This window comes from Capra hircus, unplaced genomic scaffold (genome assembly GCF_001704415.2).
Source record: "Capra hircus breed San Clemente unplaced genomic scaffold, ASM170441v1, whole genome shotgun sequence".
Taxonomy (NCBI): domain Eukaryota; kingdom Metazoa; phylum Chordata; class Mammalia; order Artiodactyla; family Bovidae; genus Capra; species Capra hircus.
The window spans coordinates 438,217-559,617 of NW_017189530.1; the positions used below are offsets into that span (position 1 = coordinate 438,217).

A 121,401-nucleotide genomic window follows, 5' to 3' on the forward strand; every position below is an offset into this window, starting at 1 on the left:
GCTTCAGTTGTGTCCGGCTCTTTGTGACCCTATGGACCGTCGCCCGCCAGGCTCCTCTGTCCATGGGATTCTCTAGGCAAGAACACTGGAGCGGGGGGTGCCATGCCCTCCTCCAGCGGGTCTTCCCGACCCGGGGATCAACCCTGCGCCTCTTGCATCTCCCGCATTGGCAGCTGGGTTCTTTACCACCAGGGCCACCTGGGTAGCCCTTCCAGTACCCACACCACCCAAATCCTTGGCAGGGCCAGGCAAGGTGGGCTCACACCCACTGGTGATTTTCAGGCCCAGACGAGCGGCTCGCGATTCGCCCGGGGTTCCTTGGCCACAAAGGTATCATCCAGGAAAAAGGTAGGAAGGCACGTGGTGCCAGTGCCAGGCAGAGGCCTGGGGCCAGCCAGCCAGACCCCTGGGCGTCGCCGGATTGGACATGGGCGGCGTTCAGCCCCGGGGGTCCGGAGCCCAGCGCGCGCATAGGCAGCGGAGAGAGGAGCGCGGGCCCGTGCGCCCACCGCAGGAGGTGGGAGAGCGCGCCCAGGGACGGAAGGGGCGCGCGAGGACCCTCGGGCACCGGAAGGGGCGCGTGGGGCGGTTGGCCGCGGCCCGGGGCGGCGGCGGCCGTTGGCGAGAGGCGGCCCGGGCCAGACGAGGTCCGGTGTCTGGCCCGGCCGCGGCCACCATGACCAAGGACTCGCCCAGCCCTGCGGACGGCGGCCGCGCAGCCTCCCAGAAGCCGGCGACTCCGGGCCCGGCGGCGGCGGCGGCGGCGGCGCTGGAGGAGCACCGGCGGGAGCTGGAGAAGCTGCGGGCGGAGCTGGAGGCGGAGCGGGCGCGCGGACGGGCGGAGCGGCGGCGCTTCTCGGCCGGGGCGCGGCAGCTGCGAGAGGAGGCGGAGCGAGAGCGGCAGCAGCTGGCGGACCACCTGCGCTCGCAGTGGGAGGCGCAGCGCAGCCGGGAGCTGCGGCAGCTGCGGGAGGACGTGCTGCGGGAGCGCGAGGCCGAGATCCGGCAGCTGCTGCGCTGGAAGGACGCCGAGATGCGGCAGCTGCAGCAGGTGCTGCGCCGGGAGCGCGACGGCGTGGCGCGCCAGGCCCGGGAGCTGCAGCGCCAGCTGGCCGAGGAGCTGCTGAGCCGCGGCTACGGCGGCGGCCGCGCGGGGCCGCCCGAGGACGCGGGCGCGCGGTGCCGGTGCCGCCTGCAGGAGGTCCTGGCGCAGCTGCGCTGGGAGACTCACGGCGAGCAGGCCTCGCGCATCCGCCACCTGCAGGCCGCGCTCGACGTGGAGCGCCGGCTGTTTCTCAAGTACATCCTGGAGCACTTTCACTGGCACCCCGCCCTGCCCAGCGCCCCCGACGCCCCTCTTCCACTGGGAGAGCCGTCTCGCGAGGCCGCCGCCAAGGCCGCCCGCGGACTCGGAGCCCGGGATGGCCGGAGCGCGGGCGTCCGCGCGCGCTCCCGCTCCCTCGACCAGGTGCCCGCGGCGCGCGCCCGCTCCCCCGGCAGCCCGCTCCCCGCGCGCGCCAGCTCGCTCGACTCCCTGGCGCCGGCGGGTCCCCGCCCCTCGCTTGACGGCAGCCCGAGTCACCCCAGGGCCCCCGAGTCCTCCTCGCCAGACGCTTCCCTCTCGGGCTCCCTGAGGCCCCTGCCGCCGCCGCCGTCGCCGCCCCCATCGGAGCGCCAGACACCTAGTGCCCTGCGAGAGGGGGAAGAGGCGGGGAGCCGGCCCCGCGAAGCCCCGAGCCCCCCACCGCCGGGCCCGGGCCACCGCGAGCTGCTGAGGCGGAACTCGGAGCTGTCCGAGGCGCTGCAGGAGCTGGCGCGCCGCTGCTCCGGCCTCCGCGAGGAGAACGTACGGCTGCGGCGCTTGGGCCTCCCCGACGAGGCGAACGAGAAGGCTAAGCGGCTCAAGGGGAAGCGCGCCGAGCTGACCAGTCTCGCGCGGCGCCTGGAGGACCGGGCCCGCAAGCTGCAGGAGGCCAACCTGCGGGCCGTGAGCGCGCCGGTGCCCGGAGAGAGCCGCGCGGGCCTGGAGCTTTGCCAGGCCTTGGCCCACCAGCGCGCGCGGGACCTATCCGAGCAGGCGAGCGCGCTGCTGGCCAAGGACAAGCAGATCGAAGAGCTGCGGCAAGAGTGCCACCTGCTGCAGGCGCGCGTCGCCTCGGGCCTCGGCCCGCTCCCTGGAGAGGGCGCCGCCAGCGCCCAGTGGCTCAGCATCGGCGACCTGGACCGGCTGCAGCGCGAGTCCCAGCAGGAGGTGCTGCGCCTGCAATGGCAGTTGACGCTGCAGCAGGCCGCCGGTGGCGCGCGCGCGGAGGCGGGCGGCCAGAGCGCGCCCTGCGAGGCGGCGCGGCGCCAAGTGCGGGAGCTGGAGCGCGAGCTGAGCGCGCGGCGGCAGGAGTGCGAGGAGCTGGGCGCGCAGGCGGCGGCGGCGCAGCGGCGGGGCCAAGAGGCTGAGGCGCAGCTGCAGGTGGCGCTCCGCGAGGGCGCCTGGCTGGCCAAGGAGAACGCGCGGCTGCAGGCCCAGGCCGCCTGGACGCGGAAGGTGGCGGCCGAGAACGAGGACGTGCGCGGGCAGCTGGGCCTCGCGTGCCAGCAGCGCGACGCCGCCGGCTTGCTGGCCGAACAGCTGCTGCAGCAGGGGGCGCAGAGGCAGGACTGGCAGCAACCGCTGCAGCACCATCTGCAGAGGGTCCTGTGTGATCGCCAGGCCGCCCGGGACGAGATGTGGGCGCCACGGTGCCAGCCTGGCCAGCCTCCCCAGGACGACCCGGGGACCGAGCCGCAGCTGGGGCCTGTGAACCCAGCGTCCCCTCCGCCCAGCAGAGACAGACGGAGGAAGGAAGACCTCCTGCTGGAAAACCCAGCTGCCCACGGGCAGCCAGCCTGGATCCCCCAAGCTCCAGACTCCAGCGGCCAGCCTCTGGACTCCAGGCTCCAGCCCCAGAGCACTGGCTCCCAGTCGAGCTCCTCCTCGGAGGTGGAGTCCGCGTGGGCCACGGTGCCCTCCTGCCCTACGCTGGACGCCGATACAGCCAGTGAGGCAGAGGACCTGGAGCCGGACAGCCTGCCCTCGACCCTGGAGGCGGGGGGCTTGGAGGTCTCCGTGGCCACCCCTAAGCTCAAAATCTTCCTGGCTCGGTACAGCTACAACCCATTTGAGGGGCCCAACGAGCACCCTGAGAGCGAGCTGCCACTTATGCCTGGGGACCACGTGTACATCTTTGGCGACATGGACAAGGACGGCTTCTATGAAGGGGCACTTGCGGACGGCCGGCGGGGGCTGGTGCCTTCCAACCTGGTGGAGCAGATCCCCGACAGCGACATCCAGGGCTGCCTGCCCACTGAGTCCCTGGACCGAGGCCCGACTCGGCTCCCGGCGGCTGGGCAGGGCCAAGCTTGGAAGGATGACCCCAGTCCCGGCTTTTTACCTGGGCAAGCCCAGGCGGCTGTGGACAGAGGGCCGTGCCCAGTGGCGAGGGTGGGCTCCAGGACGGAAGTGGCAGCAGAGGTCTCAGACACCAAGACGGGAGCCAGAGCCGGCCGGTTGGGGTCCCAGGAGAGCAGGGACAGGCAGGGGCCCTCCAACGCTCCTCCAGGGACCAACAGCGTCCCTCGTATGGCCCCCGTGTGCCTTCACCTGCAGAGTGTCGCGGCCACGTCGGCTGAGATCGCCTGGGTGGGTGACAGCCAGGCTCACGCGGTATACCTGGACAACCGGGAGCATGCCCTGACCCCCATGGGCGTGACTGGCTACACCTTCCGCCACCTGAAGCCCGGCACGAGGTACCAGGCGCAGGTGGAGGTGCGCCCCACCTGCGACTCGCTGCAGGCCTGCCGGGAGAAGACGCCCTCCGCCGTCACCTTTGAGACACCCTTGGCGGGGCCCCCCCACCCTCCCCTGGACGTGCTGGTGGAGCGCCACGCCTCCCCGGGCCTCCTTGTGGTCAGCTGGCTCCCCGTGACCATCGACGCGGCTGGGTCCTCCAACGGAGTCCCAGTCACGGGGTACGCCCTGTATGCTGATGGGCTCAAGGTGGCGGACGTGGCCGAGGCCACCGCGGGGAGCACACTGCTGGAGCTCTCCCAGCTCCCGTGGCCTGCAGTGTGCCAGAAGATCTCCGTGAGAACCACGTCTCTCTGTGGTGAGTCCTTGGACTCCGTGCCTGCCCAGATCCCTTACGACTGCTTCGCGTCTCTCCACTGGCCAGAGATGTCACCTTTCGGCTACACCTGTGGGGCCCCATCTGCCATCAGCGGGAGCTTCCCCGTCTGCCCTCAGAGGCTGGGGCCTACACCCCTGAGTGCCAAGGCCCGCCCTCACGCCCCCCGAAGCGGCAGGGAGCCCCGGGCCAGGTGTCTCGAAGCATTCCCTGAAGAACCCCCAAGGAGGCAGTCCCCAGAGCCCAAACTGATTTCAGAAGGTGGAGGTCCCAGTGCAGGCTCGGGCAGCCAAGCCCAGGGGCCCACGGAGGCCCGGAAGCCCTCCAGAAAGAACCGGCTCTTTGAGAAGCGTCCCTGGAACCACAGGCCGTCTCTGCCACGGGGCCGGCCTCGCAGGGAGGGGTCCCAGGACCAGCGGGTGCTCACTGGCCCAAGCCCTACCCCGGGAGTCCCGCGTCTGTCCCCTGAGCCTGCACCCGGCAAGGAGCTGCGTCAGGAGAAGGCTGCCTCTGGGAAAGTCCTCAGACAAAAGGCAGACGCTCTTGCGTCCACCCCTCCCGAGCTGGGCAGCAGCCAACAATCCGCGTCTGACTTCAGTGGCGCTCACCAGGAGGACGCGCGGGGTGCAGAGGGGCAAGAGCGGAGACGAGCACTCCGGGGCCTGAGCATGCAAGATCAGGCTCCGGGGGCCCGGGCTGGGGTCCGGCTCCGGGGGCCCAGCTCAGCACCGTGTCCTGCTCGGTCCAGCAAGGCCTTCGGGACGCCCAGGGGCGCCGCCCCGCCGCTGGGGACAAGGGTGGGCCCTCTGGCTGGGCTCTTTGTGGCCCTCCCTGATCACGAGCCGCTGGCCGTGTCTGCCACCCCCGAGGCTGCAGGGGGGGGGCTGGCCCTCCGGAAAGGGCGGCTGCAGGACCCCCACAGTTTCAGCCGCAGCGAATGCAGCAGGCCAGAGGGCAGCAGCGCCAGTCACCTGGTGGCCGAGGTGGACGCGGGCACGGGGTGGACGGATGGCCGTGGCAGGTGGCATTTGCCAGGACACCTGGATGACTCCGGGGGGCTCACCGGCCCCCAGGGCTCCTCTCCCCTGCCGCAGGGGAGCCCCAGAACGCCCTCCTCCTCACTCTGGGCTCCAAAGACCATGATGGCAGCTCTGGACTACGACCCCCGGGACTGGCTGGCGTGGGGCCCGGCGAAGGGCCAGCTGTCACTGAGGGCAGGGGACGTGGTCACCGTCCACGGGCCTATGGACGACAAGGGTTTCTACTACGGGGAGTCGGGCGGCCACAGAGGCCTGGTCCCCGCCCACCTGCTGGACCACATGTCCCTCCAGGAGTGAGCGCAGCACCCCGCAGAGGGGGCAGCCTCGGCCGCCTGCGCCCCACGCGGGCACCCACCGCCAGGCCCTCCTCGCTTCGCGCTGAGGCTCCTGCCCCACACACTGCTGCTCTGAACGCTCTGCCACCCCAGGCCTCAGGGCAGCGAAGCCGAAGTCTGGACAGAGCTGTTTCTAGAAACAGCAAGCTGCTTCCAAGAGGTTGGCGGGCTGGTGATTGCGGCGTCTGGACCATCGGTCTGATCCTTTGTCAGCTCCTTCCTCAAGACCTGTTTCCTCTGAGAGTTTGGCTTCTCTCAGCCATTGCCTTGTATGAAAGTCTAAAGAAAAGCCTGCCTTGACCAGAGTGTTACTTTTCTATCTTCTGTTCAAATCCTCATTAAAAGTTCATAGAAACAGAAGAGAACTTTGGGAGTGGAAGCACAACCAAGGAGGCAAGCCCAACCCTACCCCCTCCCTGCCTGTCCAGGGGCCCTGGAGGACTGCAGACGTGTTTCCCCAGGCAGAAGGTGGGGGAGAAGACCCTTTAGTGGGAGGTCAGCTCAGCCCAGGTCCCCACTGCAGTCAGACGGGCACCACCCTCCATAGGGGCAGAAGGGAGCAGCCGGACGCAGCTCGTTGAGGGTAGGAGCCACGGGCAGGTACTCAGGGGAGCTGGTGACTCAGGTCCAGAGGGTGCCGTCACATCACGCCATCCCCGGGGCTGAGACAGGAACAGGGAGGGGCCGGCCCGGGGGAGGCCTCAGGGTGACCCACCGTATCCTCAGAGAATGCGGGAGGCAGCCTGGGGCCTTGCGGTGCGCACACACACTCACCCCTCCTGAGCGGAAGCGTCGCGTCCCAGCCGAGGAGGGAGCTGCCCGCCGAGGGCTGTGCCCCCTGCCCGTGCCCACACAGACACCAGCTCTCCAGTGAGAAGGCCGGCCCGGAGGCTCCTCGGCTGGTGAAATGTCCACGCCATACACTTTCCCATCTTAGCCATTTTCAAGTGTACAGCTCAGCCGTGCCGAGGACGTTCACGATGTTGAGCAACCAGTCTCCAGGACGTCTCTCCTTCTTGCCAAACTGGAACTCTCCCCCCGTTACACAACATCTCCCTGTCCCCTCCCTCGGGCCTTGGTAACCTCTAATCTTTCTGACGTATGACTTTGACTCCTCTAGGGACACCGTGTCAGTGGACTTGGACCAGAAATCCGGGCTTCGGTGTCTGGCTTCCCTCCCTGGGCACAGCGTCGGTGGGTGCAGGCCGAGTGGCGGCAGGTGTCGTGGCCCTGCTCCTCCTTAAGGCTGAATTGCTGTCCACTGGATGGGCCACGTTCCGTGCGTGCGGTCATCCATCGGGGCCGCGCCCCCCGTTTTGGGAATCACGTTGTTGTGGACACAGGTGTGCAGACATCTCTTGGCTCTCGCAGGCTCCCACTTTATCATATTTTTGTGAGCTCACAACCCAGAATGGAACCTGAGGCCCTCCAGGAACAAGAAAGCTGCTAGTGCACCGGAGGGCGGCCCAGCCCCTCCCGGCACCTGGGCTCAGGTTGGGGGGCTTGGTGGGCTGCCCACAGTCGGAGGGGGGCACAGGTGTGGTCCCCCACTTGCTGTGAGAGAAACAACAGTTTAGCCGGAGGACAGGAACTTAATCCAGCGCTTGCAAGTTTAAGCACAGTAGCTGGGTGGTGAAGAATCTGCCTGCCATGTGGGAGACCGGGGTTTGATCCCTGGGTCGGGAAGATCCCCTGGAGAAGGGCATGGCAGCCCACTCCGGTGTCCTTGCCTGGAGAGTTTCATGGACAGAGGAGCCTGGCGGGCTGCACTCCATGGGGTCACAGAGTCGGACAGGAGTGAGCGACTAACGCTGACTTTCGCTGCAGTCCATGGGAACCGCACGGGTGGCCTCAGGAGACTGACCCCAGCCCCATCGCCCCGTCAGCTCTCTCTCAGCCCCTGCCCTGCCGGTCAGCCGGGGCCCCTCACCACCCCCCACAGCGGCAGAGTCTCCGTGTCCCTCCGGCGCCCACGCTGCTCTGCTTCTGTCCATCACCCTCCCGCACGCCTGCCCTCACCTGTGGTGCTTCTAGCGTCACCTCCCGCCCCTGCGCTGGCCCCCGCTGCGACGGAAGCCCTGCCAAGGCAAGGACCGCATCGCCTGGCGCACAGTAGGTCCTCAGTAAATGCCTGCGGAAGGCAGGAGCTGGCAGGGCTTGACCACCCCCGTCTGTGGCTCCCATGCAGGGCTCCGGGGGGCGGGGGGGTGGTTCATCGGGGCCCCGGGCCTCCCCACTCCCGGAACAGCCAGGCATGGACCCTGGACAGCAGAGGAGGGCTCTGGTTCTGATCGCAGAAGCAGAGGCAGGTGAGGCGGCGTCCTGGGCGGTGGGAGCCACATCTGGGGGTGCAAACACGGAGCAGCAGCCCAGGTGGGGCTGGGGCGGGGCGGGGCGGGGGCGGGCGTCCACACCCCCCCCACCAGCGCCAGCTGAGGAGGACCCCTCCCCAGGGCTTCCAGCCCGCCGCCGGGAGCTTCCTGATGTCGCCACCAGATGGCAGCACCGGCGGCTGCTGCCCAGCTTCGCACCTGGGTCAGGGCCGCCAGGAACAGGCTCCCAGACCCCGCGGGCCCCACCCAGCCGTGTTCTCTGCCCGCCCTCTCCCCAGGGCACCCTGGAGAGCACCCCCCCAACCGTGTATCCACAGGGGCCATCCTTCCAGGGGCTTCCGGAGCAGCGTGAAAGCCTCCAATACGCTTCCTGCTGTCTAGCAAACCCCAGCCTCCCCAAGGCCCCGGGAAGCATCAGTGTCCCAGCCCGGCAGGCTGGGGGGCTGCAGGACCACCAAGCAGCCATCCAGGGGACGCTGAGTGGGGGCTCTTGGAGCCTCTATTTCCTCATCTGGGGCCGGGCTAGGGCAGGAGCGTGTGGTCCAGGTTCAGGACTCAAAAGAGGACGAAGTCGGAGAGGGTGCAGGGGATGGGGGCAGGGGTCCGCGGCAGGGTGGATGGTTCTGGGCCCAGCTCTCTCCCCTGGTGCCCTGGAGCCTTTGGGTGGGGGGCAGGGAGAGGCTGCACAGGTGTGAGCAGGTGAGCCGCTGGAGACGGGCCCCGCCCCTCCCTGACGGACCAGGCGACCTGGAGGCCCAAGGCCTGTCCAGACCTGCCCGGGGGGGAAGTGGGGTGGAAGGCCCGCTGGCCAGAGGGCAGAGGAAACTTTGCAGTGGGCAGGCGGGCAGGGTCAGGAGGGCTCTGGAGCCGGGGTCACTGAGCCTGTCTGGGCGCCGGCCACTTCTGCCTGGGGCCCTCTGACCCATGCTCGGCCCCTCGCCAGCCTGGGCCTGCTGTCCCACGACGGGGTGGGCTTGGTTCCTTCCCCCGTCACCGTCAAGGAGGCAAGAGCTGCGCCCGCTCACCAGCCTGAAGGTGACTTCGAGACCCGTTTAGCCCTCCCTCAGGCTCCCGGCCGGGGACCCGCGCCCCCCTCATACGGCGGCCCCCAGGGTCAGCCCCTCCATCTCTCTCTGCCTCTCAGGGCCCGGCCCCCTTTTGCCCTCTGCCAGCGTGCTCTTTCAGAACACCGTTGCTAACCGATCGCTTTCAGAATCCTTGTGTGAAATCCGTGTTCGTGAGAGCTGCACGGCACGGAAGTCACGATGTAAGAAGCTCGGAAATGCCCCCAAAGCCCATGTGAAGATCATTCCAGCACCTTTCGGTGGCACCTGCTCCCCCTGTCTCAGCCCCTGGAGGCCAGGCTTGGAGGTGGGGTGGGGGCTGCTTGCGAGGTCAGGGGTTCCACGGAAGGCAGAGCCCCACAGGCCAACTCAGCTCTTGTAAAGCTGAGCACAGTGCCAGCTGAGGCCGGCTCCAGACCCCAGTCACAGAGGGTTCCTGGGGCCATGCTGATGCCAGGGGCGCCCCAGTCCGTCCCACCTGGCCAGCCAGCCCGCCAAATTCCCAGTGGCTGGTGGGGTCGGCCATGGGTCTGTTCTGGGGCAAAACGCCCTGTATTTGGAAGTTCCCGAAGAATTGATGCTTTTGAACTGTGGTGTTGGAGAAGACTCTTGAGCATTCCTTGGACAGCAAGGGGCTCCAACCAGTCAATCCTAAAGGAAATCAACCCTGAATGTTCATTGGAAGGACTGATGAAGCTGAAACTCCAATACTTTGGCCACCCAATGCAAAGAGCCAACTCGTTTGAAAAGACCCTGATCCTGGGCAAGACTGAAGGCGGGAGGAGAAGGGGATGACAGAGGATGAGATGTTTGGATGGCATCGCCGACTCAATGGACATGAGTTTGAGCAAACTCTGGGAGATGGTGATGGACAGGGAGGCCTGGCACGCTGCCGTCCACGGTGTCGCAGAGAGTCAGAGATGACTTGATGACTGAAAGGCAACCGCCATCAGGAGCCCTGGTCTTGGACAGCTGGATCTGGGCTCGGATGACCCCTGTGCTCTGAGCCTTCTGGCACTTCTCTTGGGGTCCTCTGGGCCTGACCACCTCACAGACTGTGCCCAGCTGGCTGGGCCTCCAGGACATCGAGCCTGAGGGACCCCCTGGGCCACTCGCCTCGGTCAGGGTGCGCTGGTCAGGGGGCGTCCACCTGGAGGCCAGGACCCCCTGGCTCAGTCCCTTTCTCCTAGCCTGGCCTTCCAGCTGCCCGCCACGTCTCCCCACTGCCACCCCACCCGCCCCCACTGCCTTCGGCTGCCCCTCCCAGGAGCAGGGACAGCCTGCAGGCACCGTCCCCTGGCCTGGATACTCATTAACTCTGCTGCCTACCCTATCAGACTGGGCCTTCCCCCCTCCTCGCACCCTGTATGCAGGCATTGTGACCTGGCGACCTGGTGTGGAGCAGACATCAAACCAGACGCCGCCTGAAGAAAGGCTTGGCCTGGGGCTCTCGGTGGCCACACTTCCCGGGGAGCACTGACCTTCAGGGAGCCCTCAGCCAGTGCCCCGGCCCACGTACGCTGTAGGCCACCCTCCCAGGGGTGTAATTATTTCCCCTTTTCACAGATGGAGAAACTCGGGCTCAGAGAGGGAGGTCATTCATCAAGGTCATTCTGCGAGCTGGTGGCTGAGCAGGGGGTCTGAGCCCAGGTGTGTCCCTTTGCCCCCTGCCCTTATCTATGGGGATGATTCCTTCCCCCAGCCTGGGGGCAGGGCCTGGGTCTAGGGAGGAGACCAGAGGCAGGGATGGTCAGGAATTCAAATTGGTAGAGCTGGTGGGGGAGGGCCGGAGTGCCTGGGAGTGGCCGGCAGTGAGGGCTTGGGCAACCGGGCCCTCTGTGTGCAGGGCTCCGGGGGAGGGGGCAGCGGACGGGCAAGACTCTGCTGAGTCAGAGACGCCCCAGGGGCTCGAGGGGGGAGGCGTCAGGCAGGTAGTGCGGGCTGGGGCGGGTGGAGCACCCAGGGTGGTGGGCCAAGGGGCAGAACCGGGCGCTGGGGCCCCAGCCCGGGGTCATCGGGATTTAAGGAGAAAAGAGGCCTCCCAGAGGGCAGGGGGCCACCCTTTCCAGAGGAGGGAGTGGTCAGCCCCACAAGGTCAGGCCAGATAAGGGCCACTGGGCCCAGCCTCCCTCGTGACTTCGACCAGAGGCTGCTGCCCCAGCCCAGGGGCTTCCTGGTGTGCAGCCACGAGGGAGCTGGCCCTTCCCCCACGAGGCAGGAAGCCCCCCACCCCGGCCTCTTCCCCTGACTCCCCGAAGCAAAGCAAACCTCGAAGCTGGAATTTGGAAGCCCCCAGGGTTCCCCACTCTGTGCAGCCTTGTTCTCCAGCCCATCCCATTGGCAGCCAACCGGGCAGATTCCCCCAGACCCTGACCCCAAGCTGGGATTCAGGAGGGGTCTGCCTTCTCCCCTCCTGCCCCCCTTCTGCCCACCTCTCCCCACTCCTCATCTACAGGCTCCTGCCTGCCCACCCGAGCCCTATGAGTAGAGACCGCTTGCGACCCTATTTCACAGGCGGGGAAACCAAGGCTGATGGAAGCCAGTTCAAAGGCAGCGGGCGTCAGTGACCTGGCCAGGACCTGGATCCTGCTCCACCTGCCTCTCCGTGGGCTTCTCCAGAAACAGGCCTGCCAGCCTTCTCCACTCAGAGCCAGGACCGGGCCCCATCTTCATCCGTCCACTCACTGGGGCCAGGCGCCCGGGCTGTAGTCTCCTGCAGACAAATCTCACAACAGTCCCTGCCAGTCTGATGGTGGAGGCTACCAGGAACCTGGGGAGCAAGGTGCGGGGTGGCCAGGAGTGCGAGGCGCAGGCCTATGGGAGTTTGCAAGCAAGTAGGGGGCCGGCAGAGCTTTCCAAGAAAAGGAGGCTTCACTGTGATTTTTGGCTTTATTTCCTGGTTCGTCCCCTTTCTTTCTTTCTGTTTTGGCCATGCTGTGCCACGCGTGGGAGGTGAGTCGGTCCCCAAGCAGGGACTGAACCCACGCCCCGTGCAGTGGAAGTGCAGAGTCTTAAACCACTGGGCCGCCTAGGAATTCCCTGTTTTTCCAAATAAAGAAGTAACAGAAACAATACAGAGAACCCAACAGCACTGCAGCGCCTCGAGTTAGATGTGAAGACTCGCTCCCCACCCCTCCCCCACACCCACTGCTCCCTGGGTCTCCTGCCCAGGCTTTCTTTAGGAATTTACAACCATATATAGGAATGGAAGCAGGCTTTCCTGGTGGCTCAGGGGTGAAGAATCCGCCTGCCAAGCAGGAGATGCCGGTTCGATCCCTGGGTTAGGAAGATCCCCTGGAGAAGGAAATGGCAACCCACTCCAGTGTTCTTGCCTGGAGAATTCCATGGACGGAGGAACCTGGAGGGCTACAGGTCCATGGGGTCACAAAAGAGTCAGACACGACTTAGCAACTAATCAATAGGAATGGAAACACATTTCTAATTTCTAAAACCTCTAAAGGTGATCCCATGCTCCGCATTGTTCTTGCTTCTCCCGCTGGGTGGACTGTCTCTGCCGACTTACCAGTGTAAACCTCCCACCCCTCCTGGCTTGTCTAGGGACGGGGGCATCATCTTTGGCTGGGCTCCAGGCCTGTGTTGCCTCCTCTGGGTTACCGGTGGACCAGGCTTCCCTGCATGCCTAAGACCCCAGATGCTGGCCCAGGCTGACAGTGTTGCCTGCCTCCCAGCTCTCGTCACAGCCCCCGTGAGCCTCTGCATCGGATACCCACCCTGCCAGCCTCCTCCTCTGGGTGCCCCATGAAGCTTTCTTTCCCATCAGGAGTTTGTACACTCTGCTCCCCTGCCTGGCTTCCACCCAGAGTCTGGCGTTTGGGTCGCACCTATCCATTCACTCACACGCGCCCCGAATTGTTTCTGATCACAGTCCTGGACTGGGTGTCAGGTGCCAGTGTCTAGTTGAATGACACTCAACTAGGGGGGTTGTGGCCTCTCTGGGTGTTCAGGGCGTCTGGCTCTGCCTGGGGCTGTGGGACTGCAAAGTGAGGGGTGGGGCTGGTGAGGGGGAGACCCTGTCCCCAGGCAGGGCTTTCACTGGACAGAAGGTGTGTGGGGACAGCCTTTCTTCAGATGTTTCGAGAGGCTGCCTGTCGGAACTGGGGCTGCACTCCGCTGTGGAACCTGGGGAGGGTGACCTCAACGTTTCTGAGCCTCATCTGTAAAGTGGGGCAATAACATATGCCTCTCCTATGGTGTCAAAGAGCGGCAAGCCCAAGCGCATGACGTGCTGTGCCAGTCCCTAGAGTCTTGGCCGCCAGTACCAGCCACTCGAATTCAGGTGGAATTGCTGCCCTTCCAAGGGAAATGCAGCTTCCTTGCCGGACAACCCAGACACCGAGTTCCTGCAGCGCCGCTCTGTCCGCTGTGCGTACCACCTGCCACGCCGCCCCTTGTGACGGGCATGAATGAGGCCCTCATGGCTTGGGAGAAGCAACAGATGGGGTGCATTGCTGCGGAGGGAAGGGGGTTGGAGAGACTCATTCACAGCTTCGACTTTCACCGCGCGCCTGTTTGAGGTCAGGCATGAGCTGGGTACTGGTCTACAAGAGCAAACAAGACAGCCTTCCTGCCCTTAAGGCCCCTGTCCAGCAGCCGCGCTGGGTCGGGGCAGGCAGCCTGGGATTGCGGTGGGGGCCCTTCCCAAAGCGGGTGATGTCTGAGCTGGTTATGAGCTCTCCAGGCAGAGGTGCGGGAGCGGGGGAGGAAGAAGGGCGGCCCAAGTGGCAGGAGCCGGGGTGCCCGTGCCCGGGGATGGGAGGAGAAGTCAGGGCACGTGCAAGAAACGGAGTTTCCTGCTGCGGCTTGGGACAGGGCGGGGGGACGGGAGGCAGGTGAGCTGTGGTATTGTATGGCACATACTTACACTAAGATATCATTGGCTGTTTGTCTGAGATGCAAATGTTAATTGGGTATCTGTATTTTTAAAATCTTGCTGTCATATGAAGAAGCAGTGATTTACCCTTTGGGGACATTTTGTGTTTTATTTTTTCCTTTTTTTTTTTTTTTTGATATCAGAGGAGACGATGGTAGAAGTAGCAGATGGTGGCGGGGGGCAGGGACAGCCCAGATACTTGGGAGTAACGTACAGACACTGCTATATAGAAAAGAGATAAGCAGCAGAGACCGACTGTGTGGTACTCGGTTTCTTGTGATTGCCTGTGTGGGAAAAGAATCTGACGAAGAACTATGTATGTGTTTGTGTGTGTATGGGGCTGGTTTAGTTGCTAAGCTGTGTCTGACTTTCTGAGACCCCGTGAACTGTAGCCCCCCAGGCTCCTCCGTCCATGGGATTTTCCAGAAAAGAATATAGGAGTGGGTAGCCGTTTCCTTCCCCAGGGGATCTTCCCGACCCAGGGATCAAACCTGGGTCTGCTGCTTGACAGGCAGCTTCTTTACCACCGAGCCATCTGGAAAGCCTTGTGTGTGTGTCTGTATATATGTATAAACTGAATCACGTTCCTGTACATCTGAAAATAACACAATATTGCAAATCAACGAGAGTTCAGTTTTTCAAAGGAGTAGCCGATCGGCTCTCCATCGCTGAGCCACCCTCCGTGACGCAGCAATCACAGTTCCTTTGCCCACGACTTGCCCGAGCCTGACTCTGCTCTACCTGCCCAGCCTCCTGTCACTGGATCCTCCCGGGATACCCCCCAGGCGGGAGCCATGACCGTTCCCAAGTGACTGATGGGAAAGTTGATCGGAGAGGTTAGGTTCTGCAGAGACACATAGAATCCCGAGAGCTGAGACAAGAAAAATATACCTGGCTCCCAGGGGCTCTCCCAGCCCCTCTGCTCCCCAGTGCTTTGTCGAGTTCTGGATCCTTCCCACACAAATGGAGCTTTACCAGGTTGCTGTCAGTGAAAACAAAGTTTTGAAATCTGCTGTTTTCACTGTACATCAATACTTTCCACCTGGTTTCTAAGTAGCTATGCAATAATATTGCGGGAGAGCAATCACACTTGGATTTTATAGCGAGCTGGGCAGGAAATGGGCTTGGCGGTGGACCCCAGAGGTGGGGACAGCATGGGAGGCTGCCCGGCAGCTAAGAGGGGCACGGCGAGAGCCTTGCTCCTGGCGATTTAGAAATCCCACCCTCACCCCAGATTTCCAGCCCCCCTCGACTTGAAAAGGAATAGGTACTAAGTGGGAAATTTGGAATGCTTTGGAAAGTTAAAGAAGCAGGAAAAATTAAATCTCACCTGCAGGATCTGAATCGCTACACTGTTTTGGGCAAGTAAGTTCGGCAGGAACTGCTCACACTGAGAACACACACATATATCTTACATATTCCTGCTTTTACATGTGTGGAATAGTTTTCTAGAAGCAAACCTGTGTTCTCAGTGTGAGATATATATCTAAGGACTTAAAAAAAATTCTTTTTTAAAATTCCAAACCTGCATAGCCACGCTTAAGAGAAGTGTTTATGGAAACTTCATGCACCGCAGTGTTCTCAGCTATTAGAGGATGAACCTGGGCACACACTAGAAAGATGTCTGAGATGAGTCTCAGGGGGCAAAGGGCAAACATGGGTTTTATCGTGACTTACCGCTCATATAGCATATTGTTTTATAGTTTCAAAAAAGCGAGGTCTTTTTTCGTGACACAGGAAGAGACACACGTTGACATCAGAGAAGGAAGCACAGACGCACAGCTGGTAATGTCACTTCAGAGCAGACAGGGGGATGAGAATCAGCAACTTTTAAAACACACTATAGCTAGAATTGTTCCAAATAGAAATATTATTTTTATAATAAAACAACATCAAAATGTATGTGTTGGAAAAAAATCCCAAACCCTAGGAAGAACCTCTGTAAACATTTTGATGTATTTCCTCCGTTTGCTTTTCCGTGGATCAATACTCTGCAGGCAACACATAGATACGATTTTGTCGTTTGCTTGTCTTTATTTTTTGCTTCGTATCCCTTGCACGCATCTAGATTGTAAAATGTCCTTATAAACACCATCCATAGGGCCATCACCACTCTCTCGTGGACAGCTTAACCAGTTTCCTTGTCACTTACTTTGTGTATGATTTTTCAAAGGGCGCTTGAAAAGCATAATCATACATTAATTTTAAAATATTTTATTGAAATACAGCTGATTTATAATCAAGTAAACAGAGGCACATTCTCTTCTGCTAGACGCTATTAAAGACACTGAGGCGTGTTCCCCAGATATTAGTTTTCAAATGCAAGTTAAATGAGTGACCCGGGAGCGCCTCTAAGTCTCAGGTGAGCTCCCTGGCACCAGGGTTCCAAACCCAATCTGGATAAAGACAACCATCAAGCATGCAGTGTACAAACACCATTAATTTCCTTCGCACAAAATTCCAGGAAAAGAGTTACTGTCAAAGTAACCATCATTCTAGAGCATTTTTATTTTTGGCTTCCACCGGCAAATTCATGTTCGGGAATGGTGAGGCAATTTATATGCTTCCAGTAGTATAGGAGAAAGATTACCCACCAGACCTCAGACTATGTGTGAAGGTTATCATTTGAAACCGATTTCTGATTTGTTTAAAAAAAAAAAACAAGCGAACGAAAGTTTTAACTTCCATGCCTTTGGCTCAGTAGGGTGCTGACAGCTTTTCAGGAGTTTCTTCAGGAAGTCCCCCGCGAGCTGTCTTAGACTCGCCGCCACTGATGCTCCGTACTTCCTTTTCCATCACGTTCTTACCGTTGCTGGAACCTGTCTGTAGGTTTTCTGCTTCTGGGTTAGGGTGTTCTGAATTGAGCGCAGTAGCTTCATTCACTGTTTGCTTTCATATGGTAGGGCAAGTCCACCCTCGTTCGTGTTTTCGTTCCCAAGGCGGGAAATGATAGCTGCTTGGGGGCTGTTCACTCTTCCAGGTCAAGTCATAATTTTGTTAAGTCTGATAACTGTCCAACTAGGGTTTCATTAAACGTACAAGTTTATTTGGAAGAACGCGTTTCAGTCTTGCCGGCAACCTTGGGTCCCTCCCAGACTTCAGGTGCGATGTCCTATATTTACCTGGTGTCCAAAGTAAAGAGAGGTCCAGCATGTGACCCCCTAGAGCACGTCGCAGTCCCTGGCCCGCTCCAGCCCCTCCGAACAGCCTGGGTCCCGCCTGCCAACCTGTGCGCGTCGCTTGACCCCAGGGGCCCGCGAGGGGCTGCAGCCACCGGAAGGGGCCGGCTGGGCTCGGCGAGGGGGATCCCCGCGCTCTCGGGGCAGCCAGGGCCGGCGGGCCGCGGGGGGGGGGGGCTTCCTTCTGCAGATCAAGGCCGTCTGCGGACCACGCTGGCCGCCCGCGGCGGGGGCACGGACCCGGGGTACCAGGGGTCAGGGTCAGGCTCAAGGCTGGGGAGGGGGGGGGTCGGCTCCGAGTGTGGGGGGCCGAGCCCCCTTCTAGGGGGTGCGGTCCGCGCGTTCCGGGGCTGAGGTCGCGGCGCCGCCCCTGCACCCGTGGGCGGGGGGCGACCAGGTCCCCCGGCTCCACCCGCGCGCCCCTCCCCCCCCGCCGCCTGGCGGCCGCCCCGGAACCCGCCCCCGGCCCCGCCCCGCCCGCAGGCCCCGCCCCCGCCGCGCCGCTCGCCCATTCAGATGCGGGTCAGGGGTGAGCGGGCGGCGCGACGTCACAAGCTTCCAAGATGGCGCCGGGCGGGCGGCTGTGAGAGGCGCTCGGCGCGCGGGGCGGGGAGCCGAGCCGAGCCGAGCCGGCGGCGGGGCGGGCGGGCGGACGCGCGGCGCGGGCGGGCGCGGGCGGCGCCGAAGAAGAGGCCGCGGGCGGGCCGGCCGGCCGGCGGGGAGCGCCGCCGCCGACGCACACGAGGTGAGGCGCGGGGCGCGGGGCGCGCCCCCGGGAGAGGGGCGTGGGCGGGCGCGCGGAGGGGCCGCGGCGCGCGGGGTGTGTGCGCGCGAGGGGCGGGACCCCGGCCGCCCGCCGCCCGCCGCGGGCCGTGCGTGTGCGGGAGCGCGGCGCGCGGCGGGGCCCGGCACAAAGCCCCCCGCGCGCGGGGCCGGCGGGCGGCGGGCGCCGGCTCTTTGTGCCTGCGGCTCCGCGCTGCGCTCCGAGCGGCCCGGGGAGCCGCGCTTGCCTGACAGGCGGGCCCCGCTTTATGCGCCCGCCGCCGCCCCTCGCGCGGCTTCTCGCTGTGCCCGGCCCGCCGCCCGCAGGGCACGGCTGCGCGCGGGCAGGGCCGGGGCCGGGGCCGGGCCCCGCGGCGGGTGGGCGCGCGGCCCTGCCCCCAGGCCGCCGGTGCGGGCGGCCGCTCGGCAGGAAGGGCGCGGGGCTGGGGGAGGGGGCGGCCGCAGGGGCAGGGCGCCGCCGGGCCCGGCGTGTCACTCTCTGTTTATCCGCCGGCGTGGTTCGTATTCTCGCCGGCGGAGCTGGGCTGCGGTGGTTGGGGGCCGAGGCGGCGGTGCCTGTCCCCGGACGGGGAGGGGGGGGGGTTAGTGACTGACGGCGAGGAGGGGACGCGGCCCAGATAAAATGCTCCACAGCGGCCCCACCCAGAACAGCGGAGAGTCGGCCCCGGGGAAGTGAGCCCGCAGCGGATCCGCCCGGGCCGGGACGGTGTCGAAGTTATTTATCGCGCGTTTCTCGGGTCCCCTCCACCTCCGGCGTGTTTCGCCGGTAGCAGTTGCCAAGCACATCTGGATAAGCGAAGGTCCCGGTCCCCCCCTCCCGCCCCGTCAGGAGGAGTTGTCACCCGGGGAGGCCACCCCTCTCTGACATCTGTGGCGGGGGGGAGGGGCCGAGCCGTGCCCGTAGGAATCCTGTGGGTGAAGATTGTTGACTGATGGACGGATGGCTGTGCTGGGGGGAGGGGGAGGCGGCAGGTAGCGGAGGGGCCTTCCAGAGCTGCTGGGGGTGTTCTCCAGGCCCCCACCCCCGGCCGCAGGGATGGAGCCGGGTCACCCATACCAGGCCCTTTCTGGAGCTAGCGTTTATTGCTTCCTGGCTCCTGGCTTTACTCTTCTGCGTTCCCATCTGCCAGCGTTTGGGCTCCCTGGGCCTTTCAGCAGACATTTTCAAGAGCACAGGCCATGTGGCTGCTCTGTGGCCCTGGCTCTGGGAGTGGGCTTCCGCTCAGCAGAGAGCAGGGTCGCTGCACTGGTCTGAAAAAAAAAAAAAAAAGGCAGACGGGCTGGCCACCGGCTGGCCTCCAGAGACAAAGCCGTGTGGTGAGATCGCTGGTTTAGCGGCTCTTAGCACCATGGGGGGGGGGGTGGTGAGAGGTTGATACTTGAAGTCTGCAGTGAGTGGCCCTGCCTGCCAGGGGAGCCAGTGCTGTGAGGTCCTGTGGGCAGGCAGCAGCCTGGGAAGGCTGGCAGGGAGCTTCCCACCTGCCCTGGCGGCACCGCTCTCAGGTTGGTCTTCCCAGCCGCCTGCGGGCCGGTTGTGGGGTGTTGCTGAGAGCCGGTTGCCCAGCTCCTCCGGCCATTCAGCTCCAGTGCTGGGGCTGCGCCCAGGGTTTCTCTCTGCTGTGTTTTCCTGCCAGTTGTTGGGACTTGCAGATTAGTCATTCAGCTTTTACAAGCAATTCCTGAAAAGAAAAATCTCCCTCCGGTTGCTGGCTCTGGGGAGAGGAAGAAGCAGCCTGAGGGAGCCAGGCCTTTAATTAAAGCCGAGCTGAAAAGATTGCTGCAGTTGCTGGAAGGAGGGGGCGGAGGCGATGTGCCTTGTCCTGCAGCCAGGTGCCCGCCGGGGACAGGTAGGCCGCGTCCCGCGCTCCCTGCCTGTCTTGGCCAGCAGCCCGGCCTCCCCACAAGCCGCAGCCCTGGATTAATCCTTGCATAGTGTTTTCTTTCCACGGATCAGGTTTCTCATTTTGTTAATAAGCACAGCCTCCGATCCACTTGAAGTCAGCTGTCGTGGACTCAGCAACAGGGTTTTGCATTATTGAGCTGACAGGCCTGCTGCCTTCCCCGAGTCCTTATTGTCTGCCCGGAGGTGGCGGCGGGGTGGGGGCAGTGTCTGTGAGCCGCAGCTCGCCCCCGAGCAAGGGCTGGCAGGGCAGTTCTGGAGCGTCGAGGAGCGAGGAAGGAATAAAGTCCAGTTTACCCAGGGGACCCGCCGCCCTGCTTTTCTGCTCGGCCTGTTGGCCTCCAGCAGTCGGCCCCACCCACGCCGGCTGGCCTGCCTTGCCCACCAGGGCTGAGGGCCATTTCCACCCCCCCAAACCAGGGACTGATCACTGGGGTGGGGAGGGCTCTTGTTCTCAGCTGCGTCTGCAGAGAGCCCACAGGTCCGCTTCCTCCGGCCCTGGCCTGGGCGCCTGACTGAGGAGGGCCTCTGGGGGCAGTGAGGGGCCCTGGCCTCGGCGCTGTTTACTCTCCAGCGGCCTTGGACCGAGATGGCTTCTCTGGGCCTCGGTGGCTCTAACGTGTTTCTAAAGTGGGAACAGAGCTGAACTTCACCCGCCCGCACTGCGGCCCCCAGAGCTCAGCCTGGGGAAGGCGCCGGCACACTGTCTCTGAGAGTGCCCCCCCGGGTGACGGGGGAGTGCCCTGGGCACCTGAGGAGGTGCTGAGGGCCGCTGGGCCGGCTGCAGCAGGGTGTTCACGGGGAGCCCTGCGGTCTGGGAAGGCGGGGCCGGGGTTCCGTCAGGAGGCGGGAGAGGGGAGCGGGGCCCTGTAGGTGCCCGCTTCCGGGAAGCCGGCCCCGCTGCCGTCGGGCACCCGCGAGCCCGTGCAGGGGCCCTTTATCCGCTCAGCGAAGTGTTCTGAGAACAGAGGTGGTGCCCAGCCCGTGTGCCCGGGGCTGGCCTGGGTCTCTGCCCTCTAGCGCTCAGCCTTGCCTCTGAGCGGTGCGCCTTCGGCCGGGAGGTGCAGGTTCTGCTGCTTTCCCGGGCTGTGCTGCGGCTGCAGCGCCCTCGCAGACCCGGGGTTCCGTCACAGCCTGGGGCTGTGGGGCTCGGGGATCCCAGCTTGGCTCCCTCCGGGCTGGGGGCTGCCAGCCAGCGGGACCAGTTTGACTCGGCCCGGCCGCGGGGCCGCGCTTCCTGCTGGGAGGGGCCTCGCCTGAGGGTTAGGGACCTGGGCTGGGGGAGGGCTCCTGGGAGCGGCCGAGCCAGAAAAGCAGGTGGGGGTGGGTGGGGTTGCGAGTGGGCCCCCGGCGCGCTCGGTCGGGGGGGTGGGTCAAACCCGGAGGGAGCCGCTTCCAGGCCCCAGCGCCGTCCAGGAGGGGAGGGCCCGGGCGCGCGGCCCGGGAGGGTGTGGCCAGGCCGCGAGCGGACGGAGACCCCCGGAGACGCCCGCCCGGCGGGTGGGGTGGGGGCGTGGCCTGGGGGCTCGAGCGGGCCCTTCCGCCCGCGCGCCGCCAGGGTGCTCCGTGCGTGCTGGCTTCCTGTGAGGGGCCGCCTCCCCGAGCACGTGGGTGTGGGCGCGGGCGCGGAGGGAGGAGCCCGGAAGGGCAGGTGGCCGGCCTCTGGGGGCGCCCGGGGCGCTCCCGCTCCTGGGAATTCCAAGGCTCCCAAGGGAAGGCGGGGCAGGGCTTGGTGGGGAGGTGGCCTCCAGGTGGGGAGCGGGCCTTTTGCGGCCCCGGAGCGGCCGGCCCTGGCGTGGTCGCTGTGCGCACTGGCCTCCCGTGGCCTTGGGCTTCTTCCCCAGTAGCACCTCGGGGGTGGGTTCTCCGCGAGAGTGAGGAGGGGCTGCCCCAGTGCCCTGGGAACGCCCTCCACGTCCGCACAGGTGGCTGGAGGTCTCCCTCGCCCAGGCTGGGGTCGCTGCCCTTTGGCCTTCTCAGCCTGCTCACAGGCCTTCAAAGGGCAGGCTTGCCCACTGGCCTTGCGGTTCTCCTGCGTGTGCTGCTCGGAAGCCAGCAGTGAGCTCTGGTGAGTAGCTGCAGAAGGGGTGAGAAGAGGGCGCAGAGGTGACGGCCAGGATGTTGGGGCGGCACCCCCGGCTCTTGCGGAACTTTCCCTGTTACGGGCAGGGGTTGCACCCGGCTCCGAGTCCCTGCTGCCCGGTGGGGGCCCTGGTGCTCCGCTCCGCAGGGGTCACCTGGAGCCCACCTATCCACTTTCCCTGAAGCCTGTGGATACCACAAGTGCTTTCTCAGGAGGTGGATCTTTGTAGATAGCAAGGTCAAGGGAGCCGTGAGTCCCCTTGGACGAGCAGGGGTGGCCCCAGACTGCCCGTGGGGTTGTGCTTACAGAGCAGGCCCAGCTGGCCGATCCTCCCGTGGGCTCCAGGGTCCTGGAGAAGCATCGGGTGCGAGGGGTTCACGCTCTTCATGGCCCCTCTTCCTCAGGTGGCTGTGGGAGGGATGCGAGGCGGGTGTGTGCTGGGGAGCACCTTCTGGGCGGCCCCGGGAACCTCGTGCCGCTCTTGGGCCTGCTTGGGTTTCAGACGGCCTACTCTGGCCTCCAGGTCGCTTCTTAGGCCCTGGTTGGCCTCTCTCCCGAGGCGTGGGGACCTGGGAGCTCTTCCTGCTTCCCAAACAAGTCACTGGGGGCTGCCGCTGGGGCTCCCGGAACTGGGTCCTGCCCCTTCTTTCTCACCTTGATCTCAAGGTGTCTGGGAGAGAGGGTCCCTGAGATTGTTACCTGGGAAGGTGTGTGAGGGAGCCCCTGACCAGGCCTGGAGATGGGGCGAGGGCTGGGAGGGGCACTGGAGGCAGGACCTCAGGTGAGTCCTGGCCGGCTGGCCGCCTGCTCTGGGCGGCCGCCGACGGGCGGTGAGCGGCCGGGCTGCTGGGCGTGGCGAGCGCGGCACTGGCCCGCTTGGTGTCCTCCGGAGTAGGAAGTGCAGCCGGGGGCCAAGTTGTCTGCATCTGGCAGAGGGGCCCATGGGCTCTGCCGTGAGCAGGAGCGGTTCTGGGCTGTGTGGCTTCCTCACCCGCCCTCCCAGGACCCGAGGCCCTTCCTTTTGATGGAGAGGGGCTGGCAGTTTCTTCCCAGCAGCTCTGCTTGGACACCGGGAGGAAGAAGGTGCCTGCGGCTCCGGACGGGGCACTGAGGGTGGCGGGACAAGGGCGGGGCCTCCCTCTGGGACTCCTGGCCTAGCCTACGTGGGCACGCCTGTGTTGAGCACCCCTGGGGAAGCGGCCCATGCAGGCTCCACACGCGGTCTGGAGTTCGCTGGTGGGGCTCTGGAGTAGAGTGAGCCCGTGGGACAGGCTTGCACTCAAGGGCGATGGGCGGTGAGCCGCTTCACTGGAGGGCCGCCAGGGTTCCGCTGGGTGGGGGCCGTGACTGCCTGCGACCAGGTGTGGACTGGCATCGCTTCCCTGGGCCGCAGGGCCGGGAGGACCCCTCCTGAAACAGCCCTTCCCCTCCGCTCCTCCAGGAGGGCGGGTCAGAGCTGGTGGGTCCTCCTGGAGGTGTTGGCAGCGTGGGTGCACGGGTTCGTCTCTGGGCAGAGGGCCTGGGGGGTCGGGGCAATCCTGGCCGCCGTGAGGCTGCCGGTGGGGGCCGGGCGCGGGTGCCCTCGAGCTGCGGTGGGTGAGCCTGCGCCCCTGAGGCTGTGGGCAGGGTAGGGGCGCTCTCCGCAGTCCGCATTCCATGCGTGCTGACGCTGACGAGGGCCGGGCGGCTGGCCTGGCGCCTTGGGCAGGCAGCACCCCTGCCCCGGGAGCCCGCCCGGCCCCTCTGCGCCCGGCCGGCGGGGCTGCCCACCTTGGAGGCGGTGAACGCTGCTGCTGAGGCTGTTCTCGCAGGCTACCTGAAGTGCCGTTTCCTTTCTTGTCTTTGAAAACCGCTCCTCTCAGCGGCCCTCACCTGGGTTTCCAGCCTTTGGTGACCATCCATGAGCTGGGGGAGCAGGCCCTGTTGCAAGCCTGTGTCCTCACGTGCCCTGTGGTGCCCGGAGAGGGGGTAGGAGTGTTTGAGGTGGTGGCCAACAGCTGTTGTCAGCGTGGCCTGCGGACGCTTGGGTCCCCAGGACACTCAGAATGCTCAGACGTTCCCCACCGGCCCCCATCCGCAGGCTGACACGCACCTCAGTGCCGGCCGTGGCGCTGCCCTGGGTGCCTGGGCCAGGCTGCCGCTCCAGGGGCCGTGCAGGAGGCCCAGCGGTGAGCCTCGACTCCAGGGGACACAGCGTTGCGTCTCTGGGGCGAGCAGGGCAGGCCGTGTCCGCCGCTGCTCGTGAAGGAGGGGCTGACGGGCAAGGTGGTGGTTCAGCCTGGGGACCTTTTCTCGGGTGAATGGGAGCCTCCAACCGGAGGGAGACAGCTGACGGTGCTGTGGCCGGAGAGGCTGGGGAGGGGCTCGAGAAAGGCCTCCGTTTGTCCTGTGACTCGGCCGCGACGACAGCAAGAACCCGTGTCCTTCAGCCACGTTCGAGCGCATCGGGAAGGTCTCATCAGCTCCGTGAGTGACTATTTTCCGAATGACCAGCGCTTGGTGTTGCAAACTTGGGCTGGGTGTGAGCGCAGGGTGGGCTGCTGGGCTGCTGGGCCTCCGGGTGCGAGTTAGTCACAGGTGCAGCGTCAGAGGCTTGTTGAGTCTTTAGTGTTGGATCAAGGAAGGCTGGCCGTTGTCTGAGGGGCCTCCTCCCCTCAGCCCATCTGCTCCCTCAGCTGGCCTGTCCTCCCTTCTGGCCCAGTTGCCATCTGGGGGCCACACAGGGTCCCTGAGCTTGGGAGCCCCTTGGGTGCCAGCAGCGGGTGGGGGAGATGGGTGCTTCTCAGAGGTGGAGGCCCTCGGGCGTGCCTGGGGGCTGCGGAGGGGCGGCCCGGCCCTCTAGAAGCTCTCCACGGACCAGCCCTGACACGGACTTTATCCAGGCCCGGGAGTCCATTGAGAGCCCTAAGCCGGGGCGTGACTGGACGGGCCTGGGTTTGAGGAGGTGACTTGGGCCTGGCGGCTCCAGGTCGTGGGGGCACCTGTGTCGGACTTTAGGCTCCCGCCTCGCTCCTAGGGGAGGCGCTCCTGGGTGCGTCCTGTGGGCCTGGCCCAGAAGCCCCAGTTTGCGTGGGCCTCCCGTGTCCCCGGCCACGTGGCTGGGGGGCCCTGAGGATGGCCCTTCCCTGGATCCGGAAGCTCTGTCTCCCCGCGGCCAGCACACCGGCTCTCGCGGACCTGAGGCGGTGGTGTGAAGCGCACGCATGTTGCCCTTGTGAGAGGTGGCTCGCGGCCCCTCCTGGCGTCCCCACCGCTGAGTTGTGGGCGCGTGCCACGTCCCCGCGTCTGTCCAGGTCTTTGGACAGTGGGCTTGCCCTGTCTGTAGAGTGGGGTGCTGGTTGTGCCTGAGACTCAGCCACCTGCTGGGAGTCACTGCACCCCGCCCCGCGGGCCACCGCAGGCCCGCTTTCTGCCCCGCCTCAGCGGTCCACGGTCACCCCCTTGGGCCGCTCTGCTTCCTGGGGCAGAGGGCTGTCCACGTCTCTGTCGCTGGACGCAGCCTGTTAACGTCAGATGGCTTTCCAGTCCCATCTGAAGCAGCTCTGAGCGTGTTCCTGCCGAGTCCCGGGGACCCTCCTCTCTCCCTCCCTCCCCGAGCTTGGCCTCTCCTGTCTGGCCGGCCGCAGGGCCTGCTGGACAGGCGGGCCCTCCTCTGAGTGTCCCCGCGGGCACTTCAGGCCCAGGGCACAGGCTGCAGTATCTTCCTTGGCAGTTTCCTAGTTTTATCCTTGAAAACAGCTTTTTAAAAACTGGTGGGTGCCTGAGGCGTCTGCTGCTGTGTTTACGGTCGTGGACCAGAGCCACCTGGTGGTTACCTTTGGCGTGCCCCTGGGCTTTGGCGGGAGGCCCTCCAGGCTGGGCAGACCCTTCTGCCCGTGGCCTCCTCTGACCCCAGTCCTGGGCCTCATCCTGCGCCTCCTGGGAGTGCCTGCTGGGGTTTGCAGGGCCCCTTCCCGTCCCCCGCAGGTGTCACCTGGACCCCAGACGGTCAGAGTGTCGGCGGTTGCTGCTGCCTTCGGCTGGCCAACCCGTCTGCCCTGATGAGAGGTTTCTGGTGGTTTTATTCTGTAAAGATTTCTTTTTTGACGTGGACGATTTTTAAAGCCTTCGTTGGCATTGTTCCAGTATCGCTTTGGCTTTTTATTGGCCACGGGGCACGAGGGGTCTTCGCTCCTGACACCGCCTGCGTTGGAGGGCAGAGTTCCCTCTGAGAGGTTTGAAGGTGGTCGCTCCGTGTCCCGCAGGTTCCTGGCTGGGCTCGGGGGTTCCTTCCTTCACGTCGGGGCTGTTTCTCCCCTCGGGTTGTTGTGATTAGTCTGGGATTGGGTGGGCTTGCTCGTCAGCCCTGGGACTGGCCCTGCACTGATCCTACCTAAGAAGCGTGCCAGCTGTGAGCGACTGCGCCCCAGGCTCTTCCCAGGTGGGCACATGCCCCGCGTCCAGACAGAAGCTCCTCGCGTGTCGAGTCCTGCCCGCTCCCCGTCCTCCCCCGCTTCTGGCCTTGCCCAGGGCCCCCTGCGCCCCTTCAGGGTCTGGCTGCCCCGCTCCCCTGTTGGCTGGCGGCTGCAGGGCGTGCCCGTGGTCAGCTCTTCCTGAGCCAGGTTCGTCCCGCGCGCCGCCGGGGGGCTCTGCCCCTGCCTGGCTCCTGGGGCTTGCACGCCTCCCATCTCGGTCTTTCTAGAGCCTGAGCGTCCTCTTTCCTGCCCGGAAGCCCGCTTTCCGTCCTCAGTCGGCCGCGTGAACCCTGTCCTGCCGTCTGCCATCCAGTTTGGGTTTTGTTTCTGTGACTGTCCTGGGCAGGGTGTGGGGCCTGGGTGTCTCTGCCGCCATGCGGGTGCAGGGGTTGGCTGCTCTTTTCCTGGGAAGGACTTCCACCCTGAGGGGGTCCTTCCTATTGTTCAGTGGGGAAGCGTCCTCTCGTCTCATACACAGAAGTGGTGGTTGAAAGTGATAGGGTCTGTTTTGTCTTTTAGATCTTTGAGAGTCGTGGGTTAGCGTGCGAGGTCCTTTCTAGCTTCTCGAGTTGTTTAATGGTTGGGGTCTTGGAGTCTGCGACCTAGAGAGGCCCTGGGCTGGGCAGTTGCCTCGCTGACTCCTGGAAGGTGCCCCAGGCGGGTGGGCAATGGTGCCGGTCCCTCCCAGCAGGCAGCCCGGCCCCGTCCCGCCTCCAGGACAGCCCTGGGAGCCGAGCCCCATTTCCTAGTCACTCTGGGCATGTTTACGTGGGAAAGGTGTCTTCCCTTTGGGGGCCACTTCGTTCCTCTTGACCCCCGTCGCTGGGTGTTTCCTGCCTTCTGGGGAGTAGGAAGCTGGTCTCCTAGCTTCTGGGTCTGGGGTCAGAGTAGGGCCGGACTGTCTGTGTCCCCTGAATGTGCTCCCCGGTCCGGGCCTGCCACCCCGCAGGGCGAGTAGGAAGCGGACGTGGGAGCCACCAGGCAGAGGCTCCTCGGGGCCCTGGATCCCGGCCATGTGGGGACGCCTCCCACGGGCTCCTTGCCTCCAGGCTCCTGCTCTTTGCTGCCCGCTGTCCCCTTCCCAAGCGCTCAGGCCCCTCCGGCCAGCGGGGGGCCAGGCGGGCACCTTGTCTGGATGTTTTTGTAACAGTGATCTCGCCCCATCTCAGCACTCCTGGCCAGGGCCTCCCTGCAGGACCCCGCCTCGTGCCCGCCTGGTGCCCACCAGCCAGCTGTGCCAGGGCCAGCGGGGGGAGCTGGCTGCAGGCCCCATGTCGTGCAGGTGGGAGCGACGGGTGGCTGGAGGAGGGTGGGGGGCACGCGCACAGGGTTCCCCCAGACAGCAGGCGTCGCGTGGCGCCGTGAGCCCCCTAGGTGGGCTGCGCATGTGGGACAGAGGGGCCGTGGGCATCGGGAGCAGGCTCTGGGCGGTAGGTGGAGTGGGCGCCTCCTCCCACACTGCTCAGGCTTGGAGGACCGCCCCGGGTCCCTCCCAACGCCTCTCCAGCAGTCTGACCGAGTCCCAGCGTCTGTTTCCTGGGCGTCCCGTCAGGAGGAGGGCAGGGCTCCTGGCATTCACAGGGCCCGCTGCTTTCCAGGAGGACAGTCTGGGAGGCCAGCCAGGAGCGGCTGGCGGGCATCCAGGCCTGGGCTCACCAGGGCCGTGGGGCCCACTCGCCAGCAGCCCCACCTGCAGGGCAGCCAGAGGGGCTGTGGAGGCCAGGGCTGTTCCCCAGGGAGCGGCGGGCATGGCCCGGGCCCCAGGGTGAGGTGGTCAGCGGGCCGCCGGACCGGGCATCGGACGGGGAGGAGACACTGGGGTTGTCCTGGGTGGCAAAGTCTGGAGCAGGGCTCTGCCCTTAGCTTGCTCCTGTGACCTTGGGCAGGTTGCTTAAGCCCCAGAGCCCCAGTCTCATCTGCACTGGAGACGGAGGGCGCGCCCTGCGAGCAGGATGCTCATCAGCCTGGCATGGGGCGTCGGGGGCTGGCGCTGCCTCCAGGTGCCCCTCCTGCAGCCCTGGAGGGCCTGGCTCACACCTGCCGGGACCACACCCGGAGCTCCGGGCGCTCACGCCGGGTCAGCTGGACCCCCACGCTGGTGGCCGGCGTGTGTCTGCGGCCTGTGACGAGCCCGCAGTGCTTAAGGCCCTTGGGCGTGGCGGCCAGGTAGTAGGCATCTTGAGGGGCTCACGGCCCCCTGGTGGGGTGGAGGTGGGCTGGGATGCCCCCTTTTCTGCTTGGAGGGAGGGGCGCCTGGTACCACACCCTGTTCCCCGGCGTTTCCACCCAGAGGCTGAAGGACGGGGCAGCCCGAGGGCTCAGCCTCCCTGGTTCCGGGCTCCATAGTGGTCCAGGCCGAGCTGGACCGGCTGCTGTGGAATCCGGCTGAAGCACCTGAGGGCTTCTCTCACTGCCGCCTGCCCTCCCGGGCGTCAGGAGAGGCCCTCCATGAGGCCTGAGCTGGGGGGAGGAAGGGCGCCCGGGACCTCGGCCAGGACCCGTTGGTCATCGAGCAGAGGGCTGGGAAAGTCGCCCAGGGCCTCTGTTCACAAGAGACCCCTTCCTTGAGGGGTGTCGGGGTCAGCCTAGCAGGGACAACTCCCAGCCCACCTCTCTGACCTGTCCGTCTGTCCAGGCTCTGGGCACGGTGGAGTGGGCACGCGGGGCGGGGCGACCGGCTGCCGGGGCGTTCCAGCCCGTGGCGGCTCCTGCCAGGCTGGGCAGCGGCCCCACACCAGCGGGCCTTGCGCTGCCGGCGAGCCGGGCCAGCCCCCTCCCCGGCCACCCCTGCCAGCGGGGAGCCATGCTAGGGGCAGGAGGCAGCTGGCAGGCTGGAGCAAGGCCTCCCGGCCACCCCACACCCCGGGTCTGGGCACATTCCTGAGGACCGGCCCGGCCGCCCTGGCCCTGGGCGGGGGAGGGGTGCGCCAGGAGGGGCTCCGGGCTCAGGCCGCTGCCCCCTGCCTGGCTGCACGCCCAGGGTGCCCAGGCCTGCTGCGGTGGGGGGCAAGCAGCCAGGACCTCGGGACCCCTCTCCCAGGACCTGAAGCTCTGGGGGTCCGGGAAGCCCGCCCGCATCTGGCGGCAGCTGCCAGCAGCCTTGGCGGGCTGGTATTGAAAGGGCGAGCCTGCGAGGGCCATGTGGTCAGGCCAGGCTGGGCAGGAGGGGGCTGGGCTCTGGCAGGGAGGGGGCGAGCGCAGACCCAGAGGGAAGGGCAGGGCAGGGCAGGGGGCTGGGGAGCCAGAAGCGGTTGAGACTGGATCTTATAAATAGCCCGCTGCACCAGCGCCTCCATTTCTGGCCTTTTGTTATGTAAATGTGGCCAGCCTAGAAGGGCCTTGCCCAGGCCTCCTGCCACCCCGCCCGCCCAGAGCTGCGCGCCTGTCCCCCCCACTGCCCCTACCGAGGCGGCCCCCGGAGTACCCTGCTTCCTGTGGGGGTGCGGCCGAGCACCCCACACCTGCCTCCTTCCTGCCACCAGCCGGGCCGCAGGCACCCTGCTGCTGCCTCCTGCCCAGCTGTCCGGGCGCCGACCCCGCCGCAGCCGGGAGCCTGGCTCCAGCCTCGAGCCCTCCGCCCCCCGTGCGAGGCCTGCCTGCTAACTGTCCACCTTCTCTGCAGGTGACCAGGCATTGATGCACCCCCAGGGAGGCCGCGCACTCGAGGAGGCCACCCCCCCTGGCTGCTGCTCACATGGTTTCTGGGCCCCTGGCACTCCGGTAGGCTGGGGGAGGGGGGGCTGGGGGTGCGGCAGGGGGCGGGGGCTGCTCCTCCTCCGGGGGACTCCGGGCAGCTGAGCGCCTGGCCTGCGTGCTGGCCCCGGCCTTTGTGTGTGGGCAGCGCTGGCAGCGTGGGGGAGGAGGGGCTGTGGGCTCATGGCCCTCCGCACTCCCAGCCAGGTGTTCCGCGCCTTGGGCTCTTTGTCCCCCTTGGCTGGCCAGGGCGGGGAGGGGGGCTGGTTCCCTTGGGTCTGAGTGCTGGCCCACGTGGGCACCGTGCGCAGAGCCTTCCCGGGTGGATGGGGTGTGGAGGCTTCTCTGTCTTTGAAGACAAGGGGCAGGTGGGCGGGCGCGACCCCTCCCGAGGGGGAGGGTGGGGACCCTGGATCCCTGCCGGGGGAGGCCCTGGGCAGTGCGCTCCTCTGCCGGGTCAGGGCCTGAGCCCAGGGACATGAAGGCCCCTGTGGGTAGGCGCGCGCGCCTGAGCAGCCGGAGGGGCGGGGCCGTGGCCTGGCGCAGCCGCCCCCGCGCACAGCCTCGGCGGGGTTTCCCAGGCTCGGACAACCTGCCCTACCCAGGAAGGCCCTGGGGCCTGCGGTACCAGGCTTGGTCAGGTCACCTCTTGCTCGGCACCCAGAGGCACAGGCCGGGGGGATGAGGGGGTGGGGGGAATGGCCGGGCTGCAGCGTCGCGTGGCGTTGCTGGAGGCTGCGGGTCCTACCTGCCCACGTGGTACTCGAGGAGAAGGTGGCTTCAGTGCGCACTGGGCGGCTCCGTGTGCGGATCCAATTTCCGGCTGGACCGGAAAGCCGGGCTGCTGTGCGCCCTCGCCGGCGATGCGTCCGCCAGGGGTTCTGTCCCCTTGTGGTCTCTGCCGCTCACCCACAGGTCCGTCTGGGCATGGGGTCACCTTCCTCTAGGGGACGGAGCCCTGGTTTTTCTGCCCCGCACATGTGCCCCGAGTTGTCCCTGCGTCTTCAAGTGTACAGATGGGCTGGTGGCAGGCGGGCAGCCTGGGGGAGGCCCCAGGAGGCCCCCCGCTGATGGGCGTGTGTCTGCTCCTGCCCGCAGGTGGTGCGTGTGGGCGGGGCGCGGGGACCTGGGGCCCGACATGGAGCTGCCCAGCCACTCGAAGCAGCTCCTGCTGCAGCTGAACCAGCAGCGCACGCAGGGCTTCCTGTGTGACGTCATCGTCATGGTGGAGAACGCCGTCTTCCGCGCCCACAAGAACGTGCTGGCCGCCAGCAGCGTCTACTTCAAGTCCCTGGTGCTGCACGACAACCTCATCAGCCTGGACACGGACATGGTCAGCTCCGCGGTGTTCCAGCAGATCCTGGACTTCATCTACACTGGCCGCCTGCTGCCCGGTGAGCCGCCTGCCGAGCCCAACTTCAGCACGCTGCTCACCGCCGCCAGCTACCTCCAGCTGCCCGAGCTGGCGGCCCTCTGCCGGCGCAAGCTCAAGAGAGCCGGCAAGCCCTTCGGCTCCGGGCGGGGCAGCGCCGGCCTGGGGCGGCCCCCCCGCAGCCAGCGGCTGTCCACGGCCTCGGTCATCCAGACCCGCTACCCAGGCCTCGTGGACGGGCGCAAAGGGGCCCACGTCCCCCAGGAGCTCTCCCAGGCCAAAGGCTCCGACGACGAGCTCTTCCTGGGCAGCTTGAGCCAGGAGGGCGCACACGGCCTGGGTCGGCCCGTCTGTCCCGGCAGCGGGGAGGCCGGCCTGGGAGGCTGCAGTACTAACGGGAGCGGCGGCAGCTGTGAGCAGGAGCTGGGCCTGGACTTGTCCAAGAAGAGCCCCCCGCTGCCCCCCGCCACCCCCGGGCCCTCCCTCACCCCCGACGACCCAGCCCAACTGAGCGACAGCCAGGAGGGCTCGCCCCTCTCGACCTCTGCCCCTCCCGTCGCCAACAGTGCCTCTTACACCGAGCTGGGGGCGGCCCTCAGTGAGCCCATGGATCTGGAGGGGGCGGACGACAACCCGCTGTGCCTGCTGGAGGGGCCGGGCGGGCCGCCGCCCCGCAAGAGCCTCCGGCACTCGGCCCGCAAGAAGGAGTGGGCCAAGAAGGAGCCTGCGGCCGCCTCCCCGTTTGAGCGGAGGGACGTGGCACCCAAGGGCCCGTGCCCGGGGGAGGAGGCCGAAGGGCTGGGCGATAGGGTCCCCAACGGGCTCCTGGCCGGCAGCGCGGCGGCAGGCAGGCCCTTCGGGGAGGCCCCGCACGCCTGCAAGGAGGAGGAGGAGAATGGCAAGGACGGCAGCGACGACAGCGCGCAGAGCGGGAGCGAGGGCGGCCCGGCCGGCGCGCCCTACGTGTACCGGCAGGAGGGCTTCGAGCAGGTGCCCTACGGTGACAACCTGTACGTGTGCATCCCCTGCGCCAAGGGCTTCCCCAGCTCGGAGCAGCTCAACGCGCACGTGGAGACGCACGCGGAGGAGGAGCTGCTCATCAAGGAGGAGGGCGGCGCCTACGAGGCGGGCGGCGCGGGCGCCGACGAGGAGGCGGAGGACCTGTCGGCGCCCAGCGCGGCCCCGGCGGCCGGGCCGCGGCCCTTCCAGTGCTCCGCCTGCGAGAAGAGCTACAAGGACGCGGCCACGCTGCGCCAGCACGAGAAGACGCACTGGCTGGCGCGGCCCTTCCCGTGCGGCATCTGCGGGAAGATGTTCACGCAGCGCGGCACCATGACGCGGCACATGCGCAGCCACCTGGGCCTCAAGCCCTTCGCCTGCGGCGAGTGCGGCATGCGCTTCACGCGCCAGTACCGCCTCACCGAGCACATGCGCGTGCACTCGGGCGAGAAGCCCTACGAGTGCCAGCTCTGCGGGGGCAAGTTCACGCAGCAGCGGAACCTCATCAGCCACCTGCGCATGCACACCGCGCCCTCCTAGAAGCCAAAGACCCGGCGGGCCCCGCGCAGCTTTACCCGCGGCCCCGCGCCCGCCCCGGCAGGCGTCTGCCGTCTGCGGGCCGGGCCTCGGGCGTGCGGGGGGGGGGGGGCGGTGCCGGAGGGAGGGGGTCCGCGCCCTCCCTCCCCGAGCCAGGGGTCACCGCTCAGTGGCGCTGGGACAGCGGGCCCCCACCGCCTACCTCTCCACAGCTGAAGAGCCCTCCGGGCCGGTGTGGCTGTGATTCCTACTGATCTGTTCTGTTCTTCGTTTTGAATTTTGTTTTTTAAACCAAAACCAACAAGATTTTTTTTTCTCCCGGCCCCTCGGGGCTGAGCCTGGCTCTGCAGACTGAATGTACGGGGTTCACCGCCCCCCCCCCCCCCGCCCCGCCCGGCTGCGACCAGGGCCCACCCTCTGGGCCCAGGAGCCCCCTCTCGGCCAAAGGCTCCCCTGGGCTCGAGCCCCCCGGCCGCCTCAGGAGAGAGTGCTTTCCCATAGTTGCCCAGGAATCTTCTTTGTTTAGAGGTACTTGTTTTGATTACGAGAAAACCCCGTGTAACGTGTATGTGAGTGTGGGAACTGGAAGCTCTAGGGTGCGGGGGGCGGGGGGGCTGGCCGTGGTGCGGGGTCGGTACGTTTCCATTTTCTCCGTGTGTGTGCGCGTGCAGCGTGTGTGTGGATCATGTCGCCCCCCTCCCATCAAGGTGGAGAGACTCCGACCTTCGCTACCTCTTGAGCAGGATGTGGTCGGTGGTGGCAGTTGGGGCCGTGACACTCGTTTTTCTCCTCTGGGCCGGTCAGTGTCTGGTGGGCGTCTGGCCAGCCGCCGCCCTGACCCGGCCCGGTGGGCATGGGCGCTCCGCGCCCAGGGAGCAGGGGAGGAAGTGAGCCCCTCCCCGCCTGGGTCCCAGCCCCCGAGGGCTTGCCCTCCAGAGAGCAGCACGGTCAACCTGACTGGTGCCCGGCCCCCGGCCCCCTTCACCTTGGCACCTCTGGGCAGACTGGCAGCCACCATGGGCTCACCCTGAGTCCCACCCCCGCGCTGGGCTCTGTCAATCTCAGACACCTCCAGGGCTCTAGAGGCTGCTCTCAAGGCCGGGCCAAGGTCACGGGGTCGGCCCGCTGTCCTCAGCCAGCTGCAGTCCAGGGCTGGACCAGCGGCTTTATCTCCTTCATTTTGCTTCCTGCTTTTATTTCTTCTTTTTTCTTTCTACTTTAATTTCAGACCAAAAATTCCGGAGTCATCCCTTCCCCCCTCCAGAGACCCTCCAGCTGAAACCAGGGACCCGGGTGGAGGTCACGGGGAGTGAGGGGGCTCGGGCCGCGTGGGGCCCTGCTGAGCCCGCTGCCGTCCCCTCCGGGGACGCCTGTTCCGGCAAGTCAGACAGGACCCCCCCAGCCCCTCTGCTCGCCCGACCCCCCCTCCATCAGCACTTAAGCCACACGACAAAAGTCTGTAGCGGGAGCTGCACACGCCCGTGGGCGTGGCCCCGGTGAAGCAGGTGGTTCAGGGCAGAGCTTCAGGGACGGGGCATAGAGGCCCTCAGGGACCTTCGTGCGACATAGTATTGTACCCACCTGAGTATTGTATCGAGCCTTCTCTGTATTTTAACAAGAAAGCAAAACACTAGTTTCTTATTTAAGACGTTGAGGGTTTGTGGGGCGGGGCGGGGTTCACAGGACACTTGGGTTTGCTCTCCTTTCCCTCGGTTTCACGTGGAGTGCGTGCTCGTGAATGTGTGTGGACGCGTGTGCAGAGCCTCACCAGGAGATTAGGCCATTGGAGGCCCAGGGCGGCTTACAGTTCTCTGCTTTAGTCACTTAATTCCTGAATGTTTCGGAGAAACAGGAAACAATAGCAGATGTCATGTAGGAAAGGATTAAAAAAAAAAGGCAAAAAAAAAAAAAAAGCTCACACCCAAATTCACAAAAGCTATTTTTTAAACCAAAGCACATTTTGAATGCATATGGAACCTCAATGGGCTCAGAAAAAAGATACTAATATATTTATCTCATTGTTTACATAAACTTTTACAGTTTCAGACCTCAGCAGCTGTAAGGCCAGTACCAGTGAGTCCCCACCTTCCGCTCCAGGCCCTGAGTTGGCCCGGAGGGCTCACGGGCAGGGGGGCTGCCAGGGTGGAGGGGGTTTCGGGCGGCGTGGAGGCCCCGTCCTCACGGAGCCCTCCTTCCAGCCCAGCTGGCACCAAAGAGCAGGGGCCTGTGCCGACCGGCCCCCGGGCCTCCTGGCCAGGCCAAGCGGTCCCGGCCAGCTGGCGCAGCAGGGTGGCCTCGGCTGTGGCCGCAGGACCCGAGTCTGGGCTGGGGCCCCAGGATGGAGGTGCATCCCGTCCCGCTGCTCTGCCCGTGAGACCCCCGCTGGGTTGATGTGAGGGTCCCTCTCAAGCCAAAAAGCCAGGACCTTCGCACGGCTCCGCGGAGACTGCAGCGGGTCCAGCTGTGGGAGGGCTCACTGGGCCGGTTCTTACCGACACAGACGGTGCGAACACTCGGGACAGTGTTGCTTTTGTATCAATATGTTTGTGCAGTGATGAATGTATTTATTTCTCAGACTGGGGCGAGCGGCAGGCCGGGCTCCGCCACGCCACGCACGCTCCCCCGGGAGACCGAGCCCGCCGCCGAGGCTCCTCCAGGATTGCAAAAAAAAAAAAAAAAAGTAAAGAGAAGACGGACCTTTTAAGCAGATCTGAATCTCAGAGACGCGCAGCATAGCCATACACCTCAGCCTGTGAAACGGACACTCTGGACCCAGAACCTCACGCAGCCGGGTGTGTTCCCGGCGGCCGCCACCCGGGGGCGCCGGCTGTCCGCCAGCCCCACCCGTCAGTATTCACTGGACTGGCCGCTAACAGGAGTGCGATCGATCATGGGGCGGGCGGACCCCAGCCGCCCTCCCGGCAGCCATCCCGGGCCGGGGCGAGGCTCGGGCAGCCAGGAGGGCAGGGCCGCCCACCCCTCCCTGCGGCTTGGGGACGAAAGCGGAGGCGCCGGGCCTTTGGCGGTGCCCCGTGCAGGGACCAAGGCCCCGCTCCCCCGGCAGCGGTGGTCCCCGAGCCCGCGAACCTGATCCCTGGAGGGGTGGAGCAGGCCCGCCCAGAGCCCGGTTTGACATTCCACGTCAGGGGGTGGGGGTACACCGTGGGAGTCGAGGCTGCCCGGGACCCCCGGCTTGTCACCCCACTGCGACTTTCTACCGGGAGCCCCTCCCCCTACCTCACCTTGCTATTTATTGCTGTAATTTATTGACCTCAAATATGCTGCATAACAGACCTCACTCGGGGCAGGGAAGGTCCCCGGGGCTCCTCCCCGCCGCTCGGCGGGGCCCCATGGGGCCAGGTGCTGAGGGGAGCCCCCTGCCCCCACCCACCACTTGCTTCCCTCCCCGTCTTGGGGAGCCCAGGTTGGGCGCTGTCCCATTCACAAATACCTCGTCGGAGAGCGGGGGGTGGGGTTCCGCTGTTTCTTGACCGGAAACTGGAGGCGGACTCACGTCCCGCTAGGCGCCCTTCTCAGGAAGGGGGCGCGCGATCGCACTCCTGTGCTGGCCACCGCCGCTGTCAGGCACCACACTGCCCTCACCTCCCTCCAGAGTCTGGATAATTCAGGTCAGAGCTGGGGGTGCGCAGCCCTCCAGTATCATAAAGCTGGTCACTGATGTCTCCATTCAGAGCGTGCAGTCTTAATGTACAGTGACGAGATACTGTTATTTTATGATCTTTTCATTAAAAGCTTGATTCGAAACTTGTGTGAGGTCTCTGCTCTCTGGCTGTGTTTTCGCTAAACGACCAACTGCTTTCCTTTCTCCGTCCAGTGCTTTCAGGACCTGGGAGGTGGGAGCTGGGTTGTAGGGTTGGGGGGGGCGGTGGGTGGGATCTGCCCACCTCAGTCCTAAGAGCGAGTTTCAGAGGGGCCTGGGTCCTCACTTGGTGGCAGGTGAGCTGGGCAGTGGGGTCTGCACTGTTGGCTCAAGCCGGCTGAGGCGGTTTGGGAAGCAGCGGGTGTGTAGACCGGCTGTGGACCTGGTGGCCAGCATCGCCTTTGGGGCAGCGGGATCAGGCTGGGGCAGGGGCAGGCTCCTTCCTGTCCACCCCTCCTTGATCACTTGGTAGGGAAGTGGGTGAGCTTAGCCTCCAGGGTCGGCGCAGTAGGCCCCATATCCTAGAGGACTGTCCCACCTGAACCCAGGCGGGGGTCCCAGGCAGAGACAGACCCAGGAGGAAGGACGGACTGGGGCTGGGAGGGTGTCTACCCAGCTCAGCCCCCGGGCTCCAGGGACCGCAGGCGGCTACAGGCCCACGATGGGCTGCCCCCCAGAGCAGCATGGACATTGCTGCTGTGCCCTCGGTAAGTTCTGTTCAGCTGTTTAAAAAGGGGTTTGTATTTGTTTGGTTTATCAAAAGCGGTACTCAAAGATAGTTGCAATTATCAAATGGCTCTTAAAAAGGCCTAAAACTAAACTTAAAACTAAGCACGGTTTCTGGTCCTTCCAAGCCCACTGCCACACGCTGGCCGCAGGGTAGGTGATCACTGCGGGTCATGTCTACCCTCTTCCCCTCCCCACACCCCGGAGGAAGTTACCAGGCGAGCAGTGTGATCTGGGGCTTGGCAAACTCTCCCCAGAAAGGCGCCAGATAGCAAGTGGTGGGCCACGCGGTCTCCGTGGCGATTCACCTCTGAGTCTCAGAGCAGAGGCAGCCAAAGCAGGCGTGGCCATGCTCGCGGTCACTCACCAACTGCGGCGCAGTGCGCATGCGTGACGGCCATCACGGCGCACGTTTGTTTAATCCTGGGCCAGCGAGCATATCGGCCCTGCCCCTGTTTATTTTTCTGGAGGCTTAATAATGATCGTACTTTTTCAATTCAGGACCTTTTCGCCCTGAAATGCCTCCTGGGCCAGATTCCCACAGAATCGGACACGATTGCTGAGGTCCTGCCTTCCTGTCCTGCATCCGCGGTCCTGGCTTCTGGCTCCCAGGCGTTCTTCCTTCCCTTGGGTGACGCGTATTTCCTCCAGGGCCTTCCTGACCACACGTAGGAAGTAGGTTTTTGAGACTTAAAATGTTAAAAATGTTTAAATGACGTGGTTTATGACTGCTGTTGTGTTGGGTGTGGAATTGTGGGTTGGACACCATTTTCCTGGGGAATTTTGAAGGAGGACCCTGGTCAGACCGGGCTCCTAGAGATCCATCCTAGAGATCCATCTCTAGACACAGTCACATTCTGAGATGCTGCGGGGCACATTTCAGCCCTCGGGGCACACAGACCTGCACGTGTGGCTGCAGGGGCCCAAGCAGCCCTCTGTCTGTGTTGGCATCACCTGCAGCGTGGGCCCTGCTCACAGGGTTAGTGTCCTCCCTCCTGCCCCAGGGCGCAGGCCCCCGCTGCCCTCAGCAGTCACGGATGTGCATCAGCCCCCACAGTGTGCCCCCCACCCCTGAGGAACTGGCGAGGCCCCTCCCCCGCTCAGCAGGCCTCTCATCACCTCCACTCTGTGCTGCTGTCTTAACCACAGGCCCCGGCAGAGGCGTGCGGTGCGGGCTGGGTGGTGGCCACCAGGAGCCCGAGACACCAGGATGCGTTTGGCGATGGGGCCCCCATAACCTTCCATCTTTATGAGCTACAGGCAAACTTTCCAGGCCCTGGGGGCGCCTCCAGGACTTGGGCCAGAGACCAGGCCAGTGTTTGTCCGCACGTGCTCTGAGGGCCCCTTCCTGATGGGGACACAGACTTCATCACAGTCAGTCAACCACTCCCCGGCAAACAGGCGGGCGGAGGGCTGTGAGGAGCTGGTCAGACCACACCCTCAGGCAGGGCCACCCACATGTGAGGAACAGCCTGTGCCAAGAGCAGAGGCCTCAGGGCACGTGGTCTGTTCACGGGGCTGAGGCGACTGCCCTGTGGCTGGAGTGGGCGCAGGCTGGGTGCTGGCCAGTGGGCCTGCGTCGTGGGGACTCTGCATAATCCATTGTGTGACGCATCAGGGTTTATAGAAATCCTCTTTCTCTTTTTTACTTTGCTGTGCCGTGGTTTGCAGGGGGGCTTCCCTGTGGCTCAGCTGGTAAAGAATCTGCCTGCAGTGTGGGAGACCTGGATTCGATCCTTGGGTTGGGAAGATCCTCTGGAGAAGGGAACGGCTAGCCACTCCAGTATTCTAGCCTGGAGAATTCCATGGACTGTATAGCCCATGGGGTCGCAGAGTCGGACGCGACTCAGCGACTTTAACTTCACTCCACTTAGGTTTGCAGGATCTTAGTTCCCGACCAGGAGTCAAAGCTGAGCCCTGGCAATGATAGCGTGGAGGCCTAACCACAGGGAATCCCCCTTTTCTCTCTTATCAGGCAAAAACTGTTTCACTTACGGCAACAAAAACAAAACCCCACAGGCGTGGGTTTTATGCTTATTCACTAATTCTTTCTCCCATCAGACACTTCCTGAGCCCTTGGCATCCCACACAGTCCTCAGCTGACAGTGCACTGAGTGTGCCGCGGCCGGGCTCAGTCCTGAAGACGGTGGGGAGTCCTGCACCACCCCCTTCCTGGGCTGCGCCCCTCCGTGGGGGCCCCCTGGTGGGCAGCGAGGCCCCAGAGGAGGACCTTGAACCTCAGTCCTTGGGGGAGGGGCAGAGCCGGGCCAGCGGGCAGGTGGGGAGGCAGGCAGGTGCTTCCGGCCTCGCGTCTGCTGGGAGCAAAGGGCCAGAGCCCAGGCTGGGGGTCTGCTGCCACGGCTCCTGCCGCCCCCGGGCCCCACCGCCCAGGCACTGGCTTTTCCCCGGCGTTTCCCCGGAGGCTTTGTCCGCCCCAGGCTTTCCCCGTGGGGTGGGGAGGGGTCAAGGTGCCCTTTAGCTCACCCTTGGAAGTTGCAGAAAAGCAACCTGGGGTGGGGTAGGGGGAGGTAGCCCCACCTGACAGGTGCAGAACCTGAGGTGTAGAGCTCGGGGGACGCTCACGCCGACACCCTCACCTGCACAAAGTGAAGCGGCTCCAACCCGGCGGACCAGGACCAGGCGGAGCGGTGGGGGCGGGACCCTGGGCGCGACGCAGTATCAGTGGCGCCCAGTTCCTCCCCATCTCAACACCCACGGCGGCGCCTCTCTGCCTTAACAGCGGGGCAGACCTCCTGCCAGAAATCCACATCCAGCTGACATCTGCTCCTGAATCTCACTGGCAGAATCCTACAAGGAAGCTAAAAGCCACCGTGGGTTTAGACCAGTCCCGCTTTCCGTCTGGGGCAGCGGAAGGACAGCCTGGAACCCTGAGGAACAAGGCCCTGGGAAGGGGGCTCACGGATGGGCTTGTGCAGGCGAGAAGGAGCGGGAGGAGGGGCTTTTTAGAGGAACGTTACTGTAGTTGATTTACAGCGAAGTGACTCCGTTATACACGTACATACAATCTTTTTCATATTCATTCCGTGATGGTGTATGAGGATAGTGAATATAGGTCCCTGCCAAACGGGAGGACCTGGTTGTTTATCCATCCTGTAACAGCTTACCTCTGCTAACCTCAAACCCCCGACCCCTCCCTCCCCCACCCGTCCCCCTTGGCAGCCACAGGTCTGTTCCGTCAATGCGTTTCACAGAGAGGTTCGTTTGTGTCGCTTCCTAGATCCCACCTGTAAGTGGCAGCATGTGGCACTTGTCTTTCTCTGGCTTTCCCAGGAGGGGATCCCTGGGTCCAGAGACGGGAAACTGGTTTACGGGACCCGGTCTTTCCCATCAGAGGCTGCCCGGGCCCCAGTGCCCCCGGCAGCGGGCGGGAAAGAGCCGGCCTCGCCCTCCGCCTCCGGCGCCTGCACCCGGCGGTGCGCGCGGTTCCAAAGCGCTCCGCGCTCGGCCCACTGTGACGCGGGCCCGGCGCCGGCTGCGGGCAGAGCCAGGCCATGGCCGAGGCGCAGGAGCTGCTTCTGCAGCTGCAGAAGGACAACCGCGACGGGCGGCTGCGGAAGCAGGAGCTGGAGGAGCTGGTGCGCGGGCTGGAGGCCGAGAGCGAGAGCCTCGCCGCGCGCCTGCAGGACCTGAGCGAGCGCGAGCGCGGGTGCGGGCGGCCCCTCCCCTCGCCCGCGTGTGGGCGCCGCGAGGGGGCGGGCTGTGTGTGGACGCGGCCTCAGCCACGGAGCCTCAGTTTCCCCTCCGCAGCCTGCAGCGTCGGCGGAGCCAGGCGGCGCGGGCCCTGCGTGGGGAGGCGCGCGAGGCGGCGCGGGAGCGCGCGGACCGGGCGCGCAGGCTGCTGGAGGCGGCGGAGCAGCGCCAACGGGACCTGGTGGGGCGGGGCCCTGGTGGGGCGGGACCTCTAGACGGACGGGGTAGTGGAAAGGGAGGGGCCTGGGCGGGGCGGGGCCGCGAGGGGGCGGGACCTAAGCTGAGGCGAGACCTCTGGGTGGGCGGGGCAGTGGAGGGGAGGGACACAAAATCGGGCGGAGCCCTGGTGGGGCGGGGCCTGCGAGAGGGTAGGCTGCGGCGGCACCCCGGTGGGCGGGGGCAGCGGAGAGGGAGGGGCCTGAGGTGGGGCGGAGCCGGCCGCGGGGGCGGGGCCCGCGCTGGGGCGGGGACCACGGAGAGGCCTGGATCTTCCCCTCGACCCCGTCCAGGAGCAGCAGAACCGACAGCTGCAGGAGCAGTGGGAGGAGCTGTCAAGCCAGGTACCTTCCGGAGACGGCCTCTGTCTCCCGCTTCCCCCGGGGCTGCCTCGCCCCAGTCCCCGCCCCGCCCCGCCCCGCCCCCCCAGCAGCCCCGCCCACCCGGCCCTCACAAGCCCCACCCCCAGCTCTTCTACTACGGAGGCGAGCAACTGAGCCAGCAGCGGGCGGAGCAGCAGCTCGGGACCCAACTGGCGGCCCTGCAGGTGCTCGGGCGGGGCTAGGGGGCGGGGGCGGGCCTTGGGGCTCCGGGGGCGGGGCCTTGGGGCTCCGGGGGCGGGGCCTTGGGGCTCCGGGGGCGGGGCCTTGGGCGGGGTCAAGCGCGGCGCGTTCGCGGAGTGCCCGGCGCCTGACTCTCCCTGGATTCTCTGGAAGAAACAACTGGCGCTGGTGGAGGCCAAGCACACCATGCAGGCGGAGGCCCTGCGGCAGGTGCGGCAGAGCCGGGCTCTCGGGAGGGCCGGCTTGGGGTGTGCGTGAGGCTGGGCAGGTGCAGGACGGTGGGCAGGGCCGAGTGCCCCCTACCCCGTCTAAGCAGGGCTCCCCTCGTGTCAGAGCGCACGGCGGATGGAGGAGGCCTGGGCCAGCTTCCAGGAGCAGAGCGGAGTCTTGCAGGTGCCGCCCCTCTCCGCCTCCGACCCCGCCGCGGCCTCCGCTCCGCCCTTCCCCGGAGCCGCGGCGGCCTGCCCCCGCCCTACCCAAGTCTTCCCGCGTGTGAGGCCTCACTCCCACCACCCGCTCCAGGAGTTGCAGGGGAAGGTGATGGAGGCGGCGGCTGCACTCGACAGCTCGCGGGGCGGCCCGGAGCCGTAAGGGGGTTAAGACTGTCGGATGTCGGGAGTTGGGGGAGGCGCGACTGCGGGCCCCGCGAAGGGCCCATCCTCCTGCCTTTGCCGGCAGGTGCGACTCACAGCCCCGACGGGGGCAGGACTGCGCGGACTCGCTCATGGAAGAGGTGGCCAAGGCGGAGTGTGTGAGCCCTGGCGGGGGCGGGCTTGAGCCGAGACCTGCCTCGCGGGGCCGCCCCCCGCACGCGGGGGCCACCCCGTCAGGGAAACCCCCCGACCCCACCAGGGACCCACCTCGCCATGCCAACCCCACTGGGGACCACAAGCATCATGGGGCTGCCCACTCCAGCACCGCGCCCGCGTGGGAGCCCAACGGCCCCACGAGCCTCGCACCCCAGGGTCCCGCTCCGTCCGCGGCGTCCGGCAGGAAGGTGTTCTCTTGTCTCCGCAGGAGACGCGGCTGTTCGGCGCGGGTGCGGCGGGCTTCAGGTGAGCGGGCGGCTGGAGCGGGCTCGGGGCTGGGGCCTGGGGGGGCGCCCCGCGCCGCCAGCGCCCATCTGCCGGTGCGTGGTCGGTCCGCAGGCTGTGGGCGCTGGGCGCGCTGCAGACGCTGCTGCTGCTGCCGCTGGGCGTCGTGGCGCTGCCGCTGCTCTACCTGGCGCTGGCGAACCCCTCGGCCCTGCGCCGCGGCCTCGCGCGCCCGGGCTCGGACGCCGCCCTGCGCCGCCTGCGCTACACGCTGGCCCCGCTGCTCCGGTTGCGTGCGGGCGGACTGCTGCCCGCCTAGCGCATCACGCCGGCCGCGGCCGCCCGCACCCGAGTCTCCCGAGTGGTTTCTGGGCGCCGGATCGGGGGTGTGTGGGACGGGGGGAGAAGGGGGTGTGATGGGAAAGGGGAGGGGAAGGGGCTTGGGGGTGGCGGCGAGAAACCCGGGGACGCGGGGCAGGGATGTCTTGTGTCCTCCGGCCAGCAGGCGCCGCCCCCCCGCCTGCGGGTGGACCTTGGTCCCTCCGCCCTGCCCTCGGTTCCGTCCGCCCACTCCGGAGGGGTCGGAATCGCGACTCAACCCGCTCTCGCCGCCGGCAAATCCAGCTCGCGGCGCTGGCCGGCGGGTCCCCGCGGAGCTCCGTGTCCCGTGTCCGCGCGCTGGTTACTCAGACCCGCGGCGACCCTCGTCCCTGGTGGGTCCCTTGTTGGGGGCGCGGGTGTCCTCCCCCTGGTCCGCGGCCTCTCCGGCGTCCGGGCAGTGGGGGCCCTGAGCCTTCATCACTGTGGTCTTGTCTAGCGTTGTCTGTTTCTGTGAAATATCCTGCTTAATGGAGGGGGAACTCGAGTTTCACTTCGCCTGATGCAAACGCTTGCTCTATTTAACTTTTTTTTTTGGTCGTGAAACTTCTGTATGTCCTGTGCACACATGCGTTGTGTTTCGCTCTGGTCTTTAAACAGTCCTTTTCTCGTTGATTTAATTGCACGTCTTAGTGTTTGGGGTTAAATTTGTCTTTGCACTTCTGTGCAGTTTAAGAATTGCAGGTTGAGTCCTAGTCCCTCTTTCGTCTGGAGGTCGTGCTGTTCTGCTGTAACTCCTCCTCCTCCTGTGACTCCGTGACTTCGTGTTCGGTCGTCCCAGACGGCCCTCTGTGCGGTCCCACTCTGGTTACAGTGGGTAATTCTGCAATGAGGGACTTCCTCAGTGGAGCCCAGTGGTTACGCCTCTTCGATTTCACCGCTGGGTACGGCTTGAGTGTGTGCTGTCGCTTCTTTTGGGTGTTTACGTAGGAGTGGGCTTGCTGGGTCCAAGGGTGCTTCTGCTTAATTGTTTGGGGAACAGCTAACAGCGCCCCGTCAGCAGTGCACGCGGGGCCGGCTTCCCCAGGTCCTTTCCTTTAGTTTGCTGGGTTCTCTGCTTCTTTTTTAACAACAGCCATCCTAATGGGGGTGATTTTTCTGCTTTCAGTTTTCAGGCACTGCATTCTCTACTTTCTATGATCACACAGTCACATTCATAACACGTTTCATCCATAAAACAAGGGAACTCGAGCTTTTACCCCCGAGCCCTCCACCCACTTCTGTGGAAGAGACACTTGATTTTTAAGGTGGACTTTTTTCCCCACAGTAAGTGGACTGTGTACCATCCCTCCCCCTTCCTGGTGAGCACAGCAGGGCACACGACCTCTGTGGCCTCCAGGCCCCTCTATGTCCACTTACGCCGCAGCCACCACGGTGACAGGGGTGGGTCCCCATGTGTCCTCGGCAGGCAGCCTTCTGCAAACATCTTTTTGTATTTTGCCAGAGAATCTGTGAGACCAGTTCCTCAGAGTGGGGTTGTGAGCCAGGGGTGACCACATGCATACTGGGGGGTTGGATGGCTTTTAGAGGCCCCTCCCCACAGGATAGGACCCCCTCTCCGCCTCGTGCACGGTGGGTGTGATGGGTGAGCGAGGACACTTCAGGATGGCTTTAGCTTGCATTTACCTTATAATCAAGGCGGGGGGGGGGTGGTGGATAAGGGCCAGGGGCATTTCTTTTCCCGCAACTATCCATGTCTCTTGCTGTTGTGGCTGTGCCTCGGTTTGGGGCTGCGACTGTAAATGAAATTGTTCTCATCCCTTTTGTTGCTGTGAGTACACACAGCTGACTTTTCACATCCACCTGTATCCTGAACGTCGGCTGTAGAACAGACCCAGGTTATTGTGGGTTTTTTGTCCACAGGCCATTCCTGAGTCGCTTCTCTTTCCGATTGTTTCCTTCTCTGACTAGCCTGGCGAGGGCCCCAGGGCCCAGCGCTGAGCAGAGGCGGTGAGGACAGTGTGGTCCGGGAGGGCACACCCGTCCTGAGGCGTGGGGCTCTCGGGTGGGTCTTTCATTAACTGTATTATTGGAAGAGGAACTTGACTGCCTTCAACACTATAGATTTCATTTCCAGTCTCTGAAGAGATCTATTTGCTCATCAGCTCTTGGGTTTAGACTTTCTACCCAGCATTGTTAAGAGCATTTATTTCTGACTTTTAAAAATATACAGTTTGCACCTTGCCCCCGTCTTGTTCATGGCATTCAGCGTTCACTTCAAAGCCGATGCAACAGCCTTCCTTTCCACGAGGTGGACATCAGTCCTGCGGTGGGTGAATCTGTTTCACCGAGTGCTCACCCTGCACTTTCCGTCTCTCCCGGCCCGCGGCTCCCAGTCTCCCGCGGGCTGCTTCTGGAGGTCACGCCCTGTATCCCAGCTTGCTTCTTATTTGAACATCTCTACCCACCTCCCCAGACACAGCCTGAAAGCCTCTGTCTTTTACGTGTATTTTGTCTGCTGTTCCAGCTCCACTGCTCCAGCTTATACATGCACAGGCCTCTTCCAGCTCTCGTCGACCCCTCACAATAGCACGGAAGCAGCCTGAGGTGGTGAACGGGCACAGGGGCGCTGCCGCCGGTGCCGGGGGGGGGGCGCTGTGTGCTGTCAGGCGGCCTGCGTGCTGCTGTCCTCTGCCCACTGGCTTCCCTGCCAGTCCCGTCGCCTGTGCAGAGAAGGGCGCTGCGAGCCTCCGGCCGTTAGTCTATTTCTCCCGAGTTCTGTCAAGTTTTGCTTCAGAAGCACGCGTGCGCGTACTGATGGGGACTTTCCTCCCCGCCTTCCCCATCAGGCCTGTGACTGTATTTAAAGAGCATCTCTCGTCAGGATGTAATCGGGCCTCACGTTTCATCCGTTTGGAACTCCTGCCTCCTCGTGGGCGGGCTCAGTCCGTGCACAGGTCACAGGGCTAGTGACGCAGTGGGCCCGTGCCTCGGCCGTGCGGCTGCTCCCCCTTGATGACCTCCCTTCCTGGGTTGGCCCCACGTCTGACAGAGCTGTTGCCTCCCCACTGGCTGCCTGCCTTCCTGCTGCGCTTCCTGCAGCTGAGTGCTCTTGTGCCAGCTCTGGGGTCCCGCTGGGGGCTGGAGTGTCCCACCCCCCTTCCCGTTTCTTTATGCCCCCTTCTAGGTGCCTGCTCTCTCACCCGCGGCTCTTCCCTTCACCTCTGTCTCACGCGCTATGTACCAACCTTCTGGGCGGCTCACTTCTAGATGTTTTATCGTTTTTTTAGTTTCAGGTCTTTGGAGGGTTGTGGGGGTGGGATGGGCGCTGTGGGTGGGGGTGGGGGGTCAGTGTGGGAGGACGGTGTGGTTGCGGAGCAGAGCAACCTGAAGATGCTGGAGATGAGCACCGGGAGGCGGCGGAGCGATGGCAGCGGAGGCAAGGCCAGGAAGGGACGCCGCTGGCCCTGAGCCGGCAGGGAGAGCACAGGTGCTTTCGCTCCACCGGCGCCGTGCTGCCGTCTCTGCGAAGCTCAGTCAGGGTGCCGGGGGCGGCCCTGAGCCCCTTGCTGCCTGCCCCCCCCCCCCAGCTAAATGTGCACTTAGGATCCAAGAGTAAACCAGGTTCCAGCGCAGCGGTGTTTTTGTTTTTATTTTGCTCACGTTGGTTAAATACCACTTTTCTGACTTTCATGCCTAAGAATATACTCCCTGTACCTCTGAGACAGGACGGGTGGGGAATGTGTCCAGTGCAGGAAGAGCCCGTGCCCACGCCAAGACCGGCTCTGATTGTCCTTCTGGCCGCGCGGGTGGCACCCGGGACTGTGAGTCTCCGGCTCGGCAGGGGCGCCTCTGGCCCGTCTGTCCCTCGGGTGGAGCGGCGGCTGGCACACCTGCGGAGCGGGGCTGTGGCCGGCCACCCTCAGTAGGGAATGTCGTTCTGATAGTACTGGATCATGTCGTAGGTCCGGCTCCTGCGGGCGCAGGGCGAGCGGTGCTGTGAGGGGCTGACCCCTCTGAGCTGCCCTGGAGGCTCGGGGCCCAACCGCGGACCTCTGCCCCGCAGCGCCTCGCCCGCTGGGACCCATGGAGGCTCCCTCCCTGGCAGCTCCCGGCTCTGCCCCATCTCCTCACTCGTGGGCACCAAACGTGGGCTAGGGCAGACACCTTTCCTCAGCTGGCTGCCTCCTGTCCTAAAAGCTGAGCCCAGGCTGGGGGTCTGTGCGCCCCCGCCCAGCACACAGCAGAGCCATCTCGCCCTGTGCTGCCCGCCAGACTCCTCCCACCGGGCCACCAAGACCACGTGGCGCCCCCAGGCCACGCGCCCTGGACCTTGGCGGGCCCACCAGGGTCAGTTCTCCCGACCCCAGGGTGTGGGCCTGGCCTCCCGTGGGCCACCCCGTTGTTCAACCTGGAAACCTCCAGGCCACCTCTGTCGGTCACAGCCCCGGAAACCTGTCCCCCAGAGTGTCACTGAGGCCAGGCCCCTCCGGTCACAGCCCCCACAGCCCCTCACCCCACCAGGCCGGGCGTCTCACGGTAGTGCATCCAGTCACCTGGCCCAAGAGTGGCCCCACCCAGAGCCCCCCGGACACCGGGTGGGGGCACAGGAGAGGGCAGGACCGGGGGCTTGCCTGTTGCTAAGGAAGCAGCTCTGAATGACCTTCAGGATGAAGTTCGCGGCCTCTCGCTCCGTCATGTTGGGGCTGAACCTGTGCCTGTGGGGGAAGGGCCACATCAGGGCTGCCGCCCTGCTCATGTGCACGTGGAGTGGTGTCCTGTGGGGCCATGGTTCCCAGCTGGCCTCAAGGCTTTGGGCCCCGTCCCAGCAGCTCCCGACCATGGGGCCGGCAGCTCGGGCAGGATGGGCAGGGGCTTGGCCTCGATGTGCCCTAAGAAACAAGGGGAGACGGGCACATCCCCTCGTGGCCGCAGAAACCAGGGCGCACCTCGTGCACAGGTCTGGGTGTCCCCGGGGGCACCTGGCCCGGGTGGCGGGCCCCGTCTCAGGGACAGCCACCCCGGTGTCTACCCAGGACATACTTGAGGAGCTTGATTGTCTGGCCACGGAAGCAGGGCAGGCCCGTGTCCAGCATGAGGGTGACCAGAGAGACGACAGCGTCCATGTAGGGCCTGGGGAAGGGCAGGAAGGGCGGTGAGCGGAGTCCAGCCTAGGCATGGGCCCTGCCTGGATGTCACCACACTGCTCTGTGGCCTTAGCCACGTGGCGTCGGAAACCACGGGCTCTGGCTCAGGAAGAAAGGCGAGGAGGGCACTTGGACTGACTGGAGGCAAGGCCGAGCTTGGGAGGTGCAGACGTGGGGGCACCGAGGCCGAGTGAGGGGCTCTGGCAAGACAGCAGATGTGACTGGAGCCAGGCCTCAGGGACCTCCTGCACACGCCCCTCCAAACCCCAAACCCGCCCCCCACCCCCCAAGATCTGAGATGACCCGAAGGGAAGGGAGCCTGGATGCGTGGTCCCAGCAGGGGCCCCACCCTCCCTCATCTGGACCGCGAGGCTCACCGCACAGCCAGGTAGCCACGGACACACATCTCCATGAACCACTTGAAGGGTGTGGCCTCCATCTTGCCCCCCATGATCATCACCATCTCGTCCGTCAGCTTGATGTCCGGCTCCCAGCCGAGGTTGCCTCCGGGGGAGCTTTCAAACATGAACCCGAAATCTGCAAAGCCCCGAAAAGCCGCGGCGCTGGGGTCAGCCGCAGGCTGGGGCGGAGGGATAGAGCCCCGCCTCCTGGCTCCGCCCCCATGTGGATGCAGCGAGGGAGAGCCCCGCCCCAGGTCGATGACGGAAGGAAGGTCCCGCCCCCTGCCACCCCGCCCACCCACGTGGAGGCCCTGGATGGACAGCCCCGCCCCCCCAGGTGGATGACGGGAGAAAAGTCCCGCCCACCCCCTCGTGGAGGCCGGGGATGGACAGCCCGCCCCGCCGGCCCACCGATGTGGATGAGGTGGCCCTTCTTGTCCAGCATGATGTTGCCGTTGTGCCGGTCTTTGATCTGCAGCAGGAACAGGAGGAGGCTGTAGGCCGCCATGCTGCGGATGAAGTTGTACCGCGCCTGCGGGGGACAGCGGCTCAGGGCCCGCGCGCCAGGCCGGGGGCAGGGCGGACCCGCACTCCAAGAGTCGGCCCTCGGGGGCCCACCCAGGGCTTCGCCGGCCCCAAGCAAGGCCACGGCTGCCCGGGCGGACCCAGACTGGAGGAGCCGGGCCGCCGGGCGCCCACCTGCTGGAAGGCCAGCGTGGACTCGTCCCCGTACTGGCGCGTGAAGTAGTCGTACATGCCGAAGTCGGTCTGGCGGCCCAGCTGGTCGCGCGAGGTGCAGTCGGGGATGCACTCGATGACGCCGCACTAGGGAGGAAGGGCCGGGCTGCAGGCGAGGGCCGCGCCGGGGGGCCGCGGGCTTCGGCTCGGGACACTTACCCCGGGGGCGGTGGCCACGAGGGCCGCGCCGAGGGGCCTCGGGATTCGGCTCGGGACACTTACCCCGGGGGCGGTGGCCACCACCCGGTACGGGAAGACGAAGAGGTCCAGTCCGACCAGCTGGAAGATGTTTTTGAAGAGGTCGATGATCTGCAGGGCCAGCATGTCCTGGGAGGCGGAGACGCAGATGGTGGCGGGCAGCCACAGGGAAGCAAAGATTCACGCTGCTGTGTGAGGCCGGGCGCCGCGCCGGCAGCCGTGGAGAGGCCCCGGCCGCCCGCACTGCCCTCCCGCCCAGCTGGGCTCTACCTGCCGGCAGTCGTCCCCCACTTTGAAGATGGCCGCCTGCCAGGAGATCTTCTGGCTGTCTGCCTCCTGCACACTGCCCTCCTCCTCGGGGTCTGAGCGACACCGCAGGCCTGCGGGGAGAGGCCCTGTGGGGGTCTGGGGGCACCCTGCTCACGTGCCTGAAGGAACCCCGAGAACCTTAGGGATCAAAGCCCGAGGGGGGCCGATGAAGGCCTGGCAGACACCCGGGCCAGCGGGTGGGGCCACAGGGCCGCGTCTCTTCCTGAGAACAGCTGAAGACAGAGCCCCCTCTTGCCGGAGCGAGGACCTGCAGGCACTGTAGGGCTGGGCCCCGTGAGGGGGTGCACAGCAGGAGCCGGGGCCACACCCTGGCTGGTGTCCTCTCAAGCCCACGCCGCCGGGCCTGTGGAGTGTGACTGCGTGTGGTAGCAGGGCCTCGCACAAGTGGCGAAGACAGCGTGGCCCTGACCGGTGGCCGTGCCTTCCCAGAGACGGAAGAGGGCGAACTCCAGCCGAGGCCGAGGACCAACCAGGCCCTGTGCTGGGGGGAGGTGCAGGACCCTGCCCGGAGGGACACCCCGGGCTCAGCACCAGGAGACAGTTGACGCCTGCCACGGAAGCCGGCCTGCCCGTGGGTGCTCGCACGGCGGCCAAGCAGACCGCCCTCCTGGGGTCCCCATCACTGCACGTGTGCCCGCTGACCCCAGATGAGGGGCCGCACTGACCCGCCACTATTCACAGGAACCCCAGACTACACGGGACAAGGCACTGACCTTCCTTCTCAAGCTCACTAACCCCGCAACGTTTCACCTTGAACTTCGCCAGATACGGGGCCTTGGCAGCGCTAGAAGACAACAGACCATGGGAGGGGGCGCGAGGGACGGGGGAGGGGGCGCGAGGGACGGGGCAGGCGGGCGCGCGAGGGACAGGGCAGGGGGCCTGCGAGGGGCAGCCGGGGGTGGCACCTCTGCATGGGCGTCCCGGACTTGTAGTCGATGTCCAGCACGATGGCCTCGGGTTGCTGGGCAGGTAGCAGCCTGCAAGGGTGGGAGGGTTGTCACTGGTGTGGGCGGGATGGAGGACACGCCGCCATCCAGCAGGGAGGCCCGTCCTGGGCAGACGGGGCGGTGCTGGGGCCTGGAAGCCCGCCCTCCCTGGCTGCTGTTTCTCTGGGTCTGTCCTGACGACCACATGGCCCTCGCCACCCCCACAGACACGTCTCCGAGGGGACGCCTGAACCCTCAGCTTCCTGGGTGCCCCACCACAGGACACAGAGGAGCCCTGGCCCCGCCTGCCTGGCCCCAGCTCAGCCTGGCTGAGCAGGTCAAGACGAGAGGACGCCCCAGCCTGGTCTGGGGCTGCAGTTCCAGAGCCCCCCAGGTGGGGTCCCGACGGAGGCACTGGCCCTGGAACCACGTGGTCCCCTGCCTCCTCCCTCACTGGCCCAGCCTCGCTCACATGGCCCTGCTCCACCCTGCAGCCGGTTTGCACCCCAGGGCCTCTGGGATGTGTCTGAGCAGCAGGACTCCTCTCAGAGGCTGGGCAGGGCTCAGCATGGTCGGGAGACGCCCCCCCTGGGGCTGGTGCCCACCGTGGAGCAGGCCTGGGCACGCAGGCAGGGCCAGAGTGTGAAGAGAGCGCGTGTGCGGCAGTGAGTAACTGAGAGCTGTGCGGTGACATCCGGGCTCCGTCCCGCCAACCCCAGCACCAGGGTGGGGCCCGGGCCCTCATACCACGGGCCCCAGCACACCAGACGCCCCTTGCCACGCACACTGCCTCTGCTACCCTGGAGCTCGGGAACCTTCTAGAACTACAGCTGCTGAGGACAGGGCTTGGCCTTCGGAAAACAGCTGCAGCCAGTAGGCCCACAAGTGGCCGCTGGGCAGGGCAGGCTCCGGAGAGGGATGGCAGGCACCCAGGGCCCACACATCCCCTTCCCACCAGGCTCCACCCCGCTCACCAGGCTGCACCTTCACTTCAGACAAGGCGGACAGGCAGGCCTTCTTTCTTTCGTCGCCTTTGGGGTAGGGCCTGGGGACCAGGACACAGAGGCTGACCTCCACGCTTCTGGCGGCAGGCCCTCCTCTCTGAGGGCCGCTGCCCTGCATGGCCTCCGGCGGCCCCCAGACCTCTATGCCCCAAGATGAAGGGCTGACGTGGAATTGCGTCCTCACATACAGAGGGTGGCCCAGGGAGCCCACCCCAACAGCCAGGTGAGGATGAGGTGACGGCATGAGCCGGAGCTCTGGGGACAGAGAGGGCCAGGGTCCTTCCCCGGGGTCGGCCAGTGTCAACCCCAGGGCCCATCCCGCACAAACATGGGGCCAGGGTGTCTGAGGTTGATGTCCGCCCCGCGTGAACGTGCACCAGAGAGGTTAATTGAGACAGGGCCCCAGAGCGGCCAGTGGGTCGGGCTGCCTAACGCTGCTGGGCCCCTGGGAGCCTCCAGAGCAGTGGCCTCAGACCCGACGCGAAACTAATGCTGGTTCCCGTGCACCTGAGGGGCTGCGGGAGCCCAGGACAGCAGGCACGCTCCCAGCCGGCTGCTCTGCGGCGGTGGCCACGGGGCAGGGGGCGGGGGCCATGTGCACATTGCCTCTGGGGCGGCTCGCCTGCGTGGGGCCTGGAGGAGGTGCACTTACTTGATGATGGCTGACACATTGGTGATCTTGTTGAAAAAGTCAAACTCCCGCTGGTAGAAGTCCTTGGCCGGGCCGGAGAGGGAGCCCGTGATCTCCTCCACCAGCTGCTCCAGGAGATCACCGATGTCGGCTGCGGAGTTGCTGTGGCTGAGCCTGGGCCCGGGGCCATCTCTGTGGACCCCACCCGGAGGACGCGCAGGGTGGCTGCCCGGGGAGTTGCAGGACGGAGCCGCGGGGCCGGGGGCCGAGGTGGGAGTGGAGGGGTGACCTGGGCAGGGGCCCTCACGGGGGCCAGCACTCACGATCCTTCTGGTGGCCCTCTTCGTCCATGTAGATGTTGGTCTTCATGTTCCAGATGAACTGGTGCGCCAGTAGCTGGGACTGGGAGGCGGCCCACAGGATGTACTCCCGCACGTAGCCCATCTACAGGGGCGAGACTGTGGTCAGCCCGGCCCAGCCCCCTGCGAGGCCCTGCGCTGGCTGCGAGCAGCTGTCCTGGGCCGTGGGGCCAGCACGTCAGCCTGCCAGCTGGCCACCACATCTCACCTCAGGCAGGTGCAGCCTCGCCGCCGCTCCCCCCGACTCTAGCCTGCCTCTGCTGCTGTGGAGCGGGAGGTGTGGGCAGGTGGGCTTCCACCGCCACCCTGTGAGCTGCCCAGGGGCGGTGGGTGCCAGAAAACCCTACAAGCTGGTGGTTGCATGCTGTGGTCCCTGCCCACCTGTGACCTCTCCTCCCCCGTCACGCCCAGCTCAGGGTGAGTCCCCGGTCTAGGTTACGAAGGCGCTGGCCTTTCTGGAAGACTCCTGGGGAGCAGCCTCTCCTTCCCCACAGCCGCCTCTGCCCCCATCTGGGGCCCCTCCTCCACCATCTGGTAAAGTATTCCCTGGTTGGATGTCCTCGACTTGGTGGGTGCACTTCCCAAAGAGGTCAGGCTTCAAAACACCCAATTCTAACTCAGCAAGCAGATCGGACGTTGAACTGTGAACACGCAACCTCCGGTGCAGGCTTGGGGTTTGGCAGGGACACGGTGGTCTGGGGGCCCTGGGCTGGGCCGGGAGGGCACTTGCTGGTGCCCGGAGGCGCAGGCTCGGAGAGGCACCGGCAGAGCGGGGTCACCCTGCAGGTGCTGTCTGTCCAGGCCCCTTCAGGGCACGCCCTTGCTCATGGCTGAGTTGCCCCGTCCCCCCTCTACACACTGAAGCCCTGCGCTTGCTGGAGGCCTCACTGTTTGGAGATGGCTGGAAATGCGCCTTTGAAGAGCTGGTGAAGTTATGTGAGATCAGTGGGGGCCTCATCTAAGCTGACTCGTCTCCTCAGAAGAGATCGGGACACAGACAAGAAGGACACAGGGCAGTGGCCCTGTCTCATGGCGAGGAGAGGGGCCTCGGGGGAGCCAGCCCGCCCCACCTGGACCCCAGACATCCAGCTTCCAGGCTTGTTCAGGTTCTGAGCCCGTGGACTCCTCCAGGGTGGCCCCAGCTTGCTAGCACACCCGGCCTCTCCTCCCAGGAGACAGAGAGCTGGGCATGGGAGTCAGGGCCTGCCAAGACCCCCTTCCAGAAAACAGGTCCGGGGCCAGGCTGCCCACCCTGAGTGGTGGCCAGCGATGCTTCCAGAAGCTGCTCACCTGCATAGCAGGCCTGGGCCTCAGGCGCTGGACGGCCACGTAGTGGGCGGAGAGCTCGGGCTCAGGTCCTAGCCCTGTGCCCCTGCCCGCCTGGCCCTCGGGGCTGGCGCACACTTACCTTGTCGTACCTGAGCGCCTGCACGATCTGGGGGATGTAGAACAGGATGGCGTCCTGGGGGGGGGGCAGGGTGCGGCTGTGAGTCCAGGGCGGGGGTCCCAGGAGCCCACCCCACCTGGACCAGCCTCCTCCTCCACCAGGCTGCCCCCACGGCGTGTCCCTGAGTGCCTCCCACTCCACAGCAGCGGGGGGCTCACCGGCGGGAAGGACCGCAGGACCTTGACCCCGTACTGCGCCGTGAGGGGTGCGGTGGGTACATGCTTGAGAAGTAGGACAGGCCCGTGGGCGGGTCCGCGGGCGCCCAGCACAGCACGTGGCTGAGCTCGGGCGCGTCGGCGTCAATGGTGTGCCAGGTGACCAGGAACTGGAGGGAGGAGGGGTCGGGGGCGGTCCTGAGAGGCTTTCCCAACAGCAGTGGGCACGCTCTGTCCGCCAGCGCCGCCCCAGCCAGGGTGGAGCGCGAGGCCGTCTTCTGTAGTGCACGCTTCGTCCCAGGGCGGGAAGCGTGGGGCAGCGGCGCTCAGGCCCCACTGCGCTCAGGGCTTTGGTCACGCTCCTCCAGGCGGCCCCGGGGCGCTTCAGAGTCTGTGTTCCTGCCCTGGCCCACCACCTGCCCCCTACCTTGATGGCTTCCGGGATGTCACTAACGGCTCCCGGGTCCAAGCGCACCAGACGCGTCACCTCGTTGCCGATAGCCTCCGTGTTTTTGAACCTGCAGGCGCAGAGGGTGTGGGGCGCAGGCACTGAGGACGGGGCCGCGGAGCCCGGGGCCGAGGAATGCGGCCAGCGCCCAGCAGCGTCTGAGCACCCTCGCTTCTGGCATGTGCGGTGACCCAGGACAGAGGGCCCTGGGCCAGGAAGGGTCTGCCCTCCCCTTTCAAGGACCCCAACACCCTTGGCCAGGCCCCAAGCAGCCCGTGGGCCAGAGGGCACCGCAGCGGGTGGGAGGACGCAGGTGAGCGGTCAGGCCGCCCTGCATGGACTTGGCGCCCGTGGGAGAAAGCACTGGGCAGGCAGCGTGGGCTCAGGGGGTGACAGGCCCCCCGGACACAGGCATACGGGGCGGGGGTCTGTGAGAACTCAGCCCCCTCTGCTCCCGACGGCCTGAGCCGTCGGGAGAGCTCACAACACAGGCACAGCTGCCCAAGGACGCCCCGGGAGTCACGGCAGCTGCTGCCTTTCCTGGTCGAGGAAGGCGGGCCTGGGGCGGCGGGGCGGCGGGGCACCGGGCCTCGGCGCGGCCTGCAGCGCACCTGGCAGGCAGCTGCACGGCCAGGTGCGGCGAGATGCCCCAGGCCAGGTTGACGTTGTCCTTCCACTGCTTCTCGCTCAGGCTGCTGTACTTGGACCTCCAGTTGGCCACGCTGCTCTCCCCCGCCTGGTCCAGCTCCAGCTCCGGGGAGGACAGCGGGTTGTACCAGGTGATGAGACGCTCGATCTCGGTGGCCTGGGGGACAGACGGGGACATGGCTGCACCTCTGCGTGCCCCGAGCCGCCCCGCGGGCCTGGTGGGCGGGCCTCACCAGCAGGGACAGCAGCAGGGTCCGGCGCTTCATGTAGTATCTGTGCAGCTGGGAGCCCCGGTTGGTCTTCTTGGACATACCTGGGGCGGGGGGTGGACACAGGGTCTCCCTCAGAGACACTCCACGACCCTGAGGACCCGAGGGACCCAGGTGAAAAGCCCCACTGACCCGACTTCTTGGAGATGGTGGACATGCCACTGGACAGTGGGTACGTGTTGATCCAGCCCTGTGTGGCCTGCTGGCGAGAGCCGACCGCAATGTCCAGGTTGCTCCGGGTGTCCTGGTTGTCTGCAGGCAGACACAGCATTCCAGAAAAAGGCACTTGGACCTTCCGCATGGATGAGGCAGCCACGGGGGAGCAGACAGGGCAGACAGCTTCACAGAGAGCCAGGCACCTGGGAACTCAGAGGACTGCTGCAGCACAAGCTGCCTACAGCGCGCGGTGCTCCCCGAGCCCAAAGCAGAGCAGCCTGAGCTCCGCCCCCAGCAGCCATGGGGCACCTGCCCCCGAGATGTGCTTCCACACGGGGGGTCCGGGGCAGATGTGGGGCCGCCAGCCCTGCTCCGAGAGGAGTCAGGAGCCACTGGGACATTCGCTGTGGCTGCCGTCCCCCGTCCTGTGGCAGGCCGCCTGTGTGTGTCTGCTGCGGAGACCCTGGGGCCCCAGCTGCTGCAGGCAAGGGCCTGACCACGGGGACGCTCCCACGGCACTTATGTTAGAGTCGCTCCTGACAGGACTGCCCTGCTGGGCGGCAAGGGACTGTGCCTGGCCCCTCGTGGCCCACCAGCTGCAGCCCAGGGTGGGCTGACGGGTGTCCGGGGAGCCCGTGGACAGCCTGGCGCTGGGAAGCTAGGCTGAGGGCATCCCCTTGCCAAGCGTGGCAGGGCAGGGGTGAGCGGGCCGGCATACCTGGGGGAGCGAGCTGGCTGGCGGTCAGGTACTTCTTGTCTGAGAACACGGCGGTCCAGAACTTGACCATCACGGTGACATCCTCACGGAGCCTCTTCTCCCCCTGGGTCGGGAACCTCGGGGGGCAGCTGCAGACGGGTGGGGGCCAGGGTGAGAGCCAGGTGCGGGGCAGGGGGACCTGGCCCGGGGCGGGGGCGGGGGGCACCTGAAGTAGTCAAAGGCGGTGGAGTAAATCTTCTCGCGGAGCACGTTGCGGATGGTGGCGTTGGGGAGCACGTCCGCATGCAGCAGGGACAGGCCGAGGGTCAGCAGCCTGCAAGGGGGGCCAGGTCAGCGCTCCGGCTCCCCCTGCCCGAGCTCGGGGCCTGCCTACGGGCAGTGGACCCCACCCCGGGCCCCCCGGGCCTCACTTGAAGCGGGGCCCGATGGCCGCCACGTGCCGGTTCATGCTGCCCGCGGCGCCCCCGATGCTCAGGGACAGAGCACGCTGCAGGAGGCTGCAGAAGATCTCCACCTGGTCGGAGCTGCAGTACTTGGCGATCTCGAACCGCTGCACCAGGAACTGGGGGGGGGGACACGCTGCCTGTGGGGCCTGCCGGAGGGCAGGTGGGGTCTGCAAGGCAGCGGGTGGGGGTCTGGGGGAGAGGAGGGCCAGCACCGCCCCCTCCTGGAGGGGCATCTTCAACCTGGAGCCCCGGGGTAGCCCCCCAACCCTGGGGGAGAGCGGGAGGAGCCTGGGGGGCACGTACGTCGATCCAGATGTAGTGAGGGGTCACCTCGGGGGCGCACGGTCTGGGCTGGCTGGCTTCGGACGCGGCCAGGGGGTCTGCTTCCTTTATCTCCACAGAAAACAGGCCGAACTTCTGCTCCACGGTCATCTGCCAGGCCCCGGCCATCTCCCGCATGAACTGCAAAAACCTGGCCGTCAGCACCTCCGTGCGGCACAGGGAGGGGCCTGCTGCAAGTTCTTGTTGGTGCTTAGTTATGAAAGGAGGATAGGCTCGCTGGAGACTTAGGAAGCTGAGGGCGTGTGAAGAAAAGGAAAACCACACGGTCCCGTGATGGCCCCAGCCCGGGCCTTCGTTCACCACGCGCCCGTCCAGGACCACAGCCAGACGCGTGTCCCGCTTCCCGATGCCCACCTGTCACTGCACCACCTGCTCAGGGCCTCCAGAACCCAGTGCCACCTCCACCCCACGGACCCACAACGACACCTTCATGCCCCAAACCAGGCCTGGGAAGAGCTGCGGGGGCCAAGTGGAGCCTGAGTCCCCACCATCAAGGTGTGGGGTTTGGAGGGAAGCAACTCCTTCCAAATGCAAAGAGATAGAGAAAAACAACAGAATGGGAAAGACTAGAGATCTCTTCAGGAAAATCAGAGATACCAAAGGAACACTTCATGCAAAGATGGGCAAAATAAAGGACAGAAATGGCAGGGACCTAACAGAAGCAGAAGAGATTAAGAAGAGGTGGCAAGAATACACAGAAGAACTATACAAAAAAGATTTTCAAGATCCAGATAAACATGATGGTGTGATCATTCACCTAGAGCCAGACATCCTGGAATGTGAAGTCAAGTCGGCCTTAGAAAGCATCACTACGAACAAAGCTAGCGGAGGTGATGGAATTCCAGTTGAGCTCTTTCAAATCCTGAAAGATGATGCTGTGAAAGTGCTGCACTCAATATGCCAGCAAATTTGGAAAACTCAGCAGTGGCCACAGGACTGGAAAAGGTCAGTTTTCATTCCAATCCCAAAGAAAGGCAATGCCAAGGAATGCTCAAACTACCGCACAATTGCACTCATCTCACATGCTAGTAAAGTAATGCTCAAAATTCTCCAAGCCAGGCTTCAGCAATACGTGAACCGTGAACTTCCTGATGTTCAAGCTGGATTTAGAAAAGGCAGAGGAACCAGAGATCAAATTGCCAACATCCGCTGGATGATCGAAAAAGCAAGAGAGTTACAGAAAAACATCTTCTGCTTCACTGACTATGCCAAAGCCTTTGTGTGGATCACAACAAACTGGAAAATTAGAGAGATGGGAATACCAGACCATCTTACCTGCCTCCTGAGAAACCTGTATGCAGGTCAGGAAGCAACAGTTAGGACTGGACATGGAACAATGGAGTGGTTCCAAAATTGGGAAAAGAGTACGTCAAGGATGTATTCTGGCATCCTGTTTACTTGACTTATATGCAGAATACATCATATGAAATGCCAGGCTGGATGAAGCACAAGCTGGAATCAAGATCGCTGGGAGAAATATCAATAACCTCAGATATGCAGATGACACCACCCTTATGGCAGAAAGTGAAGAGGAACTAAAGAGCCTCCTGATGAAAGTGAAAGAGGAGAGTGAAGAAGCTGGCTTAAAATTCAACATTCAAAAAACTAAGATCATGGTATCTGGTCCCATCACTTCATGGCAAATAGATGGGGAAACAATGGAAACAGTGTCAGACTTTATTTTGCAGGGCTCCCAAATCACTGCAGATGGTGACTGCAGCCATGAGATTAAAAGACGCTTACTCCTTGGAAGAAAAGCTATAACCAATCTAGACAGCACACTCAAAAGCAAAGACATTACTTTTCCGACAAAGGTCGCCTAGTCAAAGCTTATGGTTTTTCCTGTCGTCATGTACGGATGTGAGAGTTGGGCCATAAAGAAAGCTGAGCGCCGAAGAATTGATGCTTTTGAACTGTGGTGTTGGAGAAGACTCTTGAGGGTCCCTTGGACTGCAAGGAGATCCAACCAGTCCATTCTGAAGGAAATCAGTCCTGAATATTCATTGGAAGGACTGATGATGCTGAAGCTGAAACTCCAATACTTTGGCCACCAGATCTGAAGAGGGGACTCATGGGAAAAGACCCTGATACTGGGAAAGATTGGGGGCAGGAGGAGAAGGGGACAACAAAGGATGAGATGGCTGGATGGCATCACCGACTCGATGGACCCGAGTTTGAGCAAGCTCTGGGAATTGTTGATGGACAGGGAAGCCTGGCGTGCTACAGTCCACGGGGTTGCAAAGAGCTAGACGTGACGGAGCAAGTGAACTGAACTGACTCCTTTCAGGGCAGGGAGGTAAGTCAGATTCTGAAGATGTCTTAGAGGTAAAAGGTCGACCTGGCAGCATCTGCTAAGGCTCGCCATGCAGTGAGCTTCCTCCTGGGCATTTATAGCCAGGGGGCGGCGGGGCCAGGCTGGGCCCGGGCACTTGAACCAGGGGCCAGAATTCCCTCCCACCTCAGTGGCACTAAGGCCCTGATTCCTGTGCTGCACGAGGTCAACAAGGCTGCTCGCATGTTATCTTCCCAGAAACCCAAAAAGGATGGCAGGAAGCCGGCAGGGCTCGCCTCCGAGTTAGGGCTGCAGCTGATCTGTCTGCCCTCCTTCATGCCCTCTGTAACAGCACACGGTGCCCGGTAACAGGAAAGTCCAGAAACTGAAGACACAGCAATAAAGGGTGCGGCCCCTCTCTGCTGAGGCGCGGCAGGGCCAGGCCCACACCTCCCTGTGGAGGCGAGGGGGGCGACAGCCAGCCAGCAGCCCTGAGCCGGCAGCAAGGGCCAGAGGACAGGAGCCAGCGTGGGGCTGGGGGCCGTCGAGGGTGGTGGGCAGAGCGCATGCGAGGGGCGGCTCTCCATAGGTGGTATTTCCCTGGCACACCTGGGGCCAGCGTGTCATCTGCCACAAGTGGCGGATGGTCCTAACAAGGCCGAGACCTCAAGACAGCCTAGTGACCGGTGATGGCAGGAGGCAGGCTAGAGTCTCACAGACCCCAAATGAAAAGCAAAGTGCTGGGCAGAAAAACTGTTCCGTAAGCTCTCTCCTAATTTTGGCGAAAGAATAAGAAAGTGAGGGCGGGTGTAAGCCAGGAAGCACAGCCCTTCTCGCCAAGCCTCTGCCCCCCCGGGGTGCGGCCTTCCCTGCAGCCCCACGGAGCCCCAGCCACCAGGCCCCGTGGGCTCCATTGCTTCCCAGGGTGTCGGGTCCACAGGCACCAACTTCAGCACAGACGACCCTGATGCTAGAACTAACCAAGCAGGCAAGGACCATCAAGTAATGACTACAAAGACGTTCAAAGACTCACAGGAAAAGACAGAAGAGGTGACAGAGATTTGTCAGCAAAGAAGTACAAAGCCTGAGAAAGAAAGGGGAACCCTAGGCCTGAGAATTATAATCCTGAAGCAAAACTTGACACTGAAAGTGGTTTCCCGACAGAGCGCCTAAGGCAGGGACCGCCCGGGGAAACTGCACAGAGCCCGGCCGAAGTGGGCCGGACCGTGAGGCAGGGGACGCGGCCCGCGGGAGGGCCGGTGTCCGTGGGCGCCGCCACCGTCTCGAGGTCCGAAACGAGCACCCCCAGAGCCCAAGCGAGGAGACGGGAAAACAGCGTGAAAAGTGTGAAGCACTGGCCTCAAGGTTTGCAAGTGTGACGAAGAGTCTGAAATCTCTATATTTAGCAAGTTCAGGAAGTCCCAACATAAAATACACAGGAAATCATACACAGGCACCTAAGACTCAAGTTATTAAAAGATCAAAGATCCGAAACCACACAGCTGTCAATTCAGGACCGCAGACCCGGGAAAACCTGCCTCTGTGCAGGATGAAGGAGCATGTTCCCGCAGCCTGCAGCCCAGGAAGTGCGGAGAGAACCGCGGACCCGGGCTCCCACGGGAGGAGCGGACATGGTTTGGACAGACCCGCCGGCTTAGGAAAAGCCCAACGACACACACAGCCCTGTTAAAAGGCGCGTGTCACGTGCAGCAGCAACACAGACGAATGTGAGTCACGCACGAGCTCTGATGGGACGGGACACAGCCGTGACCACAGCACCCCCTCCCCACAGTGACAAGAGCCGCGTGAGATGGCCAGGTGGACACAGCGTGCAGGACCCATGCCGTCACCCTGGGCACGCGGTCGGAACCTGCCGCGGGCCCTGAAGACAGCCCAGCACCGGCCGACCTCCCTCTGGGGGGGCACGGCCAGTGACCCCTCACCTCAGCCACGAGTGTGCCCCTGCCTGAACAACCCAGTTGCATCCTTGGAAATTATCCAGCTAACCCCCTCAGGGGCAAGAACACAGCACCCACTTCTGACTGTGCATGTCAGCTTAATAAAAGCAGGAAAACCAAGGCACATCCGCGTCACCATGGCAATTAATGGGAATCTTGGAAACATAAATCTGTTTTCAGATGTTATGTGACACTCCTCTCCTTGGGCCCCTCCAGCAGGAAGTCCAGAAACATGGGCACAGGGGGCTGCCCTCCTGGGCAGCTGGGACCTGGCTGCTGTGGATAAACACAAGCGCCCTGGTGGCTCAGACAGTTGAGTCTGCCTGCAGTGTGGGAGACGCGGGTTAGATCCCTGGGTCGGAAAGATCCCCTGGAGAAGGAAATGGCAACCCACTCCAGTATTCTTGCCTGGAGAACCCCATGGACGGAGGAGCCTGGCAGGCTACAGTCCAAGGGGTCACACAGAGTCGGACAAAGCAGGGATGGAAGCCACCGGCAGAGCGAGGGCGCCCCCTGGCGAGCGCTGGGGGAGCAACAGCGTCAGGCACCGCCGGTCCCTGAACCCAAGTCCCCTCTCAGCTGGGAGGCGTTCCTGGGGTCAGGCTTTCCCATCACCGTCTTGCTGACATGCAAGGCCCCGGGGTGACAAGGGTGCTTGCCCGGGGTCTCCACGCTCCACAGCCAGGGGGCCAAGGCTGGTTCTCCACCCCTCGGGCCCCATGGCCAGCGTCTTACCGGCACCTCCACCCCGTTCTTGCCGGCCAGCAGCCACTCCCAGCAGGCCAGGGCGGTCTCCATGCCGTGCTCGTTAAACATCTGCAGGGGGGCCCAGCACAGGTGGTGGAGGAGCTGCGGGTCACAGTCTGCAACCAGGGGGACGCCATTCAGAGGCCCCGACGGCGGGCCCGCGGCCCCCACCCCCGCACACAGCCGGCCGCGGCCCCTGGGCCAGCACCTCTGCTGCTAATGAGCCTGGCTGTCAGCTTGAACATGGCCTGCGTGTACTGCTGAGCGTCACCGGCGCCCAGCGCCGCCCTCAGCTCCTGGACCATCATCTTGTTCAGGTCCGAGGTGTGGCCTGTGGCGTCCGAGAACCGGATCATTCCGTACACCTGCAGGCAGTGGAGGCGCTCGTGGCCCGGCCGCCCAGCCCACAGATCCGTGCCCACGCCAAGTGCCAGACGGTCCCCGCAGCCCACCTCCCGCCCCCAGAGCTCCTCCTCCAGAAGCACCTGCTGCTCCCAATGCTCTGGACAGACCCCCAGGGCAGGGGGCTTCTTGAGTCGGATGTTTTTCTTTCCAAGACTTGAGAAGAGCTCCCACCCCTTTCAAAGACTAGATCTTCCCCAGAGACGCACCTCCCGCCACCCCTGGGCGGGGGAGGTACCTCGCCTGCATAGCGGTTCCGCAGGTTCAGTGAGGCCATGAAGTTGGAGTAGTCCTTCTTGACACAGGCTGGCCGCTCCGTGAGCTGCGTCGCCTGCGAACACACCACGGTGGCCGCGCCATCCAGCACGACCCCGTCTACCGCGTGGACCCGACCCCGCAGAGTGCCGGCCTCTGCTCTGCGTCAGAAGCACAGGCTGCGGCTCCTGAGTCTGGGGCCTGCCGCGAGCTGCCAGGCGGGGGCCGGACCCCGACCGCGGCGCACGTACCCCGAGGCTGGTGCTCTGCTTGTTGTAGCCGGCGTAGTGCAGGACGCCCTCCGTAGCCATGGCCAGCCCCGTGTGCTGCGACAGCCCGGACACCCAGTTCTGGCGCTTGCTCAGGTACTCCTGCCATGGGACCGCGTCGCCGCGGAGCTGAGGCGTGCCTCTGCATGGCAGGCGGGCAGCCAGCCGAGCCTCCAAGCCGGCGCCACCCCGCCGGCGCCACACTCCCCGGTCAGCTGCCCTGAGCCCCTCTGCAGTCCCACCGCACGCCCCACCCCGGGCTGGCACATCTGCCCCAGGTGCCCCCACTGTCCCTGGTCCCACACACCAGCGCTGTGTCTGGGTAAAGCTCCCGACAGCTGGAGGGAGCTCACCAAGGCCGCTTCCCGCCGACCTCAAGGAAGTACCTGTAGGTGGGACTTGGTGACCGTGGGCGCCCACTTCATGGCCTCCTGAAGGATCATCCCGCAGCGCGCAGCGAAGTCCTTGACGATGCTCTGGCAGAGGGGGCGAGGGCGGGCAGCACTCAGCGCCCCAGGGCTGGGCTGTGGCCCCGGGCCCCGCTCAGCCCTGCCCGCCTACCTCTCGGGCCTCGTAGGTGTCCGGGACGGTGATGCGGTAGGGCACGTCGGGAATGTCGTAGTACGGCTGGTCCTTGTGGATGTCCTGGGAACGCAGGGCCCACCTCGCGCCGCGTCCCCGCCCCGCACCGCGTCCCCACGGGCGCCTCCCTCCCTGCCCCCGCCCATCTGCGACGGCGTCCCCCGCCCCCCCGACTTGGGGCGTGAGGCAGGCTCGGCGGGGGCAGGGCACTCACCGCGCTCAGCGACAGGGACAGGGTCTGCAGGATGTCCAGCATGGTCTTCAGCACCGTCCCGCTCCAGAGCAGATGGGGGAACCTGCACCCAGAGCCCCTGCTCAAGGCCCAGAGCCCGCCACCCAGAGCTGTGCTCCTGAGACCACCCGACCCCATCGCCCCGGCCGCCACCGGCCAAGCCCCGCTGCTCCCCACCGGGCCCTCTGTCTCCATCCACGGCCCCTACCCCCACACTGAACACGGCAAGACGGGACCCTTGAGCCACAGGGGCTGGGGGCACCCGCTGCACTCGCAGAAGCCCGAGTGTGGCGACAGCCGCGTGTGTGTGGCACCTTGGGGTTCACGGGAGGAGCTGCCGGGAGCAGGGCACCCATGGAGTAGGCTGCGGGCGTGGAGGCCGGCTCAGACACGCCCTCTGGCCCTGCCTGGACGGCATCTGCTTCGGGGACCATGCAGGCCCGTTCGCTGTCTGAGGCCATCATGGGGCCGTGGGGCAGGCCCGGGCTGCCCTCAGTGCCTTCCCCCAGCAGTCATTCCGGCAAGGCAGGGACAGCGTGGGGTGCTGGGGGCTCAGGGCGGGCCCAGTCCTCCTGTGGGCCAGGGGGACACCTGGGGCCTCTGGGGGCTGCGGGCCGGGGGGCGGTGCGCGTCGCGGCAGGGAGCGGAGCTCACTTGTCCACCAGCCCGGACAGGTACTTGTCGGCGACCCTGCGGATGCGCTTGTGGACATGGTTGAAGCTGACCAGCAGGAACTGCGCATGCCGCTCCAGCTCCTCCTCATTCTCCTTGGTCTTGGCCTGGGTTCGGAACACACAGGCTGCAGGCCCCGCGCGTGTGTTCTGGCGGGCATGCGGCAGGCCCCGCACGTGCGTTCTGGCGGGCGTACCCCCAGGCTTACTTTCTCTGCCATCATGTTCAGGAAGGCGTCGAACACCTTGTCGGCGACGGCAATCACACACTGCATCATCCCTGTGACACGGGGGCGTCAGTGGGGGGCCGCCCCGCGCCCCTGGCCGCACCAGGATGTTGCCACCAGCCCCTTACAGGCGCCTTCCGAGTCAGCACGCGGCCCTCGCGGCGACGCGGCAGCCTGTCTCTGCTCTCCCACTAAAACGCAAACAGCGCCCAGGCCGTGCGCCGCTTCTCTCTGCTGCCTCGACTCCAGTACTCCCGCGTGGTCTTGTCCCTTTTCTTACGTTAGGGTCGCTTCACTAGGGCTTTGGTGATGGGCACGCTTTGACAGCACAGAGAGGTTCGAGTGTGGTCCTGCTGGGACGGGGAGCCTTGGGTCCATGCATAGCACCCAGGGGCCTGCAAGTCCTCATATCTCACACAGACTCGTGTCCTGAAAGCTCCCAGGAAAGGCCTTAAACCAGGTGTAGCCCACAGATCCTACTGCTGGAGGCACGTGGGAGCCGCTGGGTCTGCTCAGGAGTGGCAGGCCTGCTGCAGCACGCAGGATGCCCCAGGGAGGGGCAGGTGCCCCACGGCGAGCTGTCTGTTCTTGGCTGACTAGCCCCTCTAACCGCTGCTCGTGGGACGTCTCTGCCCATCAGCTGCAGGGCACCCTTCCTACCTGGTCACTGGCACCAGGGGTGGCCCTGCACAGGTGCCCGACCTCTCCCTGGACCCCGTGGCTCTTTCCTGGTCTCCCTCTTTCCTGATCACACGAGAGGAGCACCTACAGTCGCTCATTTACAAACACTTCCCTGTAGCTCAGTTGGTTAAGAATCTGCCTGCAATGCAGGAGACCCGGGTTTGATCCCTGGTTTAAAAAGATCCCCTAGAGAAGAAAATGGCAACCCACTCCAGTCTTCTCGCTGGGAAAATCCCCAGGGAAAGAGGAGCCTGGCGGGCTACAGTCTGCGGCGTCGCCACCACCAGTGGAGGAACAGTTAGCCGCTGCCCACACAGGCACACGGGGACACGCGCATACCGCCTCCTCCAAGACGGCATCCTGGTGTTGCTTTCTCTCTTCTAAGCAAGACAGCAGGGACGTGTCCACGTGCGGGCTCTGCACCCTGGCCTTGGTCCTCTCAGCAGCAGCGTTAAGAAGCAAGACCGCGCCTGAGCCATGAGCCGCCCAGCACATCCCTGCTCCCAGGGGCCCGGGCCACGTGCTATACTCATGTTTCTGAGGCGGCACGCACCGGCGCGCAGCTGCCTTCTCCAACCACACAGGGAGCACACTCCGTCTATACCACTAAACCCCAACGCACCTCAGAGGCCCGCCGTGCCGACTTACCGGACTTGTCTTTCTGGATCGCTTTGTCCTCAAAGTAGCAGAACATCACCTGGAAGCGGTCGGGGTCGGTGGAGCGCAGGACCCTGCGGGACGGCCCGGGTGAGCGCACAGCTCGGGCGGCAGCCGCAGCACCGCCCAGATGGGCGAGGCCGTGAGCATGGCTGCCCCTTCTGGGGCCTTGAGGGCCATGTGTAGGGCTGGCGGCCGCTCCGGCGGCAGTTCAGCGGCCTGGGCCCAAGTGGAAGTGGCCGCCCGGAGCCCGGGGGCATCGGGGGCTCAGGAAGCAGGCGCACACGGAAGAGCGGGAGCCTGGGCTGGCGCCTCTAAGGACGCTGATACGCCAGGAGGAGCGGCACAGCCCGAGCCGGGACGGCGTGCGCAGGGCCGGCCCGCGTACCTCATGTACTCCAGCCGGTAGACAGACAGCAGGTAGGTGGACATGGCGAAGTCCAGCTTGCCGATGAGAGTGGACACCTCGGGGGCCGGGTCCAGAAGGTTGACGATGGTGCTGCGCAGCTCGTTCAGCTCGGCCTGTGGGCAGCGGCGCTGCGTGGGTGCAGGTGGCCCCATCCCCGAAACCGGCCCCACAGACACGCAGGACCAGCCCTCTCATCCCCGGGAGCTTCCCAAAACCCCGCCTGGAACGCCGTGCTTGGCAGGGAGGCATCCTTACGGGTGTGACTGTGTCGTTCTTCATGGCTGAATTGTACTGGAGGACGGACCGCAGGGGCTCTCTGCTGGGGAAGGTGAGCAGCGGCGACTTGGTGGCGATCTCACAGACGCCCTCGTACCACTCCTCCGGCCAGAGTCCTGCAGGACGGGGAGGGCTGAGGCGCCACCTGGCTCGGGAGGCGCCCCACTGGGGCCCACGCTGACAGCAGCTCTAGCCGTGGGCCCCTTGCCTGAGCCCATCTCAGGATGGGAACAGAAACAAGTCTGTTTCCTAGGTGAGGCAGGGCCCCCGAAGACACGTGGTGTCCCAGAACCCTAAAGCACATCCCCACTGTGGAGGCTGCAGCCACACCGGCCGCCCTGCGCGTGCACACGCCCTGCCAGGCCCCTGGGCCTCACTCTGCACTGTCCCCGGGGCCCTACCTGAACCCTCCACGGCAAAGCCCATCAGCACCGAGTACAGCCAAAAGTCCCGGAAGAGCTTCTGCAGTCTCGGCTTCGGCTCCTTGATGGGCGGCAGCCGCCGGGTGAGCTGGCGGAGGAGAGGCAGAGAAGGGGGCTGTCTGCACATGGAGCTGAGCCCTACGGACGCGAACCCGTGACCCGCCCTCCAGGCCTCCTCTCAGAGGAGCAGCCACCTGGCCCAGGAGGGGAAGGCTGGACCAGCGGCCCCCAGCAGGCTCCCTGGAAACCCTCCCGTGCCCTCGAGTGCAGGCAAGCTTTGTGCTGGGAGGGCCAGCCCCGCTTCACCACCAGTAAGCAGGCGGCAGCAGCCCCAGGACCTCGGCCAGGTGTTTACAGGTGGGCAGCGTGCCTGCAGGAGCACCAGGCCCGAGGCAGGGGTGCGGGGGTGTGGGGTTGGGGGCAGGGAGGCGCAGGGACCATGGGCAGAGCCCAGTGCATGAAGCAGGTAACAGGTGAGCCTCTCGGGACTAGACTCCCCGCAGCCGCCCCCGTGGCAGCGTCCCGCTGTGTGTGCGCGCGCGAGTGCGTGTGTGTGTGTGTGCGCACGCGAGTGCGTGTGTGTGCGCGTGTGTGTGTGCGCGTGTGCGTGTGTGTGTTGGGAGGCTCAGGTATGGAGAATGATAAACGCACACAGCACCTGGCAGACGCGTAGACCCTCCCGAGCTTCTGGGAGAGGCCACGCCCCCACACAGTGCTAACTAACCCACCACAAGTGGGTCTCCCCGGCCCAAACGTGTACTACGACCTATAAGCACCGAGTACGTGCCAGGTGGTGGCCAGGAACGGTGATGCCCACCGCTGTGGGGGATGGCAAGATGGGCCCCTTCACCGTGGGTAGGATGATAATCAATACAACCCTTCTAGGAAAGTGAGCTCAAAACACGCACCGTAAACGAGACGCCCTGGGGCTTCCTGGCAGTCCACGGTTACGACTGGACTCGCACTGCCAGGGGCCCGGGTTAAGCCCCTGGTCGGGGACGAAGACCCTGCAAGCTGTGCAGCACGACCCAAACAAACGGAACCCCACAACCAGACCCAGAGGCGCCCAGGGCCGATGGCCCCTGCCAACGCCCCGAGAACCTCTGGAGACCGGAACCCCACAAACCAGACCCAGAGGCGCCCAGGGCCGACGGCCCCTGCCAACGCCCCGAGAACCTCCGGAGACCGGAACCCCACAAACCAGACCCAGAGGCGCCCAGGGCCGACGGCCCCTGCCAACGCCCCGAGAACCTCCGGAGACCGGAACCCCACAAACCAGACCCAGAGGCGCCCAGGGCCGACGGCCCCTGCCAACGCCCCGAGAACCTCCGGAGACCGGAACCCCACAAACCAGACCCAGAGGCACCCGGCCCCGGAGCCTCGGTGCGGCCCTGCTTCCCTGCGACACAGGGGAGTTGGGCTGGGTGTCCTGCAGGGACCAGGGCTGGCACGCAGGACTGGGCCAGGGTCTCCTTGTGGCCCCCTCGGCCGAGAACTGAGGTCGGCATGCACGGTGGTGGGGGCCCACATCCAGGGTAGCGTCCGAGCCACCCCCATGACACAACCCAGCTGTGGCCACAGGGTCCTGATGGCTCGTCCACAAGGAGACAGACGGGCCTCCAAATGTGGAGTCGCAGCTGCTGGGCGGTGACCGGGCACACAGCGGGGCTTTGTGCTGACGAGGCTGGGGGGCGGTGTTTCATCTGCGATCTGTGTACTTTGGAAGACTGCGACTACAGCCCAGCACCAAAGGTCGCAGAAGCGCGCGGCCGACCTTGGCCGATTCTGCCCCTGCAGAGCCACTTTGCACCAGCGGCACAGAGGTGAGCAGGTCTCCAACCTTTCTGCGGGTGAGGTGGGTGACGGGCTTGTTTCTCTGTCTGGCAACGCCTTCCCATAGCCCCACCGCTGTTTTCGGAATGGAAGGGTCTTCTGTCTGTTTTGCCCGCCCGTGAGGAGGGTCTGCACGAGCTTAAGGACCTGAACTGGGGACAGGGCGGGTGGGGGGGGCATCCTGGTTCTGGGGTGTCACAACTGGCTCAGGAAAATGTGTCTATGTGTGTGTCGCACGTGTGCACACACACATGCAGACAGACCTGGCGAGCCTGGGGACAGGGCCCGGGGGTGGCGAGCCTGGGGACACGGGCCTGGGGGTATTCTGTGCTGAGTCTGAAGTCCCATCCACTTTAAGAGCGTCCTCAGCTGTCAGCCACGCTCCTCCTGGGCCGGGGCACAGCAGCCAGGAGGGACCAGGGCCACGAGGGCCGGGCCCTGCTCCGTGCAGCCAGCACGAGGCGGCGCCACAGAACAGGCCCAGAAGAGCAAGCTGCCACACGGTTCACCCTGAGAAAGCACTGCTTGTCCTCGAACGTGCTGCCCTGGGTCTAGACACAACCAAGCGGTAGCCCTGAAGCACCTTACTCAACTCCTCCGATGCTGGGTGGCAAGACGACAGGAGAGATGCGCCTCCCAGGCCCCTAGCCTTTATCCACAGGACGCGAGGCCTCAGGAGACACGCCCTGCTCCCTCTGACGAGGCCGTAATGAGCGTGACGGGCTTGTCAGCATGGAGCACGCAAGAGGACACGGAACGCTCCCACTTGTGCTGAGTGCACGCGGGCAGACACGGGCGCCTTCGCCTCCACCTCCCTGTCGGCTCTCACTGCCTCCTCCTGAACCCTCGATTACAACAGAGGGGTCAAAGTCGGGAGCCACGCGCCTGTCCCTCTCCAAGCGTGGTGCTCCGGGCATGCGGCTGGCCGCACTCACAGGGCTGAGGGCCGAGCGCTGGACACTGCGGAGGGGCCATGACCCTGGGTCCGGTCGAGCCCCCGGCCCAGCGCAGGCGGGACCTGCAGGCTGGCACCCAGCACGGAGCTCCCGGCCTGGCCCCGTGCACAGGCAGAGGCTCGGGCAGGACTCACGGAGCTCCAGGGGCCTCCGTGCACTGAGCCCGTCCTCAGGCCCAACCAGCCCAGCTCCACCTCACAGAAGCTCACGGTGCTCTCCCAGCCTGGGTGGGGAACAGAAGTCCTGGTCCCCAGAGGCCCAGCAGACGGCTGCACACCCACACACTGAACAAGACACGCCCCTGCAGGGGACTGAAGGACACTGGGTGCTGTCCCCCTCCTGGGAACCGGGCACGTCGACAGCCACGCTCTCCCGGGGGGCAGTGCCCAGCCAGGGAGGCAGGCACGTGGGGGAGGGGCGGCAGGCAGACCCCCCCCGGGGCACCCCGCTCCCATGGAGGAAGCCCCTCAGGCCTCTGGTAGGCGCTTCTAACAGCACCCCCACACCCTGACCCAGGGCACTATGGGGATCCTGGTGGAGACGGGGCCCTCCCGCAGCAGCGGGCAGTGACTGGCAGATCTAAGATGCTCACCCCTCACCCCCCGGGGCTGTGAGCGGCCCGGGCGACCCCTGCACCGCAGACGCCGCCCAGGTCACGCAGATTAGACCCCGCGGACTCCCAGCACAGGAGGTGGCCCCCAGCCCCTGCCAGCACCGTCCTCGTGAGCCCTCCGCACTGCGCGCGGGCCCCCGGCCGACTGGGGGCCACCGCGGTGCCTCCAGGGCCCCGGGTGTCACTCGAAAAATTGACCCAGAACTCAGTACACGAGTGAAAAGGAAACTCCCTGGGTCCTCAGGCCCCAGGGTTTTGCCCACCTTTCCACCAGGGGTTCTGAGCGGTGCCCCTCACGAGGCCCCACGGAACGCCAGGCGTGTCTGTCTTCTACCGGATCCCAGCGTGTCTGGGGACGGGCACCCGGGGCCCCGCTGGTGCGGGGGGCTCCCAGGCCGTTCTCACGCGTCTGCTCTCCCCCAGCTCCAGCTCCTCCGGGATGTGGTGCCCGCTGCGCCCGTTCCTGCTGGCCCTCCTCCTGGCATCTGCGTGCAGGACCCTTGGCCCGCGGGGGCGGCGAGATGACGGTGGGGGCGAGCCCGAGTCTGCGGAGCCCCAGTGGGGGCGGCTGAAGGGCAGCAACGTGAGCAGGCCCCTGCCGCCCGCCGCCTTCCACGAGGAGAACACGGTCACCACCGAGTGGGCCACGGACGGGGAGGAGGAGGAGGACTACCTGGACCTGGGCCAGATCTTCGGGGAGGACGGCGACGACTACGGCGACGTCGTGGACGCGGACCCCCCCCCGCGCCCCGGGGCCGGCGCCGGCAGCGTGCTCCCGCTCTTCCCCGGCAAGAGCCGCGTGCAGCGGCTCAACCTCCTCAACGCGCAGTTTGCCTTCGACCTGTACCGGGCGCTGGCGGCACGGGCCGGCACGGCCGACAACATCTTCCTGGCGCCCGTGGGCGTGTCGGCCGCCATGGCCATGCTCTCCCTGGGCCTGGCGGGCGACACCCACCAGGAGGTGCACGCGGCCCTGCGCTTCGCTGAGTTCGTCAACGCCAGCACCGCCTACGAGCTGGGCACCGTCCACAACCTGTTCCGGAAGCTGACCCACCGCCTCTTCCGCAGGGACTTCGGGTACACGCTGCGCTCTGTCAGTGACCTCTACGTGCAGAAGCAGCTCCCGGTCCTGGACGACTTCAAGGCCAAGGTCCGGGAGTACTACTTCGCCGAGGTCCGGGCGGCCGACTTCTCCGATCCGGCCTTCCTCGCCCACACGAACCGGCACGTGGCCCGGCTCACCAAGGGCCTCATACGAGACGCGCTGCAGGACGTGGACCCCGCGACGCAGATGCTGCTCCTCAACTGCCTCTACTTCAAAGGTAGGAGGCAGCACGGCCCCGGGCTGGACTTGCGGGCAGGGGAGCGAGGCCTGCAGCCTCCACCTCCACTACCCCTGCAGAGCCAGGCTCAGGGTGGCTTGCAGGGCCAGGGAAGGTCCCGGCGAGGAAGCCCATGGTTCACGCCTCGCTGCGGCCATTACAGGCTGCTGCTGTCAGCGGCTCCGTCTCGTGGGCGCGGAACTGCACCGCCGCTCTGAGGAGCAGGGCTGCTCAGCGTCCCCTCCAGCCCGTGTCAGACCTGAGCTGGTGCCTCTCTCTGCATCACGCCCACCTGGATCTCAGCTTTCTTATTCTCTTTCGGGTCGGACCAACGGCTGGAGACCGGCTGGGCTTGAGGAGCTCACGTTCACACCCCCCTCCTCCCCAGACAGCTGGGGCGGGGAAATCAAGCCCACATCTAGAGTTACTGCTCTGGGCCAGCAGCGAGGCACCTCCAAACCCCACACACGTGCACGCAGGCTCCTGGGACCCCAGAGAGAAGGCAGTGCGGGTCTGTAAAGCCCAGGCCTGGCTCGCAGTGCCCTGTGGGCCCCCCAGCCAGGACACCCCAGCAGCCCCCCCGCCCAGGGAGCCGGCAGGCAGCCGGGAGCAGCAGGGCGGCGGGACAGCCGCGTGCGTGCCTGTGGCCAGGGCAGCCTCCGAGCAGCGGTTCTCTAGTGCGGCCCCCACACCAGCCGCATCAGTGCCGCCCGGGGCCGGCCCAAACCAGACGTGCGGGGCAGACCGTGGGGGGGGCGGTGCGGCCTGTCTGAGCGACCCCACGCCGCTGTCACAGAGGCCCTGCTCCGCTGACCTCACAGGGTCCTGGGTGAACAAATTCCCGGCGGAAATGACACACAAGCACAGCTTCCGGCTGAACGAGCGGGAGGTGGTCAAGGTCCCCATGATGCACACCAAGGGCGCCTTCCTGGTAGCCGGCGATCAGGAGCTGGGCTGCGACGTGCTGCGGCTGGACTACGTGGGGGGCGTCAGCATGCTCGTGGTGGTCCCACACAAGCTGTCCGGGATGAAGGCCCTGGAGGGCCAGCTGACGCCCCAGGCAGTGGAGCGGTGGCAGAGGAGCATGGCCAACAGGTGCCTCGGGGGCGGGGGCGCCGGGCCGCGGTCGCTTTAGGGGAAGGGGTGCTGTCCCCCAGGCCGCTGTGAGTTCAGCCCAGAGCTCTTGCTCGGGCAGAGGTGGTCAGGGCGCACCGCTGAGGAAAGGCACAGGGACAGGAGCGCGTGGCTCTGCCGCAGCCCTGCCCCGGCCCTGGGGTCGTCCGCCGCGCCTGTCCGTCTCGGGTCCCTGTCAGGACAGGCTCTGCGGTTGGTCGGGGCGGGAGGGACGCATCCGTCACCTCCCAGTCTCCTTGGGCCCGTGTGAAGACGTGACCCTGGTCCAGGCCTCCCTGTAGGACCAGAGCACAGACGGAGCAGGAGCCGGGGGAAAGGCAGGCCTGCCCAGAAGCCAGGCCGTCGTGCGGGCCGCAGGCTGGCACGGCTGCGACGCCTCAGGGAACGGGGCTCCTCTGGGATGCGACGTGGGCAGAAACGTGCTCTCTTCCCGACCAGGACACGGGAGGTGCTCCTGCCCAAGTTCAAGCTGGAGAAGGACTATGACCTGGTGGGGGCCCTGCGGGCCCTGGGGGTCACGGCGCTCTTTGACAAGCACAGCAACACCACGGGGATCACGGGCCAGAGGATCGTCATCGACCTGGTAACACCCGCCCTCGCCCGCCCCGTCTGGGCAGGGCCCCCGAGCCCCCACCCCGCCTGCGGACCCCGGGCCTGCTCATCGAGCGCCCTGGGGAGTCCCACGTGGCCGCGGTGCACACCACAGAGGTGACACCGTTCAGCCCCTTACACAGCACAGCCCCAGCTTAGCTGACGGGGGGGCACCGAGTCCCGAGGGCTGTCCATACCCAGTGAGCCCGGCCTCCCCCATCACCCCGCCCCTTCCCGGGAGGACACAAGCCTCTGCACCCCAACCCCGAGTGTGACCGCTGCCCCCTGACGCGTCCCTTGTGCCCGACGCAGTTCAAGCACCAAGGCACCATCACGGTCGACGAGGAGGGCACGCAGGCCGCGGCCGTGACCACCGTGGGGTTCATGCCGCTGTCCGCCCAGGTCCGCTTCAGCGTCGACCGGCCCTTCCTGTTCCTCGTCTACGAGCACCGCACCGGCTGCCTGCTCTTCCTGGGCCGGGTCGCCAACCCCACCCGGCCTTAGTGGCGGGGCCTGGGCGTCTCGAGTGCTTTGGGGCATCCACGATCCTATTTCCCTTCTGACAACCACCACGAGGTGCCTGCGCCAGGACCCCGTGGCCCAGCCCCCTTTCCGGGAGACGTGGACGAGGAGGCGACACTCGTACCATCAAGCCTGCAGGACAGCTGTCACTGAAGGGTGCTGGCGCAGACACACGGCCCCCTCCTCACAGGTCAGCCCCAGGCCCAGCAGCGCCCCTCTGCCACCCAAAACTGCTCCCCACTATGGAGCACGAGGGCCCCCAAGATGCTGACAGCCAGCCCCTCCTCAAGCGAGGCCCAGCCCGCTGGCAGAGGCATGGCTGCTCAGAGCACAGCGTGGGCCGCAGCCACGCCTCCCACCCAGGGCTTAATAAACGTGACGCTTTTACTGGGTGTGCTCTCCTTTCATAAGCACGAGTGACTAAGGGAAGCCGAGTTCACGCTGCCCGACGCCCCGGAGTGCTGGAGGCTGAGAGCGACCTGAGGGCCCCACAGTGACCCAGGGCAGGGCACGCCTTCGGCTCGGACACGGCAGTGCAGATGGGGCTGGGGGCCGTGTGCACGGTGCAGCCCGAGACCCACTCCCACCTCCGGCGCTCCGAGGCGAGCTCTCTGCCTCAGGCTCCCCGTCTGCGAAATGGGCGTGACACAGCCCTGCCTCGCAGGACCGCAGTGAGGATGAAGAGGGTCACTGCGTGAAGGGGATCGGCACAGTCCTGGGGCAGCCGCCCAGCCTGGGGGCCCTAACGGGGGCCTTGCTGGGCCCCTCGCCTTCTCTGCCTGAGGTGAAGCATAGACTCCTGTGGACAGACGCCACTCCCACGAGAGCAAGGGCACAGCTTTCAGAGGGGCCGGTGAGCTGGAAGTGTCAGTCCACGACCCTGTGTCACGGCCCTGGGAGAATGAGTGGCCTGCCCAAGGCCCCGGAGCTGCAAGGGGCCCCTGGCCGAGCAGCCTGAGTGGACCTTTTCCACGGCCTGTCACATGGCTGCGGCTCGAGCCGCAGGTTCCAACTGTGGAACCTGGGACGTTCTGAATCCACGGCCTGTCACATGGCTGCGGCTCAAGCCGCAGGTTCCAACTGTGGAACCTGGGACGTTCTGAGGAGCGTTCACAGTCGCAGGACACAGCCCACGACCCTCAGGCAGGAAGGCGCCTCGGTGGCCAGGGGACCCAGCTCCCTGACCCCGGGCTCCAAGGTCACCCAGGAGGGAGCGGCTGCCTTAGGGCAGGAACCCCTACTTCCCACCCAGACCCACTGGCTAGTGCCCTCGACAGGGTAACTCAGGACAGCGTGCCACCGACAGACCCCAAACTGGAAAGAGTGTAGAGCATCAGAGCAAACTAACACCAAGGGAAACCAGCGTCTCCGTGCACATCGGGGCTGCCTGGAGCAAAGGCTGGAACCACGCTCTCCAGGCTCCGCGTTAAGCAACACAACCAATGTTTGTCCCCCCGCCCCCAGTATAACCATTAACTTGCTGACTCCACAGCACGTACTCCGTTCACGTGACAGTCACGGCAGCGAGGCAGACAGTTTCAGGTGAGCGAGCGCTGGCCGGCCACAGCTCACAAGTCTGCCTGCCCTGACCACCGGCCCCTCGGACGGCCGCCCCGCCTTTCCGAGCAGCTCTGCTGGCAGGCGGAGTGTGTGTGGGGGCTGGGACGCCCACTAGGACCCCACAGGCAGGGCCAGGGCTCCACCCCTGCCCCGGTGACCCTGACACCTGTGTGCTAAATCACAGTGCACACGTGTGCTCAGCCACGTCAGCCTGTCCACCTCTCTGCGACCCCGTGGACTGTAGCCCGCCAGGCTCCTCTGTCCATGGGATTCTCCAGGCAAGAACACCGGAGGGGGTTGCCGTGCCCTCCTCCAGGGGATCCTCCCAACCTGGGGATCGAACCTGGGCCAGAGGCAGCATGCTCCCTCCACTCAGCCTGTGACGCCTCACCAACAGAGCTGAGAACTACATATACGCCAGTCGGCTGTGGGCTCCTGTCCACCTCGGCCAGCACACACCACATCCCCAGCGGCCCCCAGGCTCAGATGACGAACACCCCCAGAGCAAGCCGCCAGACCCCTTTCCCGAAACACCGATGGGCTCTCCACCCACCCGCCTGGCCTCCACTTTTGGGGTTGCCCTGCAGCTGGGGGGTCAGCCCCTGTGTAGCTCCAGCTGAGGACACACGCGTACGTGCTCGAGATTCGAGTGATGAGGGAGCTGGCGGCAGACGCAGGGGCTCCACCCCAGGGTGCGCTGAGGGGGTGCTCAGGAACCACCTGCGTAAACAGAGCCACCCCAGGCAGCACCTGCGGGAGCACCGCGGAGGGGCAGGTACTCACCACTGCGATCACGGGGATGAGCACGCCCAGGTTCCCCGCGCTGCTGGAGGCCTGCGGGGGACAGAGACAGGTCACTGACCAGCACCCCTCGTCTCATCAAACAGAAAGACAGAAAGGCCCCACACGGCATCGTGAAAAGTGAAACTCCTTCAAACAAAACGATGAAAGACACGTACAGGGAGACGGGTGAAGGTGCTCAACCTTACAATCGACGCCACACGGGGGACGCGGCGCGCATGCCGTGGCGACTCTGCACGAAGACCTTGCAGTGCTACAGACGCGACGCCTGAAAAGCACTCGGGCCCCTGCAAAGTGCCCACTTCGGACGCCGCCCCCCAAGAGGTCTTGCGGCCATCTGACACCTGTTTTGTTCCCACCACCTCTCCGTCCCACTCAGCCCGGAGGGTGGCCCCCACCAGCCCCCAGGAAAGCGCCAGCCCCCACTCCCAGTGGGGCCTGGGGCGGTGCCCACCTTGAGGGCGGGCCCCTTCTCGCTGGCCCGCTCGCTGGCCCGCTTGCCCTCCAGCCCCAGCTGCACGAACAGCTCCAGCAGGTTCATGAGCAGCTCGTCCGCCAGGTGCTCATCCTGGATGTTGGCTGCGATGTTGGCCAGGGCGTTGATCACCGCCAGCGAGCAGTGCCTGCGGGAGCGAAGGGAAAGACGGGCGGCAGGAGGAGGGCAGCGAGCGCGGCCGGGCCAGCCAGCCCTGGGGTCCAGCGGCCAGGCTCCCGAGGCGGCGGCAGTGAGCCCGCAGACGAGCAGCCTGAGCCCGGGGCTGTCGTGGGGACACACGTGGCGCCACGCACACACACGGCTGGTGAGCAAGCCGAGGTCACGGCCACCTAGCCGCCCGCTCCCCTTGAGGGGAAAGAGGGGCAAGGAGGACCTCCACCCCGCCCTGTGCCCTGCCTGGGCCTGGCCAAGCCGAAGGAGGTTCTGCAAACACAGGAGGAGCATCTGTCCTTGGGCGTCGCACACCCGAGGCTGTGGTGCCCGTGCTCAGGACCCACTGAGGACAGCACGGGAGCCCTCACTGGTGTGCCACCCTGACCACAGAGGGGTGTGAGAGCTACCTGACACACAGGCTTGGGCTGGGCAGACTACAGCGCCGCTGCCCTAAGGGCAGGCTGACGACGGGCAGGCCAGGCGAGGTGCCGTGCCCACCGGGCGTCGGGCAGGCTGGGTGTGAGCAAGGAGGTGCTTGCTGAGGGCAGCGAGGTGCAGGCCATCCCCGCCAGAAAGCATGGATCTCTAGCACACGGTGCTTTTGTGCGAAGCGGCATTAATTTACGGGATAAGACCCCGAGTGGCCCCCTTTCTAAGGATGGAGAGCGACAGGGAGGCAGGAAGGCTTACCTGTAGCCGTGGTCCTTGTAGTCCTTGGTGGCCGAGTACACGACCGAGCTGGCCTTCACGCTGATCTGCTGGAAGAGGTTCCACACCTCCTGGTAAATGTATTGCTGGAAGAGAGAGAGAGGCCTGTGACCACACCTCCCGGTAAACATATTGCTGGAAGAGGGGGGGACCTGTGACCACACCTCCCGGTAAACATATCGCTGGAAGAGGGGGGGACCTGTGACCACACCTCCTGCTAAACGTATCGCTGGAAGAGAGGGGGGACCTGTGACCACACCTCCCGGTAAACATATTGCTGGAAGAGGGGGGGACCTGTGACCACACCTCCTCGTAACCGTATCGCTGGGAGAGAGAGAGGGACCTGTGACCACACCTCCTGGTAAATGTATTGCTGGAAGAGAGAGGGGGACCTGTGACCACCTCTCGCCAAGAGCGCCCTCCACAGACACCCAGAGGGAAGGCGCCGTGGGCCAGAGCCGTGGGCCTGCAACTGTGCCAGGGCTGCCCCTGCCGCTTTACGCAGACCTCCACGCACACAGCTTCCACTTCCACTTCAGTCTAGTCTCGTCATCAAGAGCTCAGTTCAAGCCGCTTTACCTGGCCGTCTAGAAACCACTACTCTGAGCTCCCCTACTTGAGAAAAACTTTGGCACCCGGTGTTAGGAAGTTGGGCGCGCGTGACCCCAGGAGAGCACGTCCAGTCTGCGCGTGAGCGGAGCTCCCTGTGTGGGCCCGTGGCTCACTTACGTTTCCAGCGATGACCAGGCAGCCCAGCTGGTCGATGATGAGCACGTCCAGCGGGGAGGGGGGCTGGCAGAGCTTCTGCTGCAGGACCTGCAGGATGGGCTCCATGACCTTCGGGGTGTCCCGCAGCGCCACCGCGATGTGGCCCAGGGCTCGGATGGTGTGGTCGGGGATCAGGTGTGCGTCCCTGCACGGGGGGGGGACACAGGACCTGGGAGCGCAGCTCCAACGCAGCGGGAGGTGGAGCCGGGGGCCTGGACCGCGCGTCTGACAGGGACTGCCGGGGGCCTGTCGACACCAGTGCCAGGCAGGAAGGCAGGGCTGCGCAGCCCAAACAACGTCCGGGGGTACACGGAAGGCGGGCTGCAGCGGACACGGTGGGACAGACCCGCACCCGAGTCCAGGCTGGACGAGAAAGCAGCCGAGGAGCGTGCGCACCCGAGCCGCAGGGGCCTGCGCGCCCCACTCCACAGCCCCGTCCCCAGGGGCGGGGCGTACTTATCGCTCTCCTGGGAGATGTACAGGCGGTTGGAGAGGCTGGCCAGGAAGGCCTCCACGATCACCGGGTCCACGGTCAGGCCCGCCTTCAGGCACCTGAGCAGTGTGAGGCAGCACAAGAAGCAGGTGAGCGCCTGCGTCTGGTCTAGGTTTGGTTTTTCTGTCTCGAGTTTGTAGGGTTTAAAGAACTGCCCTGAATGCACTCCCCCCAGAAATCTGAACGAACACCGAGACGCAATGAATTCAAACAACGGCTTCGTGTCACACCACTTGGTAAACGTCTCGGTCGGAAATAACTTCACTGTTTTGCCCCAAACTGCTCCCTTCAGAATGCCATACTCAACCCAACTCCAATCAAACTCCCAGAGGACCGCCTGGGTCCAGTGGTTAGGAACCCGCCTGCCAATGCAGGGGCCGCAGATTCGATCCCTGGTCCGGGAAGAGCCCACAGGCCGCGGGGCAAGCAAACCCATGAGCCACAGCTGCTGAAGCCGTGCTCCACAGGAAGGGGCCACGGCAGTGAGGAGCCTGCACATCCCAACGAGAGAGGAGCCTGCTCATCGCCAGCAGAGAGCGCGCAGCAGCAAAGAACCAGCACAGCCAGAGACGAAGACCAAACAAACAAAGGTGGGAAACAAGCCTCCCTGCTCCTCAGCAGGGCACAGTAAGCAGGTGGCTGAGCGGACGTCACAGCTACGTGGCGGGCTGTGAGCTGCATGGAGAGACGCTGTGTTCTAGCGGGAGCTCTCGCAGCCCCCGGGAGCGCGGGGCCTTCAGGCTTCTCTCGCTCCTCACGTCTGGGTCCCGGGCCACAGGGCCTGAGGTGAGTCTCCGCTGCCCACCTGCAGACGTTGTCGATGGCGATGTCCCGAAGCTGCTCGTACATGGACGGCTGGCTCCTCTTCCCCGGCGCCACGTTCAGGGCCGGCTCGGCATGCTCGTTGGTCACACTGATCTTTATGTCGCTGCCGGCAACTGGAATTGAAAAGTCAAACGCGCGTGTGGTTGAGCCTGTCGCCTTTCATGCTTTTGCCTGAAACTCAAAGCTGAAATTACGCGTGGATCGGTTTTAATCATAAAGGTAATCACTCTAGAGATTTCTCCTAGCATTCCAGAACCCAGTGTGTCAGCCAACAGGAAGGATGCAGGGAGCGTTTACAACGATGAACGCTTAGGCTACAAGGTGATGAATACGTAGAACAGTCACATCTTAAGTAAGGAATGGGGCAGGGCCATGTGACCTCTCCCCCAGCCAAGGATCACAAGCAGGAAGCCGGGAAGGTGGGGTGAGAGCAAGGCTCTCAGTCTGACTGAAGGGAGAGGAGGACGCACCCACCGAACGGCACTTAACCTCACTCACTGCAGAAGATGTAGTCTGGGCCCACATTTTCAGGGCACTCACTCTGCAGGCTGCCCGAAGAGCAGGTGCCAGAGAGAGATGGTCTGGAGGGAGGGGCCCGGGAGGGCGGGGCCTGGAGGGAGGAGCCCAGGAGGGCGGGGCCTGGAGGGAGGAGCCCGGGAGGGCGGGGCCTGGAGGGAGGAGCCCGGGAGGGCGGGGCCTGGAGGAAGGTGTCTGGGAGGGCGGGGCCTGGAGCGAGGTTTCCGGTCGGGAGCAGCCTGCAGGGAGCCTGGGCACCTCCCCCCACGCAGGTGGGGCCCTTACCTGTGTGGTGCTGGCTGTGGCACTTGTACAGCTTCACCAGCACGGGGGAAGGGACCACCAGGAAGTCCCGCAGGGAGGGCGTCACCGAGTGCACGACCACCGGGAACCGCTCGCACAGGCGGCCCAGGCCCTGCAACGCACACGGACTGTCAGGGGCCGCCGGGGAGGCGCTCACCCCCGCAGACACCACTATGACTGGAGTCGTGTCATGTCCACGTGCCACCAGGCATGACAGGACAGGGCGGTGGGGACTCCACCTAAAGGTGAGATTCACTGATAACCTGCCCTTCACCTCCACAAGCTACGTAGGGGAGACGGGGCTCACTGGGAACGTTACTTCTGCACAGACAGACAGGAGTCATGGGGCCTGGGATGGGTCGGAGCCTCGACAGGGTAGGTTCCCGTCTGCCGCCTTGGAAATGCCCAGCACACGCTGGGGAGCCTCCGCAACATCGGACCTGGCTGTGCCTGGATCCTGCTCGCAGAAAGCCTGCTAGCCGTCAGCAGCGGCCTTCCAGCAGGGACCCTGTCCGCGGCAGGCTCAAGCTCAAGTTCCCAGGCACAGCAGCTCAGATCCGGCTGCTGGTGCCGGCCTCGGCCTGGACGCTGTGAGAAGGTCTTGCGGACGGGAGTCCACCCCTTCCCGGGGCCAGCGACGGACCTGCAGACAGCAGATGAGCAACGGCAGGTGTGCGATGATGACCTTGCTGGAAGTCTTGGACTGCAGCTTCTCAGACAGCTTGACGCACAGATTCTCTGCGCCTGAGTTCAGAACGCGGGCGAGTACAGACCCTCAGCAGACCCTCGCCGCCACAGGCGCCACACCCAGGCCGCGACAGAACCCGAACCCAGGACTCTGGGCAGCTCCACCTCAGGGTCTGGGCGGCTCCCTGCCCCTGTCCTGCCTCCGGGACCACTCCATCCCACGTGCCCATTCTGCCCCCTGACTCACGCCCTGCCACAACTCCTGGGCCAGGCTCCGCCCAACTCAGGCCCCACCCTCCCCGGGTAGACCCCGCCCCTGACTCAGGCCCCGCCCCCTCCACCCCTTCTGTTGTGCAGAAGGGAGGCAGCGGCGGGGGAACCCACCCTGCTCGTCCTTCACTGCCCAAACCATGAGATCCACGCAGGCGGCGCTGGCCTGGCAGCGCAGCTTGAGGGGGCTCAGCTCGCTGTGGGCCCGGTCGGCATCGTGAAGGATCTTCTGGAGCTCCCCCTGGCTGCTGTTGAACTGCTCCAGCACGAAGTCGTGAACCTCCTTCACAAAGGAGGTGGGCAGGTCTGTGGGCAGAGAGCACACACACTTGGGACCGCCCCTCACACAGACCCCTGGGAGAGAGCACTGCTGTGGCCCCGTGCTTCAAGGGAGGCCCACTAGGCGAACCTGGACGGGCACGCACGCCCACCCTGCACGTGGGCCACCCGACACTCAGGAAACAATCATTCCCAGAGGAGAGAACCATGCTGTGTCCCAAGCTGTCAACACGGTCGACGCTGAACACGCGAGACACAAAGGGGAATGCCATCTCCGGATCCGCCTCATTAACAGGGAGCACTCCAGTGATGTGAGCTAGCTCACACCCAGAGCACACCACGAGAAACGCCGGGCTGCAGGGAGCACAAGCTGGAGGCAAGACTGCCGGGAGAAATATCGATCACCTCAGACATGACACCACCCTTACGGCAGAGTGAAGAACTAGAGCCTCTTGATGGAAGTGAGAGGGCAGTGAAGAAGTTAGCCAGAAGCGCAACATTCGAAAGTCTAAGATCACAGCATCCGGTCCCATCACTTCATGGCAAACAGATTGGGAAATGGTGGAAACAGTGGCTGACTTTATTTTGGGGGGCTCCAAAATCACTGCAGATGGTGACTGTAGTCATGAAACTCAAAGACCCTTACTCCTTGGAAGGAAAGTTATGACCAACCTTGACAGCATATTAAAAAGCAGAGACATTACTTGGCCAACAAAAGTCCGTCTAGTCAAGGCTATGGTTTTTCCAGTGGTCATGTATGGATGAGAGTTGGACTGTGAAAAAACCTGAGCCCTGAAGAATTGATGCTTTCAAACTGTGGTGTTGGAGAAGACTCTTCAGAGTCCCTTGGACTGCAAGGAGAGCCAACCAGTCCATCCTAAAAGAGATCAGTCCTGGGTGTTCATTGGAAGGACTGACGTTGAAGCTGAAACTCTAATACTCTGGCCACCTGATGCGAAGAGGGGACTCATTGGAAAAGACCTTGATGCTGGGAGGGATTGGGGGCAGGAGGAGAAGGGGACGACAGAGGATGAGATGGCTGGATGGCATCACCGACTGAATGAACATGGGTTTGGGTGAACTCCGGGAGCTGGTGATCGACAGGGAGGCCTGGTGTGCTGTGGTTCATGGGGTCACAAAGAGTTGGACACACCTGAGCGACTGAACTGAACTCCAGTGGTACTTCCTGAAAAGAGGTCATTTGTCCCATGTGGGAGCCTGGACACGGCCGAGGAAGGACCCTTGCACAGCAGGCACCTGGAGCCCGCAGCCTGACCCAGCGTGCGTCCTCGGGGCCTGGATGGTGAGGAGGCCCCGGAGGCAGCACAGACATGAGCAGACGGGCCATCGCGGCTGCTACAAGCTGGCCAGGGAGGCCGCGGGCTCCGGGTCAGCCCAGCTGCCAGTGCCCACTGCCCTCCACAGCCTCACCTTTGCTGCGGCCCCGACAAGGCTTGGCTCCCAGAAGCGCTGGGGGTCAGATGAGGAAATGGCTAAGGAAAGCAGAGACACCCGCTGGACACCATGCGGTCGTCAAGACCGTTGTCACGAAGTGCATTCAGCACCGAGGAGAGCAGAGGAGACCGTCTTTCGAGCGAGGACGGCGAGGCCATGCTCCCAGCGGCTGCCCCGGGTCGGGACGCGGTGACATGGCCCTCACCTCTCATGTAGTACAGGGTGTCTCGCAGCATCCTGAGCACAGCCACGCACAGGGGGTCGCTGAAGGCGCCGTAGTAGAGGTCGGCACTGGGGTTGGCCTGCAGGCGGGGGCATGGGTGTGACCCACACAGCCTGTTGCTGAGGTCCCCTTCTGCTACCTCCTTCACTGACGCCGCCCAGAGATGCGAAAGGGCACTGGCCCAACGTTGCCAGGGTTCTGGGCAGTGACACCTCCTGACCGCGTCAGCGGCTGTGGGCCGTGGTCCTGCACAGGCTAAGGACGGGAGGCGGCCGGGCACACACCGCACGCCCACCAGCGAGGCCTACAGCGCTGCACCCATGAGGGGCGTGCCCCGGAGTGGCACCTGGGGCAAGGACCGCACAGAGCAGTCGAGCCCAGGTTGGAATTCAGCTCCCACACCAGCCGTCAGTCCGTCCGAGCCTGTCTCACACCTGTGCGGCAGGCACACTGGCCACTGCTCAGCGGTCAGGACAGGGCACTGCCAGGGGACCTGGGCAGGAGGCCCTCAGAGGACGCACCTCGATCACACCTGTGACCACTGCATCCAGAGACTTGAGGACAGGCTCCTCCACGATCTTCTTCACCTGCGAGGAGAATGAGGCCTGGTGAGCCCCCGGCAGCCACCGTGGGAGATGGAAGGGCAGAGCCTGCCCACGACGAAACCATGTCACCACCTCCTGCTGAAAAATGGGGCAGAAACGAGAGGCCAGCAGCGCACATGTCACTGGCGCCCACGCCCCTCCCCCGCCAAACGCCGCGCACCCTCCAGCACCTGGGGCCTCTCCTACGCTGGACAGGGTGGAGAGCAGACAGAAAAGGAGCCGCTCCCTCAGAACCGGGGACACGAGGCTTCCACGGCCAGAGGCGGAAGCACCCAGGCTCCAGGCCAGACTGACCTTCCGCCTGAAGCCCCCTCCCGTGCTGGGGCTCGTGGCTGTCTCCCCGCACGGCTGCTGCAGGGGCGAGACGGGCCCGTGCCACACGGATCCCGAGGACGTGTGCCTCCTCTCTTTAATCGGACACCCGGCGAGCCGCGCTGTGGCCGCCACAGCCTCCCTGGTGTCTGCCCGCGGGCTGCCCGCCCCTCGCTCCGCTCACCAGGTTTAAGAGCTCCCGGAGCATCTCGAGGGGAATGCTGAACTCCTTGTAGGTGACGCCGTTGAAGAGAGGAGAGACAGAGAAACTGGAGCTGACGGCAGAGAAGTAGTAGTCGGATTCCGAGGCGCTCCCGTCGGGTGAGTGAGAGGCTGACGGGGCAGAAGCAACAGTAGGTCTCAGAGCACGCGACCGGACGCACTCGCAGCACCCACCAAAGGCGTCGGCCGCGCTTACGCTGACACTCAATTCCCTCCTTCCCTTAAGAAACAGAGGCTGGCATGATCCAGCAATCTCACTCCTGGGCATACATCCGAATTACGAGCTGAAACCATGCGCGCGCCCCTGGGTCCACAGGAGCACTGTTCACAACAGCCAGGACACAGAGCGACCCGAGTGTCCGGCGGCGATGAAGGAGGGTGCGCTGCAAACGCCGAGTGGACACCACTCAGCCGCACACAGGACGCAACAGTGCCGCCTGCAGAACAGGCGTGGATCTAGGGACTCTCAGAGTAAGGGAATCGAGTCAGAGGTGCTGTGGGATGCCACTTATCCGTGGACTTTTACAAAGGTGAATATGTGGGAGCAGAGAGTGGTGGCGACCGGGGCGGGAGGCGGGGAGGCGGCAGCTCTGTGGGCCGAGTGTGGGGGGGCTGACTGGGTGCGCAGGGTGCTGGCTCTCCGGCCCCGCACGCAGAGACCCACGGCTCACAGCTCGGCCAGGGCCGTGGCCCCAGCACGCTGTCGTGCAGCAGACCACTGGGTCCTTCCCTTGAAGGACTAGCCAGTTCACTGTAAAAATAATGCCAGTCACAGGGGCAGGCCAGCAACCTGTGACCAGAGGGCGCCTCCTGGACACACAGCACAATGAGAGGATGAAGGCCCGCGTGGCGGAGGCAGCGAGGGGGCAGGCGTGCAAACAGGAGGCGGGTGCTCCAGGGGCCAAGAGGCTTGGGTTTGACATTTATGCAGCGAGGTCACCGAGAGCTTTTAAGCAGGAAAAGAAATGATCAAATTTGTGCTTTTAAGAAATACTTCTTAAAAATAAATTCTTGTGGTGCCTGGGAGAGGGCCTGGACCATCGGGGAGTGGGGAGCGTGTGAGCAAGGGCAGGGGGTCTCCCTCGGGCCTGGCACCAGCCACGATGGGGATGGCCCTGAGTTCAGGCTCCCGGCCCAAGGGCCCTAGGGGTGTGACGGCGGCGGGGGCAGGCTGTGGGCGGAGGCTCCCGCCAGCAGGACTGTGCCGGGGTCACGCACGTCCTGGCCTTTGGGTGTGCGCACTCGGCCCCTCGCAGCCCGGAGACAGTGCACCCATGCTGCCCACACTTACCTGGTTCAGTCACACCGCTGCTTTTTAAAAACAGCTCCCCAGGCATCTCAGATGCCCTTAAGAAAGGGTCTCGAGCAAGCGCCACCTGGCAGAGGCGCGCAGAGCTCCAGGGCGTGCGCCCCTGCGGCCCACCCGACCCTGTCTCAGTCCCCGGAGGCGACGCCACAGGCTGCCTAACATGGGTCTGATGGTACAGGCTGACAGACGACCACATTCGGTAAATGACCCGAGAGTCCTCTGTGGACAGCAAGTCCCACAGAAAGCGCTACTAGAGGCAAGCTTTCACTCCCTCTCATTACTACACGCCGTCACGTCACCCCGGTCCTTAACGGCTTGAAAAGAAGCGAGAGCAGGACCGGCCGTGGCCACTGCCGCCTGAAAATGGGCGCTCCCACGGCTAGCGCACTGAGGCTCAGACGGCCGGCGCCGGGGGCCCTGCGCGCCCCTCTCAGCACCTGTCTCCATGCTGGAAACACTTTCAGATTCAAGAGCAGCAAGGTTAATCGGGAACAGGAAACGGGTGCCCTGTCAGCCTGGCGCTGAGCTGCATGCCACTCGCAGACCGCGGGGGGCCTGGGCCCTGCCCCGCTTGGCCAGCGCGCTCTGCAGAGGGGCGAGGCCCACCTTCGAGGCAGTGAAAGGAAGATCCTCCGGGGGGGCTGGGAGGGGGCGCCCCACGCTCAGGGCTGACCTGAAACAGACCAGAAAGGCAGTCAGACCTCGGGCAGACGGGCTTCCGACCGCCGCCTCGCTCAGCCCCTCCTCCCTGAAGGCCCCGCGGCTACGGCTCGCTGCTGCAATTCTGTGAGCGCTGGGTCTCGCCACACCTCTGCGCCTGCTGACTGAGCCAGGCTCCTGTTGTTCCCTGGCTTTCTCCACGAGCCAGTCACACGTTTCCTAGGGGTGCCGTCTCCTGCTCAGAACAGAGCTGTACCCAACGGCTAGGAAACAAGAGCCTCGCGCCCAGAGATGACTCATGTGTAGATCTCAGAAAGGACGTGGCAGCCGCAACCCTGCAGAGAACTCCCGCGAGAGCCTCTGAGTCCCCTCAGACTGCTGCACGGCCCTCGCGAGCCCCAGGCCCCGGCTGTCCGGGAGCGCGGCCCACCTGCGCGACGCTGGACGCGCTGCTGGCCTTCCTCTTCAGGCTGCCCTCCTGGCACACGGTGAGCAGGCTGCTGGGGAGGATGGAGCGGAAGTCGTTGAAGGACCGCCTGCGTACGCCTTCCAGCTCCTCGGGGACACGGGGGGAGTGCGGTGGCGCTCTGGGGAAGAGCTTGGACAGGAGCGACTCCTCTGAGCTGCTGTGCCGCCCGAAGGCGCGGGTGATTCCCAGCAGGCACGGGACCGCGTGCTTGCAGAGGTACTCTGGAAGACAAGGGAGGCCGTGGTGGCATCCAAGGGCCCGAACAGCCTGGCAGCAGCGCCCAGCCCGGCGCTGACCTTTCCAACCCGCCCACAGCCCAGCAGCAGGCGCGGCCCGCAGTGGGGTGTCTGAGCACCCTCAGCTCTCGGCAGCCCTCAGCCACGCCACCCGACAGGCTTCCGCCCAGGCCAGCACCAGCGCAGCCAATCCTGCTGGGAGCAGGTAGACAGCTTCCCACCAGAGGGAAAAGGACCTCCAAATAGGCCACAGGGGAGGAAACTGAGCCCCCAGAGGGTGAGGGAGGGGCCCAGCACTCGGGCAGGACACCTAGCTGTGCGCACGACCTGCCCCCAGCGGCCCCCTTCCCCACACTCTGCCTCTCGGGCCACAAGCAACAGAGCCAACGTCCACAGGCACACTGGTCTCCAGGAAGAGGAACTCTGAGGACTGGGAAAGGCCGGGGAAAAGACGATCGCAGTGCCATTAGAGAAAGAAGCCATACCTTTCTCCTGAATCTCCAGGGCCTGGCACATCCCCAGGAGCACGTGCAGAACCCGCAGCAGCGCCTCTAGTATCTGCAAGAGCCGAGGAGACAGCACACACAGACTCATCCAGAAGACCGGGGTGACGCCACAGTCAACTCAGAGCCAGAGGCAGCGCGGGATGGCCTCGCGTCCCACCTCACACATGATCGAGCCCCCCGCGCAGGCGCTCTGCTGAGGTGGGCGGCACCTTCGGGAACACGGCCCGCTTCTTGGCCAGTCCAGAGGGCCCCCGGCTCAGCACCCTTGGTTCTTTCAGTCCATTCCTACGATTCACGGCCTTGCTGATGGCCAGCCTGACTTCACTGGAGTCGAGCATCGGCAATGGCCTCCCACTGCTACGCCAGGGGAGCCGGGACCGCCCCGGGTTATCGCCAGGCTCAGCTGGACTCCAGACGTCCGGGGATGGGACACTGGCTCTCCAGCCCCTTCATGCTGCTGCTGGACGGGCTCACAGAGGGGAGCCCTGTCAGCCTCTCCATACCTGCTGCCCCAGGCTGTGTCCCTCCCCCGAGGGGCCAGTCTCCTTGGCCTGTCACAGAGCCCCACAAAAGCCCAGGGTGCAGGCTGAGTCCGTCGGGTGGGTCCTCAGCGCCCAGGCTGGCAGTGTCCACACTGTGTGGCCCAGGTCTCCACCCCTGGCTGGTCCTCGAGCCCTGCCCTCGGCCACACTGCTGACCCAGGGGGTCAGCGGCGGGTGGTCCAGGCTCGGAACCGAGCGCCAGATGGAGCCCCTCTCGGCCCCTCACTGCCCATCACTGCAGGGAAGGGATCCAGACAGAGGACGAAGCTGGTCTGAGGCGACGGGGCCGCAGCTCCCATTCTGTCTAATGACACGGAAGCCGTGAGGACGTGAAAAGCAACGCTTTGTCCGTTTCGTGTATTAAAGTTATATCACCGTCTTCTGTGGTGCTTCTCTATTTCAGTGGGTGTTACTGATAAAAAAGCCCTGTTAATGTTTTAAGTAACAACATGTGATTGTACTCTATCTCATTACCTGTTGAGCCAATCCACAATAAAGAACCTCAACTAAGAAAGAAGGGTGGAGACCTCTGCCAGTAACAGAGCTGCTGAAGGCGAAGCTTGCCACCACCCTGTTCCTCTTTAGAAGCAGAGAGTGTGAAATACACCGAAGCAGCATTTCCACCAAGATAAACCAAAAGGGAAAAACTGGGGCGCTCGGAGGAACGAGCGGCCCCCACTTCCTAGAGAGAAGTGCTCCTGCTGTGAGAGCCCCTCGACCCCAGCGTGGAGGCAGCGGGACACAGGGCCTCTCGCTGCATGGGCAGCTGGGAAAGCAGGCCGACCCGGACCCGGGGGGCCGGCGGGGGCAGCCCTGCGAGCAGCTGTGTTGCTCAGCGGCGGTGTCCTCGCGCGCCGTGCGCCAGCACCAGCAGCCCGAGGACCTGCTCCCCGCCCCGCCGCCGCCGCGGGGCTCTGCGCACAAGCACGCCGCGCCACACTCACCTCGCCCCTCAGGGAAGCGTCCCTGTAAGCCACGTCGGACAGCAGAGTGGCCAGGCAGAAGCTGAAGCTCTCGGCCACCGGGAGGGCACCTGGAGGCAGAGACAGGAGCTGGGCCCTCACCCTGCCCGGCTGCTCCCCCTCACACGCTGTCAAGGACCGGCTCCCTGCGGAGCCCGCTCTCAACAGGCTAGGGGCCCAGCATGTTTCCTGAGAAACACCCCTGCCTTCCTCGCAACAAAATGTTTCAGTTCGAGAAACTTTGATGTGTCCTGAGCCCATTTATAGTCTGAGATCACAGTGCTTTTTACCACAACAGCCTCCACGGTTTACTTCCAACCGACATGAAACTGGGAACTCAGTCTTGAGTGTGTGGGAGATACCTCACGGAGGCTGATTTTCAAATACCAATCACTATCACTTGAAACTGAGTTAACGCTTAATTCTCTCTTCTTCTGACGGATGGAGAAAATCTAAGATGCTAAGAGGAGCATCCAGAGGCGCGCTCTGCTCCTCACAGGTGCTCAGGCCCTTCCCTGACTGAGCCTGCCAGGAGGGAGCGTCTCAGGAGCAGGGCCTCAGGGCAGGAAGGCAGCTCTGCACCCAGAGGCCCGAAAGAGAAGCGGCAGTTCTGTCAAGGGCACTGAGGGATGGCCAGGCCTGCCGCCGTGGAGACCAGGTCCCTACTGAACACGTAACCGGTCCTGGACGCTGAGCACCGACTCAAGGACACACACACACACATACACACACGGACAACAGCCACCCGCCACGTGCCTACTCAAAGACGCACACACGCACGACAGCCACCGCCACGTGTCTACTCAAAGACACATGCACACACACACGCACACCAGCCACCCACCACGTGTCTACTCAGGACACACACACACGCACACGACAGCCACCCACCACGTGTCTACTCAAAGACACACACACACACACACACACACACAAGCACGACAGCCACCGGCCACGTGTCCTCAAGGAGACACACACACGCACACGACAGCCACCCACCACGTGTCTACTCAGGACACACACACACACACGCACACAGCCCCCGCCACGTGTCTACTTTCCCACGAGACCCAGAGACACAGCTCCAGGCCCTTCTCAAGCACGAGTGGCCGGAACCCTCAGGAGGGCTTGCTGGAGCAGTCTGTCTGCTCCCTGGCCAGAGTCCTAACTCGGCAGCTCCAGCGCAGGGGCTGAGACTCTGCCTTCCCACAAGCCCCCGGAGCTGAAGCTGCTGGTCCAGGGACGGCCCCGAGGAGCTGCTACTCTGGATGCATCAAAGCTGAGCGACACTGCCGGAATAGAAACTGGGAGGCTGAGGTGTCACCCAGTAATCGGGTACTTATACAGCTCCAATGATCTTGAATAATGCTCAAAACTTCACGAGACTGAGTCCACGTGCACAGAAGTGATATTAGGTTTGAAATAAACTAGGATCAACACTTTTAATCAAACACATCAACGTTTTCTAGGACTCTGCTTCTCTCCAGATTAGACAGTCACGGTGCACACAGGTGTCTCACTTTCTACCATGCTGTTTCATCTGCAGGCTGCCAGATTCCAGGGTATCTGCATAGTCTAGACTCTGCCAGCTTTAGGCTGACACCAGCCGCCAGCGATGGTGAAAATCCAGAGGGCAGGAGGGGCCCGGGCAGACACACACAGGCGGTGCCTGAGGACAGCACGGGGCCAGCCGGTGGGCCCACCCAACAAATGCAGGCCCTGCCACCGAGAGGGCGGCCGGGGCCGTCTTGCAGGCATCAAGCCCCAGTGAGGTCTGAAGGTGGGGGCCTCAGGCCTCAGAGAGAGGTTACAAGGAAACTTCAGTCTGAAGGTTCATGAACTCTGAAATGCTGGAGATCTTCCAAGCTGACTTTAGCATCTTGGAAAATCCGTTCACAAGACCACGAGCGTTATAAGCATTTAGCACAACGCCTGGCATGTCGTGGGGCTGTGTAAATATTTCAGGAAGGACGGGAGGACGGAGGCAAGCAGGGAGGAAGGGAGGGGAGGGCAGTGGAAGGAAGAGGGGAGATTATCTCACTTTCTCTTTGTCTTTGAAGAGATTTCAAAATCAAACACCAGTTAGACAGAAACACACGAGTTTAGTCCATTTCTAAAGGCGCAAAAGGCAGCGGGAACGCAGCAGTGCTGAAGAAGCGGCGCGACTGCTGAGGGCGGGCGCTGCGGCCCGGCCCTTGGTCCCGAGCAGCCGCCAGGCCTCTGGAGAGCTGACCTGCCTGCAGGGTGACAAACCAGCTCGGGGACAGCCGGGCGCCCACTGCCGCCCAGGGGCACGAGACCAGAGGTTCCCGAGGGTCCCCGTGGTGGGGCTCTGGGGCACGTCGGGACCCGCGCCTGCGGGCGCTGGGGCACGTGGGGCCGCTGTCCCCCAGAGGGAGCAGAACTGGCTGCAGGCACCGAGCTGCTGTGCCAGGACTACACCCTCGACCTCACAGACAGGGAGCACACGGTCGCTCCCCGTACTCCGGGGAGCGCTAAGCCAAATTACCTCTGCCCTTCCGAGCCGTGCTCTCTTCTACCCAATACACTTTCGGAAGACCTTTAAGAAGTCGAAGAAGGTAAGGAACCACAGAGTCTTTGTGCTTGAAGAAAAAAACAAAAAAGGTTACATTTAATTAAACACAAGGCTTTCGAGCACAGGCTGAGCCAGGAGCCAAGCACGCCCACAGGCTCCACGTCTCAGAGCAGGGCGTGCGCACGGCAGCCCACATGCAGGCCGGCGCCTGCCCCTGCTGCCCTGGGTACAGCCAGCTCTGGCGCCTGGCGGAAGGCTCGTGTGCACTCGCCCGGGGCGGCTCCCTGACGGGTGCTCAGGGCCCCCAGCCCCGCAGCCGGGCCTCAGGGCCAGACGCTCCGGGAGAGAGGGGCTTCGGACGCCGGGCTGCCGCAGCTGCTCTCAGCCTCCCTCCTCCCACGAACACGCCCCCACTCGCTTCCTTCTGCTCCTCTCTGAGGGGCATGAGACGGCAGCCAGCAGGGGCCAGCGGAAAAGTCACCTGCAGGGAGTCAGCTCATAACCTCCCCCCACGGGCTCGCTCGGTGGTCTCCCACTGAAGGACCAGACCAGCGTAATTCCCAACAAGGGGACACCATCAGACGTCCTGAGATGCTGAGAAAACGCTGGTTTCGAAAACATGATTGCATACTCTGCCAAGGGTTTTTAAAATCACCTTTAAAAGGCACATTAACACACGCTCTAAAACTTAATTCATATCCATCGTAGTTTTAAAAAAGACACCACGATTATCTCAGAGTGCTGTCCTTTGGAAAGGGAAAATAATGGCTCCTCTGCGTCTGACTCGGCAGCGCTCTGCTGAGGTGAAACCCAAGTGCCCTCCCAGAGCACCAGATCACCCCACTGAGACCAGAGCACACCTCCCTGAGGATGCGGCCCTGGAGGAGTCAAGTTCCCGCCCGCCCAGCTGCCCCAGCCTCCGGCTCTGATCTAGCTGACCGCAGTGGGTACAAACTCCCACCCTAGCTGCACCGCCTTCTGCACTCACAAACACTTCACTTCGCAAAGGCTCACCTGGAGGTCAGACTCAATGAGAAAGATGCCCAACGCGATCACCGCGTCCCTCCGCCTCTCGTCCAGCTGGAAGATCCCATGGAAATCTACTGGGCACATACAAAGCAGCTTTTCAACCTAGAAAAGGAGACAAAAAGCATGGATTAAAAATACATAAACCCACATTCAGAACGGGCCAGTACTGAAAAGCACAGTCAGTCTATACAACTAACAGATCACTTTTCCCCAGGCTAAAGATGACAGCAAGCACACCTCCAGCCTCTGAAGTGACGGTCCACGTGCCTTTTGAGGACCCCGGGCCGAGAGCTGAGCGGCCGTGCCTGCGGCAGTAACGTTCAACGGCTGGGGTCTGCCCCTCGGTGTCGGGGCAGCCTGGGTCCCCGCTGCCCAGTGGCGCCCGTGAGCGGTGGCAAAAGCCGCAGGCACCCCCCACCCCCACTTAAGGCTCTCTACACTCCATGCGTGTGTGCACAGCACTCGGGATGGGGTGGGCACTCAGCAGGCACTCCGTAAACAGTGTCCACCGCTACTGCACGTGCCCTGGCACGAAGTGGAGGGCGGTGGGCGGACAGGCAGCAGTGAACGGAACCGATGAAAACACCGGATGACTGTCAGAGCGAACCAGCAGGGTAGGCCACCAAAGAACCGAAAATCGGAACTCAGTGTGAAAAGGAAAATCAGCTCAGTTCAGTTGCTCAGTCGTGCCCGACTCTGCGACCCTATGAATCGCAGCGTACCAGGCCTCCCTGTCCATCACGATCTCCCGGAGTTCACTCAGACTCACGTCCATCGAGTCAGTGATGCCATCCAGCCATCTCATCCTCAGTCGTCCCCTTCTCCCCCTGCCCCCAATCCCTCCCAGCATCAGAGTCTTTTCCAATGAGTCAGCTCTTCTCATGAGGTGGACAAAGTACTGGAGCTTCAGCTTCAGCATCATTCCTTCCAAAGAAATCCCAGGGCTGACCTCCTTCAGAAAGGACTGGTTGGATCTCCTTGCAGTCCAAGGGACCCTCAAGAGTCTTCTCCAACACCACAGTTCAAAAGCATCAATTCTTCGGTGCTCAGCCTTCTTCACAGTCCAACTCTCACATCCATACATGACCACAGGAAAAACCATAGCCTTGACTAGATGGACCTTAGTCGGCAAAGCAATGTCTCTGCTTTTGAATATGCTATCTAGGTTGGTCATAACTTTCCTTCCAAGAAGTAAGCATCTTTCAATTTCATGGCTGCAGTCACCATCTGCAGTGATTTTGGAGCCCCAAAAAATAAAGTCTGACACTGTTTCCCCATCTATTTCCCATGAAGTGATGGGAAACCGGATGCCATGATCTTCGTTTTCTGAATGTTGAGCTTGAAGCCAACTTTCTCACTCTCCTCTTTCACTTTCATCAAGAGGCTTTTTAGTTCCTCTTCACTTTCTGCCATAAGGGTGGTGTCATCCGCGTATCAGAGGTTATTGACGTTTCTCCCGGCAAGCTTGATTCCAGCTGTGCTCCCCCCAGCCCGGCGTTTCTCGTGGTGTCCTCTGCACAGAAGTTAAATAAGCAGGGTGACAGTATAGGTGGAAATCTCTGCAGAGGAAGCTCTGAAGGCGCCAGGAGGCCCTGACGTTACAACCCATAGGCGTGATGAGAAGCTGTCGCTGACGTTCACAGGGTCTGGTGGGACGGTTTACGGGCAAAGGAAGCTGAGCCCAGTGCTCGGCGTCTGCCCTGAAAATCCACCAGTCGGTTACCACTGAGGGCTTTTTACAGAAAGCAGTTCTGTTGCTCCCCTAAGATTTTAAATCAGAAAATACACGAGGACAAACTGAAACTGCCAATTTCAGTTCAGTTCAGCTCAGTCGCTCAGTCGTGTCTGACTCTCTGCGACCCCATGAACTGCAGTACGCCAGGCCTCCCTGTCCACAACCAACTCCCGGAGTCTACCCAAACCCATGTCCACTGAGTCGGTGATATACCATCCAACCATCTGATCCTCTGTCGTCCCCTTCTCCTCCTGCCTTCAATCTTTCCCAGTATCAGGATCTTCTCCAATGACTCAGTTCTTTGCATCAGGTGGCCAAAGTATTAGCATCAGTCCTTCCAATGAATATTCAGGACTGACTGCCTTTAGGATGGACTGGGTTGGATCTCCTTGCAGTCCAAGGGACTCTCAAGAGTCTCCTGCAACACCACAGTTCAAAAGCATCAATTCTTCGGCACTCAGCTTTCTTTATAGAAACTGGCAAAAATTATGTCAAATGCTCTCGCCCCAGGGTCATGTTGACAAATTGAAGAACTGAGACGATCCGGAACGCTGCGAGGGCAACCACGGCCACCGTCTGATCAAATGTTAGGCTAATCCCCACCAAACTGCTGTTATGCAGACGTTTCGATCTTTTGTAAAATTTAACCTAATACCACAGACATTAACAGCGGTATTTTTCTAACAATACGCAACGGCACGGAACAACGCTCTCAATGTCCGGGAAGCCAGCAGAAGGGAAGACCTGAGTCACACACATAAAAAGCGCGGGAAGAAAACGCGGCACGGGACTCCGTGGCAGTCCACTGGTTAGAACTCTGCACTCTCATTGCTAGGGCCGGGGTTCAATCCCTGGTCCGGGACCTAAGATTCTGAAAGCTGCACGCTGGGGTTAAAAAAAAGCCAGTGTCACCACTGCTGAGAGGCAGGCTGAGCAGCGACGCTGCGTCTCTCCTTCACGCCTGCTTCGCATTTGCCATAAGATGTTCTAAAGGTAGAGAGTCCTGTGTCCTCAGGAAGCACATCCAGTGGGTTGGAATTGAAACATACACGCAAGAGGAGGAATCTGCCCTGTGTGAATTAACGCTCAGGCAGAAGAGCCCCACCGCGGCGGCAGCAAGGCAGGGCGCCACGGAGGCCCAGAGCTGACGGAGCACCGTGCTGACCCAGGCCCTGCCCCACGCAGCACAGCCGGGGGGACCCTGGGGGGCTGCAGGGTGGAGCGAGACTCAGAAACGCGGCGCCGCTGGCCAGGCCTCCCGACCAAACATGGAGAGGACCGCTGGTCAGCACTCCCAGGCGCCAACATCGCCGAGCCTGAGCTTCTCAGCAGCGTGCCCCTGTCCTGTCCTCTGTCCCTGCAGGCTTCTTGGGGGGCAGGGTAAGGATAACGGAAGTGAGACGCACGTGGACTTTGGAGTTAGACCCGGAGTCACCCGGCAACGCACAGAGCCTCAGGCTCCTGTCTACGCGGCATCCCGTCGGGGCCAGGCACCGAAGCACAGTCCTAGCAGGCTCAGCACCTGCCCCATGAGGGTCGGTGGGGGCAGCACACCTCTGACCCACTGCCCCTCTGCTCACTGGCACCACCAGGGGAGGCGCCACGGCACAGTGAACCCTGGACTCGGCCCTGCCCTCTCTCCAGGCAGGGGACAAACCAGGTGATGGAGAGGTCGTGCAAGGGGCTGACTCTCCCTGCAAGCCTCTCCTCCCCTCCTCCTCTGAGAACTTACGCTGGCGAACGCCACTGGCAGAGTTTTCCTTTTTCGTGGAAAGACACACACGTTCTTTTGAAGGCTAGACAGGCGCTGCGCACGCTTTATGACCCAGGATCTTTCTGCGGGTCTGGGAGCCGTCCTCTGGAATGGACACGTCGAGGGGGGTGGCACCCCGCCTTCCCAGCCACCCCCGTCCCTGGAGGTGGGCAGGAGCCTCACTGCCACGAGCTCCTTGTGCCACAAGGTGAAGCTACTGCCAGAGTGAGGAAATGCCCAAGCACGTTAGCCAGAACTAGACGCCCTCCCAAGTCAGGACGCCTAGGCCAAGCGCCGCAGGGGCAAGTCAGCGTGAGAGTGGGTGGACATCAGGTGCGTAGGTCACAGCAGAGCTGCGGTCACGGCGTTCATTACATGCTGGCCAACGGAACTGTTTGCAAAGTACACAACTTCTGGCATCTGAAACCTTTGGGCATAGTCTCCTGGGGGAATGGAACTCCCTGAGAACTGAACACTAAGCTGGAAGTATTAGTGGTGTCTCTTGTTGTTAAATCTGTTTTTGAATTGTCACTCTATGTCCTGCCCCCTTGGAGAACACAGGACGTAAGCCAGCATTTTCTAAGAGATTCAGAGCTGCCTTGAGAGACAGCGGTGCCTGTGACGATTCTGGCAGGTTGGCAAAGCAGCTCCCTCAAATCTCAGCTTTCTCAGGAAGAAAAGAGCAAGGGGACAGATTCTTGCAGTGAAATCCTGTGAGCAGAGAACTCCCACCTGCAGCGCTGAGGGCACGGTGGGACGTGGACACAGCTTCCTGCCATATAACAGAAAAACGAGCAGACACGTGAAAGCACGGGCTCACACACTGCGCTGAGGGCCGGGGAGGCAGGCGCCACGGCGAGCCCTGCAGCTGCCCGGGACTCCTGCCAGGAGACACGCCCCGGGCCACAGAGCAGGTCACGCTGGTCTCACGAAGCTGCGGAGACAGGAGCGGGGAAAAGCGGACAGACAGCCTGGAGAAGGGGGTGCTCAGCCGGAAGAAGCTCCGCAAATCCGAGTCGCTGACGCACACACTCACACGGGCCAGGATAGGGTCATACCCTGAGAAGTGGGGCAGAAATCAAGCAAGGAGCTGGGAGCTGAACGGTTCCCAGGCCCTCCGCGAGCTGGGAGGAGCCTGGGCTCCTTCCAGCCAGAGTGACAAGCCCACAAAGCTTCCGTGGAGAACCCGCAGGGCCACGCCTCCGCAGGGGAGTGGAGTGTCCCTATGGCAAAAGCCGTTTCAGACCCGCCCTAACCAAGTTTAAAACCACCTCTGCGACAGATGCAGGGAGACCAGCTGAGACGTGCAGAGCCTTCCGGACAAAAGCCTCCACAAACCAGGAAGGCGCGGGAGCGTCCGCAGCCTGATGAGAGCCCGCAGCTGGGGCTCCCTGCTGGTTCCAGGGTGAAGAATCCGCCTCGCGGTACAGGCCTCGCGGCTGCTATCCCCAGAGAGGCAGCGGGGCCCGGGGGCTCGACAGCCCCTGCTCCGCAGCGAGAGCATGTTGCCAGCGCGCGCCGTGAGCCAGTCACACCGCGCGCTTTTCCTTCATGGCGCCCGTCCGCATCTCACGTGCTTACTGGCAGTTTTTTGTTTAACGCTGGTTTGTCTCTCCACGGTAAGCCCCATGCCTGCAAGACGGGGCGCCCCTCTAGGGCCTGGCCCTCCACAGGCACTCCAAGACCGTGCGGGAATGAGCGGCGGATGACGCCAGCGTCTTTTGCTCTCACCGTGGTGAACCCGCGGCCAGCCCGAATCCCAGCTTCCGGAAGAGCTCTGAACAGAGATGCTCAGAAGAGAGTGGCTTCAGCGGAGAGTCTCTCAGACTCAGTGAATACTGGCAAGCGAGCCCGGAGTCGCTGCCGCAAGCCTGTATTTACGCGGCGGGCTCGGCAACTGAAAGCCGTGCTCTGGATGCTGGGGTCACGTGCACAAGAAACCAAGCTTTCCTTCACAAGAGAAGCAGATAACAAGAATAGACACGTGACTAAGAAACCAGGAGAACAAGCACACAGAAACACCTCAGCGACTGAACTCGATGATGGGAACAGCTGCTGGGGGAAGGGACCGAGGCACCGTCTCCAGCAAGCGCAGATGGCCCAGGCAGGCCCGAACCGCAGGCAGGAGTCAGAAATAGGACACTCCTGCCCTCTGGAGGGCGCGGGCGGTGGTGCCGCACACGCTCCCGGGAGAACCCAGCGCCCCTCGAGGCAGCCACGAGCGCTTCCTCCACGGACCAGGCCCTCTCGGGCTCCCCAGGCAGACGTGGCCTCTGGGTTTGACCCCCGACCCGGCCTGCTCTCCTCTGTCTCCACGCTGCTCTTTCAGCAAATCCTGTTCCCACCGCTGGTTCTCGGCCTCCGCCACCAGCCAGAGCGCACAGCACTTGCAAACCCCACAGCCGCCCCGTGGAAAGCCTCGGCTGAGGGCGACCTCCCAGCAAGGCCTGCGGCGCTTTCGCTGTCTCAGGGCTCGTCCACTTTATCGCCTTCTATCGCTTTCTTCACAGACCTACCTAGAGCCACGAGGAAAGAGTTTAGGGCTCACATCAGAAGTTATCTGCGCCTCCCTCTCCCCGCCCCCACCCCAGCAAAATACCAAACATCCAAGTGTCTTCCCAGCGGACTTTATTCCAAAGCCACAGGGTCCACCACAGACTCCTCTCTGGACAGACACTGGCCAGGCCAGCTCCTCGGACTGCTGCAATCGCAAAGCTGAGATCAGGACCCCGCGCGCACCTGGGAGGCCCAGAGTGGACCCGGCCCGGAGTCAGGACTCAAGCAGCGGGGCTGCGGCGTGAAGAGAGCACGGAATCCAAGCTCCCGCAGCACAGAAGGCGAGAGCACTTCTGCCCTGTGGGCTGGCTGCTCACCTCACGACGTGACAGAGCCAACTGCAGCCAAACGTTATCTTGGGCTCAAAAGGAGAAGGTACTCTTCTATGCTTTCTGAGCTGGCAGGGAAACATAACAAAATCCAACCCTGTGAAGCCGCAGATAAACCAGTACCAGGTGTCTCACCGACGCTGTCACAATACGCAGAACCTTCTGGAAGCAGGTGGGCAATGAACATCAAGACTCAGCTGTGATGTAACACAAGGACGTAATTCAGAAGAAGACTTGGTACTAGCTGTACAAGCATGCTGTTTCACAAGGAAAATCCGGCAAGTCTAAACAGAGAAATGCCCAAGTGTGGTTCCTCAATGCAAAAAACAGCATGTCCCACCATGAAAACAGTAACTATCAGTTACTTCTGCAAAACAAACAGTATAGCTATACGTGGTTAAAGACTAAAAATCGCTTTAGAAAATGACAGTGCTCCCGGCTTCATGGGCTGGGCTGGGCTGGGCCTCTCACCAAATTCATATGTTGACGTCCTAACGCCCAGGTACCTAAGCATGAGGCTGCATTTGGACACAGATCATGGAAGAGGTGATTAAGTGAAAATCAGGTGATCAGGGAGGGCCGGTCCTACCAACAGGACTGGCTTCCTTCTAAGCAGAGGGGATTAGGACACAGAGAACAGAGGGAGGCCACTGAAGACACAGGAGAAGACGGCGTCTACACGCCAGAGAGCGCGGCTTCCGGAGAGGCCAGCCCGGCTGAGCCTCCAAGCTGCAAGGAAGGTCACTTCCGGCGTCTAAGCCATGGTAGGTGGCACTTAGTTATGGCAGCCCCAGCAAACTAGTAGAGTTGAACGTGGCTTGATCCCAGGTAAAGAGTTCCTTCTTCTTCCAAGCACTCCCTAAAACGTCTCAGAGATCTGACAACACTGGCCCCGGCGGCATGAATACCGCTGCCAGAGCCCGTTCTCCCCTCTCACTCGGTGGTTCTCTTCACAAAGAAAAGGGAGCAGGAGGAGAGACCTTAGCTTCGTGATGCTGGAGAAATGCCGATTTCAGGACTCTCCCTCCACAGCCTGGACCACTGTGAACTGCAGAGAGCCCACCGTCTCAGCTCCTGGCCCCCACCCCCACCCCCGCCTGGAGCACACCGCCAGCAGGGAGGGTCTGGTCCGACCCCAGCGCTGCAGGCCGGGCCCTTTAGACGCCGGGGCAGCTAGCTGAACGCCCCGAGATTCTGGCACTCTGACGAAGAGCCACAGGGGAGGACCTGAACCCAGCTCCCTGAGGGCGGGAAGAGGGGCGGGAAGGCACGGGAGGCCGCCTGCTGTGCAGGTCTGCTCGGAGCTCCCCTCACCCCGGGCGCGGGGTATGCTAGTTCAGCACAGGCCAGGCGAGAGGAGGCAGGAACGGGTCCCCAGATGTCCAGGGCACAGAGGCATGTGGCACAGGGTGCAGGTGGCGGGAGGCGGAGGCTCAGCAACCTTCTCGAGACAGGCAGGCGCCGGGAACGCGGAGCACAAAGATGGGCGGGCACGTGGAAACCAGAGATGGATGTCCATAGACAGGACTTGCTCTCTTCTCCGCTCCTCTCCTCTCCTCTCCCAGAGGCGGAGGGCTGCGGCCTGAGTGGGCCTCACAGGGGCCCTTGGAGGTGGGCTGCAACCTCAGGCTGGGACTGCACTCCCAGAAGCAGCCTAGCAGGAAAAGGCCGAAGCTCAGACAAGAATCTGAGAAGAGAGGCCGAGAGCCCTGGAGCCTGGTCACAAGACCCAGGACACAGGAGCACCCAGGGGACACAGAGCAAAGCTGACTTGTTGCTGGTCACCTGAGCAACCAAGTTAGGAGTTTCTCATTTGCCTGGCCTGACGATCAATACACGTTTTCTGGAAGAAAGAGCAAACTAAGGAATTACGTACAAGCAAAACGCGCTGTCTTGTGACAAGCCTGGCTTCACAGCCTGGGTGTGGGTGGGTGAACGGAGTGCGCCACCCCCTTCCCCCGTGGCATGCCGAGGGACAAAGACAGGGCACCTTGATGTCGTGTCCCTAACACGGCCCAGGGCTGCAAAAAGCACGGCCGGCTGCCTGGGCGCCCGTGTCTGAGCCAAGGCGGCAAGCCCAGCTCAGAAAACAGCCTTCCTTGGGCTGAAGCTATCTGCACCAGGGCCCACTCAGGCCTCTGCCCTCCTCAGAAGAAAGGAGGAGAGAGAAGCGAAGATAAAGAAACAGGAGGGGAGGGTTTCAACACTGACCTCTCCCCGTAAGTCTCCACTTTCTTACCCCAGGTGGGTACTCGGAAACTCTACTCTTAAGAATCTCGAGAAGCCTTCCCTCAGGAATGCGAAGGGCTTCTCGTCCACCGTTTTGAGTAGGGGAGTGGACCGAGCAAACACACCGTATAGGGCTGAAGAGGAACAGTGTACCGGGGTGTAACCAAGCCTCAGGCAGGTGTAAGAGAGCAGGAGAAATCCACACATACGCACTGGAATCAGCCACCGGACCTTCCTCCCTCAAAAGAAGTAGGAAAACGGCCGCACGCACTCAGGTGCCCTCACGGGTAAATGTCACACGGGGACAGGGTCTCATCAAGGAAGAGGATAGCCGGAGTCTGGAGAAAGCCACCCAGGGGCTTCCGCCTGGCCCTCCCTCGTCTGAGGGTGCACCCCAAGCACGCTCCCCTCACAGCAGCAAGCAGCGCCATAACACAGCAGCGAGGATCGTGCCAAGGTTTTCGCTGAGGGCTGGGCACTCAGGCACTGCCTGCCTGGAAACTGGCTGCTCAACAGAAACCACGCTGCTTACGTAGAGTCAGACCAGCGAAGCACCCTTATCAGCTAAGGGGTGGAGGAGCAGTTCAAGTGCAAAGCTCCCCACACCAGCCAAGGGCCAACTTCCTGAGCAGACCCTGCTGAAGACAGCAGCCCTGGGGGCTTGCTGTTAACTCTTTCCTGCAGTGGTCTGTAAATGAGACAGAGCCACTGAAGGCACAGTAAGAGATGGTTAGGGAGCCTGGCGACCCGAAAGCTGCGGTATTTAATTGTAACAGTCTGTAACCGTGACAACAGCGAGCTCAGGGCAAGAGGCAAAGCTGCTGACAACGAGGCTGCAGCCACAGGAGGTCCCTATGGCGGGCGGAGAAGGCTGAAGCAGGAGCGCCGAGCTCAAGGCGCATGCTCCAGCTACCGAGCGGGGAAGCGGGCTGCCCTTGCTGGAGCCCCAGGACACCCTCCTTCAAGACCATCCAATTCGCTGCACCCCCTTCTCCGAGTCCAGTGAGCACACTTCTGAGAGCAGTCTTGGCCCTCCTTCTAGGAAGAGAACGTGCTGACCAGCTGCAGACCTGACTTCATGAGCCAGTGCTGTGGCCCACCAGTCAGGCTCACCGAATGACAGCAGGCAGTGTTCGTTAGGCACCCAGGTCTACACGAGTCATTCTGTGGATCCTCCCAACTCTCTCATCAAGTAGTTTGTATTTTGCAGGAAAAAGCAGAGAAGTAGGCTGCTGAGCTGCCCAGTCACTCTACTGGAGGTGAATGATACAGGATTAAAATCCAGGTGGTCTTATCTCTACAGCCCATATTCTCTCCATTTGATTACACTCCTCTGACTGAGAAGCCAGGCTGGCAGGAGGTTCCCGAGACCCACTCCCTCTGAGTCTGGGAAGCTACGGGACTCAAGGCGGCCCGGGTCACTCTGCCAAAGTGCCTGCAACAGCCTTTCAGCTTCACCCGTCCCCAGAGCCACAAAACCCCCGCAACCGCTCTTCCACTGATAGATAAGGTTCTTTCCACCGGCCAGGAAGCCGGGGGGGCGGGGGGGGGGTCAGGTCATCCCCTTCATCCTCACACCCGGTGGCGAAGGAAAGCGGTCCTTCCCTGCGCACCCGCGTGGGCCAGGCCCCTTCTCCTCGAGCTCATCTAACGCTCGAGAACTTCGGGTCACAGAGGAGGACACCAGAGGCTCCGAGTGCTGAGGTCACCTGACCGAGACAGCCCACGGTGACGGCGCAAGGACCTTCCCTTCGAAAGGGCGCATCTCCGCCACCGTCGCAGGCACCCTCGGGGCGTCGTTTCACGGCTCCCCCGAGACCAGGAACCCGCGGGCTGAGCTCTGCGGCCCAACGCCCTCTTCTCGGCCGCTCTAACGCCCCCTCCAGCCTCACAGACAGGCGCCGCGCAGCCGGCCCGCGGCCCACAGACGCCGCTCCGCAGCCCTTCGCCGCCGAGGGCGACGCGCCGAGAAGCGCCGCGGCCGCGCGCGCGGCATCGCCCCAAGGTCACGGAACCCCGCGGCGAGGCCGCCCGCCGGGCGCCCCGGGCAGCCCCGCGCCTCAGCCCGCCGCGCCCGCGGGCCCCGGACTCCCCCGAGCCCGCCGCCGGCGCCCCGGCCCGCGGCCCCTCGCTCACGCGCCCGCGGCGTCCGCGGCCGCCGGGACCCCCGCGGCCTCCCGCGGACCTCCGCCCCGCCCCGCGCGCCGCGGGCCCTCCTGCTGTCAGCCCGCGCCCGCGGCCCAGCGACCTTCTCCAGAGACGCCGGTCGCTGCACAGCCAGGGAGCGGGCCAGCGACAAGACGGTGTTGAAGTAGAAGCCCCGCGAGGCGCCGCCGCCGCCGCCCGAGCCGCCGCCGCCCGAGCCGCCGCCGCGCGCCGCCGCCGCCATCATCGCGAAGCGGCGCCGCCCGCCGGCTTCCCCGCACTCGGCCCGCGAGCGCCGGGGCGCACGGCGCAGGCGCGGCCGCTTCCGGCTGCCCTGCCACGTGACCTCGCGGCGGCCGACGCCGGCGGGGCGGGGCCTCGGGCGGGCCCACCGCCGCGGGGGGCGCAGGCGCGGGGCGGCCGGCGGCTGCGCGGCGCGCGGTGGGCGTGGGCCCCCGCGCGGGGCACGATGGTCGGCGCCGGGGGCGGGGCCTCCGCCGCCGGGGCGGAAGCAGCTCGCGCGGCGCCTCGGGCGGGCTGACGGCGCTTCTTCGGGCCTCCGGCGCGGGGGCTGCGGCTTCGTCCCCGCGACCCAAGCGCTCGCGTCGCCTCGCCCGCACCAGACTCCTGCCGCCCGTCCCGGGCCGAGCGCCGGCGCCATGTCAGCCTACCCCCGGAGCTACAACCCTTTCGACGAGGACGCGGAGGACGAGGACGCCCGGCCGGCGCCGTGGTCGAACAGCCGCGACCTCGCGGACGGGCCCGGCGCGCCCGCCGGCCGGCAGCAGGCCCTGCGGCAGGAGGTGCTGCGCCGCGCGGAGGCCACGGCAGCCAGCACGGGCAGGTCCCTGTCGCTCCTGTACGAGTCCGAGAGGGTCGGGGTCGCCTCCGCCGAGGTGAGTGCGCGGCCGCCGGGCCGCCGGGCCGGGGCGGGGCGGGGCTCGCCCGATCGGCCGGGCCGGGTCGCGCGCTCTCGCTGACGGCGCGGTCGGCAACAGTCTGTCGGCGACGGTAAGAAGCGCCGTCTTCACGCCCGAAGGGGCGGTTTGCTCCCGGCGGTGTCCGGAGTCTAGTCCGCCGGAGTGTTGCTCTTTGGTCCTCCTTGTCGTCGAGAGGCATGTCCACGCTCTCCGGTTCCGGTGGGTGGAGGTTCCGGACAGCAGAGCCCGGGCTAGGGACGTGGAGGGTCTGCTCCTCCTACACGTTGCCTGGGCAGAAGCCGGGGCCCCGGGGCTTCAGCCCTTCCTCCTGTGCCTATGGCGTCAAGCGTCCGAGGAGGTGGGCCTTTGGGTTTTTTCTGGCACTGAGCGCTCCTCCAGCTCTCCGGAAGGGGCCTTGTCTGCCTGGACGCTGCTGAGTGCCGGAGAGTCCCAGTCGGGTCGAGTCTCCAGGCCCTTGGTTTCCTTGCCCGTCCCAGCCAAGATGTCCTAGCCGTACGGGTGCGGTCTGTGACTCTGCCGCACCAGCTCACCTGTCCTCCTCCTCCGCATCCATAGGTGGTTTCAGAGGTGTTAGGACCTTGGGTGAGAGCTGTTGTTTCTTAGCCACCACAGTTCTCGCCCCAGCCCAGTAATGAAACACTGAGATTGGGCTTTATTCTTAAATGTTCTTAAGAATGGAGTAGTAAGAAAGTTATCACTATGTCAGCTAAAAATAATTAGCCTTAAGCATTTGTAGCTTGTTGTCTTCCTCACCACGTGTCTTCATGATTTTCTCTTTTGGCACACTTCCCTCAGAGCCGGTCGCTTGCAGTTTCTGAGGATTTTGAGGTCCATCCCAGCATTCTCCCGCTGCCACTTCCTGTCGCCGTACCCTTCACTGGCCCATCCTGCCTGTCTTTAGCCTCTCTAAAGGAGTTTACCTAGCGTCTGCTGGATTCCTGTGTTGAAATCTAAGTAAAGGTGTTGACTTATATCTGGGAGGATTCCTTGGGGTCTTAGGGCCCCGGTGGAGGGTCACTTGGCTAAAGGGCCCAGGCCCAAGGATGTCAGCAGAGAACTGTTTGAACAGGCGTCTTGAAGACTGAGAACAGGAGGGGTAGGAGGCCAGAGGGACAGGAAGAAGAACGGCGGAGCAGAGGAGGCCTTGGAGCCTGGCTTCCACGGCTAAGGTGCAGATAGGAGGAGGAGGGACGCTCCCCAGGAAGAGAGGAGGCAAGCTGCACGCTGGAAGGGCTCCCCAGGGAGCTTCCAGGAAAGGTCTGGAGGAGGAGCCTGGGACCTGGCGCAGTCAGAGGGAAGGTCAGGAGCAACACAGGGACTGTGGGGACAAGCCCCATGCTGCCCCCCAGGGTCCTTCTCTCCAACGATGGACTGTGAGAACAGCAACAGAGCGGCTTCTCAGGCCGTGAGGCCTGACCTGGCCAAGCCAGGCGCTGTCCCAGAGGCGCGGCATGACGGGGCCTGGGCAGGTGGCAGTCTCTGTCGCCGTGTCATCACATGCTGACCCTGCCCAGGGCTGAATCAGTCCTCAGGCATCTGCTCTCGGGAGCAAGAACGGTCAGCACCCCCACGCCACCCCACCCCACCCTCTCCAAGTTTTCTAAATCTCTCTCATCACTCTTTTATTTTCCTGGGGGGTGGGGTGAGCTCTGTCCCAGCAGATCGAAGTCACCTGATCCACTAACCTCCCGACTCAGATGGGAACCCACCACGTACCTAGCACCGAGACATGTCACAACAGGACTCAATTTTTAAAGGGCTGAGACTTGACTTTTTTAGGTCAGGAAGGTCATAATTCAGGCCCAGTGTGGCAGCAGCGGGAAAGTCACTCAAGTCACCCCTTCCAAGGGAGAGCTGCCCTTCTCATGAGAAACCTACAGGGGTCACCTCTCAGGGAGGGGGGTCACCTCTCAGGGAGGCAATCGCCCCGGGTCCTGACCCCAGAGGACCGAGGCAAGGTGGGCCAGCCTGAGGAGCACGGTCCAAAACCACAGACCTGTGGGCCACCCGACTCTCTCCTTCGCAGGCACGATTTGTTTCTTCTCTTTTCCTGAGTTTTAATTTCTGTGATGATCGAGTCACAGCCTTCAAAGCAGAGGACACGCAGAAGGCTGCGAAGCCTCCTCACACCCCACCTCCCCCGCCCCCAGCCATGCCTGTCCCTTGTGTGTCCCTGTGAGGGAGTCTGTGTGTGGAGATACACTTATCATCATCTTCCTCTTTTTTGTTTTAACGCTAATTTGAGCAGAAGTGTTCTGTATGTTCTAGGCGGCACGTTGCTTAGCAGGGCGGAGGGCATCTCCCTAGCGCTGTGGGCCGTGCTGCTGTTCCCAGCCTGCCCCCTGCGAGTGGCTGTAGGAGCTCAGTTCCCCAGCAGGGATCAAACCCAGGCCCCGCAGTGGAAGCACAGGGTCCTCACCGCGGAATCGCAGGGAACTCCCGAGGGCTCTGCGCTCTGGGCTGCGCAGTGCTCCCTCTAGTGGGCGGCCTCTGTCTCTGCAGCCAGTCCCTGGACGCCGGGCCTTTGCCTGTTTGTGTCCCACGTGGACGCAGTCTTCGTGAGCCTGTTCACAACCCTGGCCAGGGCGACTGCCTGCCCCGTTCTGGCCACTGACGTTTCGTGGGGCCCAGGCTCTCAGTTCAGGGAGTCCGTCAGCAGGCTTTGGACCAGGGCCTGAGTGGCCAGCATGGCAGCATCGGAGCTGGGCCGCCGAGGGCGTCCCGGCCCGGCCAGCACACCTGCGCACGGCTCCTGCGCGCCCCTTCCCTGGCGGCGTCTCTTCACACCCCACAGTCACCAAAACTCCACTGGGCGTTTGACTCAGAGAGCTGGGCCCAGGAGGACACCTCTCCAGTCTGGGAACAGAGGCCGTCTCGGCCGTCTGTCCTGGGGGCTCCGTGACTTAGAGGATCCCTCGTCCTCTGGCCAGACCCTCCCACTCTCCAGGCGAGGGCGACCCTAACCAGAGGCTCCTCTGCAAGGCAGCCTGGGCTGGTTCTGATGCGGCCAGAGTTCTTCGCACAGGCCTGGCCTGAAGCAGAAGCTGATGGAGAGTGGCAGACGGCTGCTCAGCTGGGTGATCCCCTTGGCTTCTGACTGTGGAGGAGGAGCTGTGTCTTGCTCAGACTCTGCTCCCACACTCGGCCAGCACACTGGCCCTGCATGTAACGGTACTTCCCAGACAGCTGGCGGGTGCGCAGGCCGCCCGGCCTGGGGAGGAGGGGTGCAGGGAAAAGGATGACCTGAGCCGTGTGGCTCTGGAGGAAGTAGCTTTCTCCTGGATTGATTACTTTGGTGATTTTCTTTTAATATGCTATTGATGGCCAAGTTGAAAAGTTGTAGGATTTGGGAGGGACTTCCCTGGCGGTCCCGTGGTTAAGACTCTTCACTTCCACTGCAGGGGGCACGGGCTTGATCCCTGGTGAGGGAGCTAAGATCCCGTGTGCAGCATGGCGCGGCTGAAGGAGAAGTCCCAGGGTCAAGCTTGCTGGCCCCTAGCCGTAAGGAGGCCCGTGTGGCCAGGCCGTCGAAGCTTGCTGGCCCCTAGCCGTAAGGAGGCCCTTGTGTGGCCAGGCCGTCGAAGCTTGCTGGCCCCCTAGCCGTGAGGAGGCCCCTGTGTGGCCAGGCCGTCGTCGTCCCGGCAGGTCGTAACCACACGCCAGCGCCGTGGCGGCTGGCTGCATCTGCTCCTCCCTGGAATGTCCGCTCTTGGCCACCACGGCGTCCAGGGGTACCTTGCTTTGCTGGGCAGGTGACGCACTGGGGAAGCTGAAGGGCTGTCTGCTCTCCAGAGGCCATGTTGGGGGTCCTGAAAACCACCCTCAGGTTTAACATTCCCCTAGAAGGACTCACAGACTCCTCTGAGCTGTTATCCTCGCCACTGTGGTTTGTTACAGCGGAAGGGTGCAGGTCAGCATCACGCAGGGGACAGGCTGGTGGGCAGAGTCCAGGAGAGCCAGCACAGGCTCCCCTGGTGCTCTCCCCGAGGAGCTGTGCGCGGCCAGCACTTCCCGGGGCGACACGCGTCCTCCCTGTGGCTCGGCTGCCCACCCAGCCTCTCCAGAGGTCGCGCCGTGTGGCTCAAGGCCCCACTGTAACCACGTTGCCTGCACAAACTGTCAGGCTGGCCTGAGAACTCAGGGAGGTCAAGTCACTCTTCAGGGTGGTCCAGGGCACAGGGCCAGACAAGGCCTCCCTGGGGAACACGCGGTGTAGACAGCCAGGTCTGCTGAGCTAGCCACCCGCTGCCCCCCCAGCACCCTGCACACAGCAGGGGGCAGCAGCCTGCTGCCTTTGCCCTGGTGGTTCTCGGCCACCTGACCCCTTGCTTCTGCCGGAACAGAGCCCCAAGTCTGTGTGTGTTCCCCGGTATGCTGGCTGAGGGTTTAGGGAGGGCCTGCCTCTACAGGTGGTGGGGGTTACAGGGGGTGCGACGCCAGGCCATCTCGTCCTCCCCAGGAGCTCGTGCGCCAGCGAGGGGCCTTGGAGCGCACGGAGAAGATGGTGGACAAGATGGAGGAGGACCTGAAGACCAGCCAGAAGCACATCAGCTCCATCAAGAGTGTGTTCGGGGGGCTCGTCAATTACTTCAGGTCCAAACCCGCTGAGACCCCGCCTGCGCAGAACGGCACGCTCACCCCCCAGCCCAGTGGCAGGTGAGCAGGTGCCCGGCCGGCCGGTGAGCAGCAGCAGCAGGGGGTTTGGTGTGGGTGGACGGGCGTTCAGACCACCTCTCGTGCCTTAAAGGGCCCCGGGGACCCCGAAAGTCACGGGAGGCGTTTCTCCTGAGACACCTTGAAGCAAGTGCTCTGCACTACTCCTGAGAGTGCGGACGCAGCCGCCGTCCAGTCTGCCTACTGTGCGTGAACTGGGTCCCTGTAAACTCCTGCTCCCGGCAGTTTGAAAGAGAACGGTCACTCTAACCAGTGCCGAAGTGACTTGCTTCCAGAGTTGTTGCTTTAAAAAGCCTTCACGTCACGTTTTCCCATGCCTGACCCAAGCTGCCCATTGGTTATCACCTTAAAGTCACAGATTATCTGCTTCAGGTGTTGGCCAGAGACTTGATAAAATCGCGTGTGCAGGGTGGGCAGGCGTGTAAATGCCAGGTGCTAAAACATAAAAGACCGCGTCTCTGCTGGAACGAGCGCTCTGCTCCTGCGCCAGATGGCTAGCTCTTCCGTCATCAAGCAGCTTCGCCGCGGCACAGAAAACCGACACCCTGCCCCTGCAGCAAAGCGTTCAGGCTGCTCCGCTTCGCCCGCGCCTTCATGGTTCCCGTCAGGACATCCAGGCTGCCTGGCGGCTCAGTGGCAAGTAGTCTCCCTGCGAGTGCAGGGGATGCCAGAGACGCGGGTTCAGTCCCTGCGTCTGGAAGACCCCCTGGAGGAGGAGATGGCAGCCCGCTCCCGCATCCTTGCCTGGAGAATCCCATGGACAGAGGAGCCTGGCGGGCTGTAGTCCACGGGGTCACAAAGGGTCGGACACGACCAAGCGACCAGACACCAGCAGTCAGGCCGCTCGTTGGCGGCTTGGTCAGAGGAGGCATTTGCCGTTCTCCCGTGGGCGCTGCTGGGAAGACTGCCTGCACCATCACAGGTGGTTCTCCTTTCCTCTGAAAGTTTTCTTTTTCTCTTATCCACAGGCTGAAGGAGGCCATCAGCTCCAGTAAAGAGCAGGAGGCGCGGTACCAGGCCAGCCACCCGAACCTCAGGAAGCTCCGGGACTCAGGTTTTCGGGGACGTCTTGGGCTGGGGTGGGGCCGCAGGGCCAAGCGGTTCTCTCGGGGAGCTGGGAGTGGGCATTACTGTGGGGTTCGACCCCTCCCCCCATGGAGGGAGGGATAAGGAAGTGGGAGCCTGTCCCGAGTAGCTCCCAGCTTTTCTGGCAGGGAAGCGCCTTTGCTGAGTAGGCTGTGACCCCAGGATGCCCTCGGCCTAATCTCCAGGCCCCTGGAATATTCTGGGCCATGTGGCAAAAGGGACAGTGTGGTTGCCAAGTGGCTGGCCTCGTTGTGGGCGGAGTTGTCCCAGTTTTCCAATCGGACCCAGTGAAATCATAGAGGTTCTCTGCTCGTGGGAAGGGGGCAGAGGAGAGAGTGCTGGCCCTCAGGACTGGCTCCCCAGGGCTGGATGGGGCCAGGAGTTGCCTCCCCTCGAGGGCCTGCAGGAGCCCCGCCCCACCAACACCTGGGTCTGAGCCCAGGGGGCCCGGCTTTGACATCCACCATCCAGAACCGAGGGTGGCTTGTGGGAGTTTGTCGGGGTGGCTAACGCAGCCCATGAGGCCCAGCCACTGGACAAGGAGTACAGGAGGGAAGGTGAATGACGGGCCCAGAAACGTCCCTTGTCTCGAGAGGAACAGGCCTCCTGGGGGCTTTTATGCACCCCAGAGAGCCAGGCACGTCAGACGTAACCAACCTGCAGGGTCTGGCAGCGAAGGGACCAGAGGGCGTCTAGGAGGTGAGAGTCTTGGAGGAAGGGGTGAATGCTGTGCCCCTGAGCAAAGAGAGACCCCGAGTCTAGCGAGAGCTGGTCCCAGGAGACGGGACTTGAGGGCCCGGGCTTCTCTGCGTGCACTCGGAAACCAGCTTAGAGGAAGCCTCCTGGGGGCAGACACGTGCGCTCGGAAACGGGCTTCGAGGAGGCCTCCTGGGGCAGACACATGCGCTCGGAAACGGGCTTCGAGGAGGCCTCCTGGGGCAGACACGTGCGCTCGGAAACGGGCTTCGAGGAGGCCTCCTGGGGCAGACACGTGCGCTCGGAAACGGGCTTCGAGGAGGCCTCCTGGGGGCAGACACGTGCGCTCGGAAACGGGCTTCGAGGAGGCCTCCTGGGGCGGGCGCGTGTTGTCCGCGTGTCTTCTGTAGTTTGTGCGGGTTTGCCCAGCGACCGCTCCATTGCACATCGCTACCTGCACGAAGCTCTTTGCTGAGCTCGAGGGCCAGGGTCTGGCCAGACCACCCTTACCTGGGGGTCTGTGATCTCGGAAGGGCTGCCCCAAGGAAGCATCGCCTTCCCCCACCTTCCGCATCCCTGCCCGTCTCTCTCAGTGGCCTCGGACCTGAACGCCTTAGGCCTTCCACCGATTGTCCAGGCTAAGATGAGTTTTATGAGGCGACTCTTCAGGGGCTGTCCATTAACCGTCCTCCCGTGCCTCTCTGTCAACCCAGACTCCGTCCCTGGAGGGGCCGGTTCAGCTGTGAGCTCCGAGGCCTACCCGCAGAACCCGCACCTTCGCGCCTGTCACCAGAGGATCGACAGCAACCTCGGTGAGCCCAGAACGCCGCTGCCTCCACGCCCGCCCGCACCGGGCCCTGGGGCCTGCCCCCCACCCACCCCACGCCTGCACGGCTCCCAGCCCCTCACCCCCACTAGGCTCTGCCCACCTGCCTCCGTCCCCACCTCTCATCTGGGCGGTGACAGCAGCAGGGGCGGGGTCTGCCAGCCCCCCTCCACCCGGCCCTGCGCCAGCCTCCTTCGGTTGCCCCGTTGTCTTTAGCTCAGTGACAAGCCTCCCGGAGCACCCCGCTTGTGCTGCCCTCGCTCTTACCTGGTGGAAGAGCAGAGAGCCGCTCTGGGCGTGCCCCCCACTCCCTGTGTGCGTGCAAACTCTCGTGCTTCCGTAGGCACATAGGTACACACACCCGCACACATATCTGCAGGCACACGTGTGCACACACACACACACACAGCCACAAAACCCGAAGGAGGAGCTTTGCCTTCACCCGGACAGTCAGTCGGGCCAGGACTCCGCTCCGTGGCTGGCACAGCCGAGTTGGGGGACCCCAGGCCCTCGCCGGCCCCTCCCTGCTCACGGCCAGTGCTCTCTGCCACGATGCTGACGAAGCCTTTGTGTACTCGAGGCCGATTGTGACCTTACGGACACCTTTCCCCTTAAAGGCAAATTGAGATTGGTTTTCACCACTTCTTATGACAGGAAGCATGTATTACAGAGAGGAGTGGAGCCTGGGGTATGTCTCAGGTGTGGAGCCCGGGGTATGTCTCAGGAGTGGAGCCCGGGGTATGTCTCAGGTGTGCTTCCAGGCGGCAGACCTCCTGTCTGCAACTCAGCATCTGTGCTTGATGCAGCGTCAGGTTAAAGGCAGCTGGAAGCTGTGTGGCCCTGTGTGAATTTCTAGAAGAAACACCATGTCCGTGTACGGACAGTGGGCTCCTGGTGGGGGTCGGGAGGAGGGGCTTTTCCATCGGCCACTTACTGCTGCTTGACTCACCGCTGTGTGTCCTGGAACCAGAGCTGTTGCCCTGGCACCTGGCCATCTCCCAGGAGGACGGGCCGGTGACCGCAGGGGGCATCTGGGGTGCAGGTCCCGAGGCCCTGACTGGGCTCAGGACACGCATACCCTCCTGTCCTGCAGATGAGCTGTCCGTGGGCCTGGGCCGGCTGAAGGACATCGCGCTGGGGATACAGACAGAGATTGACGAGCATGACGACATCCTCGACCGCCTCACGGCCAAGGTGGACAAGCTGGACGCCAGCATCACCAGCACCGAGAGGAGGGTGCGGCAGCTCTGAGGCGGAGGCCGACTCCGGCCCCCCTCGGCAGAGCGATTTCAAAGGCCTTCTTTTAAACTCCGAGAACCTTCACTTACTACTTCAAAATGTGGTTTAACATGTGTTTCCAGATGTTGTAACAGAGTAGGTCTCGCAAGAGTTTGTTTAGAGGACGCGGGCCCCTGTCCCCTCAGGACCCTGACCAGATAGCTGTGGGCCGGGCGGCAGTCAGGCCGGCCAGCGTCTCCATGTGCCGTGTGGCCCCCAGGCCGCCCGCAGCAGAGCGCCAAGGGCCGCGAAACCCCAGTTTGCAGCGCTCCCCCGCCATGAGCCCATCGTGATCCTCTGAGCCCCAGGAGAGGCCAGCAGCAGGTTCGGAGTGGAGGGGGTGGGCGTCCGCGCTGTTGCGTGGACAGACACCACCTTCTCCCCTCCCGGCCCCTGAACTCAGCAGGCATTTGATTTCAGGAGGAGAAGGGGCTTCAGACCTGTCCTGTTCACTGTGACGCCTGGAAACACCCTGGGAGCAGGCGAGCCTGGGCTCAGGAACAGGTGCGACCCTGGCCCCAGGCTGCGTGGCCGGCCGGGCCCGGGAGCGCACACGGGCGCGCCTCACGGAGGTGCTCTGCCGAGCTCTCTGCCCTCGGGTCACCCGGACCGGGCCCCCACGCAGCAGCGCTCACTCGGTGCCGGGGGTTCCCGGCCTGTCCAGGGTGCCCACCCTCTCCCCGCGCTGCCGGCCACACGCCTTGACTCATCTCTTGGCTGTCTGCCCCCCAGTTTTAGGACTGGAATCTGCCCGTGGCAGACCATGCCTGGAAGCATTTGGCTTTTTAAAAGCCTAGAGGTTATTCTAACCACCCTAGCATGTTCTCGCTTTTCATTTTATTAAAGAAGAATCATTTAAAAGCACTAATTAAAATTGATTTCTGAACTTAAATGATTTTCTGTTGGTACCTACAACAGAATAATTGAAGGCAGAAGGTCTCTTTAAACACAGGTTGTTTAAAATGCTTTGAAGACAGTGAAAGAGACTGATTTTGACGAGACAGTACAGGTCAGAAGCTTTAAAATCACCGTGCTGTTCACCGTGAGACCTGGCCTGACACGGCGACCTCACCGCTCAGGCTCACTTGCAGGCAAACAAAGCCCCTTAAAGCACAGGACAGACCTGGAGGTCTGCAGCGAGGCCTCAGCACTGATGGCAGCAGTTCCGACACAAAACTCCCACCCCTGACGCCCGACCTTCCGGAAAACACTGACCACTTCTGCAGGGACCACCTCTGCGGGCAGACACAGCCTTATGTCACGCTGCAGCCGCCTCGTGAGGCCGACCCCGTGTCACTGTATCTCTGGGAACCTCCAGGGCGCGGTGGAAGGTGACCCGATCCACATCTGCCCTCCAGACGTCTTGCTCATTCTCCTGGTAACTGGAAAAGGAAAAATGTTAAACGTCCGCTCAGCCTGCACTGAACCCGTTCAGGGCTCGTATCGTGACTGCAGCACCCGGTGGCAGCCCTGGGTTTTCCTCCCTGACGCCTTCCCCCGCCAGGATTGGGGCAACTTCCCGCTCATCGCTCTCAGGTGTGGGCCCTTGGAGGTGAATCAGCGCACCGTGACCCAAGCTGCTGCAATGGGTCAGTAAACACGCAAAGGCCACTGCCAAACACTCTCAGCCTGCCTCGCATCACGGGGTTCGTGACTGTGCTGACTCAAAGCAGCGTAGCAGCTGACAGTGTGAGGCTGCTCTCCCGCCGGCCCCGGCCTCTTACCCCAAGCTGTGGAGGGAAGGTTGGCCTCACTCTTCTGGAAATGTCCGCCACACACACGCACGCGTGCACACACACAGAGGGTCCATGTGTTTGGTTCTGTTCTTGTTCGAGTTGCTTGTTCTAAGGCCTGAGCCTCGTGCTGGGCAGGCAGCTACTCCCACGCCCACCAAGGGCCAGCCCGCAGAGCCGCTCACACTTCTGGAGGGCAAAGGAGGACCTGAGGGGCCAGCCGGCAGAGCCGCTCACACTCCTGGAGGGCAAAGGAGGACCTGAGGGGCCTCCGGAATCCACAGGTGTCGGGATACACAGTGACTAAGAAGTCACGTCTGCCCTCTGGACGCACGTGTCAGGAGACCCAGGGCTGCTGGGCCGGGGCCGCGGCCTTGCCACGAGGGGTCCGAAAGACAGACCTGGATTTCCACGGTCCATTTGGAAACACACCGTGCCTTCTGAAGAGCAGCTTTCCTGACTCGAGGCTGGCTCCACGTCACACGCGCTCCAGACTTAGAGGCAAGAGTCCCTCCCAGGGCGGCATTCTGATCCTGGGTGGGCTGTAGTGGCCTCTGGGCGTCTTTTCTGCGTCCTGTGGCCCAGGAGACCCGCACTTAGCGTGGACAGCAAGAGGGGAAGCCTGCCTTCATCTCACCTCCTCCAAGTTCTTTTTGTGAATAACGTGATTCTAAGCGTACACTACACCAGTTTAGTAGAAATCTTACAGTTTGCCTCCATGAGCCTTTGCAGAATTGTTGACGTTACCGGTGTTGTTACGCGTTTCCCGCTCTGATGAGTGAAATGTCTCGAGCACAAATGACGAGCGAGCCGTTCAAAGCGCACCCGAGCGGGACTCCTGCTCAGAGTCAGTGGCAGAGCAGCTCCCGGGCCTCATGCCTTCAGCGCAACGAACGACCTTAGTCCTTGAAATAAAATGTGATTGTTTAATCAGACTCTGCTTCCCGTGGTGGGCACTGGGTGGGGGGGTTGATTTCCTGGTGGTCCAGTGGTTAAGGATCTGCCTTCTGGCGCAGGGGACGCAGGTTCCATCCCTGTCGGGGAGCTGAGAGCCATACCGTGTGGCCAAACACAAGGGGAAAAAGAGAAGTTGCTGAGAGTGCATATCTTAGAAAGTTCTCATCAGAAGAAAAAAACGGAGGGTGGAGAGGGGGATAAATTGAGAGAAGGGATTAAAACGAGAAAAAGAATTGACGGACTTCCCTGGTGCTCCGGTAGCTAAGACTCTGCTCCCAATGGAGGGGTCCTGGGATCAAATGATCCCTAGTCAGAGGAGCAGATCCCACAAGCCGCAAATAGAGATGCCGCCTGCTGCAGCTAAGACCAGGTGCAGCCAAATAAGCTGAAAAAACAGACTGGATGAAGCGGGGGTGCTAACCGAATTTGTCGTGGGGACTATCTTACAGCGCGTGCATATATCTAAGCATTGTGCTGTACGCCTGAAACTGAAAGGTTCTGCGTCAACTATGCCTTGGTTTGGAAGCATCAATTCTTCAGCATGCAGGCTTCTTTATGGTCCAACCTTTGAACTGTGGTCTTGAACAAGACTTGAGAGTCCCCTGGACAGCAGGGAGATTGAATCCATCAATCCTGAAGGAAACCAACCCTGAGTATTCATCAGAAGGACTCATGCCGAAGCTGAAGCTCCAGTACTCTGGCCATCTGGGGTGAAGAGCCAACTCATTGGAAAAGCCCCCAATGCTGGGCAAGATTGAAGGCAGGAGAAGGGGGCAGCAGAGGGTGAGCTGGTTGGAAGGCATCGCCAACTCAATGGACATGAATCTGAGCGAACTGGAAGACAGTGAAGGAAGGGGATTCCTGGCATCCTGCAGTCCATGGGGCCGCACAGGAGGAAGTGACTGAGCAACTGAACCTCGGTGCGACTCGGGCAGGGGGAGTAAAATTCTCCCACCACTGAAAGCCCGTCCTCTCCCTGCCGGAAGGAAGGCTATTGGGGAGACCTGGTTAAAATCAGAAGCTTCTCTTTCAGAAGCTCTGTTGTTCTCTAGACTGAGCGCTGCCAGGCAGGGCTGTGTGTTTTCACCTTTGACCCCATGTCGGGTGGCTGCGGCCATGTAGCCATCAGCCATAGGGTGAGGTCAAAAGCTGAAGGCATCTCGACCAAGAAAATCAAAGACGCAAACCCAGTGTCTGGACACCCGGACACCGGGTCTTTGTTGCGGCATGTGGGGTCTAGTTCCCAGACCAGGGGTCGAACCTGGGCCCTCTGCATCAGGAGCAGGAGTCTTAGCCAGTGGCCCACCAGGGAAGTCCCATCCTGGCTCCTGAGCTGCCTGACCGCAGATCTCCTGTCACGGGGAATGACAGGTACCCTTCCTGCTTCGACTGTTTTGAATCGGGGTTTCTAATCCTCGCAGCAGAAAGCTGGCTGAGGAAAGATGGTTTTACTGGGAGTCCGTGGTGAGTAAACCCTCCTGAGATCACTGAGTCACTCTAGGGCTGCAGGAATGGGCGGGTCCGATTGCCTGATCTCAGGAGGGCTGGATCCCAAGCTGAATCATCGCTGCAGTTAATAGACTTTGCTCTAAGAGTGGAGAGGATCCTGGGTGATTCCTGAGTTTAAACAAAAACAATCTTCCACCTTCCCCAGTGGCTCACTGGTAAAGAATCCTCCTGCCAATGCAGGCGGAGAAGGCGGTGGCACCCCACCCCAGTGCTCTTGCCTGGAAAATCCCAGGGACGGAGGAGCCTGGCGGGCTGCAGTCCATGGGATCGCAGAGTCGGACACGACTGAGCGACTTCACTTTCACTTTTCACTTTCATGCACTGGAGAAGGAAATGGCAACCCACTCCAGTGTTCTTGCCTGGAGAATCCCAGGGACGGGGAGCCTGGTGGGCTGCCGTCTGTGGGGTCACGGGGTCGGACACGACTGACGCGACTTAGAAGCAGCAGCAGCAGCAGCCAGTGCAGGAGACACGGGTTTGACCCCTGACCTGAGAAGGTCCCACAAGTCATGGAGCAGCTGAGCCCCGTGCACCACAGATACTGGGTCGGTGCCCTGGAGGCCCTGAGCCAAAACTACTGAAGCCCGTGGGCCCTATGGCGACCACCACCAAGCCATTTCCTGGCTTCTCAACAAGAGAAGCCACCTCAACGAGAAGGCCGAGCACTGCGGCTAGAGAGAAAGCCTGCACAGCCACGGAGACCCAGTACAGCCAAAAGTACGTTACATTTTGTTAAAGTCTTCATTTTCAGAAGCACGATGTCCATGTGCGTGCTAAGTCATTTCACTCATGTCCAACTCTTTGCGACCCCGCCTCGGGGAACTGCTATCACGACGTGGAGGAACCTGAAATGTGTACAGAGGGTCCTGAGGAGGAAGTGCTGGTGCTTTCCGACTGGCTTTTGAGGTTTTCATTTTGTGTGAGGAAAGGGGAACTCGGGATTGCAATTTTCTGTCTATCGCTGACATTGAAGTGATGTTCCCTGAGGCCTCCCTGGTGGTCCAGTGAGTACCACTCTGCCCCTGCCCTGCCGAGGGCCTGGGTTCAGTCCCTGGTCAGGGAACTAAGAGCCCTATAAGTTGTGTAGCTCGGCCGATAAAACAGAATGAAATGACGAGGCAAAACAGTGCACAAAGCATTCTGACAAGAACTAACACTGAGAGTCTAAAGGAATGTTAAGCGGGTTTATGCACGTCTGTGCTGTCGCAGTTAGAAGCAGCAGCAAGATCTCATTCCCACACAGACTTGCACCAGATATATTTTCTGAGCTGTAACTACAGTTCCAGCAGAATCTTTCAGACCTTGATGCCAAGCGCAATGGAAACTTCCATATTTCAAAATCTATTTAATTGGGCAATTCAGGAGTTCCCACCCAAACTTCAATTGAAGATGATTAATCTGCAATGTATTCATAACAACAAGCTAAAAGGCAAATGTCCAGAGAAGAATCTCGGAGAATTCTTGTACATACCATCCCACAATCTGGCTTCCCTGGTGCCTCCACACGGTAAAGAACCTGCCTGCAGCTCAGGAGACCCAGGTTCAATCCCTGGGTCAGGAAGATCCCCCGGAGAAGGGAATGGCTTCTCACTCCAGTGTCCTTGCCTGGAGAATCCCGTGGCCGGAGGAGCCTGATGGGCTGCAGTCCATGGGGTCGCACGGAGCTGGAGAGGACTGAGCAACTAACTCTTGCGCTTTCATCCCACAGTGAACATGCTCCATGAAAATCGTGCAGGGTGGGCAGCACCGTCTGGGTGCGAGACATCGTCAGGGGTGACACAGAGCCTAATTACACCCAGCTCGGCACTGGCGGGTCAACATTTCAACGTTAGGGGACACTGATACTGAAACCCAATGAAGTGAAATATTATCCCAGATGAATTCCATCATTCTCATCGTATACTCGGATGATGAAACAGTTAACACTCAACTACTATGATANCTGCCTTGCAAAGACAGAGTCTCAGCCATGGGACCGGCAGTGAAGTCCCCCACGACGAGGAAATTCTTTTAAGTCATCGTGTTTTGTTTCTTTTCTGTGCGGGGTTTCATGGCTGCACCGGTTTCTGCATTGCGGCGAGCGGGCCCATCGTTGCGGTGCATTTGCTGCAGGGAAGAGCTCCAGACGCGGGCGCGCGGTCGTGCCGCTGGAGCCCAGCTGCTCCTGGCTTGTGGGATTCTATACCCCGATCAGATGGGACGAACCACTCTCCTTCACTGATACGGCACAGATTCTATCCAGCAGTGAGTACAAAGGAGACCCCAACCCCCCCCGGCACTGACTTTGATTCTCCTGTCTGGTCCAACCCTCAAGCGATGTTAGAGGCGGACCGAGGTCTCCTCAGGATTGTGCCTTACTGAGGGACCCGGGAGGAAATGTCTGTTCCTTTTCTTCCTGCGCCTACGATGTCATTTGCTTGGCAAAGAGCAGTAAGCTAGAAGAGGCCCGCTTGTGTTAGGGGAGACGCAGCAAGCGCGCTCACGCCGCTGCATATATAGAACCCTGATGGGTCGAGAGAGGTTCTCAAGGCGTGGTCCACAAAAGAGCTGGTATGACCACTAGCCTGGTATTAGACCGCTCGTCCTTGGAGACAGCATCGCCCTTCACCTGCAGTTCTCGAACTAACTCCATGTCATGCATATTACAATTTTTCCCAATCCCTAACACCACAAGCAGGAGCTAATTGGTATATCATATATCGCCCCAACACATTAGTTTTGCTCTTCAATACTAATAATAGTCACATACCGATATATAATTTCCCATGACGCGCTATTTAAAATTCAACCCTGCTAATCTCTTCTTTCCCAGGGGGACATCTCTGCACGAGGCTTAGCTGCTGTATTAGGAAGTTCTACCGACCCGCTCCAGAAAACCACTGGCCCTTAATTCCAGTGTCTTAAAGTCTGGTCATGGCTTCCCGCCTGGCATTTTCTAACCTAGTTTTAATGGCTCTGCGCCTCTTTATAAAAATATCCATTTTCCTCGGACTTCCCTGGCGGTCCAGTGGCTGAGACTCTTTGTTCCCAGTGCAGGGGGCCCAGGAGTGATCCCTGGTCAGGGAACTAAGATCCGTGGACCGCAAACTAAGGGTTCGCAACCAGACTGCCAGATCCCCGTGTGCTGCCAGCTTAGACTCGAGACAGCCACGTAGGAAATAAATTAGTTTTTTAAAAGTCCACTTTTGTGGTCACTTGAGCTGAAAGGCAGCTTGTCTTGTTTCTCCTGATTTCAGAGCATTCTGGAGTGCCTTCAGCGAAATCCCCTAAGAGGCACGCTGATTCCCCTCTCCCATCCCTTCTCGGTCAGTGCTGTGCAGCCTTTAGACCGGGCGTCCCAAATTTTCCTCTAAAGATCCAGACAGGAAATATTTAAGGCTTTGCAGGACAAAGAGGAAAATCGAGGAGTGTTATGTAATCTTGCTCCAGCCTCTTGCTCTTCCTCCTGGCTCCAGGAGAAACTCCTGGAAAATGGGAGCATCGTAACACCTCAGGGGATCTGCACCCGTTTTTATCAATCTGGAACATTCTCTCACCTGATGAGAAAAATTTTCTGCAATATTTTAAAAGGAAGTTCAAAATATCA

At 63.3% G+C, this 121,401-nt stretch overlaps 7 protein-coding genes and 1 long non-coding RNA gene across 9 annotated transcripts; 5 read left to right on the forward strand and 3 right to left on the reverse strand.

The window, feature by feature from the left end:
- Positions 1-427: 427 nt before the first annotated feature.
- On the forward strand, positions 428-5,880 carry LOC102187676 (RIMS-binding protein 3A). The gene has a single exon (XM_018044372.1). The coding sequence runs from the start codon at positions 428-430 to the stop codon at positions 5,492-5,494; it is 5,067 nt and encodes a 1,688-aa protein (XP_017899861.1). The 3' UTR covers positions 5,495-5,880.
- A 10,430-nt stretch (positions 5,881-16,310) lies between these two features.
- Positions 16,311-17,078, reverse strand: LOC108634509. The gene is made up of 2 exons (XR_001917641.1): positions 17,048-17,078; positions 16,311-16,942 (listed from the first exon to the last, which is right to left on the reverse strand). It is a non-coding gene; the product is annotated as an uncharacterized LOC108634509 (long non-coding RNA).
- Positions 17,079-17,522: 444 nt separating this feature from the next.
- LOC108634508 (basic proline-rich protein-like) lies at positions 17,523-22,153 on the reverse strand. Its single transcript, XM_018044373.1, has 5 exons — positions 22,072-22,153; positions 20,716-21,758; positions 20,434-20,496; positions 19,262-19,409; positions 17,523-18,337 (listed from the first exon to the last, which is right to left on the reverse strand). The coding sequence occupies exons 1-5, from the start codon at positions 22,151-22,153 to the stop codon at positions 17,523-17,525; spliced, it is 2,151 nt and encodes a 716-aa protein (XP_017899862.1).
- HIC2 (hypermethylated in cancer 2) lies at positions 17,673-36,589 on the forward strand. The gene is made up of 3 exons (XM_018044409.1): positions 17,673-17,744; positions 29,842-29,939; positions 31,011-36,589. Exons 2-3 carry the CDS (start codon positions 29,914-29,916, stop codon positions 32,821-32,823), a joined length of 1,839 nt encoding a protein of 612 aa, XP_017899898.1. The 5' UTR covers positions 17,673-17,744; positions 29,842-29,913; the 3' UTR covers positions 32,824-36,589.
- Positions 36,590-40,719: 4,130 nt separating this feature from the next.
- On the forward strand, positions 40,720-43,050 carry TMEM191C (transmembrane protein 191C). Its single transcript, XM_018044374.1, has 10 exons — positions 40,720-40,874; positions 40,976-41,099; positions 41,428-41,478; positions 41,604-41,681; positions 41,851-41,907; positions 42,031-42,090; positions 42,220-42,284; positions 42,376-42,448; positions 42,715-42,752; positions 42,846-43,050. Exons 1-10 carry the CDS (start codon positions 40,720-40,722, stop codon positions 43,048-43,050), a joined length of 906 nt encoding a protein of 301 aa, XP_017899863.1.
- Positions 43,051-46,670: 3,620 nt separating this feature from the next.
- Positions 46,671-104,362, reverse strand: PI4KA (phosphatidylinositol 4-kinase alpha). Its single transcript, XM_018044380.1, is given in 57 exon segments — positions 46,671-47,023; positions 47,684-47,767; positions 48,093-48,182; positions 48,574-48,733; positions 49,009-49,129; positions 49,297-49,422; positions 49,558-49,662; positions 49,804-49,913; positions 50,577-50,647; positions 50,769-50,817; positions 50,820-50,840; positions 51,764-51,834; positions 52,446-52,575; positions 52,748-52,868; positions 54,192-54,245; positions 54,389-54,432; positions 54,435-54,555; positions 54,813-54,903; positions 55,445-55,638; positions 55,715-55,794; positions 55,883-56,002; positions 56,625-56,752; positions 56,830-56,937; positions 57,035-57,186; positions 57,374-57,532; positions 62,378-62,505; positions 62,598-62,754; positions 63,030-63,122; positions 63,298-63,417; positions 63,702-63,791; positions 63,877-63,960; positions 64,112-64,193; positions 64,784-64,908; positions 65,010-65,080; positions 66,357-66,439; positions 66,754-66,887; positions 67,030-67,166; positions 67,452-67,560; positions 76,787-76,837; positions 77,259-77,427; positions 78,144-78,247; positions 78,891-79,074; positions 79,386-79,481; positions 80,228-80,360; positions 81,049-81,178; positions 81,710-81,810; positions 82,138-82,329; positions 83,963-84,059; positions 84,502-84,567; positions 85,082-85,230; positions 87,035-87,101; positions 87,519-87,778; positions 88,279-88,351; positions 89,786-89,874; positions 92,313-92,406; positions 93,354-93,470; positions 104,219-104,362. Coding segments are annotated over 57 exon segments (6,291 nt in total). The 3' UTR covers positions 46,671-46,971.
- On the forward strand, positions 68,136-74,830 carry SERPIND1 (serpin family D member 1). Of its 2 annotated transcripts, none has more exons than XM_018044381.1 (5): positions 68,136-69,295; positions 71,298-72,196; positions 73,018-73,291; positions 73,769-73,913; positions 74,234-74,830. In XM_018044381.1, exons 1-5 carry the CDS (start codon positions 69,096-69,098, stop codon positions 74,423-74,425), a joined length of 1,710 nt encoding a protein of 569 aa, XP_017899870.1. In that variant the 5' UTR covers positions 68,136-69,095; the 3' UTR covers positions 74,426-74,830. The 2 variants fall into 2 exon arrangements, with proteins under 2 accessions (XP_017899870.1, XP_017899871.1); XM_018044382.1 differs by having other exon boundaries at positions 69,271-69,327.
- Positions 104,363-104,606: 244 nt separating the features above from the next.
- Positions 104,607-116,284, forward strand: SNAP29 (synaptosome associated protein 29). Its single transcript, XM_018044403.1, has 5 exons — positions 104,607-105,011; positions 109,516-109,712; positions 110,699-110,784; positions 112,226-112,324; positions 113,432-116,284. The coding sequence occupies exons 1-5, from the start codon at positions 104,775-104,777 to the stop codon at positions 113,587-113,589; spliced, it is 777 nt and encodes a 258-aa protein (XP_017899892.1). The 5' UTR covers positions 104,607-104,774; the 3' UTR covers positions 113,590-116,284.
- The last annotated feature ends 5,117 nt before the right edge of the window (positions 116,285-121,401 follow it).

Bases quoted from the DNA above. Each gene is read 5' to 3' on its own strand.
- SERPIND1 (XM_018044381.1), top strand. From the start codon at position 69,096: ATGTGGAGTCGCAGCTGCTGGGCGGTGACCGGGCACACAGCGGGGCTT. The intron at 69,296-71,297 runs GTGAGCAGGTCT...GCTCTCCCCCAG, and splicing joins TTTGCACCAGCGGCACAGAG to CTCCAGCTCCTCCGGGATGT. The intron at 72,197-73,017 runs GTAGGAGGCAGC...CTGACCTCACAG, and splicing joins CAACTGCCTCTACTTCAAAG to GGTCCTGGGTGAACAAATTC.
- HIC2 (XM_018044409.1), top strand. From the start codon at position 29,914: ATGGTTTCTGGGCCCCTGGCACTCCG. The intron at 29,940-31,010 runs GTAGGCTGGGGG...TCCTGCCCGCAG, and splicing joins TCTGGGCCCCTGGCACTCCG to GTGGTGCGTGTGGGCGGGGC.
- LOC102187676 (XM_018044372.1), top strand. From the start codon at position 428: ATGGGCGGCGTTCAGCCCCGGGGGTCCGGAGCCCAGCGCGCGCATAGG.
- SNAP29 (XM_018044403.1), top strand. From the start codon at position 104,775: ATGTCAGCCTACCCCCGGAGCTACAACCCTTTCGACGAGGACGCGGAG. The intron at 109,713-110,698 runs GTGAGCAGGTGC...TCTTATCCACAG, and splicing joins ACCCCCCAGCCCAGTGGCAG to GCTGAAGGAGGCCATCAGCT. The intron at 110,785-112,225 runs GTTTTCGGGGAC...CTGTCAACCCAG, and splicing joins CAGGAAGCTCCGGGACTCAG to ACTCCGTCCCTGGAGGGGCC.
- LOC108634508 (XM_018044373.1), bottom strand. From the start codon at position 22,153: ATGAAGAGCGTGAACCCCTCGCACCCGATGCTTCTCCAGGACCCTGGA. The intron at 21,759-22,071 runs GTAAGCACAACC...CCCCTTCTGCAG, and splicing joins CGGCCAGCTGGGCCTGCTCT to CTACTCACCAGAGCTCACTG. The intron at 18,338-19,261 runs GTGGGAAGCTCC...GTCCGGGGACAG, and splicing joins GAGCGGTGCCGCCAGGGCAG to GCACCGCCGCCTCGGCCCCC.
- TMEM191C (XM_018044374.1), top strand. From the start codon at position 40,720: ATGGCCGAGGCGCAGGAGCTGCTTCTGCAGCTGCAGAAGGACAACCGC. The intron at 41,100-41,427 runs GTGGGGCGGGGC...GACCCCGTCCAG, and splicing joins AGCAGCGCCAACGGGACCTG to GAGCAGCAGAACCGACAGCT. The intron at 41,908-42,030 runs GTGCGGCAGAGC...CCCTCGTGTCAG, and splicing joins AGGCGGAGGCCCTGCGGCAG to AGCGCACGGCGGATGGAGGA.